This window comes from Microtus oregoni, unplaced genomic scaffold (genome assembly GCF_018167655.1).
Source record: "Microtus oregoni isolate MIOR12 unplaced genomic scaffold, Mior012 000000F_ref0000247, whole genome shotgun sequence".
Classification (NCBI taxonomy): domain Eukaryota; kingdom Metazoa; phylum Chordata; class Mammalia; order Rodentia; family Cricetidae; genus Microtus; species Microtus oregoni.
Window position 1 is genome coordinate 69432709 of NW_024543059.1, and position 135002 is coordinate 69567710.

At 41.7% G+C, this 135002-nt stretch overlaps 2 protein-coding genes across 3 annotated transcripts; both read right to left on the reverse strand.

Moving 5' to 3' along the window:
- Positions 1 to 13975: 13975 nt before the first annotated feature.
- On the reverse strand, positions 13976 to 15288 carry LOC121449479 (SWI/SNF-related matrix-associated actin-dependent regulator of chromatin subfamily E member 1-like). Its single transcript, XM_041653942.1, has one exon. It carries the CDS (start codon positions 15271 to 15273, stop codon positions 14086 to 14088), a length of 1188 nt encoding a protein of 395 aa, XP_041509876.1. The 5' UTR covers positions 15274 to 15288; the 3' UTR covers positions 13976 to 14085.
- A 45616-nt stretch (positions 15289 to 60904) lies between these two features.
- Positions 60905 to 120078, reverse strand: Slc39a8 (solute carrier family 39 member 8). 2 transcript variants are annotated; one of them, XM_041656687.1, is made up of 9 exons: positions 119935 to 120078; positions 119022 to 119485; positions 93240 to 93402; positions 87917 to 88086; positions 85565 to 85687; positions 84956 to 85126; positions 64913 to 65120; positions 64557 to 64741; positions 60905 to 62393 (listed from the first exon to the last, which is right to left on the reverse strand). In XM_041656687.1, exons 2-9 carry the CDS (start codon positions 119238 to 119240, stop codon positions 62244 to 62246), a joined length of 1389 nt encoding a protein of 462 aa, XP_041512621.1. In that variant the 5' UTR covers positions 119241 to 119485; positions 119935 to 120078; the 3' UTR covers positions 60905 to 62243. The 2 variants fall into 2 exon arrangements, with proteins under 2 accessions (XP_041512621.1, XP_041512631.1); XM_041656697.1 differs by lacking the exon at positions 119935 to 120078 and adding an exon at positions 119643 to 119744.
- Positions 120079 to 135002: the final 14924 nt, after the last annotated feature.

Here is a 135002-nt window from a genome sequence, read left to right on the forward strand (position 1 = left end):
CACAACGGCAAGTACATGAAGCAAGTGCAAATCAGAAATGAAGCTTGCCCGGACTCACAGGTCATAAGGTGGGACATGAGTATTAGCAACACTTTCTGACTCTAGGGTCATTATTTTCTCCCTCAGTTCAATGTAATCTACAGCAATACACAAGTCATTTGAACATAGGTCAATTGTATACATCTTACTCAGTCACTTCCTCAGTTTTACATAATATCAATATCTGATTTCAAACAACCAGCTTTAGGCTCCCAATGGTCAGATTCAGTTGGAGACTCTCATACAGAAGGAATAAAATGCCCTCAGACATTTAGCAGGACATAAAGGATATTACTCAAGCGATGTTACCCTGATCAGAAGGCAACCTAGTTGGGAATGGATGCCAGACCTGAGCAAGAAGGACCTGAAGTTGGCTGAGAACTGAAACCCATGCTGCTCTGTGTGCCTTGTTAGTAATGGAATTGCAAGACACTGGACTCTGTGATCAGGTTTGGTCCACACTTGAACCACCTCCCCTGGTGCTTGTCAAGATGGTCAATCATCAAGATGGTCAATCATCATTCCAATCCTTGGGAATATACATCCATATAAAAAAGGTGTACACACAAATAAATAAATAAATAAATAAATACAATGTTTAAAGGTTTTTTTAAAAAGTTTGGGAAACCACAGATTATCACAACCAGAACATTATGAGAACATATAGATGAGCCTTTCTTCTTTTCCATCGTCCCCTCCATTAGCTTATCAATGCCTCTGCGCTAATTGGAACTCAGAAGGACATTACTATTCTATGAAACCATTTTCACTAACTGAAATTCTAGTGATTTGGAACTGTGGCCATGGTTTACTCTCAGGTTCAGTCTGCCATCCTTCAAAGTGGGGGAAATATCCATGTTTAGTCTGAGAAATGACAATAGTTCCAATATCTCCACGAAAATTCTATACTGAGAGAATGGCCATTCTACCCCTACCCCTCCACGTACATGTTCCTAGACACGCATAAAGAGCAGCTTCTATGTTAACTCCATCTTGCTCTTTTAATTATACTGCTTACATTTTATTCAGAGTGAGGATCTGACTGCCTATAGAAACACAAGCATCCATATTTAAGGTAATAGTCATGGACCATTGAGAAAGAGTTTCTTCCTCTGAATTTTTAAGAAGCTTAAATACTTATTTTGATGGTGATTAATGTTCCCTCTGTAATTAAGTGAAAAGTAAGTATTCAGGCCCCTGTGCCTCCCCACAAATCAAGCCACACTTGACATAGCACCAGCTCTCCATGAACATGCTGACGTGTGTGTTGAACTAAAACTGCAGTTACCTAAGTTTATTTTCTTCTTAATATTTATTATGTCTTATAAATTATACTTTTATGGTTTTTAATTGATCTTACTGGAGTTACATTATGCCAAGACCCTAGCTGTTACAGGATGAAAAGTATCTTTTAACTGTAACGATTAATAAAAAAGAAGCAGCTAAAATAGGAAGGCAGAACATGGTTTTGCTGTTGTTGTTGTTGGTGGTGGTGGTGGTGGTGGTGGTGGTGCTGCTGCTGCTGCTGCTGCTGCTGCTGCTGCTGCTGCTGCTGCTGGAGGTGGTGATGCTGGTGGTGATGTGGAGGCAGTAGCGGTGGTGGTGGTAGAGATTTTATGGGGGCAGCTGTTTTTTAATTTTAAAGTAGTGATTAAGCCTAGGGCCTTACATGCTAACAAGCACTCTGCCACAGAACTATCAAATGTAATCCTTCTGTCAACAGAAGATCACCAATGTAGCTTCCAGTTCTGAACATCTAGTTTCATTGATACAGAAATAAACACAGTGGTCCTTACATACAGCCTTTGATAATTAGCATAAATACCAAGCAAAGAAGAAAAAAAGTGTTTTGTTTGAGAGATAATAACCTTGGCCACTGAACTAAATGTCTAGTTGTCCTGAAGATCAAAGAGGACCACTGTGCAAACTGAAGATGAAAAGCAAAGAGCTCTGGGGTTTCCTTTGGGAAGAATCTCACTACCCAATCCCCATCTCTTCCTTGGATGACTTCCCTAAGAGTAGCTCCAAATCTCAGGAAGAAAAGATAAAGATGTCTGGCATCTACTTGTTTGTTAACTCAGCCTGTTGGGCTATAGGAACACAAGTAAAAGTATCCCAAACTGTAAAATAAGTTATTTGGAAGTGAAAAGTATAATTCATAGAGGTTGCAAAAAATAACTCAAATTCTACTGATATAAGAGGACTACCTTTTGACTTACTAAATGCCATCTATAGGCAAAACTGGGTAAAAATGCATAAGATATTTTAAAATATCCAGAAAAGTAGGAATCCAGATGATGGACTGAGAGATAAGAAATAAGTCAAATGATCTACATAAGGAAGGAAGTCTAATCCCAAAGAAGAAAGAAACACATTGCACAAACCATAGGTTACAGCACTTACTGTCTACCCAGATCTGTTGGGCTCCACCTACTATAGAATGAATGTTAATCCTCCAGCCACATGTTGACCTACCCTTTAATTTATTTGGGCCTTGGGCCTGTAAGAGATGATTGAGCCAGGTAGACACAAAACACAGTTCTTGTTCCAAAGGAAATAGGAGAATTTATTCTGAGCCAAATATGGGTGACCATTGCCTAGGAACACAGACACGAGTTACCCTTTATGGTGATCTGAATGGGAAACATCCCCTCCTGGCACAGACATTTGAATATTTGAGCCTCTCTTGGTGACACTGTGTGGGGGTGGGGGGGATAGGAGGAGTGGGCTTTCTGGAGGAAGTATGCCGCTGGGAGCAGGCTTTGAGGGTACATATCCTCTCCATACTTCCAGCTTGAGGTCTCTGCTTCCTATTTGGGGTTTAAAATATGATCTCGTAGCTTCCTCGGCCCCGCCACCACCCCTGCCGCTTGCTACCATGCCTCCCTGCCATGCTGGACTATTTATTGTCCCTGGGAAATGGTGAGCCAAAATCAACCCCTCCCTAAGTTGCTTTTGATCACAGTATTTCGTCATGACAGCAGAAAGGTAACTGATATACTTGACATATTAATGACATTAAAATGATATATTTTATCACAGAAAAATCTACAATAACTTCCACAGATACCAGAGAAGGAAGTTGTGAGTTCATGTTGCAGGGGGCAGCCTGTTTGTTCGTCCTGGCCGCCCAGCTAGCTTAGCCCCAAAATAACCACACAGAAACTGTATTAATTAAATTACTGTCTGGCCCATTAGCTCTAGAATCTTATTGGCTAACTCTCACATCTTGATTTAACCCATTTCTATCAATCTGTATATCGCCACAAGGTTGTGGCCTACCAGAAAAGTTTCAGCATGTTTACCTCCAGCCGTGGATCCATGGCGTCCCTCTGACTCTGCTTTCTTCCTTTCAGCATTCAGTTCTGTCTTCTCTGCCTACCTAAGTTCTGCCCTATCAAAGGCCCAAAGCAGTTTCTTTATAACCAATGAAAGCAACACACAAACAGAAGGCACCCCTACACCAAATTCATGTGCCAGATACTTTAACAAAGAAGGCAAGGAGCTGGGGTACAGCAGAACGTGGGATATCCTTCCCATAAGTGACAGATGTTACATAATGCTCTCAGCTTTATGACTGGCGGAAGGTCTGCCAGGCTTAATAACACATTCCAAAGCTTTATGTAATAGTCACAAAGAGTGGTCAGATACAGACAGAAGTTGGTGGTAAATGACTTATAAAATGATTAAAGATGGTCCTAGATCATTTCCTGTTAGTCTGGACCATTCTGTTCTCACTCCTGGAGGTCTAGTAAGTCGCCTGGTACGTAGAGTCTTCAGCACAGAGAACTTCAGATCAGTCACCTGAATGGAGCCCTATGCATGAGATTAGTGTCTCTACAAAGAAAACATCACACAGCTGCCCTGTGCTTTCTACCATGTGAGGACCAAGTAAGACAGCCTGGAAATCAGCAGGCAGACCCCCATCTGATGCCAAACCTAATGGAAACATACACCATCTTGGATATCTCAGCCTCCATGACTTTGAGAAATTTCTGCTGTTTTCAAGTCATTCAGTCTGTGGTTCCTTTGTTACAGAAACACAAAGACTCTTTCTTCTCTTACCCAGAGAGATTGCTGTGATGGTGAGAATCTGTCCTAGAGAAAATAAATTGAGCAAATGAAGGAAGGAAGGCATAGAAATAAAGTAGGCCAGAGGCAGGGATTAAGGGTCAAGCCACTAGCATGGAAAAGTTAGAGTTAAGGATCAAGGGATCCCTAAGAAAATTTTTATATAGGTTTGTGTATTTAGTTCTGCTTCCAGAAAGATGGAATAGGAGCCATGTAGTTAGAAATCAGGCCCACAGAAAGGTACTCAGTCAAGCAGCTTATAGGATGTCTTACAAGCGAGCCACTGGGTTATTCTAAAGCATGTGATATAGCTGACCTAATACCCTTTCTGTAACCGTCTTCACCCCTGTGCCATTCAATGGACCCAGAAGAATGTGAAAAGGTTAGAAGAGGAAATTAAAATACAGGAAAGGAAGAAACTCCTGCCCTGTAATAAATAAATAAATACAAAAAAGAAGAACAGCCAACTCTCCTACCCTGATGAAGAAACAGTCGAACAAAACCTGTACAAAGTTCCTTTTTTTAGGGTCAAAAATGAGGCTTCATTTTGGATCCTTTCCTCCATCTTTTAGAATATACAAAGAACCTCCCATTTACAGCTGTGACTAGAGAGCTGGGAGATTAAATGGCCGTTATACCGAGAAGAATCGCTGTCTCATTTTATTTTATGACCAAGTTTCCCAAGTCTTCAAATTACAAACTCATTAGTCTAGACACCCTCAGCTGCTCATAAAATCCAATCCTCTCTCTTGCAGGCAGATCGTAAACATGTCCCGTACTTGAAGAACAGAAATATAATAAAAAATATTTATACTTCACTATATTTCACTGACAACAAAAGAAAAAGAGTCTCTTCTGGTGATACTTAGCCGGGGAAGACTTTGTGCTGAGCAGTCTGGGACGTCAAAGCTTCAGTGTCGCCTCAGAGAAAGGACTGATGCATCCACTGTGGATGTTTGACCAACAAAAGCCAAAACAGCACTGACTTCAAAGATAAATAGAAGCTTATTTCTCTATCAGTTAAATTTCAAGACTTCTACCTGTTGGCTGCTCAAAATGGATCCCATCCTCAAACTCCGCTTACAGCCCCAAATGGTCCCTATAGCTCTGACCATGTCCCCACACCAATCAGAAAAAGGAAGAAAACAAAGAGAAGGGCACATTTCCAGCCATCAGGACATTTCTCAAAGCTCACCTCTTCAGTATTACATCTTGTCGTAGTTAATGTTTCAACTTTTGTGTTAAAATGCCATGGCAAGTTGAGAAAAAGGGGTTTATTTTGCTTGTAACTCTCAGGTAATTCTCTAGCACTGAGAAGTCAGGGCACAAGCTGAAGCAGAAGCCATGGAGAAACACTCTTACTGGCTTGCTCCTCATAGCTTTCTCAGCCTGCTTCCTTATGGAATTCAGGACTACCTGCCCAGGCAGGTGTTGTCCTGTCCTACCATGGGATGGGCCCTCCCACATCAATAATTAATCAAGATGATACCCTCACCACAGACTTATCTACAGGACAATCCTATGGAGGCATTTTCTCAATTAAGATTCCATCTTCCTTACTATATCTAGGTTGGCGTCAGGTTGATGAAAACCAACCAACACACATCTCATTAGCCATTAGTTAAATGACCACCTGCTGAAAGGAAGCTATGATGTGTTCTTATGCTGCACAATCAAAATTTGGATATTCTATTGTCAAGGAGAAACAGGGAACTGGGGTTTCAATGTAATTTACCTTTCAAACTGTGGCAGAATAGGGTTATAAGAAGGTAGCATTGATAATTAGACCAGAAACTACATATAAATTGATATATATGATTTTCCTGGCAAGAACTATTGAAATATAACAAGCAGATGCAATGACTATAATATTACCATTTTAAAGTAATTAGTAAAACATCCATAACGTTTTAATTTTTTGTCTCTATTTTAGTGACTTAAAAGGCAACCCTCCAAAAAAGTTGTTTAACTTGACCACAGCTTCACCAAAAGTAAGCATCAAATATGGAAAATAATTCATCACTTTGAGTCTAATGAATCTAAAGAAAGTCTCTATTTTTTTTTTATATAACCACTGATGCAGCTGCTGTCAAGTAACAAAACTATGTTCTTTGGTGTCAGTCATAACACGGTAAGTGAAAGAAACTCAGCATACAAGACTGTATAGTGCATGAATCTAGCTCCATAAATGCTAGGAAAGGCAGAATTAGAGTAATGGGTACAGATTGGTGCTTGAGATCAGATGAATTAGCTTCTGGAGGGCAGGAATGCAGGTCATGGCAAGGAAGCATTCTGTATGATGATATGGTGGATATGTGGGTGGCTTATTTGTTAAGCTTATTGAGCTGTGCACCTAATGCTGACAGACATTTTATATAAAACCTAAATTACCTTTTAAGAACACTACAAAGGGACAAGTGCATGTTTTCAGCTGTCTACATTCAACCCAATAGTATTTTTTTTAATCAGCACACATGAAGACTAGAAAAGCCATCTTCCTTTTCACTAGCCCATGTATAGCTTTTCAATGAGCTGCAGGCTTTTTAAACTTGTATTTATTGTGTATGTGTGCATTTGTGTGTGTGCGTGGGAGGGAGGGAGAGGGTAAGGGAGAGAGAGGGAGGGAGGGAGGGAAGGAGGGAGGGAGGGAAAGAGAGAGAGAGAGAAAGAAAGAGAGAGAGAGAGAGAGAGAGAGAGAGAGAGAGAGAGAGCATAATTGAGGAAGTCTTGGGAGCAAGTGTCTTTACCCACCGAGCCACCTGATCAATCCAAGCAGATCTTGATTAAGCCTCTTCTCTAGGGACCTCAGATACAGCTTTTCCAGCATGCAATTTCTAAGAACCCACTTGATTGCATCCAGCTTAGCGTGTGGTTATGTTCATATTTTCTCCTCTCCTTATTTGGTTATCTATGCCAACTAGAGAGTGATCAGAACTGTAGATGTTACAGGAGCAAAGTAACCAACCCTACAGTTTCCTCAAAGCTTCCAAAACCAACCTTGGGATGTGAGATGGAAAAGCAGTTACAGCCTTCCAGAGTGCCTTGTCTGTGAGAGAAGAGCATTCAGCCAGTTCAGCCTCAAGGTAACAAAGGCTACTTGAAGATGTACTGGAAGGTGAAACCATGAAAGGCCAGGCATCGGAATGGCGTCTCTGGCATAAACACATGACGTGGGTCAGAAATCAGAATCAATGAGGACGCCTTCACAGCAGCCCAAGCCATGGCACAGGAGGCCTTTGCACAGAGAGGCTGTGGGTGTAACCAGGCAAGGGAGCAATGAACCGAGGCCCTTCGAGAGCTGTGGAGGGCAGTGGCGTAGCCCTGCTCTGTTCTCCCTCCACCCACTACCCTCCAGACCAGACCAGGGAGTACGATGGGGAGGAATAACAATTCAGTCTGACAAATGAAGGTGTGGGTGGCCCTGAAACAGCCCACTGAGACACAGAAATTGCTATTCTCCCTCTGCGGCTGCCATTTCTTTCCCCAGCCCACTCAGAGTATTTGGGGTTTTGTTTTTCCTTTCAACAACCACATATATTTATGTAACAGCTAGGGGAGCACTGACATCAAGTGCCCTGCAAACTCTTTTGCCTTAAACGAGTTTCCCGTGTAGATACCAGGAGATAGCATCAATACGTCAATCACTGCTCTGCGACCCTCTTTCCGTCGCCTCCCTTAACTTTCCTGGTTATTTTATGTGTGCTTTCTCCATTTTCTATACAGCTGATGATATTTGTTTCCTCTCGTTATATTTTCTAATCTGCTCAGAGATTCTTTGTGGCAGGCTTATAAACTTTAACTCCCACTGGAGCTCAGATCGAAAAGAAAATGACAGTTCTGTACTTTTCTCTGGCCCTCTGATAGTCGCAGCTATGCTAGCTAACAGGAAAACAAATGAACTAAATTCAATTAAAACTTAATCTCCTTAATCTCCTCCAGTAGTTGTGACTTCACCTGAGGAAATGCTGTCTCTGAGAGGATAGACCGCTGCCTGAGGCAACCCTGCTCCCCCACCACACACATACCTCTCTGAAATGACACCTTACATGTTATGGTGGGGCGGAGGCTGAGGTTTGAGTTGCTGATAGAAGATATAACGTGCTCTGCCACTCAGGTCTCCATGGCAACCTGAGGATCCTGGATACCTCTGCCCTGCTGACAGGATGCTTAACTTCACAGGACTCCGGTTTTGGTCTGGTCTATCTCGGCCACAACAAGTCCAGGTCAGTGCACCCTTGACTCACTTCTGCCGCCCTTGACCAGGTGCTCTGCAGTCTTCAGAGCCTGGATCAGGTGGAGAGGCTTGGCTTAGCGTCTCACCTTGAGCTCTGGAGGCTGCTCAGGAAATTGATTCTATAAGATCGACCTCTTCCTGAGGCAGGATAAAAAGACAAGGAAAGGACTTGTAAAGGGCCAGGAGCCTCCACTCTAGAGTCTGGTTGAAAAGTCTGACAGAAATCTTGCTAAGAGACAAGAAATCCTGTATGATTCCCAAAATTTGCCATGAAGGTTTCCTGTGTATGGATATATTTTCAGATAAGAACATTAAAATAACAATGAACCATGCTTAAGGCCTGACCGTCTATGAAATTATGTATTGCCTTACTCCTGTACCAAACTCATAGGAATCTCAAAACCATGACTGTTAACTTTACAGGAAAACATCCTGACTTCCTGTGTAACCCTTATGATGAGCTGTGATCCTATCCATTGCACCCCAGAAACCACCCTATGGTCTCAAAACCTTGGCAGCCCTTTGAAGACATAACTTCAGAACCTACCCAAAGTGCATACTTCCCTTTCCTAAAGACACTTTGGATGTGTCTCCCTGCTTTCCTTGGCCTCCCTCTTATTACCACTATGCTTAAGACTACATTGAAATAACTTGCTAATAAACTCCAACTCTGCCTCTCACTGGCCCAAACTGAAATTCTTTCTTGTGACAAAGTCATGGATTCCAGCTCTCTGAAAAGAATTCTGCAGACAGCTGTGGACCAAGTGCCTGGAGCAGCATATCTGGCCCATATCCCACTTCCAGGAACATTCTGACCATACTGGTTAACTACAGCTAAGTCTGCAGTTAGGAAAGGGTGATATCCAGTTGTTGTTGCTTCACTCTGAATGGGTCTCAAGCAGAGAGGCTGGAAGCCCTTGCCTTCCTTGTTACTGGCACTAATCGATCTCCTTTGGAGCTAAAGCCAAGCAACCATTTTCAGGCCTGGTGCCTATGGTGTATGCTCTCTGATGAGTTATTGCCTCTAGTGTCCCAGTTTCCTCAAATGCAAAATGGAAAAGAGGCATTACTTTGTATCATGGAGCTTTAAAATATGGAAAGAGTTGGCACACACAAGTACTTATATGTTCTTATATACATAAAAGAGCCCACAAAATTGGTATTCAGTAGGTTGACATTAACTCTTCTCCACTTTTTTCTCAGACATCTCTCAGATTGCCTTTCAAGCAATCTGCCATGGCAGGCTGCTCCGTTCCCCTTACATTGTAGTTGTTCAGAACCCTCTGCCCCAGGTGAGGATGGGCAGAGACAGCTCTATAGTAAACCAGAACCCTCTCTCAAGACAGATTCCCGGCACTGTGACCATGACCAGCAATCAACAGTGCCGTAAAGGAAGCTGAAGGTCTTGATCCATTCTTGCTATTTCCTCCCCTAAGATATTATACGCTCTGCGCACTGACCCACCCTCTTCCCAGAAAGCTGGATACTTAGGGGAAAAATAGGACAGAAGTCTTGGAAAGGCAAAAGAAAAGAGAGCATTAAAAAGTTTATTTTTGGAGTTATTTTTTTATTTATTTAGTACTGGAAATTAAACTCAGAACCTGCCCATGTTAAGCACAAGCGCCATTGCTAAGCGTTACCACCAGGCCTAGAAATGTTCAACATTATGGCTCTCCATTTGTATTCTGGTTGGCTGTGCTCTATACTTGGAGAGCTCTCCAAATAACCAAAATCATGTTCAAATTCCTCTGTTCTACGCAGCCTGGCATTTGCATAACATGTCCTCTGGTTTTAAATTTAATAAACTGCAACTTCATCTGTTGCCAATAATCCAAGCCAACATGTGCATATATTAGAAACTATCCCTCGCTTTCTGCCCCCAAGAGACTGTCTCTGCATAATTAAATAAGCTTCATTTAAAAGAACACTATTATGGACAAATTATCAAAGAATAGCAGAGATTTCAGTGGATGCTATAGAATATGGCTATTGAACATTTTGCTGACAGCAGAAAACTCATTACTAGTGGAACTAAATAGAAGAGAAATTCTGCTAAGTCCCCCAAATTCTGATGGGGCTCAAAAGTCAAGAGTAAATCAGCGAGCTGGGCTCCGTGCCACACATCAGCCACCACTAGTAACTTACAGCCATTTTCTCTGACCCATAACAAGATCGTTGGTTTGAGAACAGAAGGTTGAACACAGATGTTCAATGCTAATTACTACAGGATGAATATTAGAACAATTTCTGCATCTTTGGGAAGGGGACAAGAGTGTAGTTGACCTACTTAGGTGCAGTGTATCCATTCATGAACACTCGGAGCACATTCAGCTCCATCACAACATCCTGTACTCACCCTATCCAACCACTTTGGGTACCATTTACTGAGTCATACATCATCAGAGTTGCTTGGCATGGTGCCGCCAGGAACTGTCACAATGGAGTAAATTTCAACTTATTTATTCAGTACTAACTAGCAAAACAAGAAGTGACACAAGGCATCCAACAATCCAGGAAATTCATGAATTGATCAAAATCAATAAGGGTTCATGGTTTTTTTTTTTGTTTTTTGTTTTTTTGTTTTTGTTTTTGTTTTTTTGTTTTTTTTTTTTTTTTGGTGGCTTGTTTTTGGTGACCATTGTTTTTGACATGGGGTCTCTCTCAGAAGCCCAGCCTAGTTTGTAAGTTACTATATAGCCCAGACTGGCCGCAGATTTGGTAATCCTCCCTTAGCCTCGCATGGGCTAGGATAACAGGGGAGTGTGCCACATACCAGCCTTGAGAAATAAGAGTCTGAAGAGATGTTGCTCAGTGTTTGAAACGGGAGATCTAAAAACATTTTATCAGTTCAACTTCAGACTAAAGTTGAGCACGTATTTACAGCCATGAACCCTGGCCTTGAGCTCTAGACCTTATTAATTATTAATTAATTGAGCTTATTAATTCTCGGAGTATGGGCAACTTGTACAAGTTCATTCTGCCTTAGCTTTCTCATCTGCCATAAAAGTAGTCATTAGAGAATTAAAGAATACAGGAGTAATAGTATTTGGGGGACCGCAATTATCCCCAGTTAGGAAGCTCCTTTCAACACCCTCTGGAGTACAGAGGCTCCTCCAGGATCATCCTGGGGCTCCATGGCGATCAGCTGACCGGTAGACATTGAAGATAGACGTGTTGACTGGACCCTATGCTAAGGGTTTAGCTACGAAGGGCCCTTAAAAATTTAGCTAGAACGAGAAACCACCCCATTGTTACCAGAGTGGTAAAAAGTTTAAATTCACTAATGAATATAATAAATAAATAACCATGACAGTAACTAAAATGCAAAGCAGCTATTTTATATGCTGCTGGAGAGGCACACAGTGGTATTGCTTTCGGAAGGCAGCTTCATATGGAATTAATCTTGTCACCATTTTCAAAGATTCTGCTTGTGTTAGCTAAGATTAATTAAAGCACATGTCACTAAGGAAGCTGAGTTTACATCAAGGCAGCATTACTCATAATTGTTCAAAAGGGAGATTGCTTACATGTTCACCTATTTAAAAAAAAACCAGAAAACATTGTAGCTGGCTCACACAGTAATGACCTCACCATAAGAAGCCAGCTCCTTACACACATGATGATGATGTGCATGAACCTGAAGAGTATTCTGGAAAGCAAAGGAAACCAAAGACATGCTATCAAGTCTAATTCCATGCCACATGGGTCAGCAAAGTACAATAAACATCAGCCACAATTTCAGGACCAGAGAAGAAACTAGATAAGTTACACACAGGTACCTTTTAAGAGTGACAGAAAAGTTTTCTGTTTTATTTGTGGTTGGTATATGTATTTATTCCCCCAAAATCAATCAACTATACTTTTACTATAATACAGTTTTACTTTCTGATTTGTTAGGATATATATGAATACAAATTTTTAAAATATCTCCAGATATGCTGGCACATGCTTATTATCATAAACCCAAGAAATGGGTATTAAGGTCATTTTCTGGTGTTTCAACTCTAGTGGTATGTTTAGATCTTACTGTTATAGAATAACTGGGATCTGCTGGTACCATATTACCCTTTCTGTTGTTGATTTTATTCTTATGCTGGCATTTAGGCATCTGGGTTTGGGATAATTATAGGCCCAGATGTTGATTCCTGAATTTGTCTTGGGTGGGTGGTTTTGCTTTCTCTTTCCTCTCTGGTCTCTGGCCTAAATGGCCAGTGATTCTGGTGACTAGTGAGTCTTCACGTAGCGTAAAATGTCTACTCAGGGCTTTGGGGGCCTGCAAGACCTTTGGGTTTTGAATTCCAACTTTGATTTTGTGGTTCCAAGTATCTGTATGACCTCTGGGGTTCTAGGTACTGCTTGATCTCTGGGATCCTAGTAGGGAATGGCCTCCTGTAAAGAAGAAATTTTCTGCCAAAGTCGTGGGCTGGGATATGGAGCTTAGGGGAGGAGGTACAGTTGGGGGCTGTTAGACCGGCTTTAGGGAAGGTTAGCTGGCAGTGGGCACTGTCTTGCCTCTGGTCAGTAGAACTGGCCTGGTCTCCAGTAAAGCAGAAGTCTTCTGCCAGAGTTGTGGACCAGAATATAGAGCAAGCCCAGGAGAGGGGTGCAGTCCGGAGTTGGTAGGCAGGCTTTAAGGAATGTTAGTGGGTGGTTGGGTGGTGTCTTACATTGGGTCCCTTGAAGCACACCTCCCTTGAAGCAGCCTGAGTTGTAGGCCAGAATATGGAGCCCAGGGGAGGGGAATAAATGGGTATCTTAAACAGTTAAAAATTAATCAGACATTTCACCACATTAAAATAATAGAAGAAGAGGTTTATAACCAGTTCTGGATCTCTTCCCTGGAGAAGACTATTTCTGCTGCTCTCAGGAATCCTTGGTTACCTGTAGTTCCTTGTCTAAGTTGAAGGCCCATGGAGTATGCCCCTTCTGTGCTAGCGTGTCTATTGTTTAGGTCATGTTTAGGTAGCCATATTGATCATCCCTGAAACCATTTGCAATCAAGTAACGTTACATATTCTGAGCAGGTTGTAGATATACATTAAAGAATACATATAGATATGTGTACATGTACATGTTTCTGCAACAAAAATTAAAGAAATAGCGACCATGAATTGGAAAGAGAACTGGGGCTGGGGGATAGATGTGAAGGAGAGGAGGGAGGAAATGAAGAGGAAAGTGATGTAATTATCTTTTAATTTCCAAACAAAAAATTTAAGAGAGGAAATTATAATCATTTTAGAAAGTACAAGAAAATATTTCATGTGTAACACTATGAAAAACATTTTCTTACACATGAGAGTCAAAAGGGAGTAAAACTGGGTGCTGGAGAGACGGCTTAACAGATAAGAGCACTATTTGCAATTACAGAGAACTGTGTCCATTACAGTGACTTACCCCTATCTGTAACTCCACTTCCGCACCTGCTAAAGCCCTCCTCTGGCCTCCTTGGCCACTGCCAACAATAGGAAGGTGTCAAGCCCCACAAATATAGGTATAAATATAGATAATAAATAAAAAGTAAGATGTCATAGGTTTGAGAGGGACCTGTGAGCACGCGGAAGGGAGACATCTGAGGGAATGGAGGGAACAGGGAAAATGATATAACTATATTTTAATTTTTTATTTTTTTTTAAACCAAAAAACATTTTTTTTTCCATTTAAAAAAGTTTTAGGACACATAAAACAAGGCAACATTTATTCCTTCTTCTCGTCTTCTGGCATGGGGTCTGTGGGCGGCTCCTCTACTGTCGCACTGTTGCTCTCTGAGCCAGTATTGCTATCACTGGTCCCTTCCACCTCCATGCTGTCAACCCCTCCTGCCCACTCTCCTTGTCCTCAGGAGTAGATGTGCCTTCTTCACCATTCTGCTGGCTCTCTGTTGTTTCTTCCAGGTGTGTCTCCTCTGTCTCCATAGGGATGCTCTCTTCATCCTTCTTCTCCTCAGCTTTGTTCGTTGCTTGCTCTTCCTCAGGGGCAATGCTGCCCTGACTGCGCTCGGCTTGCTCCACTGCTTCCTTCTCCCGCTCCTCCTGCCTTTTGCGGGCCTGCTCCTCTGCCTGTGCAATTTCGGCTGCGATTTTCTCCATGTCTACTTCCACCTTCAGACCGCATAACCTTTTAAGTTCATTGTTAAAGGAATCCGTGCTTTCCAGGAATTTCCTCTTCTTTTCCTGGTGTCGCTCCTCTATCTGAAGAAGTTCGGCTTCCAGTTTTCGCTGATGAACCATTAAAGACTGGACCTGTCGCTTGAGGACCTGCATTCTGGCTGTTGTGACAACCGACCGCACATCAGGGACCACGCTCTCACTGAGGATCTCACTGATGAGGCGGTGGTTTCTCTGGAAACGGGCGATAGCTGTATGCTTCATTGAAAAGCCGTCATCATAATCATCTGGATCCTCAGCAGGCTGAATGCTCATATAAGGTTCTCCTTTCTCCATGCGAGACTGTCTCTGTCGACTTTCTTCCTCTAACGCAGCTTCGGCACGACTTTTTGCATTAATATATGCAAGGTATGCAGGGGAATTGTGATAGGCCTTCATAGACTCATTGTACTCTATCTTTTCGGCTTCGTATTCGTTTAAATATTCTTGTTTCTCTTCATCAGTGAGATCTCGCCACATGCCACCAATAATCTTGCCAATTTCCCACAACTTTAGGTCAGGGTTGGAAGCCTTTACTTGGTCCCAGACCTTTCTGCTGTACCTCATGTAGGGCATCAGCGGCTTATCTGGTGGCTTTGGAGGCTTTGGAATCGTGATACCAGATGACGCCGTGACCCGGCTGTTGGTGCCCGGGTTCCCTCCCAGCCTGTAGTTGTTGTAGGCGAGATGACTGTATGGATTGTATCCCACAAACCCTGGTGTGCTGGGCATTTGTGTTGCAGGAGCTGGGGTGGGAGGTGGGGCATAAGATGATCTTTTTGACATTTTGGAAGATTAAGTTCTCAGTTCCTTAAGAATGAATCTCAGACACCGCGGGCCGAAAAGGCGCCCGCAGCTCCGGCTTCGCTTCCCTTTTCTATTTTAATTTTTTAAAAGGAGAAAGAAATCACTAAAGATAATGACTAGAAAAAGAACCAAATGATTATGACTCACACAGATGCCTGCATATATATATATATATGATCAAAATTATATGAAGATAAAACATGAATACGGAAATGTTAAAAGGTTGATGCATGTAAATCTCACTGCATTTTGATAACTAATGAAAAACAACTATAATCAGAATATTTTATTGAAATACTGCAGCTATGTGGGTTCTTCGGAAAGCAGATTCTGAAATGTTCCCACAACCTCTTGGAAAATTTTCTAAATATAAGCAACTGTGGAGAATGAAGATAATGGGATTACGCAAAGGAAAATTTTGAATTTAAATGCAATGACAACTGCTCCCCTCAGTCTTAGAGGGAGGGCTGACAATAGAAGGACCTCTCAGACTTGCTCCAGCTTGACCTGAAGGACTATATGCATGCTTTTTGTTCTATAACTAAAACCCTGAAACTGTGTAACTTGTTTTGTGGTGGGAGAACACATGCTTGTGAGTGTGCAGGAAGGAGCCAGGAAACACCCTTGGGTGCCCCTCCTTAAGTGCCTTCCAGCAGGTTCTCTCAGGGACCTCAGGCTCTAAGCAGACTAGCTGGTCAGCCATCGAGACCCCAGCTTCAGTCCAGCTCAATCTTACCAGAAGTGGAATGAGAAGTACGTGCCAGCATGTCCAACTTGAAAACCTAATAAAACAAAATAAACCTTTGGTTCCTTGGGGGTCAAATCCAGGCTCTCCTACTTGCACTGTGGGCATGGTAAGCTCTCTACATGTTGAGTCTAGCCTTTGACGCTGATTGCTTCCATTGAAAAGGAGCTCCGTTATGTTCAAGATTCTGATTCAAGGTCTGCATCAGGTGGTGGCCTTCTTACTGGCAGTTTCAAGGTAGCCCAAGATGCCATGGGATGAAAGAGAACAAAACTGTGGGTGCAAATATTCTTGTATTCTTTCTCCTTGGAATGTCACTAGGGGATCCTATTCTATCACTATTCTAACACTACCCTCTAAACACTAGAGTGGAATTAAGTTTCCAGTCATTTGAATGCTTCACAATGATAATTAAATGTCTTCATATGACTCTCTGGGGACACTCTCTTATCCTATTCAAACCATAGCAGGCACTGTAGGCACCTCTTTGTACTCATAAAGCAAACAACATCAAATCCTTTCTGGAGGGGTATAGGTTCTTTAGCTGGGTAGGTGTTTAAGTTTCTCTTTTTGTAGCCTGCAGAGTACCTGCCCACATCAAAGGCACTAGCTCATAGGGGTAAAGACTCCTTGTAGGCTCCAGCTCAACGTTCCCATGTTCAGTGAGTGGTGTGGGTGTTGTCCTCAGCAATGGGGCCCACAGTCAGTTTGTGGGGAGCAACCCACTGACTAAGCAATAGCCTGGGCTGTCCGTCTCCTGTCACCAAATGAGTCCTCCAGAACTGGGAATCGGTTGCATTCAGTTGAGTTGTTGGCCAAGAGAGATCCAATGGAAATCCCCATACTACTTTTCTGTATTACTTTCTGTCGCTGGAGTTCTGCCATGGGTGTGAAGGGTCACCAACACATAGTCCCACCACTCTGAACTCTGCAAGGCCTTCCCCACCATGATGCACCATACTCTTTGAAACAGTGAACCAATAATTCCTTTTTCCTGTAAGTAGTTTCTGTTGAGTACTTTATTCATGACAATGCAAAAAAGTAACTACGTATACATACTCTACAAGCACATACTCTCATTTTCTTACAGCTTCCTATCATAAACTCTGTATGTACACATGTGTGCATCTGTATACATGCATGCGTCTGGATCCTATATTTATATTTGTAGCGAAGAATTCTTTTTCTCTCTGTCTCTGTCTCTCTCTCTCTCTCTCTCTCTTTTTTGAGACAGGGTTTCTCTGTGGTTTTGGAGCCTGTCCTGGAACTAGCTCTGTAGACCAGGCTGGTCTCGAACTCACAGAGATCCTCCTGCCTCTGCCTCCCGAGTCTCTCTCTCTCTCTCAATGCTAAATTAACACAGCATCTGAGTGTCTTGTGGACTTAACACATCTCAGGTGGAACTTCCTTTTAACTTGTACTTTCCAAACCCTGTCCCATTCCATCCTTTTTCCATCCTTCCAAAACACTGGAGTCACCTTTAATCCTCATTTTCTCATGCTCCTGTTCAATTCATCAACAAATTTTACAATATCTAATTTCAAACCCTGATTTTTGTTCCACTGCCCAGTACCTCCCTCCTCAGAGCTGTGGTCACCTTTTTCCTGGATTACTCTCTGGCACACTCTCACAGTGAATCTGCCACCCGTTCTGTTCTCAATCAGAAACCAAAGCAATACTTCCCAAATGATAGCCAAGCCGATATCACCAGTGACTTCAGAACCTTCCAGTTACGTTCATCTGATTCAGCAAAAAAAGCCCCACTCCCTAAAATGCCCTATGATGCCTGAAGTAACCTGTACCCTTGAACGTCTCTGTCCTCAGCTGTCACTGCTTTCCTTTCTGTCCTCCAACCATGCTTGTCTCTTTCCCATCTACCAAGCACAACATGCCCTTGCTTCTACCACACCCCAAAACTCCTTTCACCAGGACTGTAATGTCTACCTTCTTTATGTCAGACATTTACTTATCACCAAAGGATGAAGGATCCCAAGACCACCTACTTAATGTTTTATAATGTCCTTTTATTCTTGCTGTCCTCAGTCAAGTGGGCTTCACAAACATCACCAGTGTAGGAAAATGCAGAGATAAAGACCTATACATGAATATATACATATATATATGTATATATATATTATATTACAGATATCACTATAGTTACTACTATATTATTTGCATTCTGAAACATAAAGCCATATATTAATAAGCTTATCTGTACATGCTGTTCACTTTTAAATTCTTAGTCTACAACAATTACAGACAAATAGTTGAGGCTAAAAATATTTAATGAATTAATGTTATGTTTTTATAATTTAGAAGATAGAATATTTTATTATTTGAAAACCTATCTTGTAATTAACACAAGCCCTCCTCTTGAACTTCCGTCCTTTTATACTCAGATTCAAGAAGAAAACACTTGATCTTAATTCCTTGATTTGGCAACTTCATGAATGACCATCATACAGTTGCTTCATTTCAAAGTAATGAGGTAGAATTGATAGCTGATATCTTAGAATGATTCTCCATGAGGACTATGTCATAAGACAATACATAGTTTTCCTTACTAGGACACATGTTCGTGTCTTGGTGTATATTTAGATAGTGGAATCCCTTTGAAACTGGTGGGAGGTCTGTGGGCCAAATATATTCATAAGAAATGAAAGGATACGGCACAGTATAGGCAAGCTGTGGAAAAATATCTTTTAGCTTGCTGTCACCTCATCAGTCAGTGTAGACTTATTTTAACTTTTGTATTGGGCAAACCGAACAGAGAAATACCATATATAGTAATATTCCCATTTTCTTACCCTGTGTCTGTAAATGATTCTTCTTCATTTGAGTTACTCAATGAAGTAGGAAAAAAATGTGGAATATTTTACTTAAATTCTACTATACTTAATATTGCAGAAAAAAATTTCAAAAGCAATAAAATCTTGGGAAAATCTAGAGGTTTTCTTGCAGCTTCAATTGAAGATATCACTTGGTCAGGTTACTTTGGGGTTAAGGTGGATTTTTATTTGTTTAGTTGGTTGGGTTTGCTTTCACTATTTTGCTTTTGCTTTTGCTTTTTTAAAGATAGCGAGAGGTTTGTTCTGATACCAACTATTATTTTAGCCTCAAAACTTAGCATTTTTAGGCAATTTAGTAAAAAATACTTAACATTTCCCATACCACATCTATGTTCTCATTCACACTTCTTGGTATGTTTTTATAGACACAGCCATTTGTGAAATGGAGATGACTTTGCTTTGTTTCCCGAGTCTTTGCTGACTGACACTGCCAGACAGTGTCTCAGGCATATTCCTTGTTTTCTGGACTCATGTATGCATAAGAAAAATTTCACTAAAGTAGCTGTGATTCTCTCTCAGAACTTACCACTTGCCATCTTAGGCTTCTGATCTCCACTGGGTTTCTGCCTCAACAGAGTTAGAATCTGCGCCCTCCATCACTTACCTCTCCACAGCAGATCTCTGTTCAAGACCGAATTGCATTTTGAAATGTCTGGTAAATGCTGGGTAAGTTGCTAAACCCTTGGCACAGATGAGTGCAATTGCTGAACAAGATGCCCAATTACTAGTGGGAAGGTGGATTCATGGTCAAAAGGCATGTGTGGGAAATTGAGGAGAGTATCTTCCCTTCCTAAAGATTCCATGATCAATCAGCAAAAAGCCAAACATATCCCCAAGTCAGACTGTTCTGGGAACTCTTTTATATTCTTTTTTCTTTATAATAAGCACAAGACCACATTATCCTGCTCAAACCCTAAGAGCCCCATAATCCAAATGAGTCACAAGAACTTTGATGGCACTCGTTAGCATTGTCGTTCTGGGCCTGAGCAAAGGCACCAATAGTTCTCTGATGACACAAAGCTGTCTTCACAGGTTCATTTCTCATATGAAGGCACAGCCAGTATCCTCTGGACTGTCTTGATAATAACGGAAGGCAGGAAAACAGCTTCATAATGCTATCCACACTAGCATTTTGTTTCTCTTATGCCTTTGTACACATTTCAGTGTCCATAGAAATTCTAATATTTTATTTTATATTACAACAGGCACCCTTAGCTAAATAAAAATTCAGAAAAATTATTAGAGCCATTCTCAACTATTCCAATCAACAAAAGACTCCCACATCTCTGCTGAGTGCACCAATGTTAATGAATGCATGTGACATCATTCCTAAAGTCTAGTTTGATCTGTAGGTTTATGTCATTATAATTCAGTAATAGTTCCCAATTTTTTATTGCACCCGCTTACTGCCCCTGGCTCACACACTCCCACTCTGGGGTCTTTTGGAACTGAAGTCTAATTTAGCTCTAGATGCAGTAACTGCTGCCAGCAGTCTGTCACGAGGTGGGTTAGCAATGTCCTATGAGGCAGGACTACCTGAGAGGCCATAACAGGCCCTTTAGAAAAGAAACTGTCATCCTTGGATGAGGAGAGGAGACAAGGGCTACTAAAACTGACATATGAAGCTTGGAGCATGTGTGAGTTCAAGGTTTCGGTAGCAACAGAATTGGCCAACAGATTTCTATCCAAGTTTTGAGAATCCTAGTCTTTTCCAAGATTTTGACTTTTACATAAGAAAATTCAATCTTATAATACTTTTATAATTAGGCTTTATTCTTTACTTCCAGAGAACTCAAAAAGGCAGCTACTAGCTTTAAAGTATCCCATACAAACAAAACCCCACACCCTGTATGTACATAAACACATTCACCACGATTTCTCTTAAGATTCTTCCCACAGGAGTTGTTTTAGTTTGCATTTCTGTAGCTGTGATAAAAACACTGGATCCAACTTATCAAGCAAGGGGGATTTTGGCTCACCCTACTAAAAGCCAGGGGAGCACCCAAGGATAAAGTAGGTCCAGTATCAGCCACTGCATCTAGCAATGGACGGCTTTGGTGTTCTATGGGAGGTGGTGTCCTTCACCCCGAGATGCACAGGACGTGAGAACCGCACAGAGAGAGCGCCAGTAGAGCCAAGGGCTGTGCTGGTACTTGGAGCCGAGCTGGCAGGTGAGCCACAGAATACACACACCTTTTGTCTTGCCCATGCTTTTATGATGTGAGTGACACTGAGGTGGGAGCAACTTCCAAGCTCTCAAACTTCTCCATAAACCAGCCTGAGTATAAGTCTGAAGAGTATAACAAGGGAACTCTGGGAGACGCAGACCAAGCTTAGCACAATTGATGAATTCTGAAGTCACCATATTATCCCTCCGAGATTATCGTCTCCTTGTTCCCTTTACTGTCTCACTTAAACTTACAGCAGTCCACCCTCTCCTTCTGTCAAGTGGAAGTCCTCATTCATTCCACTTACTCAAAGATCTTTGAGGGGAAATGTTTACAAACTCACATGTCTAATCTCCTCAAGCTTAAACTTAGCAAAGTCACCCTATCTTATATGCATGTGTATGTGTGTATATAGATATATGTATATGTTATGTACATATAAATATATAGTATATACCTACCACATATATGTTGTGAAATCAAGTCTTTGGGGTTTTGAAATAACATTAATATTTCATAATTCAAAATTTCCTTTGAAAACCAAAATTATCTAAGACTGTTAACTCATTAACAAAAATAATATATAGTGATTCTATGACACTGGATAACAATGTATTTCTGCAAATCTGCATCAATTAGGTTTAAGCTGAGTTGAAAAGACCCTGTGTTAGGGCTGGTGATGTCGTTCAGGGGACAGAGTGCTCACCTTGCATACCTGCAGCAGTGGTTCAGTCCCCAGCACTGTATACAATGGGCAGAGTGGAGCGTACCTATAATCCTAGCCCTTGGGAGGCCTATGAAGGAGGATCAAAAACTAAATGTCATCCTCAGAGCTACACAGTGAGTTCAAGGCCATCTTGATTTACTTAAGATCTTGCGCCAAAGGGGGGGAAAAAAAACCTGTATAGTATTTCTTTTCTATCTTTTTCTTCACTTGAATATAATTATATACAGAAGAATGACAAGGACATAATATATCATATCAGCTGTCCTTTGTGGTGACTCTTTGTTAAAGAGTTTCTGATGTGAAGTTATTATTATCTAGAATTCTACTTTATTAAAGTGACTTTGAAAATGGTTTCAGAATCTTATAACATTGCATCTTTGATAATTTCACTTATATTTGACATTTTCTAATTTAAAAAAATAACTTCACTCTTTGATGATTCACTTAGCTCTTCATACAAAATAACCTTTGTCTAAATTAATTGTGTGAACTCATGGCCTCATGCCACCACCCACTCATGAATGCACAAAAATTAACCAATAAAGTGGAATCCACATTCCTCCTCACTCCATATCCTGCCACTGTGCCTGTGGGCAACAGTTCCAAAAGACAAAACTCTAACACAGTCCATGTTTAGTCTGATCTACTCCTGAGTCTCCTTTTTGTATACCTGCATGCTCAGCTAAATCAAGTCCTTAGCCCTCTCCAATTACATGACACGGATTCTCAGTGTTACTGGCATCTGAAGTAGAAGCTCTTTCGCAATAAAAGTTTTCAGTAAACTGGCTAAAAAGATAGCTCAGTCAGAGCAGAGTTCACCTCACAGTCATAAGGACCTATATCAAGATCCCATCACTCGCATAAAAACCTGAGAGCAGCCGGGCGGTGGGGGTGCACGCCTTTAATCCCAGCACTCAGGAGGCAGAGGCAGGCGGATCTCTGGGAGTTTGAGGCCAGCCTGGTCTACAAGAGCTAGTTCCGGACCGGGCACCAAAGCTACAGAGAAACCCTGTCTCGAAAAACCAAAAAAAACCTGAGAGCATAAGTAGGTGCATCTGGAACCCCATCTCTGGGGAGATATGCCAGGCTGGTCCCTGATGTTCTCTGATCAGGTGGCATATACAAATTGGTAAGTTTCAGGTTTAGGGAGAGACTCTGTCTCAAAAGATGAAGTAAACTGAAAATATTGGCTTACTCCTTTAATTCTAGAACTCTGAAGGGAGAGACAGGTATATCTCTGTGAATGTGAGGCCACACTGGCCTACCTAGCAAGTTCCAGGCCAGTCAGAAGCACATAGTAAGACCTTGGCAGAAAGAAAGAAAGAAAGAAAGAAAGAAAGAGAGAGAGAGAGAGAGGAAGGAAGGGAGGAAGGGGAAGAAAGAAATAGATAAAAAGAAAGATATAAATTTAAGAAGACAGGAGGGTAAAGGTATTGACCACCAAGCCTGATTTTAGAAAACACTAGTACATGCATCCCAGTCCTAGAAATCTAGGTTTAATCTATCTGAGATGGAGCCTGGACTTGGGCATTTCTCTAACCTCAGGGGGTCATTTCAATGCATAGTTAAAACTGGTAGAGTAAGGTAAGCAATCCTCTCCACACAAATTCCATGGCCCTCATCTCCGTCCCTCCTGCCCCTGCCGGCCCCGCCAGCTAGTAATTCACCTCTACAATAAAACAAGACTTGACCAGCGGCCCCAGCTCCCCAGGAGGCTCAGTTCACACTAGACCCTGTAGAACTCCTTCGAAAATTCTCGTGGCCCACATTGGGTGGTACTCACTGGACAGTGCTGAGCCCAAACTCCTCCCCCTCGTGGTTTCATTACCCACCATCACACCCACCTGGAGCCCCAGGGTCCATCGCCAGTCTCTGCGCAAGCCTCCACTTCAACTCGGGTTTTCCCTTCACCAAGGCTTCTCTCCTGGCCTCTCACGGTACAAAGCTTCATCTACTCTCCATGAAGCTGTCGGTCTTATAGTGGTCAGACTGCTCATACCATTTTCACATGGAAGACTCTTCCACATTATCAAGTTTGGCTGCCAGCGGGAGTTGGAGCCTTGAGCCCCTCAGGGCCATGGAATCTGCGTGATGACGCTAAGGGAGTTCTTACTGGAAGGTTTCACCCGGTTGATGTTGATATCTTATTCATCGCAGGTGATTCTTTGACCCTCGAGAGCCAGCGTCAATTGTCCCGGGAAAGCAAAGTTTTCACTCCCACAGATTCTCAATACAAAATATCAAATAAATGTCCTGATAGAGTCTTTGTAGCCCTCTGGAACTTCATAAGCCAGACAGACCTCCATCAGGTGCACCTCTCTCAACAAGCTCTGACTTTTCAAACTCCCATAAAAGTTTCTTAAGCTCTGAGAACTCAATATGCTTTATCAGCTCAAATCTCCACAATCCGTTCACACTCTTTCCAAAAACAACATGCTGAGGCCCATCACAACAATATCCGACCCTCTGTTACCACGTGCTACCCTAGTTTGGTTCTCAGTTGGGCGATAAAACACTGACCAAAACCAACGTGGGACAGGAAAGGGTTTGCTTTAGCTTACCAGTTACAGTCCATCACTGTGGCAAGCTGATGGAGAAATTGAAGATCGTGCAGGAAATGTTTCTTGACTTGCCCTCCACGGCTTGCTCAGTTTCCTTTCTTACACAGCCCAGGACCATCTGCTCACGGGTAGGACTGCCTACAGTGGGCGGGGCCCTCTCATATCGACCGTTAATCAAGAAAATGTCTCACAGACGTGCTCACAGGCCAGCCTGATGGAAGGAAAAACTGACTCAGTTGAGATTCCGTCTGCACAGTTGATCCTGGTTTATAACAAGATGACCCAAACCACTCAGTACACCTTCACAATCCAATAGTTTTAGGTTTTCTCTGTTTACAGTGTCTGTATGGTCATCAATATTATTACACTTTATCAATATTATTACACTTTATAACAAATACGTAAGATTTTTCTGGTACACATTATTAATCTGCACAAATAAAATATAATTTATCTACTTTTTTGATGTAATTAAAATTCCAAACACTGGGTATGTGCTTTACCTGATTCTAAGTGTGGGGGGAAAACATTCTGTACAAAAGGCAGAGGTCTCCTGTTTGAATTCCCAGAGAATTTCATGACTGAATCTTAAATCAGATCAAGCACACGAGCAGGAACCATGAGCATTGCATAACATGATACAAAACTAACTTTGCTGTCTGCTTTTAACTATAAAGTTTACCTTGCCAGTATGAAATGCCTCACTAACCTCTTGAACATCTCATTCTTACAATAAGGGTTTCTTCACATCATTGCTCAAACTTCTTGAACGCTGTATTCTTCAGAACTCTGGGGTTAAAGTTCACTGTTTCAAAGGTCATATTCTGATTTAAAGCTTTTGTTGCTAATTTTAAAACCCTCAGGCCCATAATAATGCCCAGCATTGCTGGAGGATAACGGTCCCAACAATCTTAAGAGACAGCTATTATTATTATTTACATCCTTATCACCATCGTCATCACCGTTACTCTTATATCCATATTGCAGAATAGCAAGTGGAACAACAAGGAAGTTAGCCAGTGTGTCCAAAATCGCGCAGTTCCTAACAGGGGGAGCTAAAGCCAGGCAGTGAAGCTCCAGGGATGCCACACCTGTCCCCTTTGTGACACTGCCTCCACTCACATCCATCCAGCGCCATCTCTGAGTAACATGTGCCAGGGTCTAATGATGACCTACAGCTTTGGTATGTTAAAAGGTGGACTGAGAAGGGCCGTAGAAAGCCTCTTTTAGAAATGCTACCCGTTATTCTGAGCACTTAGGACGTTATCACCTGTTGTTGACTGATGCTAAAAGTGACTGAGCAATTGTCCCTGACTCCAAGTAGACACTCTCTTGATGAAGAATCAAGTCCCACACAAAGGGACTTTGCAGCCTTTGTGAAATAAACAGGATAGCCCCTGGGGATGCATGGACACAGGAGCAGAGATCCTGCCTGCCTTTGTTGGGGTCTCCTGGGTCTGTATTGCTTAATGCATGACATGCCTAAAAATTTGAAAAAATCACTGTGGGTGTAAGAAAAGTCATTTCTCTTTCCCTTTAATTTCTCTCTCCAACTCTTCTTCCTAAGTATTGGCATCTTCTTTGCTTCCTTTTTACTAATTTATTGGGGTTATTCTTATTCCTAAAAATCTAAGTGGCATTTATTTCTGAAAGTCCAAAACATCTTTTTTTCTTTCTTTAATGGATTTCTTTGGAGAGGAGACAAAAAAGAGTTTAGTGTTATCGCTGGGGACAAACTGTATCCTCATCAATATTCTAAGAGACAATTTGGGTTGGTATGGGAGGTTCCTGTGTGCAAGCTGCTGTAGCAATTATTTTTAAATATGTCTACAAAAAAATACCATGGGAAAAAATCTTTCTGAACAGTATTTGAAGAATAGCAAAGAAAATTTTTCTAGAATATTTATTTCAAACAAACATCCCCAATAGGATAAACAATAAGGAAGTGTTTAATCAAAACCAGTAACTAGAAACACAAATATTTTTAGAAAAAAACAAAACCTCCAGACCCAGTTTTATTTGAACTTGTTTTCTTGGATTGCCAAATTCAATTTTTATTTTCAGAGAATATCAAATTGATAGCAAAAATCAAAGGCAGTCTTGTCTGTAATTAAAGTTTGTTTTGACACATCTCGTTTTACTTAGGACTCTTATAGTTGGAAATTACCCAATTATTTTGGTCAAATGCACATTCAAATATTATGGCTTGATACTTCTCTGCTTGTTCTTATCACAGCCAATAAAAGGCCATTATTATGATCACTAAAGATAGAGCAGATATAATGGAAATCCATACATCTCAACACTTTGTTTAGAAACATATTTAGGACATTATGAAATTTAGTCAGTAATTAAAAAAAAACAATGAAAAAATGATATGTTATGTCTGATGATTTTCTTCTTTATTTCTTTTTGACTGTCTTAAATTACTCATTGGGTGTGAATTTAACAAGCATTATCTGTATCAGCAATAACAGTGGAGGTGGTGAGGACTGAGTCTTCTCCTGACTTCACAGTGACAGCCACAAATACCATGATGGAACTTGTGACTATTTTGAGACTATGGCACTCGAGACCTGCAAATGTCAGCCCACAAATCTTTCTGTGCTTGTTAACGCTGTGATGGACCAGGCTTGGCATAAGTTGTACCCATAGGAAATGGCTGTTTACGGCCACCACAACTGACGTGAATCCTGTATATGACATAACCTTGATAGGCCTTGTATCCAAGATCATGCATTTTATCCAGCCAAGTGCAGTGGGGGTCCCATGCAGTACAAAGAACTAGCAGAACTGCCTACAGTGTATCCTCAGAGGATAAGTGACAGATGTATAGCTTGGTCTATTTGTGGGATTCCTGGTAGTGGGAGCAGGGTGGTCCCTGGTGCTATGACTGGCTGGTTCTTGCACTGGACCGCATAAATATAGGGGGAAGTATTTTGTCATACAACATCTTGATATGCAGTGCTGTGTTGATGCCCATAGGAGGTCTACTCCTTCCTAAGTGAATATAGAGGAGGGGTAAATGGAGTGAAGGCACAGAGGAGAGGGGAAGGAATAGGAAGAAATAAGGGAGTTGTAGTTGGGATGTGAAATAAATAGTTAATAAGAGAAAAGAAAAAAACCCAGTGGACACGGATTTATTTAAATAACTGGTATTTCTGTCAGCCTGGGAACCTAAGTGATGATGTGGGTGGTCTCTGCTCCCCACCCCATAAGAACTATATATAGTGACTGAGAATAAACCTTGTTTTACTGGAGAGAGAGAGAGAGAGAGAGAGAGAGAGAGAGAGAGAGAAGACATTGGCTCTTTTCACATTCCATATTTCTGAATGCAGTACCCCTTGCAACAATAATCTTGTCAGTATTATGAAGCCCTGGAAGTAGTTTGAGGCCAGTGGCAGTATTGAGCTGTGATGAATTACACACACACACATACACACACACACACACACACACACACACACATATATATATATATATATATATATATATATATATATATATATAAAGCAGGCATGGCACTTCCTCACAGAATGAATATGAGATGGAAAGAAGAGAAAGAACTGAAAGGGGTTGGTCCTAAGAATAGAGGATGATGGAGTTGACATCAACTGAGACAGAGAAAGCCATGAATGGAACTGATACATATGGGAAGAGAAGAGGTCCAGTTATAGGGATGTTGACTTTGAAATTTCTATTAGAGATCTAGATGCAGATGTGGAAGAGGTAGTTGAATGAATATAAAAGTTTTCAGTAAGAGTGATCTAGACAAGTTTAAAAACTAGTACCTTAAAATGTAGAGCTCGATAAAAATCAATTTAAAAAAAAAAAACTAGTAGCTTAGCCAGGTGTGATGACTTATGCCTCAATACCAGTACTTTCCAGGCTTACAGAAGAATTTGTTGTGAGTTCAGGGCCACCCTTACCTTTAATGAAGTTCTAGACCAGCTTGGGATAGAGAGTGAAGACTTGTTCAAAAACCAAACTAAAACAATCACATTAAAAAGTCATCCCATGTGAACGGCCTCCAAATTCACAAAAGTACATAGAGTTAGGAAGGATGACAAGGACAGAGCACAGGGTGAACCATTTGGGACCTTGATGATTCAGGGAGCAATTGATGAACTGTTAAAGGAAAACAAGGACATCCACTACTACATGCTGAAAATGAACAATGAAGGAAAATCTGCAGGAGTGTGAGGGTTGGAAGCCAGGTAAATGAGCGTTATGGGGAAGTACCTCAGAAAAGAGAGGACCTAACCTTTGTGCTTTGCAATGAAAATGTTACCAATGATGTTAATGAGGCTAAAGTAGAAAAGCCAAAGAAAAACTTTAACAATTGAAGCAGTCATCACATGGCTTATTTTAGTTTACAGTAGGCAGAAAAGTAGCCACCCCAAGACATCCCTTCCTTAGTCCTCATACTATGCAACACTGAAAAGAGGAATTAAAGTTATAGGTAGAATCTAATTAGCTGGACTCTAAAGAAAAAGATTATGATAAATTGCCCACATGATCCAATGCATTCAAACAGTACTTGAAAGTGGAAGAGGAAAGAACAGGTGATGAAAAATGGGAAGGAGTCTATCTGCTATGGATAATTTTGAGTGAGGAACAGGTCATGATAGGAGAATTGGGTGGCATCTAGCAAGTGGAAAAGCAAGGGAACATTTTTTCTCTAGAACCTTTGAAAAAATAACACAACTCTGCCAACTCTATAATTTTAGCCCAGTTAAACCCTAAACTCCAGACTTATGTAACTATAAAATAATAAATAGTTATTTCTCAAGCTACTAATATTGTGCTAATTTGTTATAATAGCAATAGAAAACTAGAAAGAAAGAACTCTTAATTGTAGCATGATTTTGCCTTAATTTTAAGCCTTTATGTATTAATGGCCACTGTAATAAAACTGAAAATATATTTGATGGATTAGTGTGCCCAAAATTAATCATCCATAATCCACCTACCAACAGTGCAAACTTACATGAAACTTATGCAGAACAATGAAAAGACTAGCATGAAGACAATCTAAAACAAATGTTCAATGAAAATTCAAAGCACAGATTTGAGAGAGAGACAGAGAGCAATTGACAATAGTTTGCTCAGGTTCACAGGACCATCTAAAGGGCCACAGGGAGTGAGAAGAGCCCAAAAAGGAGTTTTTCTTGGCATTTTTACATTTGCTTCTTTGTTTCTGTGTATGATGCGTGGGAGGAAGGACATGCCACAGAGTGTGGTCCTGATCTTGAGAGGTCTTGGGGAGGTAATCACAGCTGTTGTGTTTTTGAGATGACTGTGGTTCTGTCATCCTTCAATGATTGAGTTCCAAAACACAGGAGTGAAAACAAAATACATCAGAAGAGAAAATCCAGTTGGATAAGGGTAAGACATCTTAATCTGTGAAACAAACTAAATTGTGGGGGAAAAAGCATGGAAGCCCGCGAGACTGAAGCTGATGCAAGAACAAAGCAAGTGGAAAACTTGACTTTTAAAGTCTTCGACAGCATAATCTCCATGGGATTCCCCTGTCTTGAAACCATCATCATCTGCCACTAATTTAGAGTGTGAAGGACTCATGGGCTTGAGATCTCTATGTCTAATCAGTCACTAACACCAATTTCTGCCAGTAGCCAACCATCCCAATACTGTCAGCGGCTTCTGCAGGTGGAGCCAACACCACTTCTTCCTTGGTTTATTGCAAAGCTTCCCAACTTCTTTCCTGGCTCTCATTGTTTCCTTTCCAGTTTCCACCATTCAAGCTCTCCCTCGAGGCCTGAGAGCATAAATCAGATCATGCACCTCCAGTTAAACACTCCACTGCCTTCCAAGGCTTTGCTTGAAATGCAAACCTCTTTCCTGTCTTCAACCTAGAAGTCAATTTGTAAACATAATAAACTTATAATACGCCCTTGCAACACAACAGTTTTCGTAGACCGAGCCGTTAGTGTACCTTTTACCTGCCCGGAGCACATTTTTCCATCCCCCGCTCCTTATCCACTGGCCTTCACTAACTTTACACAGGCTTCAGATCTCAAATACAAACAAGACTGTCTAGAGGTATTCTTCCTGGATTTCTGGAACTGAGTCAAAGGACACTTTATGGGCCCCCAAACAAATAAATTGTATTGTAGTTGCAGGTGTGTGTAAGTGTGTGTGTTTTCCAGTCTCCACAAACAAACTCTTAGCACTGTGGATAGAATAACTTCATCATGAAGAGCAACTTAACTGTTACATCAAGCAAAATACCTGGCATGTAATAAGTTCTCCATAATTTTTCCATTCAAATGGGAGAAAATATGTATCTGTAAAAGACAGAAACAAGAGGTATAAATCTCACACTGTTTTTCAACTCAAATCAAATGCCAGTTTTGTTTATTAGAATAAGCTGTTAAGGCAGAAAGTTTGGGTAGAACGCCATTTTCACAACCCTAGAACCTGAGAGATCCAAATATCCCAATCCAGGTGGACACACTGTTAGGGATGAGTTACATTCTGTTCATGGACAGTTGCCCTTCTTAATGCATTCACATGGTGGAAGGGACAGGGCATTTTCTGGCGTCTGTTTTGTAAGGATACTAATTGCATTCATGAATTAGTTCTGAACCAGTTACTCCTCAATGCTTTTTTCTCCTAATAACATCACATTGGAGTCTAGGATTAGCACACGATATGTAGAAAAATCAAACAATCAGTCCTACCATTATGTAATTAGTTAAAATTTACCTTAAGAAATTATAAATTTCAAGGTCTGCAAAGAATTGTGCTGGGATTTTGATGGGGAATGCATTCAATGTATAGATTGCTTTTGGTAGGATTGCTATTTTTATTATGTTGATCCTACCTATCCAAGAGCAAGGGAGATCTTTATATTTTCTGGTATCTTCTTCGGTTTCTTTCTTCAAAGACTTAAAGTTCTTGTTGAATAGGAATTTCACTTCTTTGGATAGTGTTACCCCAAGATATTTTATGTTCTTTGTGGCTACTGTGAAAGGTGCTGTTTCTCCTTTATCAGCTTCTTTATCATCTGTGTATAGGAGGACTACTGATTTTTCTGAGTTGATCTTGTATCCTGCCACATCACTGAAGGTATTTATCAGCTGTAGTTCTCTGGTAGAGTTTTGAGGGTAACATATGTGTGTGTGTGTGTGTGTGTGTGTGTGTGTGTGTGTGTGCGTATTATCAAATCATATGCAAATAACAAAAGTTTGACTTCTTCCTTTCCAATTTGAATCCCCTTGATCTCCTTTTGTTGTCTTATTGCTATTGCTAGAACTTCAAGAACTATGTTGAAAAGATAAGGAGAGAGTGGACAGCCTTGTCTTGTTCCAGATTTTAGTGGAATCGCTTTGAGTTTCTCTCCATTTAATTTAATGTTGGCTGTCAGCTTGATGTATATTGCTTTTATTATAATTAGATATGTTCCTTGTATCCCTGATCACTCCAACACCTTTATCATAAAGGGGTGTTGGATTTTGTCGAATGCTTTTTCAGCATCTAATGAAATGATCATATGATTTTTTTTCTTTCAGTTTATTTATATGATGGATTACACATCAAGCTCTATTACAGAGCTACTGCAAAAAAAAAACAGCTTGGTCCTGGCATAAAAACAGAGAGGGTGACTAATGGAATCGAATCAAAACCTGGATATTAATCCACACACCTATAAACATCTGATTTTTGACAAAGAAGCTATAATTATACAGTGGGGAAAAAAGAAAGCATCTTCAACAAGTGGTGCTGGCATAACTGTATGCTGACATGGAGAAGAATGAAAATAGATCCATATCTCTCCCCATGCACAAAACTCAAGTCCAAATTAAAGACCTCAATATAATACACTGAGCCTGATAGAAGAGAGAGTGGGAAGTTGTCTAATACTTCATTTTTGGGGCAAGCGATTTTTAAAACTGATGTTAAAGGAAGTAACTAAAAGCAAGTGAAGCTAGAATTTACTCTGTTTCCGTTGGGCTCATTGAACCAATACAACAGACCCAGTGATACGGTATAGAAAGGACTCCAAAGAGGGCTAGAATTAAGATTGAACCATGAAAAAAAATCTACCACAGGCACTGCTGAAAAGAGGTGAACCAGTAGCTGGGGTGCAAGCATTTGAAATGGATGCTGGGTCCAAGATGTTTTGCAACTTTTTGGAATAACTGTTGGTTTGGCCTTAGACTTACATAATTAGATTTGATATGAATGGGATCTTATTTATGGCTATAGAGAAGTGTTTCTATTAAGTATGCAATTGACTAAGCAGTCTCTCCTATTGAGCAGGGTCCATAGTTCAAGTGTGGAAGCTGCCCATTTCTATTCCTAGTTCCACCATAGACAATCACCGAAAGGCAAAGTCTTGCAATTCCCCCACCATGGTGGTTTGAATGATAAATGCCCCATAGTCTCACAATCTCTGGCATTTGAATATTTGGTTTTCAGTTGGTGGCCCTGTTTGGGAAAGCTTAGGAAGTAGGGACTTGCTGGAGTATTGCCCCTAGGGGTGGGTTTTGAGAATGTAAAGATACATGCCATTTCAAGTATATTTTCTAACCTTCTTGTTTGTGATTTGCGATGTAAGCTCTCAGATGCTGCTTTTCGCCACCTCCTCCTCCACTCTGCCATCCATGGGCTCTAACCCTCCAGGATCATAACTCCAAGATAAACCCTTCTATCAAGCTGCCTTGGTCCTGGTTTTAACCCAGTAATAGAACAATAACAAATACATCCACCAGAAATAATAGAGTTCACTTCATAATTTGAGGGAGAGGCAAATGAGATAGTGTGGGTAAAACATGGACAGCCTGGGCATTGTCACATGTTCAAAGGGGTCAGTAGAATTCTATCAAACACGTTATAATTGCTTCTTTCACAGCAGGAAGTAAGTGTGTTGAAAGCATGCCATGCCCCCTTCCTCGTGGGTGTAAGATGCTTAAAAGGCTTAGAAGAAAACAACCTCAAGTCTAGAGTGTTGCGGTGACAGGAAGGTTAAGCAGCCAAATCCAGGTCTTTTTTGACACCGTGTCTCAGAAACATGAAAGCAGCGGCTCTCCTCCTTCACACACTGAATGAAACAATCTTTGAGGTTCATATTTCCACTTAGCAAAAATCCTCTGCTCTGCTAGAATTACGGATGCTGGTTAAAGAGTGCAAGCAACCAGCATAGGAGCTGCATAGCTTCCCGTCTCCATGGTAACAGAGTGCCATATTCTGACCCCTTTAATCACCTGATTCTCTTAGAATAAAAAAAAAAAAGGTTTGAGGAGTCAAAGACCTTAAGATAAAAACCGTAGCCATCTGTGGAGTGGATGATGGCAGGTCAGCAAATGTGGCCGGTGTTGACTCTTTTTTTTTTTTTTTTTTTTTTTTAATAATTTTTTTATTAAGAAAAGAAGAAAAAAAACATAAACAAAAAACAAGTTTCCACCTCCTCCCAGCCTCCCATCTCCCTCCCCCTCCTCCCACCCTTCTCCCCCTCCTCCCACCCTTCTACCCCTCCCCCCACTCCTCTCCCCCTCCCTCTCCAGTCCACAGAGCAGTCCAGGTTCCCTGCCCTGTGGCAAGTCCTAGGTCCTCCCCCCTCCGTCCATATCTAGGAAGGTGAACATCCAAACTGGCTAGGCTTCCACAAAGCCAGCACATTAAGTAGGATCAAAACCCCGTGCCATTGTCCTTGGCGTCTCATCAGCCCTCATTGTTCGCCATGTTCAGAGAGTCTGGCTTTATCCCATGCTTTTTCAGTCACAGTCCAGCTGGCCTTGGTGAGCTCCCAGTAGATCAGCTCCACTGTCTCAGTGGGTGGGTGCACGCCTCGTGGTCCCGACTTCTTTGCTCATGTTCTCCCTCCTTCTGCTCCTCATTGGGACCTTGGGAGCTCAGTCCAGTGCTCCAGTGTGGGTCTCTGTCTCTGTCTCCATCCATCACCAGATGAAGGTTCTATGATGATATGCAAGATATTCGTCAGTATTGCTCTCAGATAGGGTCATTTCAGGTTCCCAGTCCTCAGCTACCCAAGGAACTAACTGGGAACCTCATGTTGGGCACTTGGGAGCCCCTCTAGGGTCAAATCTCTTGCTCACCCTAAAGTGGTTCCCTTAACTAAGAATTGTGGTTCCGTGCTCCCCTATCCACCTTTCCTTTATCCCAATTCTCCTGATTCCCCAAGTCCCCCCTCCTTCCCTTCTACCTTTTCTCTCCCCATCTCCCCTTACCCCCATCCCACCCCACCCCCAAAATCCTAATTTTCTCCCCGGCAATTGGTGTTGACTCTTAACTACCCACAGTTATATGATATGTCCTTTAGACCTGTGTTTCAGTAAGAGGGATGGGTTAATATTGATCAAGTGAGGTTTAGTTGAAATTATTCTCCTCTCCCTTCCCCTGGTAAGTCACTGCACAAGGCAAGATGGCACCCTGGGGAGGGTGGACAGTTTTCCAGCCCAGCCACAATTAGGAGCGAGATAATTGGTGTCTGCAGGAATGAGATCTGCTCTTTGTCTCCTTACTGTGAACTCCTGCTGGATTTCTAGGAAAGACACTGAGCGCCTTTCGGGAGATCAGAGCAGCCAGTCTCAAAGCAAGGCCCTCTGTGCTCCCGCTGCAGAACCCGGGAGGCATTGTTAAAGCAAGCATCCGGGGTTGCTCTGCAGAAACTCTACAGGGCGAGCCTGGAACAGAGCCAAGGATGCTGTGTGGGAGCTCCCAGGGCTCTGGGGCACCCTGAGATTAAAAGCCACTTGTGAGAGCTTGAGAGTTACTACAAATGCTAACTTTCACTAACTTTTTTCTTCAATTTGTTTCTGTTAACATACAAAAGATTATTTGTAAATGTGACACGCTTCATTTTCATATAGATGACCAATGAAGATAATCCATTTCAAAACCAAAGTGGAGTGAGGGAAAAGATTAAAACCCACTGAGTGAGAGGAAACAAAATCTACTCTGGAAAATAATTCTAAAGTAACAAAGACAAGCGTGAACGCTGGCTTGAATAATTTTGTTTACTTCCCTATATTACCTTACCAGTTACAAAAAATAGCCTTTTAATTTACCATAAAAGAATTCCTGCCGGGCAGTGGTGGCGCACGCCTTTAATCCCAGCACTTGGGAGGCAGAGGCAGGCGGATCTCTGTGAGTTCGAGGCCAGCTTGGTCTACAAGAGCTAGTTCCAGGACAGGAACGAAAAGCTACCGAGAAACCCTGTCTCGAAAAATAAAAAAATAAATTAATTAATTAAAAAAAAAGAATTCCTTTTGCTTTTCATTCAAGTTATTTCTTATGTTTAAAGACCGAAACCTAATGTTATTTTATTTCCTACCTCCTCAAACATTGCACAAGTTGCATTTAGACACCATTCATTTATTCATGCATTTCACATTTAAATATTTAATAGTATTTAATAGTATCTATTGCATTGTTAATTAAGACACAGGCGATGCTCTGTGAGAGGTAAGGACGTCAATCCTCAGGCCATTGCAGAGAGAAAAAAACAACTAATTAAAATATCTATTGATGTCAAATGGTGGAAAGTGCAAAGGAAAAACACAAAGCCATAGTGGCTGGCACTTCTAAATAACTGATACAGAAAGATCTCATAAAGAAGGTGGCACCTCTGGAGGTGGGGTCTGTGTTGATATCCATGGCCCATATTACCTCCAGAGGCCATGAAGATGCCATGGTCTGGACTGTCACCTGAGGTTATGTTGGCATCCAATAGGCCAGCCCCCCATGGGCCCTGGAAGAACTGGTCCTGCCCCTTGCCTGTCAAAGCAGCAGGAGAGCTGATCCCATGGAGTTGTCATGGGAAAGCTGCCCTGATGCCTAGAGAGCAACCACATAGAGAGAGCTCGGCCTGCCTCTTGCTGGGGTTTCGGGGAGTGTGTCCAGGTGGAGACCTGGGCTGACAAACCCAGCCACCACCCAAGCCCAAATCTAAAGCCTTGAGTTGGTTCACCAGAACATCTACCCAATCCTTGACCTGCTAGAGAATGCGAAGGAACTGGTCCTGTGGAATCATAGCTGCAGAATCTCCATGACTCTGGGCAATAGCAGGATATCCAAGAGGAGTATCTGAGTGTCCAGTGTTGATGTTATACCAGAAGCCAGAGGCCTTGAACCAGACCAACAACTCATTACAATGAACATTTGTAAGTAAAGCTGTTTGGACAAAAGGATATACTGCGTGACACATTGGAGCTCCCAAGGCCTCTACAACAAATGAATATGTGATGAGAGACTGGAAAGATGGAGAGATGAAGTGGATTTTTATTTTTATTTCTATTTTTTTAATTTCTTTTCAGAGAGAGGCTACAAGGGTGAAGCGTAAACATGGAATGACTAAGAAATAAGTGAGACTGGGGGTGTGTGACGTGAAATTCCCAAAGAATCAGTAAAAAATTATTAAGAAGAAGAAAAAAAAGAAGGCATCTGGTTGAAAACCTGAACATGACGCAGAACCACACCTTGCCAATCAAGACCTGATGCCTGAGATAGAGTTTAAGGCAGAGGAAATATCAAGGCAAAAACCTGAGGCAGAAAACCAAAGGCCAGACATGACTTGAGAGAGGTCACCAAAGGGGAGAGAAGTACATTAGATATAATTCCAGTAGAGGAATGTAGCCTGACCTGTTTTAATTTTATATTTTTTTCTATCAGATAGAATAATCTACCTACCTATCTATCAATCTACCTCCCTCTGTATGTGAAGAGAAAGAGAGAGAGAGAGAGAGAGAGAGAGAGAGAGAGAGAGGCATGTGGTGGTAATGGGACCAGGTCTCTCGCTGAACATGGAATGGACCCAAGCTGGAAACCAACAAGCCCCAGCCATCTTTTTGTCTTCCCATCTACCCGCACTAGCACAGGAGTTACAGGTGTACACCATCCATGCACAACATTTCCCATAGGTCCCAGGCATGTAATCATGGGTCCTCATGCTTATTCTGCAAGCATTCTTACCTGATGAACTGTTTCCCCAACTTCTGTATCATGATCTTTGAATTTTATTTCAGCAAAATCTAGAGAAATTAGGGGATGCTTTTTGAACAGAAAAATCCTATCAACTGATTTATGCTTAATGGGGTCACTATTGAAAATACCCTGAAGGCACTGAAAAGATTTCTCAGCTGATAAAAGCACTGATTTCTCTTCAAGAGGACCTGGGTTTGGTTCCCAGAACCCACAGGACACCTCACAACCATCTGTAACCTCAGCTCAGCTTCAGGAGATCTGACTCCCTTTTCTGGCCTCCATGGGCACCGCACGTAGATGGCACACGGACACATGGGCAAAACACCCACACTCATAAAATAACAATAAACAAAATATCAAAAACAGAGAAGACTTTCAGAGAGACAAAGACAGAAAGGGGAAGCAGACTGAAGGCATTCTAGTACAACAGAAAAGCACGCTACAAACTGAGCTACATCCTCGCCATCTCAGGCGCCATTTCTCCCTCTCCTAAAGAGCACTGAGTTGTGATTGCTACCCCTGCTATCACAGATAGCACAGGACAGATTTTGGAGGGCTAGTAAAGATAGATCAATCCTTAGTCTTTTATACCTTGTAAGAAAACTGAGCTATAATTTTTTATTTTTTTTTCTTGGGCATTTTTTTAAATTAATTTATTCATTTATTAAAGATTTCTGTCTCTTTCCTGCCACCACCTCCCATTTCCCTAAATCCATCACTCTTCTCAACTCCCAGGCTCCATGGCATAAAAATCTGTAGGATCCAAAATGGGTTGAAATATTTTCTCACTTTACTATTTGTGCTGAGCACAACTTAAAGAAAATCATCCTTGATGTCGAACTTTAGAGCTTCTGCTTCATAACAAAGAAAGATATAAAATTTCTCCAAGCAAAAGTAATTTCAGTGTAAAACCCTACGGCATACATCATATGATGTAATGTAATGGTATAATAGTATAATATTGTATATGGTATATTAGCAGTAAGAGAAATAATACTCAAATTAACCAAGAAATGGTTTGGTAGCGCTAATGTTCAGGTCACTATGTAAATACCAGAGACTCCTAAAGTCAATACTGTTTGTCACATATGAGTTTCACTAACTGTCTTACTACTCATTCTACACATCCATCAGTTTCTGGCCAATGTTTGAAATGAGAAGAATATATATATACATACACATAATAAAAAGGGGGGCTTAGTGGTTTCCTAGACAGCCATCCACCCGCCATCACTAGAAATGGCTTCTTCATCTTTTCCATAGCTCGCACATCATGTGATTACCTCCACATGTTTGGAGTTCTGGTATACCTTGAGATTGATAGAAGGGATGAAGAATATTATTGCTCCCGTTGGTGACACCATCCCTATGTTTCGCTGATCCTTTGCCTCACTGATAAGTCACCTACCTAAAAAGGGACTCCTAATGAAATGGAGATTTAAATGCCATAGCCCTCATAGCTCGATGACAGGGAGATGTTAATTCATGATTCTTTTCTCTTTCGAACACCTGTAAACTCTTCCTTCTGTGCTTCCCTTGTAAGTCCTGAACATTTAGGTAGTCCTCATAAAAATACAACTACCTCAATACAGTGTCATTAAAACACACCAAATTCTGTGTTGGACCATTGTAAATATATCCTCCTGTATCTAAATAATGAATTTTATGAATGTGTTAATAAAGTGAAGAAATATCAGAGCACTGGAAGAAAGAAAGAAATTTAACAAGCCTAAGAGGGAAAAATAACTTTTGTCAAAATTTATAACATTAACTTGACGAAAATGTCTTTGGGAAGAGCATAGCATCCCACGCCAACAGCCACTCATCCTTCTCATGTGTCAGTTAACTGAACTGAACCCTTGTTAGCAGCTCTCAAAAAGCCCATAGCTGCGAGGTAGACGGAGGCTCAAAGCCCCACGGACAACTCTAATACCCTTTTCTGCACTAGCATAGGTTAAGACCTATGAGTCATAAGAACTCAGGTGGCAGGGAGGGGACACAAGGGACACTTCCTTTCAGACACTATGATGTGAGCACACAATTCTTGGTGATTCTAAAACATTGTGAAGCTGTTTTTATTACTTCTGAAACTAAAAGTAAGCCTAGTATAATAAATAAAGATGTCACCCCAAAATACGTCAAAGGGGCATTAGGATTATTCTGCATTAAAGTTCAAAAACAACAGATGGAAAGGGGGCACTCTAACCTTAATATTTTATCACTTGGGATGGGGAATTGAGGTAGAAAAGCATGTGTATGAACATATATTGTTAAAATACCTTTTTTCTTCCTTGGTCTCCCGATACATTGAATTTTGCACAACCACCATATTTCATCAGTATGTAAGCATCTGGGTTAGAGAACTCTGAGAGTCTTCCATTTCTGTTGGAATCTATCTATGCATGGAAAATCTGTGGGGTGTGTGTGTGTGTGTGTGTGTGTGTGTATTTCTCAAGACAGTTTCATTCTCAGACCCAACCAGACATCCTAGGAGGATAAAAATTGAAAAGTTCTCCCTCCCCTGTAAGAATAAAGTCTCCAAAAATCAGAGACTAATTGTGTCTAATGTCAAAATTAACTTAAAAGAACCAAAGACAAGTAGCTGGGATCAGTTTGACACTCAGCTAGATGAGGATCAAGAACAAATTGCTGAGGGAAATTACTACTTCCAGCTCCGGATTTTGAAGAGCTGATAAAGAAAATGTTCTTATCAGTGGGGCTGGCGGCATCTTGTTCTTCATTCTCATTGAAAGTATTGCCTTTGAAAATTATTCTTTTGTTTAATGCTATTTATATAACGCACATATGCTGAATTGGAAATTTTCATTGCTGAAACAAAGAAAATTAAGCAGTACTTGTCCTTCTATGATCTCAGACAAAATCTCCAGAAGAGACACGACTGCATTGTCACCATTTAGAGCCAACTCAATAATTAAATGTCCTTCATTGCTACCTGGAGCCATGATGACATCCTAAACTGTTGCCGAGGGCCACTCCTGGCTCCATGGTCCTATGGCTGAGGAGGTCTGTGTTGATATCTGTTGCCCATTCTAATGCAGGGGTTCCTGCAAACCATGCCTGTTGAAGTCTGAGAACCTTGCTGAGTAAGCCCCACCCTTTTCAAGCCCTGGAAGAGCTGGATGACCCTGGTATGGGAAAGCTAACCCCACCCCTCACAAGTGAGCTGATCCCCCACACACGCACACCAGCCCCCTGCACTTGAGAAAGCTGGTCCTACTCCTCACCATGAGCACAGGAGAGCCAGCTCTGCCCCTCACCTGAGGAAAGCTATCCCAGTGGCCCACACTGACCAACTCAGCTACCACCCAGACCCACATCAGAGGCTTTGAGTTGGCCCACAACAACATCTACCCCAGAGGCCCTAACCTAACCAACAACTCCTTACACAACGAACATTTGCGAGTTTGAACAAAAGGGCTTACCAGGTGATACATCACAGCTCCCAGTGCCACTAAGATGAATCTTGAAGGCGTGATGGAGAGACGGGAGAGACGGAGGAGCAAAGTGCTTTTTGTTTGGTCAGTTTTGTTTTGTTTTTTTGTTGCTGTGTTTTGTATTGTGTGTTGTTTTTGTCTCTTATAGGCTAGTATTTTATTTTTAAATTTTCTTTTTGGGGTGGATGATACAAGGGTAAAGGGTGAATAGTGAGGAGCTGGGAAATGAGTTGGGGTGCATCATGTGAAATTCCCAAAGAATCAATTTTTTAAAATTACATTCAAAAATGATAACAATCTGAAGGAATTTGGGTTTCGTTGCATATGCCTATAATCCCAGCCCTGAGGAGGCCAAGGCAACTTCCTGGCCAGCCCAAAATATAACAAGATTAATAATAATATAGAAAGACCTAGAGTTCATTGATAGAGTGTTTGCTGGCAAGTATAAGGCCCTGGGTTCAATTCCAGAATGGAAAAAAAAGAAAAAAATTAAAATTTAAATACATAAAAAATAGCAATTATCAAAATAATAATTCCCTATTGGTCTGAATGGATGATATGAGAGTACTTTTAAATCTGAATCTTGTATTGCCTCATCTACAGATGAGGGGTAGGAGAATACATCCTTCTGACTTCTGAAGGACAATATAGTTCACGCGACACTACAAGATCCCTAGTGACTGTCTGGGAAACTATGTCCCCTCAGGGTCTTCCCAGATTTGACTTCAGGACCTAAGGACAGGAGGAGCATTAGTTAAATGAGTGGGTGGGTGGGAAGCAACTGAATGAAGACAGAGCTCCTGCTGGTTATAGACTAGCGAAGACAGAGCTACTGCTGGTTATAGACTAGCGAAGACAGAGCTACTGCTGGTTATAGACTAGCGAAGACAGAGCTACTGCTGGTTATAGACTAGCGAAGACAGAGCTACTGCTGGTTATAGACTAGCGAAGACAGAGCTACTGCTGGTTATAGACTAGCGAAGACAGAGCTACTGCTGGTTATAGACTAGCGAAGACAGAGCTACTGCTGGTTATAGACTAGCGAAGACAGAGCTACTGCTGGTTATAGACTAGCGAAGACAGAGCTACTGCTGGTTATAGACTAGCGAAGACAGAGCTACTGCTGGTTATAGACTAGCGAAGACAGAGCTCCTGTCAGTTGTATAGCAGCCCTGCTCGTCCCAAATGCCACATTTAACTTTATCATTCTTTGCTGAACAGTGGGATTTTCCCTACTCCAAAATTACTTGGGATCAATTAACTTAATAACCCTTAAATTTTTCACTCAATACTTGAATTCCTCTTTATAATGACATTTTTGGCATGCTGGGATTGAACCTCAGCCTTACACATTCTAAGCATACATACAACCAATGAGCTATACCCTCCCCCCTTTTATTCTGAGACAGGATCTCATCGAAGTGCCTTGGAATGGCATAAATTTGTTATGTAGTCTAGGTAGACCTAAAACTTTTGGTCCTCATGCCTCAGCATCCTGAATAGCTGGGATAATCACATCCATTTTATAACAAACCACTTTGAATTTAGCATTACTCAGAATTTTCCTGTATTTCTTATGTGTTCTATCTATCTATTTAGGTAGAAATAGATTGTTACACAAGAGACAATTTTAACTGCATTTAATACAACTATGGAGGAGGGCATATTGACACATGACTAAAATCTTAATATTTAGGAAGCTGAGGCAGGAAGATCATCATCAATTTAACACAGCAAATTCTGGGCCACCCTGGTCTCCAGACTGAGAACCTGTGCCAGAAGAAAGAAAGAAAAAAAAGAAAGAGGAGGGAGGGAAGTACGTTAGGAGAAAGGGAGGGAAGGAAGGAAGGAAAGGGGGAGGAAGGAAGAAATAAAAGAAGGAAGGGAGGGAGGGAGGAAAAAGGGACAGGAAGGAAGTGGGGGGGAGGTGAGGAGGAAGGAAGTAGGGAGGGAGTAAGGAGGGAGGGAAGAAAGAAAGGGAGAGGGGGAGGGAAGGAGAGAGAAGGGGAGGGAAAGAGGGGGGAGGGAAGGAGGGAGGGAGGGAGGGAGGCAGGGAGGGAGGGAGGGAGGGAAGGAGGGAGGGAGGGAAGTATGATTCTTCTCATCTCCCACAGCCAATGCAGTTTTCAAGGCGCAGGAACAAAAATGTGATGAAACCCTTCAGAAGGGTGGGGGGAGGAGGGAGGATGGACTGGGGCTGATAGCGCTGTCTCTGCACTATAACCCAGTAACCACATAAAGCAGAGTGTAAGGTGACCATTGACCTTTGTGACAGGCCTCATTATCCTAAAGAGCAGGGCAGCAGCAGGGGACAAGTCACCTCATCCAGTGAAGAGAAAATGTCCAGATTTAATAGCCATCGTTTTCACAGCATCCTCAGCCTTAGCACTCAGGAAGAAATAAATGGAGCATGAGGTGGAGGTCCAGGTGATTATTTGTAGTCGGCATGTTATTATCCAAGGGAGCGTGCAGGACTTTCATTTGAATAAGTTAAAATCCTCTGGAAATAAGGCTGTACCTTGATCAACCGTCAGTGAACCATTCCCTCTTCCTGCGCCAGTTCTAAAGAGCTGTTAGGGTCAAACCACCTTTCCAGGCCAAGCGATTTCTCTTAAGGGTACACAGGACTGTACTTCATGCTGGAGAATGCGAGTTTAGGGGACCTAGGTTGTGGCGCTAAGGTGAACGGAGTGCCCGCTCCCAACACAGGAATGTTAACCCTCCCAATCTTCACGGAAACATTGGGCAGTGACAGGAGAGCGGTAATGATTACACCTGCGGGGTGATTCATTGTTAATGAACTTCTACCTAACGCTCTCGTTTCCAACTTAGAAATGGAGGCAGAGGAAGAACAAAAAATTGCAGGAAGGATGCAAACTTATCAGTATAGAAGACAACACCATAAATTCTGGGATCAGACAGATGTTCACACTTTCTGTGAAACAGGGGATTCTATTTGACTCCTGGAAACCACAAGCCCATCACCCTTACTGGAGGAATAAGGATTTCTGCTTCATAGTATTAGTGTAAGGATTATGTGAGATTATGTATGTAAAGTATTTCCCGATTACCTTGCCAAATAGTCAAAAAATATTGCTCCTTATTGCAATGCTAAAAATGTTGATCTCCATTCCTAGCCTGCAAATAAGCACTGTTAATGTTTGAATATATAGTTTTTTTATCTTGTTTCCATATTAATCATTTCATGTATTTTATGCCACAAGGGAATGGCAACATGGTTCATGTCTGTGGCTTAATTTCCTAAAGAGTTTCAAAGTATATTATGAACAGATTTCCCTGTCCACAAATCAAAATCCACAGTAACTCAGGATGGACCTACAACCAATTTTATGTCTGCAATAATATATTAATTTCTAATATGCTAATTAGTAATTTCTATTACTGATAATACTACAATCAAGCAGTTAAGATGTGCACAGATTTTCACACGAACAATGACTAACCTTGCTCTTAAGTACTCTGGTACAATCCTCACCAGGTTAAATTCTTAGAAATTAAATTACTGGGTCAAACAAAGTGTGAATGTGCTTTTTTTTTTTTTTTTTTTAGCTTTCTTGACATATTTTGACAAATTCCTTTCTGGAAAAGACTCCTGAGGAGAATTTTTGAGTTTCTTTTTCACTAAAACTTTATATACACTGGGAGTTGTAATTCCACCTGCGAACAGAAAAATATCACTGAACACCTAACAGCGAGAAGCTGGCCCGTTGCTCTCACTGTGAAACAAAACACCTGAAAGCCGTGTCTCCATATCTGTGTGTTTCCTGAACTTTTTCTTTGACTCTTTATCTTTTGTTTGTTTGCTTTGTCCTGTTCTGTTTTGCTTGTTTTTATTTTATCTCATTTTGGTTTAGATTTTTTTTTTTTTTGCGTGTATCCTAATGAGAGAAAGAAAGAAACCGTGTGCATTTGGGTAGAGGAGAAACTGGGGAGGATCTGGGAGGAATTGGGAAACGGAAAGCCATGATCAGAATATATTGTAGTTTAAAATATATTTTTTCCAATAAAAAAAATACAAATAAATAAATAAATAACCTAATTGCTGCTTTCCTGATGAAGTTTATTCCAGAACAGAGTTCCACAACTATGACCAGCTAAATAACATTTGTTAGAGACCTTCAATTTGGGCTAAGCAATTTTACTGGGCCCAATATGACAATCAAGTGTGGAGAGATTCATGAGAAATGAAGCCAATTAACTTAGGAGTGTATTTGTGCAACTGATAGATAGGACTCTGTTGGGTGCCACCGTTGAATGTTAGCCTGTCTCCACCTCACCTCCCTTTTCTCTCCAGAAATGCTGGCACTGGTACCTCCGCCACGAGGGAAGAGCGGCACTGAGGAGCACCAATACGAAGTCAAGGCCAACCTGGGCCACAGTGAATTTTAGACCAGTGGGACAAGATCTGCCTCAAAGAAATAAAGGAATTTTAAAATCAAATAAAAGGTTCTAGAACAGGCCAGCGCTACATACCAAAGATGACTGAGTGTCCATACTAGCCGCGAGAGGAAGAGAGAGTTCTACCAAACAAAGGAAGACCTGTTGGTGCCCAGAACTAAACACTCAGTCCTGAAGACATGCATACAGGGACCATTGTACAGACTGACTAGGTTGTCTGTAAGAATATATGTATATCCTTATACATATATGCATGCAATAACAATTAATGAAATAAGAGGCCATAAATTTGCATGAGAACAAGGAAGGATTCATGGGAGGCCTGAGGGATGAAAAGGGGAAGGAGAAATGTTGTAATTATGATCTCAACAGTTTTCTAAAAGTTTTTAAAAATTAGAATACAAAGGAAGAGACACACAGAAACAGCCTAACTGGCAGCAATCAGCGTGCCTGCTACAAGGCATTGGTCTCCTTTGATACAGTGGGACCGGTTGGCAGTTTGTGACTGGCTCAAGCTTTACTGCTGGCTGTAATTGGCTGAGGCCAGGCAATTGGATTTCAGTTGCTTGGTTACAGATGGATACTACACAGTCAGGGTTTTTCCTTCATCGATCCAGCATGCCGTTCAATGTTTGGAAACGGTTTCGAGCCAAACTTTATCAGCCAATAACAGAGAGAGTTTGAGGCGAAACTTCTTTCAGCTTAATAGCAATTTCGTCTTTTGACAGGCCCATGAATCAAAGCCCCGCCCGCTGTGCGTGCACAGCTCACAAGTCAAGGCTGTTTGTGCAGATGAGCATTGCTAATCAATTTCTTATGGGGAACATTAACTTGAATCCCAATTAAGCAAAATGCTATTTTTCAAAAGGAGAACTCAATTCTTCTCGTTAGCCAACCTGCATTATAAAAGCTTAGACACGGTGGTGATTATAATTATTACTATATTTTTAATTCTGGGAATTTGTCTTCTCTAAGCATGGATATCATAGACTCAGTCTTACAAGTCGGCCCAGAGAGCATAAAACATGTGTTGCCTACTTCTTTCCAGAAATGTTGTCAGATCCTCTTTATAAGTATACCTTAAAAATATAAAAAAGGAGGGGCTATTTGATGACTCAGGGGTTAAGAGGGAATGTATTGATCTTGCAGAGCACCCGTGATGGTTGGGTCACAACCACCAATTATCTCAGCTGCAAGGGAGTCCTTTGGCCTCTGCAGGTACCTGAGCTCATGTGCACACACATGTGCACATGCTCACATATACACACATAATTAAAAAAAAGAAAATATGAAAAACGCTTAACAACTTAAGAGTACTTCACTTGGTATCTTAAAATGACAAATTTAATAAAGATATTCCTAGGTTCTAGTTATCAGTATTTTTCAAACCTTGAGTTCTTTTTTTATTTTTTTAAGTGGAACTCTTGGGGAAACTGAGGGCCAGACCTGGCAGCCACCTGCTCACAGGTGTAGCATTTTGATGGCCTCCTCTTTGAAACTGGGTTCCAAAGGAATTTTCATGTTGATAATTAGTCCTACCATAAAAAACACACACACACAAAATGGCACAAGCTGCTTCCTGACAGACCCCGGTGCATCCTCCCCAGAGTCCTCTTACATATCTTCACCCAGTTGTACCAACTGGAGAGTTTACCACAGACCCCTCTCCCCCACCAAGCCCACCTGCCTTCAAATAAAACTAGCCCAGTTCTTAAAAGGTCATCACTCCAATTCGTGAAACACAACTCTCAACCAGTTCAAACAATCTAAATTGGTATTGGCTATCTTCTCTTAGAAAGAAATTAATCCTTATTTATGCAAATTATTTCACACTTGAAACTGTTATGCACATGTTCTCACAACAAGGGGGAAATCATTTTGTTTTGTTGTTTTTTTTTGGTTTTTTTTTTTTTTTTTTTTTTTTTTTGGTTTTTCGAGACAGGGTTTCTCTGTGGTTTTGGAGCCTGTCCTGGAACTAGCTCTTGTAGACCAGGCTGGTCTCGAACTCACAGAGATCCACCTGCCTCTGCCTCCTGAGTGCTGGGATTAAAGGCGTGCGCCACCACCGCCCGGCTTTGTTTTGTTTTTTAAGACCATGCAAGCATAGACAGAAAACAGAGGCCTAAATCACCTTGGGTTTAGAGCCTACACGAAGGCTATCCCTTCGTCCGAACACAAAGGCAATGAAGTGGTTCAGAGCGCAGAAATCAACACAGGAATGAGGACTGAGTTGTTCTGTCATTAACTAACTGTGGCTTCCTTGATGACCGTGGATTTGCAGAAAGTTTAACATAATTGCCTCTCCTTCTCCATGGAGCTTACTGAGACGCGTGCAGACACATCCTCATACCCACAGCTCGTCTGCCCTCAGGTCCAGTTTGGTACTGAAGTTCAAGTGAGCAAGAAAACAGTCTGTACTTTACTGAGCATGTGCAATTAAAACTCAACAACAAAATAATATATCAATTTCATAACAGGAGCTCTGGGCACAGTAACTGGAATTTCTATTAATAGCTTTATCAAAATCATCCTCTAAAATGGATAAGTTAAGACAATGAGAACACAGTCAATATTATTATTGTCATTATAAGTGTCTAAGGCTATTACTCAACGGCAAAGCATTTGCCTAATTAAATGAGGCCTTGGATTCTGGCCCCAGCACTGAAAGTAGATAGACGGAGAAACTGATGATGAGACAGATACAGATGGAGAGATAGGTGGGTAATTGTGATGCCAGCACTAGCTGCTGTCCAGGTCCTTCATTTGCAGGGCCAACAAGCCCGGATGACTTCTACCGGTACCAACGAGCACTCATTACAAACCAGGCCCAGTTTAAAGAACCATGGAGATGTTAGCTGCTTCAAGTCAGCGGTCCCCGAGGAAAACACCATTCCTCCCTGCATTTTGCAGGTGTGTTTTGGCCAATCGTATGGCTCACAGCTGATTCTCAGGGACCTGAAATTTGAGCTCGAGTCTTTCAGCCCCAAAGCAATGGATTTACATTCTGCTGCCTCCTAAACATAGATGATGACAGCAGATTCCCAGGAGGGTTCCAAAAGGATGGGTGTCCATCTCAACTGTCACTGCAAAGCAAGTAAGATCGTTTATAAAGCAACAGGGCTGTCGGGCTGGGGAGGTGGGTCAGAGAGTAAGGCCTCTTGCACGAAAATGGGGACCTGAGTTTAATCCACAGAACCCAAGCAGGAAGGGTGGACACGGCAGAGAACTCCTGAAACCCCACCGCTGGAGAGGGAGAGCTGGAAGGAGGCCGTAGCTTACAGACCAGCTGGTCTTCAGTGGACTCGGCTTTACTTAAAGTCCAGAAACATAAATTTAATGATGACAGAAGAAACTATCATCAACAACCGGCTTCCACATGCATCTACACACACAAGCCTGCACACACTCACATGTGTGTGCACGCATTCATAAACTATTGAGTACTTCTATGGGTGAGTTTGCTTCCTCTTGTCTTTAAAATCTATTGGGATAAAAACTAGGAAAACTCAGCTCCATCTCTACCTCGATACACTGAATTAGCGGACAACACAGAAATGGTCTTACTCTCTGGCTCGGGTGAACCTGATTACTCCAAATAAATAGAAAAAGGTAGTAGGGGCCCAGGGGTTCTCGATTCCTCAAACGGTGACACAGATCCACACTGTGAGTACTGGGGATAAACGGTGGACACAAAGCAAAAGCTCAGCAACTGAGCCACCGCAGCCACCATAGCCCCAGATGAGCCTTGATAAGAAAGTTCCAAATGAGAGAGGGGAAAAGTACTACATGCTCTAATAATACGTGGAGAAGCTGAGTCAAAAGACTTACACAGGAGAGATGGCGCAGAGACCGAGAGCACTTCCTGCTCTTGCAGAAGACCCAGGTTCAGTTCCCAGCACCCACATGGTGGCTCACGACCATCCATAACTGCAGCTCCAGGGGGTACAACACCTTCCTCTGACCTCTGTAAGTAGCAGGCATTCACACGGTACATATACAGCGCCCATGCAAACAGAACACTCACACATATAAAATAAAACCATAAATCTCACAAAATGTTTCTAAGACTTTCACAGGTCGTTTTACTGCAGGAGTCTGGCGTACTGCTGGGAATCTTGATGCCAAGACAGCAACGTGACTGTTTGAATACAGCATTCTTTGTTCTTAGCTAGGAGCTGTTACCATGTGCCGCTTGCCCATTTTCCTGGCCCGTCGTTGGAATGAGTTTATCTTTCCTCATTCTCTGGAGCGAGACTGATGGGGAGACGTTGTTGTTTGGCGTGTCTTCGGCACTCGCTTACACACACTTCTGAGGATCAGGCACCAGCAGACCTGGGATGCCTTATTAGGTAGGAGTGTAGCAAATGAAAACACCCTGGCCCATTTTCAAGGGGAAAAAAAAGGCCTTGAGTAGGCTTAGGTTTATATGCTACAGATAAGTGGGAGGCACTGGGCCCCTGCTAGCCAGCTCCTGCTTATTGGGACCCTCCTGGCTACTCTTACTCAAACCAGGTGTTAGCTCAGTGTGGAAAATTACAAAATAGCTTGCAGACCTTACTAAACGTGTGCCTCTGAAAAGTCCCTTGGCAATCAGGATGCGTTAAGTCAGTCTGTAAAGCAAAGTGTTTGTTAACCATGGAAACCATGGATAGAGAGAAAGAGAGACAAAGAGAGATGTAAATGGGGAAAGGAATAGAAGGACACCCTATGAAAAAATAGCAATTCCTAAACATGCAGGAATATCAGTTGCCACATAATATTCAGTCAGTGGAGAGCGCTGTAGGGAATATTAGTTAACTGTTACTGCCCTGGGTACTCCTGCCAATCAACCCGATCTTGCAAGATTATCATTCAGTCTAGCTTCCATGTCATTTTCATTCTTTGGATTTCGTTGGGGCCCTTTGTTTCCTTGCAGAGGCAATGGGCTCTGTCAGTGGGACCTGCTGTGCTGGAGTTCACGCGTGAGCTGAACTGAGAACGGAGAACACGTGGATATTTGTTTTTACGTGCCTGCTATGATATGAAGACATACACAGTCCTGTGCATCAAAGATTCAAAGGAATTTCAGGATCCAGAGCAGGCTCGTGGTCAACTGTGCTTTATTTAAATAAAATTAGTCAAGCAGGATCAGCAGGCAAAGGCACGTGCCGCACGAGAAGGGCCACCTGAGACGGGGAACTCACAATGAGAGGCAAGGAATGGCCATTAGAAAGTTGTTCTCTGATTGCTTTCGGTGGCACACTCGTCCCCCACCACACACAAATGATGACGGTGATGAAAATCAAATTAAAAAATAATAATAATAATAATAGTAAACAAACTAGAACAAGCAAAACCATTCAAATGAGAGATTTTAACATCTAATTCCTACCTATCACCGCTTCCCTGGAGCTGACTTTCCTCATCTAAATTATAATGGTGGTATTATTTGTTCCACATAGTTTGTAAAGTTAAAATGGTTATGGAATTATGTAAATTCTTAAGGGAAGTTTCAGTGAACATAAAGTTCTAAAGAAATATTAGAATCATGTTTTGGGATACATTAAATGGTATCTCTCCCAGTAAAGGCAATCTAAGAAAGAGAAAAAAAAAACTCTGCAGCATTTTTGAGATAACTCATGTATACCTGAAAAACACCATAACTACAAAGAAATTGGAAATACCAAACAAAAACTAAAATCAAAGCATCCTCGGTTGGGCAAACTGGAAATGACTCATTATTTAATAAGTGCCTCTGAATCCAAGCAGAAATCTCAATAATCTCGCATATTACTTGCTAATAAGCATCAGAGCTTTAAATGAAAATGTCATAGGGTGCTTCAATAATATCCCTACTAAACAGGAGTACAGATCTAGGGCAACTGGGAGGCCGTAAAAATAGCATCAAATGCTAAGCATAGGGATGTATTCCTGCTGTTCCAGTACTTGAGAGGTCGAGGCAGGAGAATCCAAACATGGTCATATCTGCCACTTATCAGGTCTGTTTCATGCAGTCACATTTAGTTCTGTGAGATGGAAATTATTATCCTTATTTTATAGAAAGGGAAACTGGCAGACTAAGCCTGTGACCTGCTTCTCACAGCTCCTAGTCGTCAGATGTAGGATTAAAGACCTGGTCTCTTGAGTTCCAAAAACGCTTTACCCACACAATATACCTGCTGCTTTTCTAAAGAAATAAATGGTTATTTCTAAATAAATATTCCAAAAATTATAAAACTAACAACAAATGTAAAGAATTGGCCTAGAAAAGAGGGACTCAGGAGACCAGAGCAAAGGTTGTGCTAAGCCTCCCACAGGAGAATCTGGACAAGCACCCACTTCCGGGAGGCGGGTGTAACATGCTGTCATTTTCCCAGGGTGGGCCAAGACAAAAGATCATAAACCAAGAACTAGGGGGGAAAAAAACCTAGTGTTTTTATATCACCCAGAAGAAATAAACAGCTTCCAGAATCAGAGATGAATCTGCTTGAACACAGACCAGCATACACTAATTGCTCTTAATGCTACTCTCAGGGGCCTAACAGCAAACTCTTTCCCGGTGCATCTTGCACGTGACGGAAGCTTAAATAGCTTTCGTCTTACCAGCCGCAGGAATCCCATTTAACAGTGAACGTGTCTTTAACGTTTCAAAACGTTTGAGTACAGGTGATCTGAACTGTGAAACCACACGGTGAGGCCAGGTGGACTATTCGTTTCCGTGCTGGGTGGTCTGATCCCGATCCTTTTGGCTACAGCAGCTCACGGTGGCCTAGCTGCAGCTGTGAATCAAGCCCTCAGCCATAGAAAGGAAACACATCAAATAACTGGATTAGAGTTTCCAATTCTTGTGTTCACAGCGTACATTGGGGCTAGGCAATATCAACGACTCTCACGGACCTCAATTACCTCACCCTGGCCTAGAAATCCATTGACTGGAAGCAAAAATAAAAGGTGAAAATAAAAAAGGGGGGGAAGGAAAATTTCCAATGACATAAAATTAATGTTTAAAACTAACATAACTGAAAATAAGCAAATTTTTAGTTAAGAAAACATGCTATAGTTTCCCCAGAGACATTTTGATGATTATACATATATAGGAATTGTTTTTAAAGGAAACCATGTTTAGAGGAAGTAGCACCTAGTACATAGCAGTTATAAGAGATAGTGAATGAACAAAGTAATATAACGTAATGTAAATTAGTAAAAGCACTTCTTGGCTAATAACTACAGACTGATTGACAATAGGTCAATACTATAGCATTTAAATGTTATATTTAATGAAATTTTCCTCACTCTACATTATCTATTTTTACACCTGATCTTGAAATAGGAGCTGCAATTCTATGTTTTAAAACTAGGTTGAAGGATGATCTAGTTCCTTGGCGCCCGCTGAGCCCTTTTCAGAAATCATTTTTACCTCTACGCATTCTGTACAGATGTGTCACAAGGCATTAATTTCAGCTTTGAGAAACATTTGGGAAAGACACTTTCCAGTCTTAATTCCCCAACAGACAATCACCATCTTTAAAATGCTTGGCTCTGAGCATCTGTCCACCACCATTTCTTCAATGAATGAATAAATAAGAACCCAGTCCTGGTTAAAAACACCAAAGGCTTTTCAGTCGCTTCCTTAAATCTGTGCCAATCAACACAGGTAGAAGCAGGGTAGCCACTTAAGAATTCATCTAAAAATCAGGATTACGTGACTTATATATGGATACAAAATTATTCTCCTCCTCAAAGTCTGCAACTATTCCCAAACTCAAATCAAATGTATCTCGGGAAAGAACAGGGACCTGCTGTGGAACAATCTTTGTACACTGTAAATGTCTATTACCCCCATTGGTTAATAAAGAGCTGACTGACTGATACCAGGCAGGAAGAGATTGGGTGGGAGAGCCAGACTAGGAGGATGCTGGGAAGAAGAAGGGTGGAGTCTCGGGAGTCTTGAGTAGACAAAGAGAGAAGCAAGATGAATGTGCTGTGCTGAAAGAAGATACCACAACATGGCAGAAGGTAGATAGGAAAGATGAGTTAATTTAAGTTGTAAGAGCTATTTAGCAGCAAGTATAAGCTATTGACTAAATGTTTATAATTAATATTACATCTCTGTGTGGTTATTTGGGAGCTGGCAACCAACAAAAACAAATTCCACCTACAGGGAGCATCTTCTTTATTCTCTTAAATAGACAAATCCCCAGCATACTCTGACATGCTCCAGGGGTCACAATCACCCCACGTACTTACTTCTCATTCACCACTTGCAGTGTATCACAAAGATGTAGAAGTAAAATGTCATAAAGATTGAAGTTACTAACAGAAGTGATAAACAAAAGGGAGGATAGTTGGGAAGGTGTGAAGTATGTCACATTTTCCTAAAACTTTCACATTTATAAATTAAAAGCTTTTCTTTTTCCCCTAATCATATCTATTAACATTTATAACATAGGCCAATTGAAAAACTGAAAGTCTTAAAAAAAATGGAAAACTGAAACCAAAATCCTGACTGGTATTTTATCATTTGTGATCATCTGAAAGAGAATGGACCCTATTGGCTCTTAGGTTTGAATATTTAGTCCCCAGTTGGAGAAACTGTTTGGGAAGGATTAGCAGGTATGGACTTGTTGGAAGAAGAATGACCCTGGGAGTGGGATTTAAGGTGTCAAAAGGTTTGGGAGATTTTCTCACTGTTCACTCTACCTCCTGCTTGTAGCTTTAGATGTGAGCTCTTAACTATTCCAGCCACCACACCTCCACTCATGGACTCCAACCCCCTGGCACTGTAAGCCCATTCAAATACTTTGTTTTATAAGTTGTCTTGGTCATGTGTTTTATCACAGCAATAGAAAAGTAATACATCATTTAAAGCACTTGTACACATACTCATTGAAAAAACAGCAACATTTAAAAGTCATCAACTTAAAATAATCATAATCCTACATAAATATCTCCTCCTAACAGGAAAAAAATGATCTTTCATGCATAGGTAGCATAGTCAGACCTATGACAGTAATAACCCAGTTTGTTGCAAAGAGACACCATGACCATGGCAACTCTTATAAAGGAAAACATTTTGTGGGGTGGCTTACAGTTTCAGAGATTCAGTCCACTATCATCATGGTGGGACATAACAGCATGCAAGCAGACCGTGCTGGAGAAGGAGCTGCGGGTTTTACATCTTGATCTGCACGCAACAGGAAGTGCTCTGAGACACTGGGTATGGCTTGAGCATATATGAGACCTCAAAGTCAACCTCCACTGCGACACACTTTCTCCAAGGCCTTACATAGTCCAACAGAGCCATACCTCCTAATAGTGTCACTCCTTATGAGCTTATGGGGAACAATTACATTCAAAATATCTACAGTAATTTTTTAGTGGTTTACTCATGCAAATTAATCAAAGTCAGCAAAACTGACTACTCCAGACCAAGGGGACAGAGTCAGTGATTAGAGAAGCTGAGGAGAAGCCTGAGCTGCTGGTTCAGGAACTGTTCCTTAGATGAGTCAAGTACAGAAACTGAGTACGTATAGAAACCAAGAGCACGCATCAGTAAACCCCACAGCAATCTGGTATCATTGCACATATGTCTATTACTCCCTAATATGAAACAGAGTTCAGATTCTCTCTCTTTATTCTGAATTTTATTTCATTTCTCTGTTAATTTTTGTGTATTCTGTTACAAAGTACCAACCTGTGACAAACTGGAAATAACACCCACAGACAAGGCTCTCACCATAGATAGAATAAACAGCTCTGCTCTGGAGAAAACTTTCTTGTTTTTTTTTTTTTTGATTAAGGCATAATCATACCTATCTGTGGGTACAGTCTGATGCCTCAATATATGTACACAGTGTACAATGATCAGATCAGATAGGTGCCAAGCTATCACCTCAGACATTTGACATTTCTTGGGGTTGAGACAATGAAAACCCTCTGTATTAATAGTCAGTTCATTTTTGTCAATTATAGTCACTATCTTACTGTGATGTCCAAAATAATAATTTACTCCTCCTAGCTCTGTGAACTTCACACACCTTAACCACCTTCTCCTCCCACTTACAATGCCAACTCCCAGCCTTCACTTCCTCCTCTTGTGAGATTAAATTTTTAGCTTCTGTATGTGAGTGAGAACATGTATTTGTCTTCTAAGTCTAACTTGTTCCACCAATATAATGTTCACATTGCTACAAATGACAGGACCATACCTTTTGCAGTAGAACACTGTGCCATTGTATAAATATGTCATATTCTCTTTATCCGTTCGTATGTCAGGGGACACATCAGTTCTCTGACTATTGTGAAGAGTGGTGTACAGATTTTTCTTTGAAACACTGATTTCATAGCCTTTTCAAAACTAATAGTAGACTTCTTGGTCCTTTGGACGAGAAGGCTTCTTGAGCCATAAGGAGTCAAAAGAGTCAGTGGGAAGACAGACAAGCAAAATCAATAACTAACCTCATTGTCCATTATTATACCAATCTTGTTGATGCTCCTTTGTTAAAATGAATTTTGGACAACTTAAACTTCTGTAGAAACAAAAAGAAAGAATTGTGAAGAATAGATGTCCATTCATCATAATTGACTAAGATCATTTGGGTCATGCTCCCTGTATCATTTATTGACATCCTGCCACCCAGCTTTCGATTGATATCTCAACACAAGCTCTGCCACAATGGACAGAAGATATTTAATCAACAGTTCTTTCCAGGAAGCAGGCACCACAGTGAGCTCGCCAGGACTGACATTGCCAGGTGTTTCATGAGGAAGGAGCTCCCCTGCTGTGTGTTGCTATGTGGGTGGGAGGACTCCTGTTCTGCTCTACACAGATGTTTCCTGAAATGCCTGCAGTCTCCCTCTGGCTTCTCAGCAGCAGCCTGGCCTAGCATTCAAAACAAGACCCATTTCATTGGGTTGCTGTTGGCACTGATTTTTGAGGAGCATATTTGGAGCAAATAAAATTCAATTTTGGTTTGACTTCTTATTGGCCTTTGAGACCTGTTTTGGAAATAGGATTGTCTAGGCCTTCTGGTTGAAACTTGGCATGACATGAGCATTGTTCTAACCCTGGGGAATGTAAAATCATACAACTTTAAGTTGTAAACAGAGTCTCAAACCAAATAGATGAAATTGAGATTTTTGTGTGCAGACCACTTTATTACCCATAATTTATTTTATTTACTTATTCTAACAAAATATTTTCAAATTGTTTTCTGCAAAAATTATATAACAGACAACATTTTACACCTAACTTTCCTTATGCAACATGTCTAGAAATAACCAGCACACAGATAAAACACGTGATTTTTAAAATTCATTGCTAATTTCTTCTGATAGCATTTAATTTCATAATTGTGGATATGAATTTACTCATCGTGGTTTTTCTAATGCATAACTAATTTTTTGAAGTTTCGTTAAACTTTACACTATCTATTAAAGACAAAATTTTTAAAGTAAGTTGAATACCACTCATAACAGACTAAGGGAGAAAAATAATGAGGAAAATGTGTGTGAATGACACTGGCTCTAACTGTCAATCTCCTGCCATGCAGGGGGCAGGGGCATTTAGGGAAGGCACTCTTCCCCTTCCCTGAGGGTCTCATGGCATTGATGGCTACTGGGGAAGGCAAGAGACTTTCATCAGTGGTGTAGCTGTCAGTAAGATGCCTCTGCTCCTATAACCAGGCCCTCACTCTTACTCCTGAAGGTAGCACTAATTAAAGTCATTGGGTCACCAAAAGATAAGGTGTGGAAGGAGAGGAAGAGAAAGTTGAAAATGAAGGAACTGGGGTTAGCAGCAGTGAGAAAGAGCAATGGGAGTGTGATCAGAGTACATTCAGTGTGTGTGTGTGCACACGAATCTCAAAATACATTATGTGTGTTTCAAAATACTTTTGTGTGTGTGGAAATAAAAAAATACATTGTGTATGCAAAAATGTCAGAATATATTATACCTGTGAAAATGGCAAAAATATGTTAGTGTGTGGAAAAAGGAAAAAACAATCTGTATGTGAAAATGGCAAGATACATTATGTGTATTGTGAAAAGGTCAAAATACACTGAGCATGTGTGTGAAAAAAGCAAAATAAAACCCATTCTCCTACATAATTAATGCATGCTAATATGATGGAGGAAGGTCATTGGTTAAAAAATAAAGAAACTGCCTTGGCCCATTTTATTGGTTAGAACATAGGTGGGTGGAGTAAACAGAACAGAATGCTGGGAGGAAGAGGAAGTGAGCTCAGAGAGGCCATGCTCCCCTCTCTGTGGCAGACGCAATGAACTCCAGCCCAGGATGGATGTAGGCTAGAATCTTCCCGGTAAGCGCACCTTGGGGTGCTACACACATTATTAGAAATGGGCTAGTCCAGGTGCGAGAGTTAGCTGAGAAGAGGCTAGATATAATGGGCCAAGCAATGTTTAAAAGAATACAGTTTGTGTGTTGTTATTTCGGGTAAAGCTAGCCGGTGGCGGGAGCTGGGTGGCGGAATGCAGCCCCGCAGCTCCTACTACACTAATAAAAACAAATAAAACTATCATAGTGGTCATTGGCTAGAGACAGGAAAGGTGTGTACTGCATAAATATGAATGCCTGAGGTGAGATCCGCAGGAAATGCCTCTAATCTCAGAGGTGTGGAGACAAGAGGCTCTCTGAGGCCTGCTAGCCTGATAATCTAGCTGACTTAGTAAACTCTAGGTTTAGTGAGAGACTCTTTCTCCAAAATAGTGGGATTGGAGAGGATTGAGAAAAACTTTGAACATTAATTTCTGGCTCATATACACACACACTCAGAACCAACCAAATAGGTACAAACCTGTTCAGACAAGAAGGATGGCCAAAATGCACAGTCATTCTGTGCTTCTCTTAGTGACAAAATCTTGATCCCCCCCCCCCCATAGGAGTGCATCCAGCTGAATGCAGCATTGCCTAGCTAAAGGCTGGTCTATCCACGTGTCTCATTCTTGTCAGTGGATAGAAACAGATGCTGTTGGATATTACATCTAACAAATATTGCTTAAAAAACTAAAGTAAGAGCCGAGCATGAACTGTTTGCCTTTCTATCCAGTCTTTGTTCCTGCTATGTGGAGTTTAGAGTTCAAAGTCAGATCTCTAGAAACCATCTTGATATTTAAAGCCCCTTGGAAGGTGGGAACCACAGATCCAACACAGCACAGAAGGCGAAGGGAAGGAGTCTGGATTTCTAAGGCTATTGCGCCAGCCCCATGTTGCAGCTCACAGCTCTTCTATGAAAATGGGAGAGAACTTCTTACCCTTAAACCCTAGTTCTGATACAAGACGAAATCCTCCACACCATGATACTATCATTTTCTTACCTCGAAGAACCACCTTCAGGGTGCCATGTCATTGCCGACTCCTGCAGGATGCCATCTATCTGGAAAGTTCTGAAGCGGTGGGAGGGGAGTCACCTTCTAATTAACAGAACATTATTTGGAGTTTCTGGTTTAGCCAGTTTTTTCACTGACTTTAAATTTATGAGTAGAATCTCTGGTTCTGGAACCGTGGAGGAATTTTTAATTAGGAAGTCACGTGGTCATGAGAAATGTTTTGTGCATCCCTAATGCAGAAAGGAAAGTGACAGAATAGCAACCAAGTACAGGGACTGCAACCCGTGCTGTGCAAAGCAAAGTATCTATTAAGAATGATCTGTAATCCCAGCAACTGGGAGGCAGAGGCAGGCAGATCTCTGTGAGTTCGAGGCCAGCCTGGTCTACAGAGCTAGTTCCAGGTCAGGTAGAAATCCTGTCTCGAAAACCAAAAAAGCAGAAGGAGGAGGAGGAGGAAGAGGAGGAGGAGGAGAATCTCTGGTGATGAAAGCCAAGAGGATCCACTTGAGAGCCTCTTGTACTGCAACAGATCTTAAATAAACAGATCTTAAGAAATAGCCTGAAAATCATGGGAGCCTCCTGATAAAATCAAAGAGATCTAAGGAAGATAATGTCAAGTAGTGCAAGGCAAGACAGGTATTAGAATGTGGTAAATCGGAAATACTCAACAGGGTCTAGGGTCTCCCTGAGCATCTAGAAATCAGTATGACCCTATGTAGCCTACAGAGGCTTCCAACTCTGAGCTCAAAAGCTGGCTACATCCTACTGCTGCTGCAGCAAGAAGCCAGGGCAGAAGAGTAACTGGGAGCTAAGAAGACATCAGTTATCCGCAGTAGGACTGAGCTAAAGCACAGTTGCATGTAACCTATATTGGCAGGGAAAAAAAACTACTTGCATTAAAACGGTTCAGATAAATATTAGAAGGGGAAGGTGACTCTGGAAACTTCTGATGGCCTGTCGTTAATGTTAGGTATTGTTAATCAGGTAAAAAGCAAAGAACAGATATTTCACAGGGGCTGCTTAAGACTACTCAAACTTGTTTGCACCTTATTCACAACTAGACATGGGCAACTATGTCCTTTGCCACATGAACTTGCTGTTCCAGCCACTGTAATGGGAAACCACACCCTGAAACCATGACAATACCAGCACCTCTGTGGCAGAAAATGACCTACTCTCTGAGCCTCAGTTTCCCAAAGTGCTTTGTGACACAGTATTACCATGGTAACTGGGTCTGCTACAGTGCCTTTTAAATGTCAGCTATTAGTACACATTCTTTAAAGTTTAATGATGAGTGTGTGTGTGTGTGTGTGTGTGTGTGTGTGTGTGTGTGTAAATCTAATGGTTATGCTGGTTTAGTAAGTAGTAGCTGTAGGTTTTCCTCCAATATCCACTGAACAGAGAGCTAGGCTTACAGTACCAGGCATCATTTCCCTCTTGTTGAGTAGGTTTTCAGTCCAACTAGAGAGCTACTATTAACGTCAGCCAAACAAGCCAGAGAAAAAGGCAGGAGCCAGTGTTCTGCCATGGTTTTTCTTCCATTCCTGCTTGAGTTCCAGCCCTGACTTCCCTCAATGATGATTTGCAGCCTATAATATGAAATAAATCCTTTCTTCCTCAAAAAAAATAAAATTAAGATTAGAGAATCTTTGTCTAGTATACTAAATGCCCCCATGGGAGTGAAGTTAATTGATAGGATTGTGCTTACTTGAAAAAAGTTAGCTATTATAATGTGAATGCCATCATGGCTTTCCTTCTGCCTCCAACATGCAATTATCTTTTGAGTCGTCATTGTCCCATGTCCTTGGTTCTCCATAGTAAAGGAAAACAGTGAAAAGCCACATATACATAGAAAGTACATCAAAAAGTCTCCAGACAATCCACATGGACAATGAGGATCACTAAACTATCTTTTTAAGATACTGTGCAATAAGTTGTTTCTACAAAAATACATATAACTGGGCTGCAGAGATGGCTCAGGAGTTAAGAGCACTGACGGCTCTTCCATGGGACCCAGGTTCAAGTCCCAGCACCGACAGTGGTAGCTCACAACTGCCTGGAACTCCAATTTCAGAGGATCTAACACCTTCACACAGACATATATGCCAGCAAAATACAAATGCACATGAAGTAAAATGAAATAATTTTTAAATACATATAACCTACACCTTTAAAAAGCAAATATTATTAAGCACAGATAGGAAATATGTAATAGTATGGATTATGTTTATTGAAATGAAAAATAAATCTTTGTAGGATTTATTTGCTAGATATCTTTGAAATAAACAACATAACATCAATTTCCTATCTGTCTCTCTCCCCCATAACACCAGGAACATGGCAGTCAATCAAAACAAAGACATAATGAAAGAACACGGGTGACACAATTCATGGCTTCAAAGTTGTTTACTGTTTGGTCAAACGACACTTTTCAATTGCCAGACACAGGGTGAATATACACAGACATATATGTTAGATGGCTATCCAACTTGCATTGTTTTGGCCTGTAGGAAAACATAGTTCCTGAGATAACTGTTGGTTTTTCTTCATAATTTTCATCACTGTTAAATCATCTGTTTTTCAAGTTACTTGGGAGTGTGGATTGAGATTAGGATGCTCAATTCAGACGAATGGTCAAAAACTCAACACACTCTGTCCCTTTCCAAAGGTAGAAAAATAATGACAGTGTGCTGAGCTTTTTCCAAAGGTATACCATATGGAAAAATACACGCTGAACACAAAAGAAGACGTTTCCAACTGCTGTCTATCACTCCTAATGAGCACACACTTCTGTCGTCAGTCAGTCTCTGACACAGCACAGCCCAGCTGTTATTTTACATTTACTGAAATTCTCCCTGCTAAATAATCATGCTTATCTCTAAAAAGTAAATTGCTTAAAATTACATTCAATTTCTTTCTGCCACCCAACATATTCTTCACCATCACAAAGCAATCCCGGAAGATGATGAGTTCTGACCGGTCCTGCTTAGTCCTCTGCCATTTCTGAGGGTTGGAACCGCAATGGAAGTCACTGCGAAGTCATTCTGATCTTTGTGCAGAGTCTGGTCGAGCTTACACTCAAAGACAAACCCCTAAGCCCAACGCCTTTCATATTTCCTAATTCATGTTACTTTGGAACAGCTTTCAAAACAATCGTACAAGTCGCTGATTGAGACATGAAAGGGAACAAACACCGTGAGCAATCTTTCTTTCCGGGGATCATTAGAGCTCTGGAATCATTCGTGGGTGGACAGGAGCTGTTTTGATCTTCTCCCACATCCGATGCACCTGCCCTTGAAAGCGTCCCAACACATTAATTGAAATCAACTACCCTGAAAACACTTGAAGTTTTTATTCAACCAAGTTTTAAAACCATACGTGACCTAGATGGTTATTCTCTGGGTCTGTGTGTCTGCTTATAGATTCTTTTGCCTCATGATATTTTCTAATATGCATAAAGCATTGAAAACCAGGTATTTACCAAAGGCCTCCATCCACCAGCCATGTCAGACTGAAACCAAAAACTTTTTAAGGAATGTTTTTAACAACAAATGTCAGCTCTTTTACATGTCTGAACCAGTCACTAGATTCCTTAGACTCAAGTTGAGAATAAAATCCTCTTTTAACTAAATAGGATACACTTTTTTAAAAAAAAAAAATCCCTTTGGAGATGTTTTGTGTTATTGCTTGTTAAATGCCTTCCTTCCTTAGCACTGTGCTCCTCTTCCAGCTACTGCAACTCGATTTCCCCTGCATACAAGGTGATGAGCAGGATGGCGGTGAATCCGGTTAACATCCCGGCGTTCTGGATCATGAAGAAGGTGAAATCTTTTTTCCTTCCAGTTACTTTTTCTCTCAGCATGTCGTTCATCTCTGGAAACTACAAGATACATTATTAAACAGCTGTCGCCATCTAGTGGCGAAACCCGAAATGCTTGTCTGGGGTTTCTGCAGAGCAAATGAGCATTTATTTCGGACAGGTCAAAGGTTTGGTTCGGGTCTCATAAGGAGAAATTCTTGTTTGTATGGGCATCCAGAGTAAAACACACAGTCACAGGGGATGTGCCTGGTTTAGATCATTCTGCCCTCCACTCTTCCATTATACCACTGTCTACACATCAGATTTTAAGGAATTCAATCCTTCAGGTTTCATCCTAGGCATATATATAGTCCTTCATTGGTTATACTAGGGTCCTCTTCATCTCCCATTATATATACTACTTTTCCTCTTATGTTACAGTATTTTTAAATTATTTGTTGATATTCAGTCTTCTATATGGCTTGGCTGTTGTTGCTTCTTGCTCAGCGCAGGCTGACCTACAATTCACTATGTCCCCGATGATGACCTGGAACTTCTAATCGCCCTGCCTCGTGCCACCACACCGTGGTTCTGTGGTCTTTGGGATCCTTTTTATTAGATGTCTGACATTTTGGTTTGCTCAAATTTGATCCTGGACAGGAAACCCCAAGAAAGCAGTTACCCCACCTGTCTTATCATTCCCAAACTGGCTGGAGGAAAGAAAAGTTTGTGTAGCTGCCTGAACCAATGTGCTGAAAAAACTTGATTTACTTCCTGTCTTTTCTAGTTTGTCCCACTGTGCTTGCTGTCTTCACAAAATAACAAGGTTTTATAATAAATTGTGTGGGTCCAGTGTTGAAGATTATCATCGTTTCATTATAGTGAAAACAAATGAAATCCTAAGTGTTTCAGCAAAAAAGGAAATAAATAAGTTTGCTCTTACTCGGCAATAGCACCTACGGCAAAGGCTTCACAAGGGGCCGTTTAAGTCAAGTTTCAGAAACGCGTTTTGGTCTGGTCTGCTACCTGCGCAGTGATGCCCTGTATATAGCCGCTCTAGGAAGCCCCAGAGTCCACAGGCAAGCCAGAACTTGTGTGAAGTTCCTACCAGGATAAATGGGGGACAGCTCTAAAATGACAAAACTACTGTGCCAGGCATGGCTTGTGTCAGCCCTATAGAAGGAGTAACTTTAACGGAGCCATTGACACTGTAGGAAGAAGTGGCCATCTGGAGTAAAGACAGGGCCTGACATAATTCTCTGAAGAGCTGAATCCTCACTTTCTCAAGGGTCTTCGCTGAACAGCAAACTGAACCAGACACTTAGAATTGGGAGGTTATAATAGAGAGGAGAGATGTTGTTATTAAATTATATGTGTAATACGTTAACTTCCAAATGCAAACGAATATTCCTTGATTTTCATACTCTGACACATCATTTTCTAGAAAACTGTTCATGATGCCTATAAAAACACACAGGGCACAGGGTATTTATCTACACACACACACACACACACACACACACACACACGGTCATACACATGGTACACATGGGCATACACCTACAGACATAAATACAGTATAAATGTTGTCAGATTTCAGCTGGGCATGGTGGCGCATGCCTTTAACCCCAGCACTCAGGATGCAGAAACCGGCAGATCTCTGTGAGTTCAAGGCCAGCCTAGTCTACAAAATGAATCTCAGGACAACTAAGAATGTTACACAGAGAAACCTCGTCTCCAAACAAAACAAGCAAACAACAATGCTAAATTTTAATTTTTCTTAAATTAGTATAATAGTGTTTTCTTAACTTCAAAATCTTTTATTATAAATCATTTGAATTAAAAAAAGTTATTTACTCTACCAAGTTATTTATTCTTCTAAATGGGACATCCTTATGCAAGAGCGGATCAGGCCTTACAAGAACCTACTATAATAGAAGTAAAGTTTTATTCATCATATAGTAAAAAAGGGCCCTGGAAAATAGCCCTGTTCTAGTAAAAATTGTTCACCTCCTCACAAGAAGATCAGATACCAAGGAATCAAGGACAGCCATGTCGGGTCAGTGTGAGTGAAAACTCCTCACACAGTGTGGTGTTCTGCAATGGGAAAGCTCCGATTACCTGGATTACCTCCCAGGCCTTGAACACAACGGGAAACCAAAAGGCTGCTTTTTCAGCTCCTAACCCAGACACTCATTTGCAAAAAGTCAAATTATCACAAAATAAAATACTTAACTTTCTTACCATATCTGCCAGAGAAATGTAGAGGAACATGCCTCCGGCAAGTGCAAATATAATATTTGGAGCAAAATTGTTGCCCACCAGAATGCCAAAAGCTAGCCCAACATAGCAGGAGCATGCCGAAAGGAAGTTGAATAGCAAGGCTTGCCGAGTGCTCATCCCAGCATTGAGCAAGATCACAAAGTCCCCTAGAAGAAGAAAACATCAAATGAGCTGTGCTTCCTTCTATTTGGGGACAAGACTCAAAATAAGAAGAAGAAGAACAATTTCCAGCAGAGGGTTATTCACTTCAGTGCAGGAACAGGATTTGCTCAGTGCGAGATTCCATCACCTCTTGCCCTGTGAGCAGGGTCTCTCACCTAACTCGTGCGGAAATTCTTCACACAGGATCGCTATGGAAGTACTGAGTCCCTGAAGAAGAGACAAGGTACAGGATGCCCCGATTGCCAAGCCGTCGATGAAATTGTGGAGGGCATCGCAAAGCGTGATCATCCAGGCAATTGTTCCTATCTCTGACAGTTTGGGTCCCTTCAAACAGGTGCATGAACTTGACTCAGTTTTTCCATCCTGTAAAACAGCAGAAAAAAATCAATCAATATGAAACCTGGTGTGATTTGAACATTCGAGAAATCTGGAGAAGAGATGGGTTATGTCCCAGGGGAGACAGATTGTTTCAACTACAAATCACTGGTAGTATATGAGAAACCATAATAATATATCACAGAGGGGAACAAAAAGCTTATGGCAGGGACAGAGGAAATGAATCACTTGACACACCTTGAACAAGTCACTTACAGACATTTTAAATTGGTCCCCCCCCCCTTAAATCAATCTTTGACTTATATGAACAAATTCTTACAACTGCTTTCCGATGGTGTAACAGATATTATACTAGGAATTTGATATATTTGCACATCCTAAAGTTATTCAAAGACTAAATCGAAAGTCATCTTCCTATTACAGTTTAAATATGACATCAATAATTAAAGCATGATGACATCAGGAAATGTTCATTTCACTTTCCATGTCACTGTGTGACCATTAGCAAATTATCCTGGGAGGTTCTTCTGCCATGAATTGAAGTCAATGTACAATGATCCAACTATTCATCAATAACTCGCCAAGTTCACACTGTTCTGTACACTGTTCTGGGTGTTCTAGGTCTCTGTTAGTTCACATTGTTCTGTACACTGTTCTGGGTGTTCTAGGTCTCTGTTAGTTCACACTGTTCCATACACTGTTCTGGGTGTTCTAGGTCTTTGTTAGTTCACACTCTTCTGGGTGTTCTAGGTCTCTGTTAGTTCACACTGTTCTGGGTGTTCTAGGTCTCTGTTAGTTCACATTGTTCCATACACTGTTCTGGGTGTTCTAGGTCTCTGTTAGTTCGCACTGTTCTGGGTGTTCTAGGTCTCTGTTAGTTCACACTGTTCTGGGTGTTCTAGGTCTCTGTTAGTTCACACTAATCTGGGTGTTCTAGATCTCTGTTAGTTCACATTGTTCTGTACACTGTTCTGGGTGTTCTAGCTCTCTGTTAGTTCACACTGTTCTGGGTGTTCTAGGTCTCTGTTATTCTTAGAAATTCTATAAAGTGTGATGAGCACAGGCTTGCCTTTGCGTGAATACTTATTTCATTTTAAAGTAACAGTAAAAGTAGAAAATCCTGCGGTGGACTCTTTATGAGAATTTCAAGTTCCATAAATTTGACAATTTTTTAAAACCTCAATGATAAATGCCTACCAAAGCACTTTCTAGCCGGTACAGGAAAAGATAGTAAAATGTAAACTTGCCTGTAAGTAGGAATGCAGTCACAATTAACTGGAGAACATTTTGGTCCTAATTCTTCTCCCCCCACCACTATCTAAGCATCCAAACAGAATATCTTTAGCAATAGCAATTTCTCAAATGCAATACAGTGTTACGGAAAAGCACAGCGTCTATCTTTGAGGGATGTAATAGGCACTGGAGAAACAAAATGAAATTTTTATGGCTGAGTTTTTTAAAGAGTCTTCTATCAAAGCAACTATCTGAGCATGCCAACATTTACTCCAGCATCACGTCACTGGTCAAGGCACTGTGGCGTCCTACCTTGATAACTGCCTATAGGTCTTAGAATACACCTTTTGACTGTCTACATGGTGAAAATTCAAATCTTTAGGGGAATATTTTTTGTTTAGGCACACAGTTAAAAGTCATCCAGAGCAATAAAGTCTTCAATTACTCTACAAGGAGAGGGTCACTCTTAGTCACCATCCTTACCCTCATTGTGGATGTGGTGAAGCGGTGTTGGCAAAGCCAAATGGCATTGAGTGGGTCCCTGGTGCAGTTTTAAGAACTTCAGATATTTAATTTACCTCATATAATTCTGAGGTAAGAACAAACTGTCATCATTACTTTATAAATGAGGAGAATAAAGCACAAAGATGTTAGTGAGCTTACCCACTGGTAAAAATGAAGCATGTGAGCTCTTTTGGCAATGGTGGTTAAGGACTGCTAACTAATGGGAAAGAGGGGGTCTCTTTTGCATTGGGCCCTGAAAGCAATTCACATGGGGAATTCTTCGTGAATCCTCCTTGCCTCCCATACTCTTCTGAATATCAGAAGCAATGGCAGAATAAACGTCTAGTCTCCTTTACTTTAAAAACCCTCTCATCTGCACAGAGAGTTTCATCTTCTCTGGAGATGAGGTCCCTTGTTTTACACCTGTATCTTATGTGCATGACATAATAAACAATAATGATCTTTGGTGAAGGTTAAACAAGGGTATCCATGGGGAAAGCCACAGAGAAAGTGACTGGGTGTGATAAAGCTCACTGTCCACGTACACCTAATAAGACAGCCAGGGTGACATAGTGAGATCCTGTCTCAAAAAAACATTTTTAAAAAAGAAGGGAGGAAAAAAATGCAGAATATGCATTTATTGACCTTGCGGAACCTGCACTTGAGTCTACTATCTGCTTTTGGGAAAGGATTTTCATCTCTAAGCTTCAGACTCCTTACCCATAGAATGAATAAAAATCTTACTTCCAATGTCAGAGGATCAAATGAGATGCTATTTATAAACCTGTGAGTGCACCACAAAAGAGTATCATTACATCCCATAAAATGCACAGAAGGAATGACATTACAAGGAAGAAACACCAAAACTGTCTAAGAGTTCCAAAGACAAAAGGTTTATTCTAGATGATCCTCGAAGCTGTAAAGGATCTACTGGCCAAGTTGGCCAGAGAAAACAAGGAAGAAAAGTTAAAGCCGCAAGCAAAGAACTTCAGACAAATGTGTGAGTGCCAAAGTGTGTGAAAAAGAAGAGAAGACATTTACTAAGACTGCATGAGCTTGGACAAAATGATGCTCCATCAGGAGATTGGTTAGGGAGAAATAAAAGCCCACTATGAAGAGGCTGAGATCTTCCAACTGTCTTAGCAGAGGACAAAAATATTCTAAGGAATGACACTTGTCCCCTTTCCTCTGGCCATCAGACTACCACAGTGATCTCTAAGAAATCGAATTTTCCCAAGAGTCTCATGCTGGGAGGAGGAAGAAAAGAAGAGCAAAGCTCTGACACACACAGAAGAAGGAACCTGTTTCACAGAAAGAGGCTTCACCTGGTTGATGGAGAGGGAGAGCCAAGGCAACCATGGCTTAAAGGAACAGGGACTGCACCTTCACCAGAACTGCTCAGTGATCCATACGCTTGCCTTCTATTCAAACCTCAACCTTAGTGAGTCCTTGGATCTCTTCCTTGGTTTTTCTTCCAAGTGTGACCATTGAATCCATCTCCTTTCTCTGAACCTCACTACCACGTATCTACTTAATTAGCCTCTTAAAGACAGGTGATCAAGTCTGCTTGTTAGGGCTGCCAAGAACCAGACTCTGGCCCTCACATCTTCATCTTTGGTAACAGTCTGAGCTCATGAGTTAACATGAACCCGAGAATTGCAGACTCTGGGAGGGAAGGTGAGAAGCAGCAGTAGCTTACACATCCACACTACTTCACAATTTATAAAGCAGATTTGATGCTGGCTTCTAGATCTTTCCTGGTCATGGCAATGCTTCCTCCCTCCTCTCTCTCTCTCTCTCTCTCTCTCTCTCTCTCTCTCTCTCGCGCGCGCGCGCGCGCGCGCGTGCAAGCGTGAAATATTCACACAGAAACTGTATTAATTAAATCACTGCTTGGCCCATTAGCTCTAACTTCTTATTGGCTAATCTCTTGCATACTGACTTAACCCATTTCTATTTATGTATCGCCACGTGACAGTAGCCTACCAGCTAAACTTTTCAGTGTGCAGTGCCCTTCTTACACCATACAACTTTCAAGACATAAAAATTGGAAGACTGATAGCAAAGATGTCTGTAAGGTGGGGTGGAGCTCTTAGTAAATCTAGGGTATGAAGCTAATTCTCTTTGCCTAACTCTCAGAAAAGACATCACAGAAAACAGAAAATAGCCTCCATAATAAAGTGAACAAAGTCTGATTACAAATGTCACTCTGTGCCTTCCAATAGCTGTCCTGATATTTGCTTAAGGAGCCCACATACAAAATAGTGGGGAGAGAGACAATGTGTAGTTTTCACACCCCCTTTCCTCTACAGAGGTGACCTGGCTTTCCTGAGCTCTAGAGACACCCAACTTGAGGAAAACCGAGATGACACTGAGCTCCTGCTTAAGAACAACATGGCCCAGCTGGCTATGCATGGCCAGGACAATGACTCTAGACGCCCCTCTCACTGTTAGGGGTTACTCATTAGACTCACAAAGATAGGCCTATTTGATACATGCTTTCTTTACCTCTGATACATGTGCACATAGCATCTTTTAGAGATTTATATAGTACACCAAGGTCTTCTCCAAAATTGGCCTCCACACTATTTTTCAGCAAAAGAAGGAACCCAATCAATTCATTCATAGAATGTGTAGACAGGTCACATAGTCCCCAAAGAAGCATCTGGATGGAACTTTGGGTGCCCTAGTGAAAGCTCAGCTAGAATACAAGTCAAAGGACCAGCAAGTTTAGCATGCTGTCTATAGACTGTAGACTTATGCCTCATGCCATCAGGTGTGTGTGTGTGTGTCTCTCTCTCTCTCTCTCGGTGTGTGCATGAGTGCATGCGCGTGTGCATGTGCATGTGTGCATGCATGTGTGTGTGTGTGTAGTTAACTCTGACACAGAGAATTCACCGCTTGCGGAGCAGTTGCAGGTACTCTACAGAGTTGAGTTTCCCTAAGTTAAGACCCCCATAGGGTCCACATAACTGAATGTGGGGGGAATCACAAAAAGCTAGCAACAGTGAATGATTTCTGTCCATCCAATGACCCAAAATTAACTCAAAAAATCAAATGATGACTGAATCAGACATGTTTTGCGGTGTTTTATTTTGATCACATTACGGCCTTTGTTTGAACACACACATCCTTGGCTTCGTGCACACTGTCACACAATGCAATGACAATGAACATTTGTCAGAATCATGCCAGCTGAGATCCAAAATTACTAGCTAATGTTATACTGTACACACAATATTTTCTACTTTTATAGAAACATTGATAATTTAATTATGGTAAACAGACTTTTAATATTTTTCTACCATCATTCCCCAGTATATTTTGATTTGTGTTATATTCAAGTGTTTGATTTGCAAATTGCTAATTGAATTGCTGATTACATTTTTCAGAATAAATTATTTAGTGGATTTTGGTTTGGGATGAGGAAAAAAAAAAAAACAGAATCGGAAATAGCCTTAAACCTGTTCCTGCCATTCTTTACTATGTATTCATGTTAAGCAACATTTTGGCATTTGCAATCATAAAATCAAAATATTAATTCACTCTGAAAAATGTGAAGATGATCTATGTCTTGCAGTATCAAACATTCAGCAAAGATTGAATACTTGATGTAAAAATGAACAAGCTCATCCATCTCACTCACAGGCAAACTTCCTTTTGTCTTTTTAATGAGTGGTGAAATTATACCTGTTCTGAAGATAAATTTTTATGAGTTATTATTAGTACATGCCTTGATTATATACTTATTTTATACGTCTGTATTCCCAAAGTCTCATAAAATATTCCCAGTGAAAAATAGCCACAGGAAGCAGCCCTAGCTGTAAGATGTACACCTCCAACTCTAGCAACTTCTAGAGAAGAGCAGCCAGTCTTAAATTAAAATTTAAAGAATTCTTATTACCTGTCCCCAAGACCTTGAACTTGATGATTGTGAAAAGCCTACTGCTCAAGAGAATCATACTTGCACCAGAGAACGGCATCATATTCTGATCTTTGAAAGAAGAATAAACTCCTAGCAATATGAGGTTCTTTATGGACCTAAGCCAGCAGATAGATGAAGTCACTACACTAGTTCCATGGAGATTCATGTCCTCATAGAGAATGAGACAGCAATCGACCTGACTCCCTCCCAGAGTTCTGTGAATTGCCCCTCTTCTCTTTCTTATTTGTCTTCATGTAAATGGCTTACCTCTTTCTGGAACGGGATGCTGAAACTAGAAATGGCCCCAGCCAGGGGAGGTGATGGTAGACAGTGTGGCAAACATAGAATGAAGAGGGAAATATAATTGTCATCCTACAGTCACACACAGCTAGGAGATGGAAGAGCAGTTAAAATTAACGCCCCTCATCTGCCTCTTCTGTGCGCTCCCCTTCCCGCATCTTACATGAAGAATAGTGGCGAGCATCAACAGATCCTGGTCATTGTCAAGAGATCAACGGAAGGCTACCAGCATCCTTATATGACATCATGCAGGGACACTATGAGAGCTGAAGGCATTTGGCTCACTCTGTGTGTTTTATCAACCACATGAAGAATAAGAATATAAGGAAAGAAGGTAGAAACTTACAGATTTCATTCATTTACCCATCCATAGACTCTGTCCTTTTTACCCCAGCCCTGTGCCTCATGAGACCTGTATGGTCACCATGCCTTATTAACCTCTGCTTGGCTCCAGACAAAAAGTTCATACACATAACCAGAGGGAAAGGTGAGAAAAGATGAGAATGTTTCTTTCTACCTTGGCTTCCTCCTTGAGAAGCGAAATAGCCTAGGTTTGTCCCTAATTACCAATCACTGCTTTACTTACAATGAAGTCTTAAGACTGGAGCCTTCCACTTCTAGCACCTTCTTCCTTCTCTGGTCCTTAGGATGTAGACCATTAACTCTGCTAATTCTAGCCTCTTGCTACTGAGTCTCCCTAACACAGCTCACTGACTCTCTCCCAGAGCTCTGCAAATTATCCCTTCTCTCTTTCTTATTTATCTTCGTTTAAGTGTCTCACCTTTTTCGACAGGGCAGCCTAATTTCATTCCTAACATAGTATTTACAAATAGCATATGCACCATTACACATAATTTAATGAAAAATAAACCTGGGCTACGTAGACACAAAAGAATCATACAGTAGTAAGGGCATTCTAAAAATATGAAATATTCATAAATTTTGTTTTTATGGCTAGGCTTTCAAATGGTTTCAATGTTTGTATTTCATGGCTAAGGCATCCTTCCTTGGCTCTTTGTCACCAAATTGAAACTTCATGTGAAAAAGGAGAAATTAATTCTGGTATTAACACATATAGCTAAGTAGAATTCAAATGCATTAAGTTAACAGGTCTTTGATTTTGAGAAAATCTCAAAACTATGTCTACAACTTTTTTGGCTAAAGAAAAGAACCCTTAACAAGAAAATAACAATTTTCAGAAACTTTCAAAAGTGTTTTCTTTCTCTGGAGAGAAAGCCCTTCTGTGGAATGTGAGTCGAGTTGTTTGGGGCGTGATTTAAATAATCAAGCAGAAATAACTGCCATTCACGTTCCACTTGGGACCACATCACTTTATTGCTTTGGGGGGAAAAACTAATTTAAGAGAAACTTTAAAGGTTTTCAAGAAATCTGCTACTATTTTCCAATAGAATTTAAACTACATACTAATTAAATATTTACAGTCATCCTAATAGACTATTCCCAGCTCTCTGAAAAGCTACTGCCTGTTGCTACTAATGCCAACACCGAGGTTCTGGTTCATTCAGGAAATGGGATACCATTTCCTAAGACTCTGAATAAGCTGTTCTCCAGCCTATGCACCTCTCATTGTCACTGAGGAATCTTAAAGGGGCTTTCAAGAGATACCAAAGGTTGGTTAAGTTTTAGTTTAAGCTGGAAAAACCAGCTGCTAGTATCTTGAAAAGTAACATTTCCAAAATACAGAAATATGGCTTCGTGGGGCTCCACAGAGGAAGGGGCCTGGTCTTGCACTGACTATTATATACACATCAATTAACAGGTGTGATGTCAAGAAAAACTAAAATATAAAGGATCCCACCCAGTGCAATACAAATGACTGACTGACGGATGGGGGGATGACAGAGAAGTTCTTACTGTTGCCAGGGGTGACTAAGTCAAGGAACTTGGGCAAAGTGATAAGAGGCAAAGAATGGCAGATGCGACCGGGCTGAAAGTCGGCGGTAACCGCAGCCGTTGTGCCAGAACAAGCAATTAGGACAGCAGTGGGGTGGAGGCAAGCAGGCGGGCTGCCAGCAGAAAAGTGAGCAACACAGAAGCAGAATCAAAATCCCTTCTCTATGAGAGGTGATCAGAAAGACGTCCGTATTTCCCTATTTAGGAAAACAGGAAACATCTGTTCCGTACGTGGAATGTGTAAGGGGTAGCAGCCACACTAAAAGGGGCGGAGCGAGCACCATACCATTCTAAAGGTACACTGGGTACTATGAGAAAAGAGATGTCTTTATAGTGAGCAGGTGAAGATGAAATTTTTTTAGATTTGGGGGATCATTAAAGTTGTAGCAGAAAGAATACATAACCTGCCAAATGCTTCTTATTTGAAAAGTCCCTTCTGAATCACCTGAGAAAAATGGTGCTAAATTTCTAACTGCAAAAATAGAAAAATACTAGAAGCAAGGACTTGACCAGGATCACGCAGTTTAAAAAAAAAAAAAAAAATCCGGGACTTGAAGTCAGAATGCCTGACTCAGAGCCTGCACAACAAAGGCCAACAGCCAAGAGGCAGCACGCTGCTGCTGCTGCTGCTGCTGCTGCTGATGATGATGATGATGATGATGATGATGATGATGATGCATTTTGCAGGGCCAGCCAGTTCACTGTTTGTATTATGTCGGATATATTTCTGAGCTTCTTGACATAACTCATGGAGGTTGTTCTGGGCCCAGAGGTTTATTCCAACAGTAGTGGGTTGTTTTATTGTTATTATTTCCCATCCTCCGTCTGGGCAATCAATGACTCAAACAAGCAAGTCTGTCCTTGAACAGAATACGTTGGTCTGATTTGAGGTGTTCTGAGGTATGCTGACACTTTATAGAGATACTTAAAGTATACACTGTTGTTTACCAACTGCAAGCATAAGTGGAAAACTCTACTTTTCTTCTTGCCTGACTCTTCTCATCGCATTTAATAAAAAGTAATTTGAGAACTAATGCCTTGCTTAGATCATGCTATACTGTTAGAATGCAGTGATGCTTAATTTGAAGAGTTTCCGTCGAAAGTTTTCTCTGCTGTTCTTATGTAGCGGCATGCACACTGTTCTTTGCTGCTCAGACCACCTTTGCATTCCTGAAACCCATTCAGCTCTGTCCTGCCTAGAGACATGTGACTGGATGTAAGCTCAGTCAAGATTCTTCTCTACAGCCTTTGCAGGGACAGCTTCTTCTCACAAGTGAGTGTCGAACTTAAATGTATCCTACTCAAAGAGACCCTCTCTGGCCACCCAAACCAATATGGTCATGTGGATACCACCTCACAACATTTTAATTCTGTGCCTGGCATTTGTAGCCCTGCAATGCTGGACTGTGGGTCCCATACGACTGTCTGACTAGTTATCTCTTTGCAGTGGTATCTCTAGGACGTAAAATATAGTCTGACTCGTGGAGGTGATCACGTGGTATTGCATGAATGAAAGAATTATGGGATGAAGACCACTTCCTATACTTTCATGGAGCATCAGTGATGTGCTTCATGAGGCAAGCTGTCATATAGAGGATAAAATGCTTCTACGGTGTATCATGTATAGTCTGCAAACTCAATTTAGGGTTGATATTATTGTTTTCATATAAGAGTCCAAGATTGTAAAATCTGGGCTAAAGATAAAAGATAAAATACACAGAAAGTCTGAACCATTTCTGCATACATGGCATCTACCCAATGAGTAATTAGTGATTTTACTTTCCAACTACAACACAACTTCCAGATTTAAGTTTTGCTTTGAAGTCTAGAAAACTATGAACAATGTTTGATCTCTCACCTCAGGTTTTTTTCCAAAGGCATTTTATAATCCAGCAGTAAAGGAGGACAAACTATAAAGTATCAAATCAGAGACCTGAAAGGCTTAACAAACCTTCAAAGGTAATCTTTATAGGTGCCCTTTTTCCGCCAGTAAACGTTTCCAACTTCTATCCACCTTCACTGAGTTGCTATGAAGGTTTAATGAAGTCATGTTCATTAAGCTCTTTGATATTCTAAGTAAGATATATGACAAAAAAAAACACAATCTGGCTTTTTTTAGTCTTCTGATGCCTGCTGACAGAATTAAAAGGCAATAATATCTCAACCACTCCCAAAAGACTTGGGCTCCCTACTGATTAGAACTCAGAACTTACCATACTTTTTGATAAATTGGACCACATTAAAGGCCAGAGAAATCACCACTTGAATAACATAAATGAGGATCCGTTAATTTAATGGGGTTGAGATTCTCAGAAGGACTAAAATTCTCTAAAGAAAAAAGCAGATATATAGAAAGATCAAAGTTACCAGCCAATCAACGATCTGGTTCTACCCTGAAGGTTCATTTGTTATGAATGGGCACTTAAGTTGTTCTCCAAATGCCTTCCATTATGTTCTATTCATTAGCATTATCTGTAAAGCAGTAATCATTATAAAAATGAGATTTCTTTAATCTGGATGTTTGCCTCAGACATAAACTAAATAAACATCATTATAGACAGATGCAGGTATTATTCAGTTGTGTGTGTGTGTGTGTGTGTGTATACAATGTGGGGGGAGAAAGGTAGGTGTGTGTAGGTGTGTGTGTGTGTGTGTGTGTGTGTGTGTGTGTAAGACTCTACTATGTAACAAAATGACATCAGACCCAAGACCATCTTGGCAAGGCCTTACTTCATCTGCAGAGTCCTTTACCTTTGTGGTTGCTCTAGCTTGGGATCTTTACTTTAAATATACATAAAAATAGAACATAGATTAACTAAAGCATTAAACAAATTCTGCCTCCCAAGAGCTTTTACCAAGAGTCATGAATGCCATTCACTGAACCACCAATATCCTTTTGCTTGGCAAACTTTCCATCATGCAACCCACGAGGCAAACGTTAACTCACCAGGTCCTGCTTCAGCATTTCCCAAGCTGCAAGGTGTGGCATGGAAAGAATAGAACACAAGGTGAACAGCTTTGAAATCAGCGATAAAAAAGAGAAAGAAGCCTGCTTTAGCAAGACCCATAATTGCGCGATAGAGTCTTTCATGATGCAATCTTTAAAAATAAAATCAAACTTGAGAAAGCTGGTGCCGAAGACCCACTGGCTCTGGGGTGTGTGTGTATGTGTTCTGTGGCTTGTGCTGGCTTGCAGCTGGGCTCTCTCCACGGAACAAATTAAGCCGCTCTTCTGATAGCCAGAATCATTTACTCAGACCTCTCCCTTCTCTCTTTATTTCCCAAATTAAAAAAAAAATGTCTGGCATTAATTTTCAACTTTTTATCAATCCACATGCATAATAGAGCAACATAGCAATTCTTCAGTATACTAATGGGGGAAAATTAGCTTGACATCAAGCCTAATTGAGTAAAACCTCACTAATTTTTCTAAATAGGGCTAAGTCTTGCTTGATTAGTGAAAACAATTTAGTGTAGGACATGTTTAGATAAGTGCATTCTCACTGATTCCAGAACTTCCACTAACGAGAGAGAGGCTGCAGCAGCAGGCACAGGCATGGGCGGTCCTCAAGGAAAACCCACCACCATCTATGGGGAAATGTTATGGCCTGGCAGTTACGTAAGGGCATTTTTTTTTAAGACAGTCATCTTTTTCAGCTCTTTAAAATTAAATTAAATTAAAACTTTAGAATCATGTAAAAAAAAAAACTCAAAGACAGTTTTTTACAAATATTGCCAGGATATTCTACAGCCCAGCCCATAACCCAAAAGAACAAATCATAATTAACTGATCAGTCACCTGATTGGTAGAATCAAAATTAACAAGGACACCACCCCGTAAGCCACCCTCTGTTCATGGCCAGCTTTGTTCTTGTGGAATCAGAACTGATTGGAGCAAGTCTTCCCTCGGGAAGTTCCCCCTACAGAGCATGCGGAGCAGGGAACTGGGGTGCAAGACCAGCAGGAGATCCCACTGCTTATCCAGTAAGAAGGGGTCAGCCCTGAAATTGTGTACATACAAGCAACGCTGAACTGACTCAGCAGCTGATATCTATGTATTTATGAATATTTATGTATATATGAAATATATATGTATGTATATATATGAAATATAATAATCAAAGAAAAAGAGCCCATTAATTTGAGAGTGGGTGAAGGAGGGATATGGGAAGGGACATGGGATGGGTTAAAGGGAAAAGTGATGTAATTATATTTTAATTTAAAAATTTTTAAGGCACCCTGACTGCTCTTTGGACTGAAGAGGGAGGGGGAGGTAGAGCGGGGGGAGAGAAATGGGAGGAGGGGAGGAGATGGAAATTTTTAATAAATATATAAAAAAATTAAGGCAAAAGAAATCTTCAATTCTTACTGAAGTCTGACACTGGGCTTCATTTTAACCAGTTCTTAGCATAGACACGTATACGAAATTAACTGACATTGGTTTTTTTAAAGGATATGGCATTTGAATTATATGATTTAAAATAGTACACAGAGTGCTGGAGAGATGGCTCAGAGGTTAAGAACACTGGCTATTCTTCCAGAGGTCCCGAGTTCAATTCCCAGCAACCACATGATGGCTCATAACCATTTGTAATGAGGTTCTGGTGCCCTCTTCTGGCATAGAGGAGTACATGCAGGAGGAACATTGTATACATAATAAATAAATCTTTTTTTTAAAAAAAAAAAAAGAAGAAAATAAATAAATAAGTAAGTAAAATAGTACACAGAGCCAGAGTGTGGCTCATTCCTGCAAGCCCAGTATTTGGGATCACTTGGAGAGATCCAGTCTCAGGAAAAAAAAAAAAATTACAGTTTTAATTTTGAAAATAGTAAATACTTGCTATGCGGCTGACCACTTGAATGCAGAGTGGAACTCAAAAAAAAAAAAACCTAGTTTATAATTTGTCCATTTGAGGCACATTAACACGAGGAACCCCAGTTCCTTCCTTCTAAGCCAGTGTAGCCAGGTGGCCCTCACCTCTGGAAAGTGGAGATTTTCCTTTGGGAAAGCTCCACCCAAGAGCCTCTTTCACAGGCAAAGCAAACAAGGCTGAAATTGAGCCCCAGGCTGGAGACAGATATATGGTCAATGCTTTTAGTGGCCCAGTTCTCTGTAACATTTGTAGCATTACATACCAAAGGGCAGAGAGTGTGTTCCTCCATCCCTCTGACAGCTTACCAGGACTTAGAAGATCACCAGAAACACATTGGATACTTGAAAAATGCTTACTGGGTGACTTCATGTGTTTAAATCTGTAAGGCTCTCACAGAGATCCAAGCATCTCAAAAACACTTTTTTATTTATGGAGTATGACTTTATATCAGCTACTGGTGTCCTCTGTCTCCCAGACATCACCGACTTTGTGAACAAATCCCACGTCATTGTACCTCAATTGTAAACATAACACACAGAGTATTCAACTTGTGTAAATGGCAGAGGAATTTCTTTTCTCTTTCTTTTTTTTTTTTCGTTTTTTTTTCCATTTTTTTATTGAGAAAAGGAGAAAAAAAAAAAACAAGTTTCCACCTCCTCCCAGCCTCCCATTTCCCTCCCCCTCCTCCCACCCTTCTCCCCCTCCTCCCACCCTTCTCCCCCTCCTCCCACCCTTCTTCCCCTCCCCCCACTCCTCTGCCCCTCCCTCTCCAGTCCAAAGAGCAGTCAGGGTTCCCTGCCCTGTAGGAGACTGTTGCAGACCGCCCGAGGAGTGAGCCAAATGGTCCCTCTAGTGGCCTGGCAGTGCCAACACACGCCACCAAGGACCTGGTATTCCTAGGGAATCAAGATCTAGTAACAGCAGTCATTCCCAAGCTGTGTGTCCTAGAGGAAGCAATGTTCCACAGAGAGAGGTTAACAGAACCCCTCCATCTCAGAGGATAGAACTAACCAACCTCAAGGCGGGATGCGTCCCACGATCTAGAGACAACTAAGTGACTAGCGTCCCCATGTCACACAGGCTGCTGTGTTTCCCATTCTCTAGGTGCAACGAAATCTCAGAGTTTGTCTAAAGGCTGTCAATGGAACTCCCATCTACCTTCTAACATCTGTGATAAATACATGTTTTGATGATAACGTGTTTTTAAATTGTCAAAAGCTATTGGTTTTATATGACGGAACACAGACAAAATACTAGAGACTAACTAAATTTAAACAGTCTGCATGCTGATAAGCCAGACTGTTTGAAAAAAATAAAACAAAATACCTCATTCCTTGGTTATGCATTTTAATTATTTTATAATATTTTTTCAGTCTTCTTGTATTTCATAGCGAATCAAGAATCATGCTATTAAAAATTAGATTACTATTAATTTGTGTTCTATCAATGTCATATCAAGTTAAACTTTTCTTAACTCATAATTTCAATAGTTTCTTACTATTTTCAATTTTGAAAAAAATGTCTAACTCTGTTAAAAATATTAGCATCTGATGTTGCCAATTCAGTTCCTGAACTTGAATTCAAACAAACCACAAGTTTTTTATACTGTGTTCCAGCATTTCAATGGAGTCATCTAGAACATTCAATATTATAAATATTCAATATTATAAAGCCCTTTTTTATTCTGACCACTATAGCTGACCCAACAACACCTGCTGCTTCATGGAGTCACACCAGGCCTTTCAACTTTGTTTCTTAAACTCCACCTACATTTCTATATAATCTAAAGAACATAGAAAACGGCAGTATGGTGTGGAATGCCTTCTATACTCTGCGAATATGTATGCGTCCCATTGGTTAATAAAGAACCTGTTTGAGCCTATGGTAGGATAGAATATAGCTAGGCAGGAAATCCAAGCAGAGCTAGAGAGAGAAAGAAGGCGAGGTGGAGAGAGCTGCCAGGGAGCCACCCATAGAGCAGGATGCCAGAACATCTAAGGTAATGTTGGCCACTTGGCAATATACAGACTATTAAAAATGGGTTAATTTAAAAGCGAGAGCTAGCCAGTAATAGCCTAAGCCATCAGCCAAGCAATTACATCACTATTAGCCTCTGAGTGATTGATTATTCTATAACCGGTTGTCGGGACCAGCGAGCAGGAAAGAAACCACTCCAATGGGCTTAGGCAATACAGAGAAAAGCCTCCGGCTACAGCAGTACACTGGCTAGTGTATTTAAACTTTTGTTCTTCCATGACTATCCCACCAACAAAAGGTTCACAAAACAAACCCGACAAAATATCAGTGTCTGTGCCAGGCATGGGTGGTGCACACCTTTAATGCCAGTGCTTGGGAGGCAGAAGCAGGAAGATCTACAGGTTCAAGGCCAGCCTGGTCTACAGAGCAAGTGCCAGGACAGCCAGGACTACACAGAAAAACCCTGTCTCAAAAAACAAAACAACAACAGAAAAAAAGAAATGAAAGAAGAAAGAAAGGAAGAAAACAAAGAAGGAAGGAGAGGGGGGAGGAAGGGAAGCAGGGAGGGAAGGAGGGAGAGAGGGAGGGAGGGAGGAAGAAAGGAAGGAAGGAAGGAAGGAAGGAAGGAAGGAAGGAAGGAAGGAAGAGCAATACTATTTGTGCAGTTCACAGCAGGACCTGACACATAGGTATCATCCAAGGCCATATCTTCTCTTTCCTCTTCATCAAATGTGCAGTTCCTGGAAGTATGCTCTAGAATTCTAATCTCATTCTCACCTGTCCATGGATTCATTTTTCATGATGGTTAGAAAGCCCAGTCATTTCTATCCCAAAATTGGAGGAATCACGCCATGGGTGTACCATGCTAACACACAATTTCATATCACTGAAGTCCCAGTTCCCTTTCGTAGGACATGGTTGACTACTTTATACATTATCAGGACATTCTTTTCATAGATACCTTCATGGGTGGCTTCTGTCATTACCTAATCCTCTGCTGATTTCTTGAGGGAATCTTTCCTGACTGCTCTGCCCACAGAATCCCCCACATGTCAACCTCCAGGTTTTATTTCCATCAAAGGATGTTTGCGTTCTCATAGCTTCTTGCTTCCCTCTTTGTTCACTATTTCCACTACATGAACTAAAAGGCAGGAGAATGTGTTTGCCGCAAGCCCTGGGCCTGGGCGCTAAACAAGGACTCAGTAAATATGCATTGGAAAAAATAGTGAAAACCTATCTACAAAAGTCCAGCACCAATTGTCTTTTTGGGGACGCCTTTGTCATGGTGCTTAGATTACTGGAAACTTCCTAAGGCAGAGCTAATTCTAAAGCAAGAGTCTTAATATCTTAGCTAACCCAAGCTTTTGAGCAATTTGATTTGCTAAAAAGAAATGTATGGGGGGGGGCAGAAAGATAGATCAGCAGGTAAGGGTGCTTGCCATCAGCCTGATGACCAGAGTTCTACTCTCAGAACCTGCTGTGGAACAATCTTTGTACACTGTAAATATGTGTTACTCTCATTGGTTAATAAAGAGCTGACTGGCCTGTGGCCGGGCAGGATGAGATTGGATGGAAGAGCCAGACTATAAGGATGGTAGGAAGAAGGAGGCCAAAGTCTTAGGAGTCACCAGCCAGACTCAGAGGAAGCAGGACATGTACAAAATGAGGTAACAAGCCATGAGCCACGCGGCAGCAAGTAAAGAAATAGAAATGGGTTCATCTAAAATGTAAGAGCTAGTTAGTAACAAACCTAAGCTATTGCCTGAGCATTGACAATTAATAATAAATGTCTATGTGGTTATTTGGGAATGGCTGGTGGGACAGAACTGACCAGCAGTCCCTATGAAAAACTCCACCTACAAGAACCTACATGGTGGAAGAAGAGAATCAACTCCCACAACTTGTTCTCTGTTAATGCGGTCACTATCCCTTTAAAGAATTGAAAAACTTTTTTGTCCATGCTTCATTTGACAGAACCTAAAGATCCCAATGGAAACCCTGTTCAAATCCGGATCAGGGGCACACTCTTCCTTGAAAGGGCAGTCCTGCCAGACCTGGTCTTGTTCATTTTAGGGGACACAGAAAAGCCCTCCTCAGGATAAGAATTCAAATCAGGTTTTAAATTTCATAGCAGAGTGTCAGCTTGGCCAACTGATACCTGAAGGGACTTTTGTTCAGTTTATTGGTTTTTGTGGTGCTGAGGATTAAATTTAGCCTTGCCCAGAATAATCAGGTACTACATTATTGAGATATATCCCCAGTCTTTTTCTTTTTCTTTCTTTGTTGTTGTTGTTGTTGTTTTGAGATTGGATTTCACAAAGTTAGACAAAATGGCCTTGAACTTGCTGGAGTTCAGACTAGCTTTGCCTTGCAGTTTTCCTGTCTAAGCCTCTTAAGAGTTGAGATTAGCCGGGCGGTGGTGGCGCACGCCTTTAATCCCAGCACTCGGGAGGCAGAGGCAGGCGGATCTCTGTGAGTTCGAGACCAGCCTGGTCTACAAGAGCTAGTTCCAGGACAGGCTCCAAAGCCACAGAGAAACCCTGTCTCGAAAAACCAAAAAAAAAAAAAAAAAAGAGTTGAGATTATAGTTCTGTGTCTCCATGTCTGGCTTAAAAGAATCGTTAATCAGTGTTTAAGTTGGCAGCATAGTTGACTGATTCTTCTGGAATTTTCATCAAAGTTCAGCCATGATTTCACAAGGATCCATTGTTCGCCAAAGCCTGCATAAGGCAGCTAGAATTTAGACACATGGTGGAAGGCATGGGTATTGTTCTCTATGTCCCCTCTGTTGTGCCCTGCATGACCATGTCCTCAGAAAACAATATTCTTGAGCTAATCTATCTCTCTCCTCTTAGTAAAATAAATACATATTGAAAGAAGAGTTGATGTTATCATCTTGCTTCCAACATTGTGGAGAAGAAGAGCCCCCAAAACATATAAGAACACAGCATCAAATAGCCCAGTGCAACCCAAGATTCACGTCTCAGAAGTTTAATGTCCTTGGCTTGATTGACATCTCTAAGTGAGTAGCCTTACCTTAACTGTGCTTAGCCCGAGAGGATCAGATAAGGTCAGCCCTCAACTGTTTCAACACTGACCAGGAACACTTAAAAAAATATTCACTGTAACTCCTTAACTATTACAAGAAATCGTCTGTTTGAACATTAGCATGCTAAGAACATTGGTTAAAATCACCATTCATTACACTACCTGAGATAATTTCCAACTAGTTTAATAATAACACAAAGTTGCTTCAAACACACTTGAGAATTTACCTTCATCAGGTGGGAGAACAATATGGCAAAGAAATGTGTTCTTTACAGAAGAAAACTCTTGAGTGTCTTCTATAACAACCTCTTTCAAATATTTCTTTTTTGTCTTTTATGTTTCTCGGTTATTTTGCCTTCTTGTCTCAATTGCTCACTTCTCTATTGTGCTTGACTTTGTAGCTTGGAAATCTATGTTGACTGGCTGAGTCACACTGAAGATTCCCCCCCCTCCCATCTGCCCGATGATAATTACAGCGCACACCAGCGACCCTGTCCTCCCAGCACCCTTCTTAATCAACAGTCTGCTCCATCTGTATTCTATATTGGGCTGGTTAACATCTCAAAGTCCTAGAATCCTGATTAAAACAGTATTTGTCCTCTAGTTTATAGAGGTAGTAAGATAAGTCTACTGTTAAAGTCACAGACCTGGAGCACTCAATAAAATGTTAACTGTAAAGATGATATAAATTTTCTATTTAGAGATTTCTGTATTCTTAGTGACAAGCATCATTGGTTGCACTACAATAAGTAACTTCCTGTTGGCTTAGTACTAGTTTTCCTTCAAAGTCCATCGAGGAGCCTGGCCATTTAGACACCTAGTTTAGTCTAAAGTGGCTTTCTAACAGAAAGTGACCCAAGGGAGGGCTTACAAGGAACTGGGGGTTTAAGAATAAAAAGTTGGTTTCATCCTAAATGTTGAAATTATATGATGTAAGTCCTAGGAGCTGTTGTGGTTACAAGTCCCACTTGTTCCAGGGTGAGAGGAACAAAATGATGCTGAGACATTTGCAGAAAGGTAGAAGGGTGGTACTGATGGTTCCAGGGTTCTTGCTGGCCCAGAACCTTGGCTTTCCCATACAAGACATTGGTTTTTTCCAATAATTAATCCTTTGGTCACAGACAATTTGAGTTTGAGTTTTATCACTTGAAATGAAAATAATCATAATACATAGAGAGTAATGATGTGGGATTCCCCTCTGTATGCTATGAATACCATTGGTTAATAAAGAAACTGACTTGGCCTGATAGGGTAGAACATAGCTAGGTGGGGGAAAACTAAACTGAATGCTGGGAGGAATAAGGCTGGAGTTGCAGAGAAGTCACATAGTTCCCCCAGAGACTGACACTGGACAGAACTTTACCATGTAAGCCACAGCCACGTGGTGATACACAGACTAATGGAGATGGGTTAAATTAATATGTAAGAGCCAGCCAATAAGAAGCTAGAGCTAATAGGCCAAGCAGTGATTTAATTAAGACAGTTTCTGTGTGGTTATTTCGGGTCTGAGTTGCAGAGCAACCAGAATGACCAAGCAGCCTCCTTCAACAGAGTAACCTCTACTTTCAGTAGCTGTTATAAAAAATAGGTGAGATAAAAAAATCAATAATTGCCTTGCATATCACCTTGTGTATAATACTTGTTTTAAAAATGGTATCCATTAATATTCTTCAGACAGTGCAAATATAAATTCTAAGTCAATTAATTAATAAACACAACTTTTCAAATCTTCCAATCTTCTTGCAGTTTCACACAGAGGATCCTTTAGTTTGGGATCTTGAAAGAATTAAAGTGTCAGAAATGTCCTGAATTAATTTTACTAAATATGTTTTGTGAGTCTAACTGAAAGGTTCATGTATGTTAAACAACCTTTGAGAACAATTGACCCCAAGACCAAGAGTCCATGTTCCTTCAATGCATGTATTTAAGCATCCAGAAGAAGAGCAGAAAGAGTACAGGCTTATCCCATGGAGGTAGGTGTGTCTAACACATACGAATGTGTGAAACACCGACATGACGATAACCCCCGCCTTTACCGTGGAAAGCACACAGAAGAGTAAGAGAAACATGCAATCGGCAGAGTGTACCTGGAGAGATACCACACTGACGGTGTCAAAGTGGATATGTCCATTAGGCTCTGTGACAGCAGGGTTGGCATAGCATGTCACACCGTTGATTGCAGGTAACGGTAACGTTTTGGGCTGGTGGGCTTTTTCTTTAGAACCGAAGTCATCATTCCCAAAGTGGGTGTGATCATTCTACATGTGAATAAAACAAGAAGGTTATAAGAAGAAAGAAAATGATCATGCAGATATGAAGATAGTCCACTGTTTTTCATTTTATAAAAGAAAAACTTTATATATCTATAATGCAATCTCTTTAAAGTGCTAACATTTCTCCTTTAAACAGATTCTTATGTACTAGATTGCGTGGTTATTTTCAACTTTCTCTGTGTTAGGAGATATATATGTTCTTATTTGAGGAATATAAAGGGAATACAAATTATCCATATCTATTATTTTTGCATTGAATCAGGGTAGTTCCAAATACACATGTCAATATATTGATTTTTTTTTTTATTCTCTTCATATTTTGCTAGCATAAGAGTCAGATTGTTCGTATAGCTCACAATTCTTGCCTTTGTTGGGGATCCTGAGAAAGCAAGACATCAAATGTCTTTGGTCAAGTCCATTTACCTGTCCATATGTTTTCAGTAGCATCTTAAGTGTTCTTTCAACAAAGAAAAGCATGTAAAATCCACCAAACACAGCAACCGCCTTCTCCACATAATTGTCAATTTTGGGATTAAATCCAAATGCCTAGGGAAGAGGAACAAATTCAGACAAAACCAAGTAGTTTAATTGATTTCTGGAAAACAAGGCCATAACTTCTTACTATGCAATTTTCCCCAAAGTTGTAAGTCCACCCTCACATAAATACTCTGAAACATGAGTAACCAGACCACATGTGATGTATTAAAACCTTTTGACTAGAAGTCACCCTGTGAACTAAAACCACCAGATCTTACAGGCTCCTCTCTGGAACATCCACAGGAACATTTGCCTTGAGAGATTTCTGAAGCAGACAAAATGCTAAATACACATGCATAGAACACTGCATTGTGCTAAATGTATCATACAATGCATTTATAAAGAAAAGTGTGCTCTGATGAATATCTTGCATATCACCATAGAACCTTCATCCGGCAATGGATGGAGATAGAGACAGAGACCCACATTGGAGCACTGGACTGAACTCCCAAGGTCCAAATGAGGAACAGAAGGAGGGAGAACATGAGCAAGGAAGTCAGGACCGCAAGGGGTGCATCCACCCACTGAGATGGTGGGACTGATCTAATGGGAGCTCACCAAGGCCAGTTGCACTGGGACTGATGGAGCGTGTGATCAAACCGGACTCTCTGAACGTGACGGACAAGGAGGGCTGACTGAGAAGCCAAGGACAACGGCACTGGGTTTTGATCCTACTGCATGTACTGGCTGTGTGGGAGCCTAGTCTGTTTGGATGCTCACCTTCCTAGACCTGGATAGAGGGGGGAGGACCTTGGACTTCCCACAGGGCAGGGAACCCTGACTGCTCTTAGGAATGGAGAGGGAGGGGGAGGGAGGGAAATGGGAGGAGGTAGAAATTTTTAATAAATAAAAAAAGAAAGAAAGAAAGAAAAGTGTGCTTTGTAATTCTCATAACTAGCTAACTGAATGGCTGTCCGCAAGTCACCAATCTCTTCAGATCTTCAGCCTTCTTCACATTTGACAGGCTTTGTAAGTATTTCTCTGAGGCTCTTTCTAGGTTGTTATCAATAAAATCTATAGCTCTAAGAATATATGTCTCATTTCTTTATTATGTATACAATATTCTGTCTGTGTGCATGTCTGCAGGCCAGAAGAGGGCACCAGACCTCTTTACAGATGGTTGTGAGCCACCATGTGGTTGCTGGCAATTGAACTCAGGACCTGTGGAAGAGCAGGCAATGCTCTTAACCACTGATCCATCTCTCCAGCCCCTATGCCTCATTTTTATATACAGGTGAAAAGCTAGAAGACTTTTGTTATTTTGGAACCTTTCAGGAGGGGCGTGGCCTGAACACTACCTTCACTTTGTTTGGCACTAATCTCTCCTTCTTCATGTGCGCAGAATATGTAGGGAGATATGGTTCCCATATAAATGGATTTATCTCATTGGCGTCTGTGACTTTTTCTCTTCAATGGTCTCTTTCTTTCCCTCTCTTATTTTCCTTCCATTATTTCTTTTTCTTATATGGCCATAACAGAAATATTAAATAAAACATGCACATCTTATATTGATTAAGTGAATAATGTACTGTAGTCATATCAAATAATACACTTTAATCAAAGAAAAACATTAAGTTGCTCTTTTTTCTGTTTTTTTTTTGTTTTGTTTTGTTTGTTGTAGTAGCAGTTTTTGTTTTGAGGCCAGGTTTCTCTTTGTAGCCCTGGCTGTCCTGGAACTCACTCTATGGACCAGGCTGACCTCAAACTCGGAGATCCACCTGCCTCTGCCTCCCGAGTGAAGTTGCTCTTTATTTACTGGCCCATGGCTGATTTTATCCTCTCGATCAATTGAAAAAAAAAGGGGCGAGTGGCCTCTGTCAATCACACACAGTTAATATCTCATCTTGCAGGCCTGTGGTAAGTAAGTATATGGGGGAATATGTAGTCTACCTTCAATAATTTGGACATTTGATAATCTATAGAAAACAATAAGCAATCAAATTGCAGAAAAATTAAATTTGCCAAATAAAAGGCAGGATGAAGTGTGGAGTCCTCCAAGGTGTCCTAGCACTGTCTGAGCCTGTCCTGATGCCTTCCTAGGACAGTCACTTTGTCTCTGACTCCATTCATTGGCACTCAAAGCAACCTTTACCACTCACTGTGGCTCTGCCTTCTCTATCCACAGCCTTATAGATCCATCATAAAATGCTGCGAGGATTATGAAGGCTAAAATGCACAACATACTAAAAGGTTCAAAATAAGCAATTATTCACAGAAACACATAGCCCAACCCCTTACCTCTGGAATAAGCTGGAAAATGGCATTTGAGAAAAGGGTCCCAATAGCCAACCCCACGAAATAAGTTAGAATCTTGGGGAAGTATGACTTCTTTATCAACGGGGTTAAAATCAATCCCAGGAGAGATGCCAAATTAATAATTGTCACCGACAGGATTCCGTAGATCCAGACTACAGGTACAAGGGAAAAGAGTAAACATGAGTTATGGCCAAGGAGCCAACTGCATTGCTACACAATAACCTGCAACATTTCTTCTTTAAAGCCTTCAAAAATACCTTCTTCAAAACTAAAATTCTCATTGAAAGTCATACAGAAAATTGAGAGCAAACATACAGCAGACTGAAAATTAATAGAAATGTTGGTAGGAGCTAGGGCTATAGGTCAGTTGGTACAACCCTTGCTTATCCTCCTCAAGGTCCTAAGTCAAGCATTTCATAAACTAAGCATAGTGGTACATGCCTGTGATCTCAGCACTTGGCAGGTGGAATTAGGAAGAGCACTACTTTAAGGGCATCTTCTTCAACATTGCAAGCTCAAGGCTAGCCGGGGCTATGGATGGGAAAGGAGATAGCAAACTGTGCTTGTGGCTTAATTGCCCTACGCTGTGGTGTGCAAATTCACTTTGCCAGGCCCAGATGAAGACGTGAGAGATGCTGACAACAGAGAGAGGTGGTTCGTCTTTCACTCAGCTACCAAATAGGTACCCTATAATGCTACTTGGGAAGCCATGAGGCAAGGCTATCCTGAATCTAACAGTTAACTGTGTGTGCTGCCCATCACCTTAATTGGAGAAGTTAGTTTAAGAACTGGGCATGGAAGTGAAGCATGCACAGGCTAGCCCACGGTAGCAGGGTGGTCTGAGATGTACCACAGCCACTGGAGCCAAGTCACACATGGCACAGAGAACTGTGTGGAAGAAGAAACTGCCTCTGTGTTGTCAATTTTTAAGCAGTCATAAGAAAATGCTTTAAAATTTTGTCTTTTCTTGCTGGCTCTATCAGCAGTATACAAGTAATAGCCAGGGCACAGCAAGCGTCTGCCACATGTCAGGAACGGGGTTAAGTCATCAAAGTCTTGTAGGCCATTGAACCCACAAACCTGGCAAGGTAGAGACCACTACTTCCACCACACAGCTGAGGAGGAACACGCAGAGTTCCTCTAAGCCCAAGGGACACACTAGAACTCTGAATTTAGGGACTAGAGAGGAGGCTCATAGGTTAAAAGCAGTTGCTGTTCTTGTAGAGGAACAGGGTTCAATTGCCAGCACCCATGCTGGGGAATCCAGTGCCCTCTTCTGGCCTCCGTGGGTTTTTCATGCATGTGGCTCACATTCAGACAGGCACACACACAAAAACACACAGACATCAATTTTTTTAAAAAAATACTTTTTACATATAAATATGAGAAAAAGATAAAGTGGAGCTGGAGAGCTCAATCAGCAATTAAGAGCACTTGCTGCTCTTGTGAAGGAGCCTCGGTTGGTTCCCAGTAGCCACATATGGATAGGCTCACAGCTATCTGTAACTCAATTTCAGGGCATCCAACGTCCTATTCTGACTTCCAAGAATACCAGATATTACATGGTTCACATACATATATACATACATACATATGCACATACAGGCATAGTTTTTACAAGAATAAAATAAACAGCATTGTTCCTGGGAGATACATATATTATATAAATATATATATCAAGCCTTCAATGTATGTTGTTTATTATTATTTCAAAAATATTGAATAAGCAAACTTCTCCTTTGTTTAGTTGACTGTTGCGCAGTGAAAAGAATAGGGTTAGAGTTAAAAGACTTGGACTCTCCTGCACCTGTGGGAGCTGTCCTGGGGCAAGAAACAATTGGCTTCCCCCCGCCCCCACGTTTTTTATCTGAACTGTCCAGTCCCCTGAGATAGCCCAATCCCATCAGTTCTGAGGGTCAAAGCAAACCTACTCTACCCATAAACATAAAAATTTTGGTTCTGCCAGACAAATTCAGATTCCAGATACTCTCCCACTGGGTGCATCTGTCTCTTTGTGTGGGTCTATGGGGTGGGGACGGGTATCGTGTGCATGTGTGTGGTGTGTGTGGTATGTGTGTCTGTGATGTTTGTGTCTGTGGTGTGTGTGGCATGTGTGTGCTGTTTGTGTGTAGTGTGTACGTGGTGTGTATGGGGTATGTGTGTGGTGTGTACATGTTGGTGTGAGTGGTGTATATGTTGGTGTGTATGTGGTGTTTATGTGTGTGTGTGTTAGTGTGTGTATGTGATATGTTGGGGGGTTGGGGTGTGATGTGTATGTAGTATGTATGGTATGTATGTGGTGTGTGTGTGGTATGCGTGGTATGTGTGTGTGTGTGTGTGACATGTTTCCAACAAAAATGGCCAAGTGTTGAGATCTTTCCTTTTCTGTTTTTTTTATTTTTTAAATCAGCAGAGAAAAAGAATCTGTTCCTGCAGTCCTAGAGAAACTCATGTGTACCGAACACCTCACCTTTCTGAGTTCACAGCTCCATCGTTGGCGTGTGATGATGGACAGTATACTCCTCAAGGATGCTTGAAGTAAGAATCTATGATTCTTATATCTTATTTAGATTAAATAGCACTCTATGACCTCATCCAAAAATAAGGCAGTTTTGGACCTTTAAATTACTACTAAGATATGATTAATTTCTCTCCTAAAGAAGCTAATTTATCATCCATTAACTGTATATATCAGTGTGGTTTATAAGGCAAATGAAAGGCAACTTCAAAAAACTGGCAAAATGTAAGATCTCTGAAAAATGAGACTATTTTATCTTCACACCAAAATGTCAATATAAATCTGTTCAGACCATTTTGTATGGTGGCCCCCTTTGAATTAGATTCATTTTGATTTTTTTTTAAGTCCCTTGAAAGACCTTGAATTCGACTTGCAAGCAGTGAAAAGTTACATTCAAAATTGTATACATTTGGTTGTTTTCAATTTCCTGTGAGAAAGATAAGGGCTGGGGAGTACAGTAAACCTGGACATTTGTGCTGTGGGCACTTGTGTGAGCAGCTGGGGACAGATCTGGAGAGAAGGACACTTGCTGCACAGCCATGGAGATTTTAGTTCAACTCTCTGTCACCCACATCAAAAGCCCATGGCTCCACACATGCGTACAATACCAGTGTTTCCAGAAACAGAGACAGGGAGAACTGCCAAGACTTGATGGCCATCCAGGTTCAGTGAGAGCTCCTGCCTCTAGAGACCAAGGTGGAGAGCCACAGAGTGGACAACTGCCATCCTCCTCTGACCCCAAAGGCACACATGAGGGCACTCCAACCCATACATGTATATGGTCTCCACACATACACCCAGACACACACGTACATGTGCACACACAGAGAGATCAGACATAATCCTCTCAAGCTGTACCAAGTACTGTCCCAGTCACTGTCACCCATTGGATCATTCTGGTGCTACCCACAATTCTATGACAAAGGAGCGATGATTACGCCCAGCTTACACATAAAGGGACACAGGCAGAAAGACAGTGAATAATTGCTCAAGACCACTCAACCACACTCAAATAAAGCGCATTGCCAAACAAAACAGGTTAGCTGAGGCAAGCACTCCACTCCCTTTACTGGGTTCTCTGTCCAAATATTTGGAGCCTTTCTGATCTTGTAACTGTAAACTGTTTACTTTCTGCTTTATGACTTGGTGGTGTTGACCCAAAACTCTCTCTCTCACTTCCTGCTTCCCTGTTCTCACCTCCTGGCCCCACCTGACATAGAGTAACCTGAACAGCTGAATATCTCTCTCTCTCTCTCTCTCTCTCTCTCTCTCTCTCTCTCTCTGTCTCCCCTTCCATCACTTGCTCTCACTCTTTGCTTTTCTGGCACACTCTTCCTCTGTACCCCAGACTGGCCTTGAGCTCATGGTGATCCTCCTGCCTCAGGCCCTGAGGTTCTAGGATTGTGAGCCTGAGAAACCACACCCAGACTTAGAAATGCTTTGGAATCTCAGTAACTTTCCTTTACTGGTGACGCTTCCTGAAACTGTTGGCAATACTGAAGCCAATATTATCCAAGGTTTTTTATGAGGGTTGTTATTTAATCCTTACAGCAACACTGTGAGAAAGGAGCTAGACTCATTGAGGAAACTGAGGTAAAAAGAGGTCAAAACAGGCTCCCAACAAGGCCAGAAAATGGACTTTGAAGTCTGCGCCTTTATTCACATGCGTTCCCAGTAAGTGCTAGTATATTAAAAGTTCTGTTGCATTTGTTTTCAAGTGTAAAGTATAAAGCATCAAAACGTGAAAGGCTTCTAGAAATGTAAACAGGCTCTAGCAAACCTTTGTCATTCTGGCATCTCCTTCCATCTACAAATGCTGAAAGGTTAGCAGCTCCACGCTTTAAGAGTTCATCTAGAAACACATCAGTTTCCCTCTACCGTCCATCACAACTGCAGACAAACTGACAAGTTTTAAAATAACACAATAGGCAAAAGGTGACAGAAAACTGACTCATCAATTAAGCCAAATAATATGCAACCCGGTATCACAGTATATGACTTAAAATCAAGAAGTGGTTGCATACAGACACATATAATTATCTTTATGATGTGGCTGTAGACATAAAACTCTCTAGAGCAGTGGTTCTCAACCTGTGGGTCTCAGTCCTATATCTGCATATGATATTTATATTATTATATCATTCATAACAGAGGCAAAACTGCAGTTAGGAAGTGGCAATGAAATAATTTCATGGTTGGAGGCCACCACAACATGAAGAACTCTGTTTAAGGGTCTCAGCATTAGGAAGGTTGAAAACCCCTGCCCTAGGGGAACAGAGAAGACCGTAGGTATGGAGAAAGTGGGAAGGGGAAAGGAGAGCGGTTTGGGGGGGTAAATGTGATCAACATACAACATCTATTTGTATGAAAAAGTCCGGATGTAACAGAGCACAAAGTTTGTTGAGTATATACAATAAAAATGCAATAAGTAAAAGAAGAAGGAGGGGGAGGAGGAATAAGGAAGGAGGAGGAAGAGAAAGAGGAAAAGGAAGAGGAGAAGGAGGAGGAGGAGAAGAGAAGAAGAAGAAAAGGAAGAGGAAGAGGAAGAAGATTGGGAGTTTAAAATGTACTAAGGGTAGTCTTGATCCCACAACGGGAAGAGTGCTGCTTACAAAGCTTATGAGCTCCCACTATTCTTATCTAAACACTGGCTAAATCTTATTTTACCAGGAGGTCTCTCACAAATTAATTAAAAGCAATAAACGAGAAAAGGGTGCCTGTGAGCCTGATCTCCCGCTGCCTCTCAGACCTTCCGAGGGAGTGAAGTAGGTGGCGGCTGCTAGGTACCTTCGGAAAGACTCGGCTTGGCATTGTGCTTCTCCTGATCCTCGCAGGGATGAAAGCTCAGCTGCTGTAAGATCGCTGGGCAGATGGCAGAGAAGTTCGAGCTGGTTATCTGCGTAGCATTTGAGAAGCCGTGAAGAGAAAAGATGTCTTCTGCGGACAAACACTGAAACAGAGGAAACACAGGAGCACCAGCAGTGATGCGGTCAGCACGCATGGGCAAGCACACTAAGCCTTAGCATCTAAGGAGACAGACTGCATTCCATCCCGGTACACGGCACTGGTTCTACACCAGAGCCCACTACAGAAATGAACAAACCTCCACAACGGCGAACCAGCCCATTCCTCTAATACTAGGAAGAAACAAACAAAATGGCAAAAGGATTACTTAATCAACAGCATATCTAATGTGAACAAAAGAAAGATTAAAGGTTTAGAAGTTGAGAAATACTTGAAAAATAATAGTGAGAGATGGCTGTGGCTATAACTCAGGGGTAGGGATAGCGGACTTGCCTGGCATACACAAAGTCTGAGTACCCATTAAACATGACATGAACCAAAGCACACTGGTGGCATTTGAACTCAGGGCTCTGACATTGTCTCAATTCACCTTTTTGGTTGTTTAAATGGATACTTGGAGGGGCTGTCAGCATGGCTTTCTAGCATTACAGTCCCACAGTTTAAAAGTGTATCTATCTATGTAGCAATAATAGTTCAATTATACAAAAAGTGTTTTAAAATCTATCTTAGCACAAACTATTGTTTATCAAAATATGCATTAATCTAAATGATGATAAGTAGCTTTTCTATATTATGGAGAGTTTTGGAGCTAGTGCTGGGCCATTTAGAAATTCATTAACTTTTTAATGAGGCAAAGAATCTGCATTAGAAAAAGAAATCTCTTCAAAAATAATTTTTAAAGGCTCATTTACTCTCAAGTGCATTTTCATTGTAAACTATATTCTAAATACTTGCATTACTAAGAAGATAACAAAACAGATTAAACAATAATAAATTAATACTATAAAAATTAGAAAGGGTGGGCAAACTCACTCGCTCAAACAAAAGCCTGAGAAATATTTTTTGTCTGTTTCAGCCAATACTCCAGTCCCACTAAAAGCTTAGCTTTTAGTTCTATAAACTTAAATGTTTTTTTTCAAAGTTCATGTCAGACCCCTAATCCACAGGATGGTAATATATGGAGATAGTCTCCTGTAAATAATTAGGGTTCGAAGAGGCTATGCAGAAAGGGTCCTAGTCCAAGAGGATGAGCGTCCCATGAGAAGGGACATTAGAGAGGGCCCAGTTGGAAGGAGCCCGTCCATGAGCCCCAAAACAGCCCTCACCTCACGTTCTAGCGCTCTGACCTTAGACTTTCAGTCCCTAGAACTAGAAAATTAATTTCTATTGGCTAAGGCACTTCATGGCAACCTGACCTGAATAATTCCCCGTGGATGGTGTTGAGGATGTGAAGGTTGGTGTAGAGGCCAGAGAGATGGCTCAGCAGTTGAGAGCTCTCTATGCTCTTGCGGAGAACTGGAGTTTAGTTCCCAGAACCTACACAGGGCTACTCACAGCCCCCACCACCACCACCCCCGTAACTCCAGCTCCAGGACATCTGATACCCTCTTCCGTCAGCAATGGGCCCTGCATGTACAGGGTACGCATACAGATAAGCAAAAGAAACACAGATACATAGAAATAAAAAATAAATATTTTAAGTTAATGTATTTGACCATGAAGCACTTGGTTTCACGATGGAAACAATAAACTTAGAAATTGTAAATATTGATAAAGGAAACCAATGCTTTTGTCAAGGAAAAAAATGTAAAGACATCAAGTACAGCAAACTGCACGCAACTATCAAAAACTCAGATGACAATTACTTTACAAGAAAGGCATGTTCAGATTTTTTGAAAGATTTTTATTTTTTCTTCTCTTTTTTTATTCTTGAGGTTTTAATATTACCCCAGTTCTTCCCTCCATTTCCTCCCTCTAAAACCTCCCATTTGCTCTTCCTTGCTGCCTTTCAATATCATCTCCCCTATGTCATTATTATATGTATATGTGTACACATATGTGTATGATGTGTAAGAATATAACATGTAAGTATGTATACACTATTCCTTATCCAACCCATTCTCTTGTGTGGTATATGATAACGACAGCTGTGCACTGGCCATCAATACCCAATGCTGCTCTTCTCATAGGCATTCCTATAGCTGCGAGCACAGGACACTAGACTCACAGAAGAAGGAAGTAGCTGGGTAGCCAGCTGGGGAAAGGTAAGAAGGTACAGCTCATGCCTGACCTGGAGGATGCCCAGAGGCAAAGTTGCCAGACTCAAAACCTACAGAGCATACTTGGGTCAGTCTTGGTTCCAGCCATGAACAGGTGTGCCAACACAAACACAAGGTGCCCAGCAAAGGAGCCTTAACCCACATGGTCTTCCGGCTCCTCGAAATAAAAACATGAGGAAAAAGCAAAGCAAGCTATGAATAACGTCCAATTTGTCAGAATTCAAGCCCTAAGACATTCAAAATGTGACAACTATTAAGGAATTCTTTTTAGATCCAAATCTAAAAGTCAGCTTGCTAAGGCACAGTTAGTATTTCTTCGTGAAGTAACAGTTTAAATGCCATAGCCTTTCAAGATGCCCTAATTGCCCATTGTGTATTACTAAAACTTCTCCTGTGGGCAATCAGGAAAAAAAATAATCAGGGCAGTAAAATGAGAATAGAATGAACACCTTGAGAGAACTCAGAATTCACGATCTGTCAGTATTTATATAGAATTTTTGCTGGGCAGGTAGTCAGAAATTACAGTAGTTGACAGTTGCAACCACCCAACAGGCAGAGAGATGGCAAAGCTCAAGGTTGTGCTTGCCTTTTGGAAAGAGGATGAGCACAGATTATGCGCCAAAACAGAATCGATGCAGGCCTAACGGGCTGAAAATTGCTCATCCACAAAGAAGTAGAAGGCAAGAGAAACCCTGTCTCGAAAAACAAAAAACAAAAAAAAAAAAAAAAAAAGAAATAGAAGGCAAATAAAGTTGAACAACGGCCTATTTTTGTCTGCTTCAGTCTTAATTTACTAAGTTAAACCCAGAACTAAAGAAGGCAGTGTCTATGAAGGGGCAGAGTCTCCACTAGAGAAGCAAACAGAATTTAGAGCCCAGTGTCTCTGTAGGGAACGCACAAAACTGGTTGGACCAGTGGCACTGCTGAAGCCTGACCCCTCTGGAGCACATCCTTTCACCTCCAAACAATGAGTGGTACCCTCTGGGAATTACAGGGTCACAAGAGGGTGTGGTAAGAACAACTCACGGGTGATAGCACCCTTTACCACATGGCCTGAAGACTCACTGCACGTCCCAGACTGTCACACTTACCTACTAACAGGTATTCTTATTCTCTAGCGTCCCACCCAGACTATGACCTTCTAGGCTCTGTGCTCTGGGGACCTAACTCTCCTCTGCAGACACCCTGACATCAGTGGGTTGCTATTCGCTCCTCTCAGCCACGGTAAACTGGTTTGTAGCACCTTATGTACACAAGACACCAAGGAAAGGCAGCCATGATGGTAAAGATGGTTTAGGTTGCATTACACACAGCCCCCGAATTATACTCAAAATCATTTCACCAAATGACTTCATGCATCTGTGTCTGTGCCCCTGCTCCTTCCTTATCCCAACTCAAATTTCTCTGCTTCATTTCTAGAAGTGGCATGCTAGGGACTAATGTAAGGAAAGGATGTAAGGAAAGGATGTGGGAAAGATTACAAGTTCCTCCCTCTGCATTTTATACAACTGAAATCTGTGTAACAAATTATTACTATAATAATTATTCTTATTATGATGACTCCCAAGGCGTGTGGCAAGACTTGAAGCAGTAGCCTTCCAAAACTTACAAGGACTCTCTTCTTGGTTAAATTTTAGCCTGACCTCAGGCCTCAACTTTAATGGTCATTGTTATGGGGCCTTCATCTCCTCTTTACTAAAGAACTTGTGAAGTTATTTAGGGAGAATGCTCCCACTCTGAATGACTGACTACTTTCAGGTCAAACTCACACGACTTTGCCATGGAGGCTGTGTTTGCTGTGTTTGCAGAGTGGATGACTGTCAAACAGACTGTGTTCATCTGTATTGGGGATTCTTGTCACACAGGCTGTGTTCTCTCCGTGTATATATAGGAAGTGAGAGTGACGTATAACACTTGCCAACGTACTGGTGATTAAACTTAGAAAGCAGTACCAAGGCCAGTTCATTTCCCTGGATTATCAAGTAACTCCTCTATGCAAACAGTAAATCCCATTACAAAGTTCTAATGAGAGCCAGAGGCTGGACAAGGGCTTTGAGTTCCAAGTGGAAAGAACTCTTAACTTCTTTCTTTTTAGTGACTTCTGCTCCCTTCCCTGCTCCATCGCTGACTGCTATGGTTTCTAAAAAAACTACAGCTTCCTTCTGGAATCCACCATGTGTAGAGAGGTGACCCAAGCCTCAACAGCCATTCTTCCCCCACGCCACATGACAGACAGCCTCCTTTTGTAGGCAGGAATGCCACAGTGGGGCAGTGGCATCAAAACCTTCCTGCCACTTTCAGGTACCTCTGCTCACTTGAGGACTTTCCACTGCTTTCTTGCTCTCACTCAATGTATTCATTAAGCAAACAGGTTATTTACACTTTCTCCAGATGGTGCAGATGTTGGGAACAAGTGCTGGCCTCCATCCTCAATAGATTTGTCACTTGGCATAGGAATCAGATATAAAATGGGTTAAGTTATTATGAGATAAAGGTTTTCAATCAAAGAAAAATCAATTGCAATTTGATGACAAATGAATTTTCTAAACAAAAATAATCACAGGCACCCTGAGAAACAAAAGCTATAGGCTTATTAACTACTAATAAGAGAAGAATGTGGATGAAGAAATCATATGTTGAAAAGGTAAGTTGTCCACGATTAGTTTATGGGAGGTGAAGATAAAATTCAAGTCCATATATTCTCATGTCTTCTCGTTACTAATCCATTGGAGACTGTTATGTCTCTGTTAAACACAAAAAAAATGACTCAAATAATAAAAAGAAATTCACTTAGATTCTGCAAAGGAGTGCATTTTATCGAACCTATTGGTTGTTTGAGTCATAAAGTTAAATTACTCTTTAAACTGCTTAGGATCCTTGTGGCGGGGAAGAAGAGGAAGGGAAGGAGAGAGGAAAGGAGGGAGACACACAGAGAGACAGAAACAGAAAGAGAGAGAGAGAGAGAGAGAGAGAGATCATTCACATGCAATTTTACCACATCTTGCCCACCCCATTATTCAAACAGGAAAACTGAGGTTCAAAGTGTCCTACTGGAGCAACAGAAACTAACAACAACGTGTCCCAGTGCCTCAAACACAGCCTCACACGCCTAGCACAGCTGGAAGGGCGGATCACAGTCACATGCCGCCAAAAAGCTGTATGTGTACCATCTGGTTGCATTGATCCCCTACAGCTGTTTAAAGCCAGGACTTTTTTCCCAGCTCCCAGCAGATCCATGCACCTGACCCACCTCTATGTAACGTGTCTGTGAGACTAGGACCGTGATGGGCCACAGATTACAGCAGAGAAGAAAACAGTGACAATCTAAAATGACTCTCTAACAGGAAAGAAGCCGTGCAGATCCCAAGTTCATGTGACCTCAATATTCACTCATACTAAGAGGACGGAAACCATGCCTGGCACACAGCAGCTCCTGGAACCAGTGACAAATGAAACAGACGAGGAAATGAATGGATAAACTCGTGCTCGGTTTTGCAACCAAATGTAAAAGTGCATTAAGATCCCAACAGTAGCCCAAGTGGAATGAGCACAGAAAGGAAAGGATTCCTAGGGGACAAGCTTAGACCCCAACAATTTACATACATAAATTTAAAGTGTCGCTTTGAATGTAACTGGTGGGAGGTCTTTTTAACGCAGAAAACAAGGAAACATTTCACTAGTTTATCACTTTAAAGGTCATAGAGCAGGTGGTTTATAGGCATGACACTCACAATAGGAACATTCAAAGCCAGAGTCGCTGAGGCAATAAATTACCGCCAGGTTTGTTTGGCGTGCTATGGAACTGCCTAACTCAGTTACCAGAAGCGCGTCAGTGTCCCTCCCCTTCACCCCAGCTCTCCGCTCTCTTCCAGCCTTTTCAAAGTGTGCCAAGTCTTAAGTGCCTCTTCGAAGTTGATGCCATCTTCTGGGGCTTGGGTTTTAGACGCGTTCTTGACACAGTAAAGGAGAAGATTGGAGCAAAGAACGCCCCAAGTGCAGAAGAATAGCCTCTAGGTGTAGGAGGACACTGGTCTAGGGACACCAACTGTTTCTCTGATCTTAATGTTTTCATTTTCATCTCGTTTTCTTATGCTTCTTACTTAAGCCTGAATGGTGCACATGTATTCTGAACAACACGCGAACACACCACTCACATTCATGCATACGGACACACTCAAGTGTGTGCTCACGTCCACACACATACATACAAATAACACACAGGCACACTGATACTTGTAAATATACATACATACATGAGCATGCACATACGTGTGTGCACATGCGCGTGAGCGAGCGCACACACACACACACACACACACACACACACATTCTTAGAACTCTTCCTGAAGAGTAGATGAAAAGTTCTCCTCCTAAACATATTATTTTTAAAAGACCAAAAAAACATGCCTTGCTTAATTATACCCTGTTAGAAAAAAAAAAGAATCCTGATGAGGCCGTGTGTAGAAATAGCATCGCTACTACAAAGCACACAAAGGCTAATGTAGAGACAAAGTTTCCCAAATGTTGATGGTATTTCTACATAGGTGCTGAGGTTATAAGTGATTTTTTTTCTTTCTGCCTGTTTAGATATCACAATTTTAAACACTGTACTTGTGTTTCTATTTGTTTAGGAAAATAAAAGTAAGCCATTAATTTTCCCTGTCATTTTAATCTCTTTGTCTAGGTTCTTACACACATGGAGGGCGAGCTGGGAGTTTGTAGAAGGAGTTCCCCAAACAGAAGTTGATTTTACAAAAAGTAACATGGGAAATAAAAAAATAATAATTTCAAAAGCTAAACCTGCTTTTTCAAAGAGTTTGGCGAAGTTTCCCGACTTTACCATGTATGTATGTATGTATGCATGTATGTACGCATGCACACATAACTGGCATGATTCCCACTCGGTATCCACTCATCTCTACCCCAGTCTGTTTCCATCATTCAAGACCTTCTCGCCATGAAGACCCTGGACCTAGTATGGAGACAGAGATGCTTGCTCTGGGTTCCTGCTCTCAAACCTGACTTGTCCCAAAGGCAGGAGTACTTCTGCTTTGTGTCCGTGAGGTAGTCCCCTGGGCTTTTGCTGTGGTCTAAGTTCAAAGGGCTGGTTGTTCTGCCTCGCTCAAAGGCCTCCTCCTCAACCTCTCTGTAAGTGAAGTATGTTCTATAAACCCTCTGCATACAAGGACTGTATTTATCCATCACAGGCATACTGGTTCTCAAAGCCTAGTCCTGGGTACCTGTAGGGCTGCTAGAGAACGCGCATGCTCAGACTGATTCTCGTCATGTTACTGACTCTTTCTCTTTCCCCGCTCTCACTCTCTTCCACGTGAACAGGGCACGGCCCACGTCACAGCAGACTAAAGGCTGCAGCTGACGTGACAGTCCCGGGAATCTGTTAAAGCAGCACTGTGGAGCATAAAGCAGTTGAGGAGTTCCTTTCTATTTAAAACACTCCCATGTGGGATGGAGGAGATACGGCACCTTGGTAAAGAGCACGAGCAACCAACAGCATGAGCTGCTACTGCAGAGAATCTGTGTTTGGGTCTCCGCATCCACTTCAGAAGGCTCCGGCTCCAGCTCCAGGGAGATGCCATGTTCCTGACCTCCTCAACACCAACACTCACCTGCACACATCCACACACAGACCCACACACAGACGTACACATGATGGACACTAAAAATAACGAATCTTTCAAAATGGAAAGCGTCAGCATGCAAAGGTTTACTATTGTTATTGTTAATAAATTGAAAATATTTTTTTTTAATTTTCTCTCTTTTGACACTGGGTCTTACATAGCTAAGAATGAACTTAAAGCAGTCCTCCAAATTCCTCTTGCAGAGTGCTGAGATTATAGGCATGAACCACCATGCCTAGTTTTATTCACTACTGGGGATCAAACCCAGGGCTTTGTGTATACTAGGCAAGTATTCTACCAACTGAGCTTCCATAGCCTTTTACATTTTTTGAATGGCAGTGTCAATAATCTTTTAAGACATAATAGTAGTGTCTATAATCTATTAAGCGACATATCACAAAAGCTGAGACTTTTTATGTCCCCTATACAAGAGTGTGGGGCAGTTTGGGAGCTAAAATATTTGAGAACCTAGTATGTAAGATTAAGGATCATTGGCGTGGGAGCTGTTTTTGTTTGGGTTACTATTGCTATGATGAAACACCATGACAGCAATTTGGGGAAGAAAGGGTTTATTTAGCATGGTCCACCACTGAAAGAAGTTAGGACAGGAATTCAAACAGGCTGGGAACCAGGAGCTGATACAGAAGCCATGGAGACTGCTACTTTTTGGCTTGCTCCAAATGACTTGCCCAGTCCACTTTCTTATAGAATCCAGGACCACCAACCCAGGGACGGCACCATGTGCAGTGGGTTGGGCCCTCCTCTATCAATCACTAAGTAAGAAAATGTTCTACAAGCTTGCCTACAGCCCAGTATTACAGAGGTGTCTTCTCAACTGGGCTCCCTCCTTTCAGATGTCTCAAGTTGACATAAAATTAGCCAACACAACTGAACCCTTGTCAACTTAACACACAACGCTTTTTAAAATATAACTTTTCCTTGGGGGGGGGTCATTCCCAAGATATCAGATTAATAAATATCACAAATATAAAACATATTTCAAATGTAAAAAATCTCACAGTCTTTACCAATTCAAACACTTAAAAATAGTCCCCCACAGACCTTCTTTATTGACAGTAGTCACTGATAAGAAAGGAGCCTCACACAGGAGGTAATGTGACAGCTCTAACAGCAGACTCAGGAAGATGTAATCTCCTGGTCTTCTGCTCTGACTTAACAGGCTACTAATATTCCGTATTGCACTTTACCTTGGTTTCAACTAATATAAGATCATAGCCCAGGAAATTAACTGTGTATACAGGAAAAAAAAAAGTCCTGAGTTTCTAAAACTAGCTTCAGAGAGAAAATTTCTCACCTTGTCACCCTGCTGGAGTCCAAAGCAGGATCCCCAGAACAGATTCCTTTTAACTCAACCAGTTAGATGCTGATGCAAATCAGCATCAGGTCAGTATAGCTAGCTACCAAGGCTATAAATTCTCAGCCACAAGGAAACTTCACAGCCATACCCCTCTGAGACATAAGGTGCCCCTTGCTAGATCCACTGGTTTCTTATGACTCTGTGAAAATGCATGCTTGATACTGTTGTTACCTCCTATGAGATTGTTAACTTGTCTGTATACCTATATAAACTGAAAGCTTTGTGGCGATCACCCCCCTTTTTTACCCTTAGCCTTAGGCCCTTATCCCTTAACCTTTTTGCTTTGCCCTTTTTCTTATGGCTTATACTTGTACCTTATGCCTTAATTCTCTCTTGAAACATGCAGGTAAACATGCCCGAGTCAGTCAGTTTGTTCTACCCTGTAGATCCCATTCCCAAGCCAGGCTTCTCTAGTCCTAGAAGTCCTGTTCTGAACCCTGAGAGAGTGCTGAGGCTGGTACTCAACAGCTATCACTATTCTGGTGGTTTGCTTATAGTTTTATAAATTTAGTTCATTATCATCATGCAGGGAGCAGGGTAACAGGCATGGCAGGTGTGGTGCTCATGAGCAGCTGTGAGTAGTATCCTGTTCCACAGGCAGAGAGAGAGAGAAACTGGCCGTGGCATGGGCTTTTAAAACCTCAAAGCCCACCCCTAGTGACACTTTTCTTCCAACAAGACCACACCTACTCCAACAAGGATACACTTCTTAATCCTTCTAATCTTTTCAAAGAGTGCCGCTTCCTGGTGACTAATCATTCAAATATATGTGCCTATGAGGGCCATTATTCAAACCACCACGGTCACATAGCAGAGGACTTCTAATAGCAGAGTTCCTAATGTAATCTTGTGTAGCCCTCATCCTATTTGTCCTACAACACCACAAGACTCCTTCTGTTAGAAACATCACTAGCACCGCCTCCTCTGACTCATTCTCCCCCAAGACATACACACATACAATAGCAAAAACAAACTCTCTGACTCATTCTCCCCCAAGACATACACACATACGATAGCAAAAACAAACTCTCGAAACTATGTATTTTCTTGAGTATTAGGACACTTAAAAACCTCAACTATCTATCTCCGATAAACCCTTCCCTTTTTGGAGGAATACCTCTTCCAACATCCACAAACTCTATACTCTAACCAAGCTCTAATAAATCCTGTATTTTACCGTCAGTGTGACTTTATACCCCCATGACCCATAATTCTGATACTCTTATCTCAAACTATCTAACTGCTTCCTGTTCTGCAAAGCCCCCTGTGAAACCCACCTTTAGGACTTCACATTGTCAGGTTAATTCCTCCCTCTCTAGAACCCCACATTCATATTATTTATTTGTTTAGCACTTACTATAACTTCCTTATAATATTATCTATTTACAAAAATGCATACATTTTAAGCAGACCATGGACATCTAGGGAGGATGGACTTCCTGCATATCATATTTCTTTGACTCCTAACAAGGTTTTTGATATAAAGGAGGCACATGAGGGGAGATTTAAAGCTAGGACATACATCTGAAACGAATTATGAGAAATGTGGGATCATTTTTAAAGGCATACGTTTTACATTTATTCTATGTAAATTTCCCAGAATTATCTTAGCATTGACATCAGGGTTTCCAAATCTTTCTAAAAGATGTACCTATAAAATAAGGAAAAATATCTCTATCTACACAAGAAAAAAGAATCTTAGAAACTTCAGAAATTAAATATAATAGTTTCTCATTATTTCTTTCTACTTGGATAACATATTGTTGAAATTTTAATATATGTTGCTTTCATGTTGCTCTCAAAATTCATTTCCAAGAAAAACAAAGAATTACTGATTTATTTCAATCGAATAAGCCATTTAGCTGGACTGGACTAATTTAGAAAGTTGTGCTGAAACCAATTTCTTAAAGTTAATGTCCAAGTTCACAATAGTGGTGTTTACTTAGAATCCTCCATCGGGATACTGAGGCAGCCAGCCTGGGTCACATGATTGCATAGCTAGACCATGCCTCAAGGGGGAAAAAAAGTTGTTTTTCTCTTCACTCAACAAATATTACCTGAAAAGCACACATAGTAGACACTATGACTGCGCTACTGGTAGGATATAGAAGGTAACTCGGTGTCTTTTTTTCTCACATCACAGATCTTGATAAGACATCAATATACTTTTTCAGACCTAGGCCAGCTGGCCTTGGTGAGATCCCAATAGAACATCCCCATTGTCTTAGTGTGTGGGTGCACCCCTCGTGGTCCTGAGTTCCTTGCTCGTGCTCCGTCTCCTTCTGCTCCTGATTTGGACCTTGAGATTTCTGTCCGGTGCTCCTGTGTGGGTCTCTGTCTCTGTCTCCTTTCATCGCCTGATGAAGGTTAATATTCCTGAGGATGCCTAGGCCTGAAAAAGCATGGGATAATTCCGGACTAGCTGAACATAGCAGACAATGAGGAATACTGAGAATTCAAGAACAATTGCAGTGGGTTTTTGACCCTACTCCACGTACTGGCTTTGTGGGAGCCTAGGCAGTTTGAATGCACACCTTACGAGACCTGGATAGAGGTGGGCAGTCCTTGGGCTTCCCACAGGTCAGGGAACCCTGATTGCTCTTCGAGCAGATCAGGGAGGGGGACTTGATTGGGGGAGGGGGAGGGAAATGGGAAGCGGTTGTGGGGACGAGGCAGAAATCCTTAATAAATAAATAAATTAAAAAAAAAAAGACATCAATGTAGCATGGTCTGCCAAGTGTTGAGCAACCTCTCCAAAGTTTTCCTAAAGGAAGCAATATCTGAGCTGACATTGGAAGGGGAAAGTAGAGATATGTTTAAAGAAATATGATTGTGAGGGTCACCTACCAAGCAAGGAGTTTTCAAATGATTTGAACTGTACTGGGAAGTCTTTTGGAGCTAATGTATTCAGGTTTGCTCATTATTAGAGCAAAACACTGGGCCAAGTTGAGGAAGACAGAAAGGGGAATGAGGACATGATGGGTGCAAGGGCATCAATCACAGGAGACATCCTGCCCCTCACAAGAGAGCGTGCCTGGCTACGTTGTCTGACTTTATCACCACTGCAATCCTATTACGTGGCTACATTTTTTTTCTCCATTACACAACCACATTACGAACCACACTGCTTGTAATGTGAACACTGGTGTTCAGATCAAATAACAGACATTTAGGTTACTGTGATAGGACTCATGTATGTTATACATGAGAAAGAGAGAAAAAATAGTGGAAGGAGGAGAGGAGAGGCAAAAAAAGGGGGTGCTGAAAGAACAGAGTAAGATCCAGATCTTACCTAACATTGGTGGGGAGAAAACAGGATTCTCGAGTGTCTGACGGTGAGATGGAGTTGGTGAGTTCAATTTGGGGCAAGTGCAGACATGTTGAGTCTGGGAATGGGGCAGGGTTGCCTTTTATGACCACGACTGAATCCCAAGGGAAAAATCTACACCAAGGCAACTCAGGTAGAAAATAGGTACAAACACAGAAAGAGGTAAGTGTACAGATTAAAGGGATTGGGAGAGTGTGTAGACTCAAAAGAAGATGGGCCTGAGGAATTCTAAAGAACAGCAATATTGAAAGACGAAGGAAAAATTCATAAAACATTAAAATGAACCTAACAGCAATTTAAGTAAGGCATGGCTGCAAACAAAGAAAGGGTGGGTTTCAAGGAGGTTATAATGGCATCATAAATAATCCACAGAAAGGTGAGCCAGGAGCCACATCCATTGTGTTTAACACATCAAGGTCCAGGTGACCTTGTGGAGAATAATCTCAAGGAAGCTGTGGGAGTCATCCGACCATAGTGCTTTGAGAAGTGGCTGGGGAGTGAGGAAAAGGAGGAGGCACTCAGGCAATTCTTGATCCGGTCATGCACACAAGGAGGCACCAAAACCAGCGAATACTCAGGGGACTCATAACAGAGCTGCCTGACCAACACAGCATCTGCTTCAGATCAACAAGGGCAAAGAACTGAGGATCAGAACTGGCAGTCCCGTGTCCCCAGAGGACTGTGAGAACTAACGGGATGGTACAGAAGGAAACGCCAAGTACAATGCCTGGCACACCCGCAGATATTAGCCATTGTTCCCACTAGAATAATAGGAATTCAATGCTTCCTGCCACATGTACTTCAATGCCATTCATCCCAAGATCAAGAACTGCTTCTCATATTAATAGATATAGGTAAAGTGGCACATACTGACCGAACCCTGAGAGCACAGCTCTTGAAGAAAACCACACTCCATCATGATTCCTCACACAAACCCATGATCTGGTATCAGTAATACCATGTGACCTTTAACAGAAGGGCCTGTGTGCCATAGAATGCATGATTAATTCATGGCACATGATCTATTTCTCATCTCAAATCATACTACTGATACTGCTGTCCTCATCAGTCTGATGCCTACCCTACTGCTCTTCTTCCCCATCCTAGAAGAAGCCATGAGTTTCTTCTCTTCCCAGGGAGACTAAAATGACTATTTCTCTGATTTTTCTCCCAGCAAATTAAGGTTCAACTAAACTAAGAGGGCCCTGGGTTCTCTGGCTTGCAAAATCCATATCGAGGTTTGCATAGATTTAGAAGTAGATCTAAGCTTAGAAACCACAATCTAACAGTTTCTAGAAGCACAGTATGGACCCCCAAGCCACTTACATTTTAGGGATGATACAAAGGGTCTAAAGAAAGAAAAAAGGTCAGAGAATTCCTAAGAACAGCCTGAGAGGTCCTCTGAGGGGGGTGGGGGGAGGCATAATTCCAGTATCTATTCAAGTACTCTTCCTGTCCTTAGACTCTACACCTAAGGTTGACATCTTCAGGAACGTACCAGTGCTCGATGAAGGGAAGAAGAGGCAGAGTGGTAGGGCTTCTCTCATAGTGAAAGTCACCAGAACTAAAGTCCCCAAGCTGGCATGCTTCTCCAAGACCTCTTTATCCCACTAATCCTGGCTGCCTTTTCATGCCATCCCTTCCTCTATAAACTGACTGACCGTAAGGTGTTCAGGTCCCCAACGTCACATGCGATACAATTATATCAGTTAATGGTATTACGAGGACAATGGCTGTGCATTCAGCACATGGTCTGAGGCAGGTCCACGCTGATGGTTTTCTAAGCATTGTCTCTTTCACTGCTCTTTGTGTGAAGCAGCTCAAGGAAAGGATCCTGGTTTTGTTGTTAGGTCAGGCCGCACACTGGATACTTGAGTGTCTGAACTACAGCAGACGCACTACGCTTGTTTCTCACATAGTCACCCTCCGTTCAAACCACCCTATCTATGGGTAGGGCTCATCCATTTCCACTCACAAAGGTGAACACTATGAGCAAAGGAGTAAGTCATTTGACTGGGACAAATATGTTACTAAGTGACAGAATCTAAATTTCAGCCTGAGGCTAGATGCCACACTGTTAACCATTGTTACATTGTCTAAAATAGTCAGAGATCTGAAGGACTCACCCAAGTAGTGACAAGCATGGATTAGACTGAACTAGGCTCATAGAACTAAAACCGCCTCAGGGGCTTTGTCTAAACTCATTTATTTTAGAGGCTATGTTTTTCTTTTTCCTCTAACTATTCAGCTAGGCATGTATATATTTCTTTAAAAAGTAGGCAAACTTCTGAAGCAAAGATGTTAAATATTTGGATTAAAAGGATGTAATGGTACTTTTCAGCTTAGCACCATTGATTCACTGACTTATGCTTTCGTCTCCCTTAAACTTCAGCCCAAAAGAAACAACAGAGAATCTTTGGAAGGAGACAGAAACCAAAATTGAACAGAACTCCATTCTGAAGACTTCTAAGCTCTCCGATTCCATCATCACAAACGTAATCTGACGATCGTTTCATTTCTTTAGGAATCTCAGGATTCAGAAAACACACTTGGCTACAGAAACAAGGGAAGTAGTCCGAGAAGAAGGTGACTGGTGTCCATTACAAACAAGAGTCTACCATTAGGTGAGCTGAAGACTCTACCATTAAGTCTCTGAAAATGGTGTAGTTTCTAAGATTATCTAGGGCTTCCAAACTTTTTTTTCAATAAGTAAATTACGTAAAGGTTAACTTTTCACTCTTGTACATCCCTTCAAGAACACTGCCCTGCGTGCAGTTAACTCACAAATTCCAGCAACCAGTCACAGAGTTGCCTTCCCTGGGGTCAGTTTTCTTTCCTGTATGGAGCAGTCAGCCATCCTTCTCAGCTGCAGGCCTCATTTTACATTCCTATTTATGTTCCCATTATCCTGTTCTCAGCAGGTCCCTCCGGTTACCACCGGAAGTGATAAATGATGCAGGATTCCAAAGTGCGTTAAATTTAAAGAAAGCACACTAAAACTAGGGTCATGGTTGCAAAGCAGTGGGTTTCACAGTGGGAGAATTCAACCCCTGCCTGTCACTGTCCCTTATGGTGGGAAGAACCAGGAAGCAGGAATAAGTCATGAAGCATGGAGAGTCTAGAGGCTACAAACCTTTCGCCCACCTGCTCTACGTGTACCAGCCCAAGAGAGAGCACAGCTGTCAAGGAGAACTTCCTTCTCCCCGTCCTGATAGCTACCTCGTGCCAATGCCTTGTTATATGACAGCAAGTGATTCTGGAGACATGCTCTGACCACCTGCATTCCCTCCTGGCTGCAACTCGGTCCCCAAAGCCCATACACAAATGCTTCCCCAAGCAGAATGCAGTCAAAGGAAGAATTCCACTTGGATTTGCCAGAAGGGTTTCCATTCCAAAGTGAGCTGTAAGCACTGGACTGGAAGCCATCCCAATAACACAGGTATTTCTCTCACATTCGAGTGTAGTTATGGAAGAAGGATCAGCTGCTGCTCAAAGTGTTGTCTCTGAGGATGGGGAAAAATCAATCTAAGCATTAGAATTCATGAAAATTTCTTTCCATGAAAGGGAATGCGTTACTCTCTGGGAAATCCAACATGTAACTAAAACGTTGTGTAGATAAAACTGGCAAAAGCAGATGTTCCGTGAGTATGTATTTTTTAAACCAAAGCAGAATCGCAGAGGTGACAGGGTTGTGACTTTTCCAAAGCTATTCCCAACTCTCCTACATCGTGTGTCCATGCTGTCTGGTAGAGTGGGAACCAAGTGTGTACGACCTTGTGATATGACTTGCAGGCTTGCTCTGGTGATATTTAAACACCGTGGCTTTTCTAGCTTTATTTGTTTAGTGTGTGTGCACACAAGTTTTGGCTGTCTATTATCAACCCAAAATTCCCATCTGTAATGAGCAAACGTGAAGGATAGCGGAGACATCTTCCTTTTCGATAGCCCCTGTGCACGTCTGGGTTAAGCGGCGGTTTTCCTTTTCTTTACACGCAGTGCCTGCACACGCAAGCCAAGGCACTCCTGTGGAAGTCAGAGGCCAGTTTACAGATGGCAGTTTTCCACGCGGTGGGTCCAGAGGAACAGACTCCGGTCATTAGCCTTGGCAGCAAGTGCCATTACCTGCTGAGCCACCTCCCGCCCAGAACTGCACTTTGTCTCACACCCCGACTTTTCACACCTTCCCATCTTATTTACTTATTGCATAAAAAGGCCTCTGAGGTGTTGAGGAGGCAGCTATGGAGGACATCAGGACCTAAGTTCAATTCCAGAATTAATGTTTAAAAAAAGAAAAAAATAGCAGGCATGATGGCATACTTAAAATCACAGAGCTGAGGGGCAAAGACAGACAAATTCATCACGCTTTCTGGCTAGCCAGCCTAGCCTCCCTGCCAGGTTCCAGACCAGTGAGAAGAAAACCTTTCTCAAAAACACAACAGGAATCCAGATGGTACTGGTACACACCTTTAATACCAGCAGAAGCAGGCGGATCTCTGGGAATTTGAGATCAGCCTAGTCTACAGAGCTAGTTACAGGACAGTTAAATCAGAGAAATCTTGTCCAAGAAAAAAAAAAAAAGATGAGGGAGGAAAACCTTAAGGAATGACAGCTGAGGTTGTCCACTGGCCTCTGTGTGTGTGGGCACGCATTTACACATATGCAAGAGCACACACACAGGTATGCACATGTTCTCTCTCTCTCTCCCTCTCTTTCTCTCTCTTCCTCCCTCCCTCCTTCCTCCCTCCCCCCCTCCTCTGAAGACAAGGACCTGCTTACTCAATCCCTTGTAGCCCTATGACTGTTCCCTTCATCTGACTAAGCAGTGGGCCACATAAGCAACTGATGGTTAGTAACTTCTGGCCATAGTTCAAAATATGAGGTAATGGCTTATCTACCTAGATAAAATGTTTTCTCAGACTATAACAAAAACGTAAGCACTACCGCAAGAGCTTTTAAGGTTATCAGGGATTCCACCACTTAGGACATTAATTCAGGTACCTAATCTCTGTGCCATAGTCTCCTGATAGAGAAGACACACAATGGTGCCTTTATCATAAGAGTGTTTTGACAACAAAATGTGGTATTACAAGTAAATAATTAAAAGGGTTGTATAGAATAATGAGATATTAGAAATCCCTACACTTAATACAAAAGGGACCACATGACTCGTGGGGGAGTAGGTAAAGACAAGCACTTGGGAGTGAGATAGGGAAAAAATGAGAAGCATTCTCCTTAAGTGGATCTCACCCACACCTGGTGCCAAGGCAAAGGCAGCTCTTGACATCACAGCCAAATGAATGAATCATGCAGATCCCTCGTTTTACCAAAGCCTGCAAACACAACACGCTATGCACTGCCAACGATGGGAGGGCTGGGGTGAAGAGGCATCAGGAAGCCATCATCTAGGAGGATTAACAAGGACCCAAGCATCACCTCTCTCCATCACACCCCCAGGGTCTCAGGAGAAGCAGCAGGCTGGAAGGCATTGCTGCCAGACTTATTCCTATCATACCTCAACACAAAAAGGCCAAAGGAAAAAAAGAACGTGTCCACCCATCATCAATGCTTCCTAGAGTGCCTTCCATCACTGTGTCTATCATTGCCTTTACCCCAGGAAAAAAATATGTAACAGATGACAATAAGAATACATACAATAATGTATATTGTGTATGCAGTGACCAGCATTCACACATACACACATCTTTCTTGCTATGTACTGCTACCCTGGTCATCCATTACATGAGGAAGGAATTATCTTTCTACTGACAGAGACCTACAGTAGTATGGGATAACCTCTTGCACACTGCAAAGATTTGTCACTCATGTTAGTTTAATAAAACACTGATTGGCCAGTAGCCAGGCAGTAAATACAGTCAGCGTGACCAGACTAGGAGAATTCTGGGAAGAGGAAAGGCAGAAGCAGTCACCATCCAGACACAGAGGAAGCAAGATGAGAATGCCTTTCCAATAAAAGGTACGAAGCCACGTGGCTAACAGATAAAATTTATGGGTTAAATTAAGTTGTAAAAGCTAGTTAGTAATAAACCCGAGCAATAGGCCTGCCAGTTTATAATTAATATAAGCCTCTGTGTGTTTATTTGAGACTGAATGGCTGTAAGACCCAAGTGGGACAGAAACCTCCATCTACATTCTAGCTTCATAAGACCAGAAAGAATAGAGGGAAAAAGACATCGTAACCAAATGACCATTCCAGGCCAAAGATTGCAGCAGCAGAACAGGGACATAGTTTGGTGATAGCATGCTTATCAAATAAATAAATACAGTTGAAGAATATGTGTTCTTGGCGGGGGGGGGGGGGGGGGCCTGGGAGGAAAGCCTTTAAAAGCGCCTTCTGCTACCTCCAGGTTGAAATGGTCAGGATATTTTGTAAAACCCACTGCAGCTGCCTCCTCAGTTCCCGTCTTCACCCATGCCATGCATTCCATGCTCTCACGCTCACTGTTAGAAACGCAAGTCCGGGAGGCGGGAACCTCAAGAGCTTGAGGCCCTAGAAAAATGACTCCAAAATTCCAAACAAAATGTCTCCTGCATACAGGGTATGAACCAGGTTACTATGTCAGCCCCTGAAGGGAGGAAGGGGTCACTCCCACCCGCCTGTTTCAAGTCTCGCGGGAGAGACGTGTCGGTGCGAGGCAGTCACGCAAACAGAAAAGGGCGACGACACAAATGAAGTTACACACGTATTGCATTGCACTGCGATTGTGAGGGCTTAGCCGCTAGACAGATCCCTGCTAGGCAGGCAGGCAGAAAGAGGGGGAGTCACAAATAGATAATTTAAAATGACAAAAGTATAGCTCCTTCCCGATACTCTTAGACCTGGGACAAAGGCCTGGTTGTTTAGTGCTCCCTGCCTGTGGATCAGTATGACAAGTTCAAGACCTGGACCAGGACAAACTTACCCCAGGTTGTTGGCTTATTCCATTCCCTGTCTTTGTTCAGAGTGACCAAACCCTAAATTAGGGGAAATCCCTCAAAGACTTTACACTACCCCCCCCCCACTCAAATACTTTAAACAGCTCCCTCAAAGAGAGGCCAGATTTGGGGCTCCCAAGCCTCCTCCCCAACTTCCCATCTCACCCCCAGCCCCACCCCACTTGGCAGAGTGTCTTTCTCTTTCTATGCCTTACTGTAGTGTGTGTGTTTCCTCACCCCTAATAAAAGTCTTTCTTTACTGGTTGATTCTGTCTGCTATGTCTGAGGTTTCCCATGCCACCACCTGTCGCACGCAAGATTTTTTTCTGACTTTTAATTCTTTAACTGTCAAAGAAAACGATCCCAATCATGCCCCCCAAGATGGTAGCAATTGCATCAACTGATGTAGAGCCACCAATTCCTCCTAAACTCTTGGCCAGACCGAGAAAGCTCCTGGGAATGCAATATCTAAACAGATAGAGCAACGCACATGAGCGTCTATGGTACCAAAAGGTAGCTTGGAAGATACAGAACACAGCACAAAAAGGCTTTTCAGCCATCTTAAAGCACTTGAAGTTTGATGTGGATGATGACTACCTAAGCAGTAGAACATGAACCTAGCTCCTCAGAATTCCTGGGTTCCATTACCAGCACTTTAAAATAATAATAGTAATAATGATTTAAAAACAACAATATAATAATACTAATGATGTATTCATAGTTTATTTCACAGGGATGAGATGGCTTCGAAGAGTGACATAATAAGCTCTGGATTTAAAATAAGCACTGATATTTATAGACATTAATAGAGGTACCTGTTGAACATATATAGGTAACTGATAGTACCATAATAAAAATCTTGTAAGAATTCAGAAAACAGAGAAATTGAGGATTACATGATTTTAGGGCAAGATTAACTAGGCTTTCTGTAAGATGTTTATTTTGATTGGCGAACTCATGGGAAAGCAGGTCTTTCTAGGGAAGACATTGAAAGAAAGCACACAGAAATCCAGAGAAGCATGAATAGTCCTGCAGGTGCCATGGCAAGGAAGCTTGGCACAAGGGAGCAGGGCCTCAAATGCCAGGCTCAGGATCTGGACTTCATTAGTGAAAAAGAGTTTATAGGCTGTTACTCAAAGAAAGAATGCCACCTTGCTTTAGGAAGATGGTTTATAAATTCAAATAGTCTAAAAATAGGCACCCTATCTAAGAAAAGGCAACTTGATGATAATAGGAACAGGACGGAGAAACCTCTGATGCAGGGGACGGCTGCAGGACACTCAGGAAGAGCTGCAGAAGTGAAGCCCGGGTGCAGAAGGACGGAGTACAGCAAAGGCCACAACGCCACCTACCATCCATCCCAGACGCCACCTACCATCCATCCCAGATGCCACCTACCATCCATCCCAGACGCCACCTACCATCCATCCCAGACGCCACCTACCATCCATCCCAGACGCCACCTACCATCCATCCCAGATGCCACCTACCATCCATCCCAGACGCCACCTACCATCCATCCCAGACGCCACCTACCATCCATCCCAGACGCCACCTACCATCCATCCCAGACGCCACCTACCATCCATCCCAGACGCCACCTACCATCCATCCCAGATGCCACCTACCATCCATCCCAGACGCCACCTACCATCCATCCCAGACGCCACCTACCATCCATCCCAGACGCCACCTACCATCCATCCCAGACGCCACCTACCATCCATTCCAGACACCACCTACCATCCATCCCAGATGCCACCTACCATCCATTCCAGATGCCACCTACCATCCATTCCAGATGCCACCTACCATCCATTCCAGATGCCACCTACCATCCATTCCAGATGCCACCTACCATCCATTCCAGATGCCACCTACCATCCATCCCAGACGCCACCTACCATCCATCCCAGATGCCACCTACCATCCATCCCAGATGCCACCTACCATCCATCCCAGATGCCACCTACCATCCATTCCAGATGCCACCTACCATCCATCCCAGATGCCACCTACCATCCATCCCAGACGCCACCTACCATCCATCCCAGATGCCACCTACCATCCATCCCAGATGCCACCTACCATCCATCCCAGATGCCACCTACCATCCATCCCAGATGCCACCTACCATCCATTCCAGATGCCACCTACCATCCATCCCAGACGCCACCTACCATCCATCCCAGATGCCACCTACCATCCATCCCAGATGCCACCTACCATCCATTCCAGATGCCACCTACCATCCATCCCAGATGCCACCTACCATCCATCCCAGATGCCACCTACCATCCATCCCAGATGCCACCTACCATCCATTCCAGATGCCACCTACCATCCATCCCAGATGCCACCTACCATCCATCCCAGACGCCACCTACCATCCATCCCAGATGCCACCTACCATCCATCCCAGATGCCACCTACCATCCATCCCAGATGCCACCTACCATCCATCCCAGATGCCACCTACCATCCATCCCAGACACCACCTACCATCCATCCCAGATGCCACCTACCATCCATCCCAGATGCCACCTACCATCCATTCCAGATGCCACCTACCATCCATCCCAGATGCCACCTACCATCCATCCCAGATGCCACCTACCATCCATCCCAGATGCCACCTACCATCCATTCCAGATGCCACCTACCATCCATCCCAGACGCCACCTACCATCCATCCCAGATGCCACCTACCATCCATCCCAGATGCCACCTACCATCCATTCCAGATGCCACCTACCATCCATCCCAGATGCCACCTACCATCCATCCCAGATGCCACCTACCATCCATCCCAGATGCCACCTACCATCCATCCCAGATGCCACCTACCATCCATCCCAGATGCCACCTACCATCCATTCCAGATGCCACCTACCATCCATCCCAGATGCCACCTACCATCCATCCCAGATGCCACCTACCATCCATCCCAGATGCCACCTACCATCCATTCCAGATGCCACCTACCATCCATCCCAGACGCCACCTACCATCCATCCCAGATGCCACCTACCATCCATCCCAGATGCCACCTACCATCCATTCCAGATGCCACCTACCATCCATCCCAGATGCCACCTACCATCCATCCCAGATGCCACCTACCATCCATCCCAGATGCCACCTACCATCCATCCCAGATGCCACCTACCATCCATTCCAGATGCCACCTACCATCCATCCCAGATGCCACCTACCATCCATCCCAGATGCCACCTACCATCCATCCCAGATGCCACCTACCATCCATCCCAGATGCCACCTACCATCCATCCCAGAACCCGGGGATGTTTGGAAGTGTTCCTAGAGATCAGCACACTAATCTAGAAAACAAGGGTTTCCCTTTTGGAGCTGTTGAACCAGTGTCCCCGTGACAGAGCGTGGAGATAAACTTCCTGAAGACAGGAAACAAAGGGAAAGTAAAGGAGGGGAATGGGGAAGCAACACGGGGACACACGGAAGGCAGATCCATCATTCCTAGATACTCTGAACTCTGGGCCTTTCTCGTGGATGGCAAGCGCTTCCTGGGACAAATCAGTCTCTGTGTCAGTCGAGGGGCAGTCCAGAGCCATCTGGCTACGAAGGCCCTCTTTCTCACATAGTTTGGGTTATTCCACCTAACTTCTTATCCACAGTAGCCATTATAAATCAAAATTATGAACGGAGTTGTTTTAGTCTCTCCACTATGAATCCAAGTCACCTCTGTTTCTCAAAGCAGCAAGGTAATGGTGCCTATGATTGCCCCCCATCCAAATTTATCAAACAAACCTGCTGTTGATTCAACTGCTATCAAAGCTCTCATCCAAAAGTACAATTTTGTTGACAGGCCTTGTAGAAGATTAAGAAATTTCTGGCCCGAGGAAACCTTCTACATTCTCGGACTCTTTCAAAGTCAAATAGCTAAATGTCCCACAGTAGAATTTATATCGCTCTGCTCTGTGCTGGACAGAGAACTGAAGAGGCATTCTTTCGAGTGTGACGACATTAAAGATTCTAAATTTCATTTGATGGTTTTATGCTGGGGCACATCTGAGTGCCTTGGCAAGTCTATCTATCAATTACCAGTGAATTAATGGATTCTTCTAGATTACCATTGTCATCATTCCACCAGTGATTGCTGTTTTCATTGAGACTTCACAGAAGTGCAAATAGATGTTTGTTAAGCCTGATTAGTGTAGGAGTTTTTCTTGGCTTCTCTGTTTCCAGGCTAATTACTGGCTTCTTCCTGCCTCTTTCTGATGCTCATAATGAAAATACACATGCAACCTCGAGAAAGAGCCTAAAGTTATCAACATATAATTTACCTATTGAGACACCCTACCATCTTATAAACTAAGAATTGTATTACTAGCATATAAAACCAATTTTCCTACAGTGTTTAGGCATGCCATCTACTATCTTTGCAAGGGTAGCTTGGGGTCTTTGGCCCCTTTAAAAGTCACCTCCAGACACTGCCAGATAAGGCTATCCTTTAAGTCAGCACAGTATGTGACCTACAGATACAGTTCAAGTCCTGTCCCTAAACTTCATTCCAAGCAAATGACCACACCTACCTAGAAACTAGTCAGCTAAACTATCTTTTTTTTTCTTAAAAGAAGAAAATGCATGGGTGATATATGCCTTTAATCCCAGCACTTGGGAAACAGAAGCAGTCAGATCTCTGTAAATTCAAGGCTACCCTGGTCTTACAGAGTGAGTTCCAGGACAGCCATGATATTATACAGAGAAACCCTGCCACAAAAAAAAAAAAAAAAAAAAAAATTAAAAAAGGGGAGGGGGCAACAATTAAAATATGTGGGCATTTCTTTTTACATGTAATTTTTCAAACATTGAATCAAATTTAAAAATATGCAAGAAATAGAACTAGAGACTGCTTACATTTAAAAATTCTTCATAAGGGCATCACAAAACTCTTCTAAGTCAAAGAAAGACCATGTCACAGCATCAGAGAATCTGACGCCTTAAATTATATACATTTTAAATGTTGAAAGACATTACTAACAGAAGCAAAATCACAGGGCTGGAGCTATAGCTAGTAGTGGAGCACTTGGCATGCATACAAGACACACTATGTCTAACTCTAATCCCAAGAGGGGAGGAGGAGAGGAGGGGAGGGGGAGAAGATGGAGTAGGGGTGATGGAGGGAAGGAAGGAAAGAAGGGAGAAGGCAACTGAACTATAGTGCTGATGAACATGAGGGAATTTATCTAAGTAAAGTTTCCTTAATTATAATCAAACATCAGATTCATTGGAGAATGCCATGTTTCCAAAGCAGAGTTTATAGAATGTAGAATTTCCCAGAATATCTTAGCCATAGACGAAATGATAAAAGATCTATGAACTGCTTCATCGGCAGTTTAACATGAGTGGGCAAGCAGAAACCGGGGGATGAAGCATTGATTTAACTGCCCCCCTGTCTTGGCTTACAGTACTAGGGATTAGAACTCGGAATTCTGGGCCACCATCACCAAGCCCCGTAGCCTCAGCTCTGTGACAAGTATGATTTCTAATTACTCTCTAAAGTTCAAGTCTGCCCTCAAATTCAAGCCTGAGAAACATGTGTTTAATTATTTTGAATTAATTCTAGAATCAAATACTTTACATGACGGGACAGCGACTAGAAATTAACTCCAATCCCAGCCTGCCACCAACTGAATCACCAACCCTTCTGTGAGCTGGGTTTAAGGTGTCCTCAGGTTCCCCACCAGTACAGTGTGCCCTTCCAGCTGTTAGGCAGGGCCTTATGCAATACACACATGAGCGCTTTTTAAGTGGGAGTGGTCACTCATCCTGAGACTGATAAGGGCCGCATGTGACAGGTTCCTTCTGCTGACTGGGTAAGTTAAGTCAATAGCTCTCTTTCGGCAAGATTGAAAAATATCATTCTTTTCTAGGACACATGTCTCGGGTGGCTTCCCTCGCTCAACTACTTCATACACCTTTCTATCGACTTTTCTCTACCCCAACAAGCCTCTGGTGGCTCAGTTTATCGTTCTGGCTGCCAGATCCCTAAAAGTAGTCCCTGAGCCCCAGTGAACGAACCTGTGAGAATCAAATGACACTCATCAGTCACCACCTCAAACTTTAAAAACTCGGCGAAATCCTTTCTCTGGCGCTTCTCCCTTCTAGAAAAGGCTGCCCTGCGCATGGAAATCTGTGGAAACCATGGACCACCGGGCTGCTCCTTACCTGGTTAAAGTGCAGCTGTCCTAGATCCAGAGCTCCCTGGTGGGGTGCAACCCCCAGACGCTCCAGTAGGAGCCCCAAGTGCTTGGCCGACAGGCTCCGGTTGGCGCCGAACACGCTCAACACGTCCTCACTGAAGGCGAGCTCCGGTCCCTCCTCCTGGTGTCCCAGGCCGGTGGCCGCCAGCAGCAGCAGCCCGGCCACTGCCCGGCAGGGAGTCATCGTGGAGCTTGGAGCGTGTGGAGCCTACAGCACCGGAGCTGTCGGATGCAGGGACCCGCGCGGGTGCCCTGGTGTCAGTGCCCTTGGAGTGGGAGGGCCACCGTCCCGCGTCACTGCCTGGCCCAGTTAGCAAGACACTCGGTGCCCGCGGTCCTCTGCAGCCCCAGACCTTCAGGACATTGAAGAGCTAGCACAGTGAGGAGGCGATGATAGGCGGCGTGGCCCCTCCAGGCCTCGTGCGGAACCTGAGATAAAAGGAACAAAGGGGGGACAAAGATAAAGGCCACTGGGTCAGCCTCCTGCGTGCCCCAGAGCACAGCGTGGCCAGAGTCTCGAACTCCAAGCCGGGCGCGGGGCCAGCTGCCCGGAGCTGAGTTTGCTGAAGCCTCAGGATTTGCTTACAGTGTGGTGACACTCGCTTGTCCCGGATATAAAGCCCCAAGCGCGCCACACTTCGGGGAACTAAATCCTCTCCGACTGTGCAACCCCAACTCCTCTTCCTGTCTTGAGGTTTTATTTTCCCGCTGCAGACGTGGAAGGGTAGGGACTGTTACCCTCCCCGCCCCCGCAGGGAACTGCAGAGAAACACGCCTTCAGGACCCCCAGGTTCCGAGGTTCCCCAGTCTAAGCAGGACCCTCTCTCTACTCTCTGTGGACTTGGCAGGCTAATAGGAAGGAGACGGCAGCCTCTCACCTCTAGTGTCTATGTCGGTCTCTGAGGTTCAAAATATATTTCTCTCTCTCTCTCTCTCTCTCTCTCTCTCTCTCTCTCTCTCTCTCCTCTCTTCTCTCTTCTCCTCTCTCCTCTCTCCGTACCCCCCTCCCTCTATCTCTGGGAAGCTCTGGGATCCGGCCAGCACCCTTTAGAGATAAGAGGGGGAGGGAGGGTGCTGTCCCCGCCTCTGTAACACGTGGTGTCACACTCCCCTAAGCTGAGCTCCCTAGCGTGTCCACGCAGGGGCGCAGGCAGAGCCTAGGTGTCTACCTCTGGGTCTGCCATCCCAGTCGCAGGGGTGCCTGCTCCCTCCCAGTCCCAGGATGGGGTCCCTAGTCCCCTTCCTGGTGTCAGGTGCCACTTTTTTGTTACCTCCGAGGAATCAGCTTCCTGGAGCGGAGTCTAGAGCCCCTTGCATTGTCTAAGAAATTAACAGGAATTGGCTTTTTGCCTTACTTCTTAAAATCAGAGGAGAAAGAGGAAGCCAGATCAGTCTCCTGTTGGTGGGCTAGCTGAGCCAGCACGGTCCTTGCGGGCCCTTCCTGACGCCGCTCGGGATATCCGCAGATCACACGGAATGTTTATTTGTTCAGATGAAGGTTCAAGAAAAGCTGACTTGGGTGTGAGGTCAACAAGTTTGTGTAAGTGAATGTGGTGTTTGGGGGACAAAGGTTGTATCCGGTGGATGAAACGATCCAGAAATAGAGAAATAAAGTGAAACCGGCTTGGCTGTCAGATGGCTAAAAAAGAATTCAAAGTGCGGCTCATGCCTTTCAGGGTGGGTGTGCTTTAAACTCCGAAGAATAGCAAGTTCAAAAACAGATACACAGCTAACAGACGAGTAAAGAGGTGGAAGGAAAAAGAAAGTATTACTCATAAGAAATTTGGGAGTTTCCCTCCTTTCCCTCTGTGTGTCTGTGTGCGTGCGTGCGTGCGTGCGTGCGTGCGTGCGTGCGTGTGTGTGAGAGAGAGAGAGAGAGAGAGAGAGAGAGAGAGAGAGAGAGAGGGAGGGAGAGAGAGTGAGAGAGAGAGAGAGAGAGAGAGAGAGAGAGAGAGAGAGAGAGAATGGGGGAGGAGGGAAAATTCCAGGAAGGTGGGGGCCTAGGTGAGAGCAGCTGCTGGACTGTCCAGAGAAGGAAGGCAGGGCGGGGCTATGCGCTGTCTCACAGCAGGGGCATCAAGCAGCTGTGCCAGGGCAGTTGCCAGGAGGAAGTTTTCTGCATAAGTGCACCAAGCACTGATGTGGAGAATAATTTCTTCATGACTGGCAGCAATTCAGATCAACAGATCCCGGGTGAGTGCTTGCATATACGGGACACAAAAAGCCCTGCCTCGAAAGACCCTGACCTGAATGATCTTTGAGAGCAGATTCTTTCCAATTTATAAATAAATAAAACTCTATCCATTTGTTGGTGTTAATTTACAGAATGATGCTCAAAAAGCAAAGTTCTCACCTACGGGTCTAAAGTAAGTTGATAGCACAAAGGGCTCCTTCAGGACCCAGCTGAAGCTCTTTATTGGAGTTTTCATTTACTGGAGTGTGGTCTGTTTCTCCCTTTTGCTTTGGTGACTAACAAGTGGCCCCTGCACATGAATGGATGCTTTCAAAGGCTGGCCTCCACCCAATAAGATGTTTTTTTCTTCCCAGCATACTCACAACTGCCTTTGAGGACTCAGAGGTGTGCTGACTAACCTTGGGCTGGGGGGCAAGTACAATGAACAGAGCAGAGTGTCCAAGAGGCACTTGGACAGAGTGTCCAAGCAAAGCAGGGGCCTGGTATGGCCTGCAGATGTAGGGATAAGTCCCGCCCCTTGGGGGGCGTGTTCGCCTCGGGCTAATGTCTGCCTATAAATTTGGCAAGCTTGCTCCCAGCCATTGCTTCTGCTTTCCTGGTCTCCATAGGAACGGTGGTTCTGTAAGTCTGTTTCTACATTAAAGCTATAGATATATATATTTTTACAATCTGTCTGTATTCGTTTACGCCTTACATTTTGGCGTCCAACGTGGGCTATTTTGCCCCCAACTCAAGCAGTAGCCCGCTAGCTAACACAGCACCCTCCCGGGTGCTGTTTTTTAGTTCCTGACTCCGTGACTCCGGCCCCAGTGCCGAGTCCGAGACATACTCAGCCACACAGGCCCATTCTGCCTGCCTTGGCTAAGTTTGCCGCGGAACCCCACTGCCTGAATTAGCAGAAGCTCAAGTACCTGCGGTTTTGCAACAAAAGCTGCCACAGTGGCAGATTTGGTCTGATACAAAGTGACTTGGCCAGGCAGTGGTAGCGCACGCCTTTAATCCCAGCACTTGGGAAGCAGAGGCAGGCGGATCTCTGTGAGTTTGAGGCCGGCCAGGCGGTGGTAGCGCAAGCCTTTAATCCCAGCACTCGGGAGGCAGAGACAGGTGGATCTCTGTGAGTTCAAGGCCAGCCTGGTCTACAAGAGCTAGTTCTAGGACAGGCTCCAAAAACACAGAGACCACCACTGGCAGGAACCGATAATTGCAGGTAAAAAATTTTTCTTTTATAAATAAAATGTCTGAACACATTAGTATTCAAGAATTTAACAGTTTTTTTAATTGTACCATGTGGGAGATTTTACAAGAGGTGTCTCTCACCCCACATCTATGGATCCTTCTGGGATTCGTAGTTTTCATTGGCACTAAATGGTTTGATAATAGAAATATGATAAAGTCTTTACAAGACGAATCCAGGATTCTTAAGGCAGAGATTGAACGCTTAAAAACAATTGAGAATGACAACAATCTTCTCAAGAATCAGTTTGAAGTTCTCCAGGCTGATGTTAAGGAGAAATTCATTACTATGGAAGAGGGAACAGCTGATCTAGATGGTAAGCTTCAGTCCCTTTCTGTAGGAAATGAAACATTAACTGAGAGAATCAAAACTGCTGAATGTGACAATCGGTTTTGTCTAAAGCTTATGACAGATTGACGGAAAGATTGTCAATTCAAGAAGGCACGGTTTATGCCATAAAAATTATGTCCAAAGATGAGATGTTATCTCTAACGGACAAACTTCATACTTTAGAATCCTCAGTGAAGGCTTTGGAACATAATTCTGGACAGGAGATTCAGACATTGCAGAAGGCAATGGTGAATAGAATTGAAAAGATTGAGGAATTTTTAAATTCTGATGAAGAAGAGCAAAGGGTAGAAAGGCAAATTTTAACTACATCTGTGGGTAAATCTCTCTGGGACAATTTCCACAAAGCTCTACCTACAGCTCTACCTGCCTTTCCAGTAATAACAACAGAGAAGGTGATTGGTTCCAGAAACCCTAGGGTCATCAAGGAGGATACATGGGAGCCTGTCCGTATGAATGATCTCAAGGAAATAAAACAGGCTGTCATGACTTTTGGGATGCAAGCCTCTTTTGTTAAAGAGATGCTAAGAACTTGGGCCACGACAAGCAGAGCAACCCCCTCAGACTGGCACCAGCTGAGCTCTGCGGTACTTGAGAGTGGACCTCAGTTGAAATGGAAATGCTTATTCAGGCAAGAGGCTAGACTCTTAGAACAGCAGGAAAAAGCGAAGGGAATTGACATTTCCCTAGATCAAATTCTAGGTGAAGGGCTCTTTTCCGACCCTCAGGAACAAGCTAATTTGGATGAAAACACACTCTCCATGTGTACTACAGCAGCCTTAAGGGCTTGGGACAGGGTATAAGACCCAGGACAGAGAATGGAATCATTTCTCAGAGTTAAACAGGGTCAGAGAGAAACCTTTAGTGACTTTTTACAAAGATTAACTAAGGCTGTACAAATAGGGATATCTGACCCAGAAGCAAGACGTATAATGATTGAGTCTTTGGCTTATGAAAATGCAAATGTGGAATGCAAAAGGATTTTGGGGCCTTTAAAGCTCAGATCAGCGCCCTTGGAAGAATGGGTCTTGCATACACTCAATGTTGATACATTTGATTATGGCACTAAAGCATGGGTAGAAGAAGCAATTTCCAATGGTAAAAGGAGACACCAGAATACCAAATGTTTGAATTGTGGCAAAATGGGTCATATGAAAAGGAATTGTAGACAACGGATTTTCAGAAATAATAATAATAATAATGCATCTTTCAGAAATAATAATAATAATGCATCTTCTAGAAATAACAGAAATAGGAGGACTCAGCCTTCAGGTTTATGTAGAAGATGTGGAAAAGGCAGACATTGGACGAATGAATGCAGGTCTACAAGAGATAGACAAGGCAACCTGATACTGTCGGGAAACGTGAGAGGGGGGCCTCACAGGCCCCCATGGCAAACATGCTTCAGTCATTTCCAGTTTCTGCAGAGAACATGCCTCATCAGGACAATTAGGAAGCCCCATGCCTACTGATACAAGCAAGAGTGATCAGAAAGATGAGTTACGTGTGTTTTGGCAAACTTCTATAAATGATCAAAGACCTAAACTGAGAGTGTGTGTAAATGGCATTTTTATTACTGGCCTGCTGGACACAGGGGCTGATGTAAGTATCATTACCCCAGAATCTTGGCATCCGTATTGGCCTCTTCAGAATGTAAATGTTCAGCTCCTGGGAATTGGAACCCTATCTCGAGTAAGGCAGAGCACAAGATGGGTTGAATGTATAGGGCCAGAGGGACAAATAGGAAAATTAAGGCCATATGTAGCCAATATCGCAATTAATTTATGGGGTCGTGACCTATTACAACAATGGAATACCAAAATTAACATTCCTGCTACTTCTAGAGCCTATATTTCTGAGAATAATATTAAAAGATATTACAAACGGAGAAAATCGGCCATTCGGGCTGTACAAGAACAAGCAATTGATGTCCCTTCAGAGATACCAACAGCCTTGCCTCTAAAATGGTTGACTGAGAAACCAATATGAACAAAGCAATGGCCTTTAGCAGAGGAAAAGTTACAGGCTTTAGAACAGCTGGTACAAGAACAATTAGATGCTGGACATATAGAAGAATCTACCAGCCCTTGGAATTCTCCTGTATTTGTGGTTAAGAAAAAATCTAGTAAATGGAGAATGGTGACAGATCTCAGGGCCATCAACAAGGTTATTCAACCTATGGGCCCTCTGCAATCTGGAATTCCTTTGCCCTCTTTATTACCAAAAGGATGGCCTCTCATAGTTATTGATTTAAAGGATTGTTTTTTCACTATTACCTTTGCAAAAAGAAGATAGAGAAAAATTTGCTTTCACACTGCCTACTTATAACAATTCTCAACCTTCGAGGAGGTACCACTGGACCGTTCTCCCCCAGGGTATGTTAAATAGCCCTTCCCAGTGCCAATATTTTGTGAACCAACCATTGCAAATAATACGCAAGAAATTTCCCAAATCTATAGTATACCATTACATGGATGACATTTTGTTATCCGATTCAAACATGGATACCTTGAACAGACTGTTTGAAGAAATAAAGATACTTTTACCTAAATGGGGATTGCAAATCGCTCCTGAAAAGATTCAGAAGGGAGATTCTGTTAATTATTTAGGTTATAAAATAGGTTTGCAAAAAATTAAGACACAAAAAGCACAAATTAGGAGAGATCGCCTACGGACTCTTAATGACTTCCAAAGACTGTTAGGAGACATTTCCAGTCTACTACCAGCTATTGGAATAACACCTGATCTAATAATTCATTTGAACAAAACCTTGGATGGTGATAAAGGTTTAAACAGTCCCAGAGAATTAACAGCTGAAGCAGAAAAGGAACTGACAATGATTGAGGAAAAATTACAACAGGCACATGTGGACCTCTAAAATGGTTGACTGAGAAACCAATATGAACAAAGCAATGGCCTTTAGCCGAGGAAAAGTTACAGGCTTTAGAACAGCTGGTACAAGAACAATTAGATGCTGGACATATAGAAGAATCTACCAGCCCTTGGAATTCTCCTGTATTGAGGGTGAATCCAGAGCTCGATTGTATTTTCGTCATACTACCATCAAAAATTTCTCCTACAGGAATTTTAATGCAGAGAGATGATATTATTTTGGAATGGATCTTTTTACCACATAAACCAAGTAAGAAACTGAAAACTTATGTGGAAAAAGTCTCTGAGTTAATTATAAAAGGCAAGCTGAGACTTCGTCAACTAGCAGGCATAGACCCAGCAGAAATTATAGTGCCTTACACTGCTGATGAACTAAAGAAATTATGGGAAGATAATGAACCATGGCAAAGAGCTTGTGCTAATTTTTTGGGAGACATTAATAACAACTATCCAAAAAGCAAGAGGCTTAACTTCATAAAGAGAACTTCTTGGATTCTTCCTCGAATCGTTCGTGATGCTCCAATAACTGGAGCCCGTACATTCTATACTGATGCCAATAAATCAGGGAAGGCAGGTTACAAATCAGAAGACTTGGGTAAGGTGGAACAAAGTCCGTATAATTCTGTCCAGAAGGCAGAATTATATGCCATTCTTATGGTGCTAAGGGATTTTAAAGAACCTATTAATATAGTCACTGATTCACAATACGCAGAAAGAGTTATTTTTCATATTGAAACCGCTGAATTTATACCTGATGATACAGAACTAACCTCATTGTTTCTCCAGGTTCAAGATTTGATCAGGAACAGGCTTTGCCCTATGTACATAACACACATTCGATCCCATACGGGTCTGCCAGGTCCTCTAGCACAAGGTAATGCAGAAATTGATCAATTATTGATTGGTAGTGTGCTACAAGCCTCTGAATTTCATAAAAAACATCATGTTAATAGCAAAGGTTTGAAGAAAGAATTTTCAATTACATGGCAACAAGCTAAGGAGATTGTAAAGAAATGCCCTACTTGTTCTTTCTATAACCAAACGCCACTGCCTGCAGGGGCTAATCCAAAGGGCACCCAAAGGAATGAAATCTGGCAGATGGATGTGTTCCACTTTGCAGAATTTGGCAAATTAAAATATGTTCATCACACCAATGACACTTATTCAGGCTTTCAGTGGGCAACTGCTTTAAGTTCAGAAAAAGCTGATTCAGTAATCACTCATTTATTAGAAGTCATGGCTATCATGGGTATACCTACACAAATAAAGACGGATAATGGTCCTGCTTATGTCTCTAGGAAAATGAAACGGTTTTTTGATTATTACAATATCAAGCATGTTACAGCTATACCATACAATCCTACAGGTCAAGCAATCATAGAAAGATCAAATCGACCTATAAAGGATATGTTGAACAAACAGAAAGGGGTGGAAAACACCCCCAGAAATAGGTTACATAATGCTTTGTTAACCTTGAATTTTCTCAACGCTAATGAGAAGGGAACAACGGCTGCAGAAAGACATTGGATAATGGAAAAGTCTACTGAACTAAATCAACCAGTTTATTTCAAGGATGTGCTGACCTCACAATGGAAGCCAGGAGATGTGCTACGTTGGGGAAGGGGTTTTGTTCTTATCTCCACAGGTGAGGAAAAATTGTGGATACCATCAAAATTAATAAAGGTTCGGTTTGAAGAAGAGAAGCCACTTGGAAAAGATAAATAACAATTCTTGCATAAGGATGGCGAACATACTGATGGTAAGAAATACAGATAGGTTGGGGGCAGGGTTCTTTTCTTATCTCCACAGGAAAATACTCATCTTCAAAGAAATTGAGGGACCCTGAATATTTAATTACTGATGGATGGACACATTTTGTAAGTATTAATTTGTATATATATGTCTTATTAAACATTTCTTTATAAATAGAGCTGGTTTTGAAGTTGGACTCTGGCTCAGTCCCTCTCCAATTCCAAGCCTGTTAGTAAGAGAAAAACCCAGAGTTTCTGGAGTTTCTCTCTCATGTCAAGAGCCATGATATGGGACAGAAAGAAATATGAGTTTAGAAAACATCTTTGCTTTTCTTCATATCTATCATACTTTTCATTGAAAATATCTATCATGCCTTTCATAGAATATATATATATATATGTATGTCTATATATGTCTACATGATTAATGTTTAAGTTTTTCTCAATGAACAATGAGTTTTTCCTGAAGTGACATTTGAAGTTTCCAGGAAGAAGATGGGACCCCACAACAACAACTCTACCTGGTTGATATGACGTCATGATACTGATAGCCCTACTACAAGACCTGTTTTGGATACCAGCTGCACAAGATGATCCCAACTTGGTTAGCTGAAATGGTGCACATCTTGTACAACATTCTGGCCAGACCTCCACAAAATACTCAGAGACTATTTGCAATTTTAAAAGACATTGATCTTGAAATTTAACCATCATTTTACTTTCACAGGATTCCCCCAGAAAGAACGTCGCCCCCATGACAGCTGGAAGTAATTCTAGAGGACGATGTCCCCTCTCCCAGTAAAGTTTACCCCTGGGTTTAGGGACATCATTTAGGGGTTGGGAGGTTGGGGGAGGAATTTTATAAGCTCAGGGATCATTTTGAAAAAAAAAAAGAAAAGAAAGAAAAAAAGAGGGAATGATGGGATAATAGATTTATAATTGTGAGTTACTGCTTTTAGACAAATATATGGGTATCGATTCTTGTATATTGATACAAAGTTAAATTATATTGACTATTGTATGCATGCATGTTTCTATGTCTGTTTAAAACATTTTTATGTATTGACATATATTGTATTGATATATATATTGTATATATTTACCATATTGCAGTGTACATTTCTACCTCTGATTAAGATACTCATATAATGTTTGTGTATTGATATATATTTACCTACTGCAATGTATATTTGTACATGTTTATATTTGGAGGTCATTGTCCTCATTTGTTTCATAGTCGTTTATTGTCTTAGTCTTTAAGTTAGATAGATATTGAGAATTATATAGACTAATAGTCATCTAAGTTTGTCATTTATAATTAGACTAATCAGGTTCTTTAGATATATAGAGATTATACTCAGTATAGATAGATAATCTTCAACTTCTTCAAAGAGCTGTAGAAAATGGCCTTTAATCTAACTCAGAGTTTCGTGATAGTGAGACACAATTGCTCCTGGCAACACCACTCTATTCCTGAGAGAATGTTGAGCACCAAAGACACTCCATCTGGAGCCTTTCTATTTGGCAGAACTAGCCTTTGGGCAAAGAAATGCCCATACCTCAACCACTGACAGAGATACAGAGCGTGCATCAATGGATAAAACAGGACTGTCATATCCTGCCAAGACAGGGTAAGATAGTTTTGAAAAGTTCCTTGCCTTTAATAATGGTATGTCAGTTATGTTAGGCCTTAGCCAAAATTGGTTGACTCAACGTTGCAAACGAGACTTTGGATGATTGCCCAGGTAGTCAGTTGTCTCTGTCAATTGTTGCACATTTTGGATATATCTCGTTTGTTGAGTAGTGTTTATTCCCTTCTCAGATCTTTGACGGAGTTGAAGATTATATAATTGTAGTTACTCTCTACATTATTTGGATTCCTTGAGATAGAATGTTTAGCAAAGCTTTTGTTCTCAATATTGTTTGTTATATTTATTATTTGTTGTTATTGTATATAGTTGTATTTGGTTTGGTTCTGTCTTATTTAGACAAAAAGGGGAGATGTAGGGATAAGTCCCGCCCCTTGGGGGGCGTGTTCGCCTCGGGCTAATGTCTGCCTATAAATTTGGCGAGCATGCTCCCAGCCATTGCTTCTGCTTTCCTGGTCTCCGCAGGAATGGTGGTTCTGTAAGTCTATTTCTACATTAAAGCTATAGATATATATTTTTTTTACAATCTGTCTGCATTCGTTTACGCCGTTACATGCAGAGCCCAAACACAATGGGGGAAAAAACCATAAGTCTGGGAGAGAAAGAGAGGCAATCAGAATGGTCAGTTAGAGCCTTATATAAGTGAATCTGTGAATCAGGTAAATATGACTATGCTATATGTCATCTACTGGTACACTCATTGTCTAACAGGGTACTTACAAACATGAATGGGGTAGGAACTAGACTGAACTAGTAGTTTGGGGCTAAAGTTGAGATATCAACATTAATTGCTCATTTCTATTATTGAAACAGGCAGATAGAGGTATCATTGCAATTAGCTCCTGTCTTGGCCATTGAGAGGGCCTGGAAACAATAATATCAGTGAACACAGTGAGAGCACCAAACTTGGTGGGTCTAAGTACTTTTTTCCCCTATGTGAAACCAGGGCTACTTGTGGAAATGTATGATTTCCAGGCCATGAAGGCAGCAAAAAGATGAACCTGGAATGCCTACTTATACTTGGAATCCTGGAAATAAGCATGTTCAAAGAATCCTGGAAATGAGCATGTTCAAAAAATGGAATACATCACTATTAAATCATCCCAGGTGCTGAAGCAGGAGATCAGCATTTCACATAGTTCTATGGAGGAAGAAAGGCTTTCGTTGTCCTTATATATTTGTTTTGTTTTGTTTTGTTTTTTACTGGAAGTTAAGGATATATTTATCTATTATATACAATCAATAATACTCATTAATATTTTTTATTCCTTCCATTACATGTAATATTTTTTTATTAAAAGAACAAAAAGAAATTCCTGCCTCCTCCCAGCCTCCCATTTCCCTCCCCCTCCTCCCACTCTTCTCCTCCTCCCCCCACTCCTCTCCCCCTCCCTCTCCAGTCCGAAGAGCAGTCAAGGTTCCCTGCCCTGTGGAAAGTCCAAGGTCCTCTCCCCTCCATTTTATGAGTGTTTTCAATTTTAAAAAGTAAAACATTGAGTACTAATAAGGAAGGGGAAATTACTGCAACAAATTACATTGGAAGCAAGACTGAAGATTTACTAAAATGTTAACTTAATCATCTTCAATAAAGCTAATTTAATTAACACATATTTTCAGCATGTATATCATGATCTATGCTCTCTCAGACTAAAAGAGTGACCAGATGCCCCCTGAAATGCAGCTCTTGACCGATAGGTTTGCCAGCATGCATTAAGACTACAGCACTGTTAGCCGGGCTGTGGTGGTGCACGCCTTTAATCCCAGCACTCGGGAGGCAGAGGCAGGCGGATCTCTGTGAGTTCGAGGCCAGCCTGGTCTACAAGAGCTAGTTCCAGGACAGGAACCAAAAGCTACGGAGAAACCCTGTCTCGAAAAATCAAAAAAAAAAAAAAAAGACTACAGCACTGGCAAGAAAAAAAATATTCCCAATTTTACCTCTAGGAAGCTTACTTACAGGTTAGAAAGAAAGAATAAGTGTACTCTGATGGAGACTGTGAAGGCTGCAACACAGCATTGCATGTACTACAAGAAAGAAAGGAAAGAAGGAAGGAAGGAAGGAAGGAAGGAAGGAAGGGAAGGAAGGAAGGGAAGGAAAGAAGGAAGGGTTGTGTTGGATGGAGGCCATTGCTTATTGGTCCTGGCTGCCCACCTAACTTAGACCCGAAATAACCACACAGAAACCATATTAGTTAAATCACTGCTTGGCCCATTAGCTCTAGCTTCTTATTGGCTAACTCTTACATCTTAATTTAACCCATCTCCATTAATCTGTATATAGCCACATGGCAATGGCTTACCGGCAAGGTTTCAGCATGTCTGACTCTGGCGGCGGCCCCATGGCATCTCCCTCTCCACCTTCTTTGTCCCAGCACTCAGTCCAGTTTTCCCCACCTACCTAAGTTCTATCCTATCAGGCCAAGGCAGTTTCCTTATTCATTAACCAATAAAAGCAACACATAGACAGAAGGACCTCCCACACCAGGGTTGCAGTAAACAAAGATAAGGGCACCTATATCTGTGGGTAATTATAAGCAAATAATTAACAGGGCAGGTAACCCTTGAGCTTAAAGAACAGATGAAACTTTGACAGAAAGACTAGAAGAGAACAGACATTGCAAGAAGTGGTAACCAAAACACCCCTACATCCCTAGGAGACAACTGCAAGGATGTTCTTGTGTATAGATACTGGAGAAAAGAGGTATGAACAGAGTCTGGGGAGCCTTCAACCTCCACTGGATAAAAGATGTTGGTTGTACACCAGAACATTCCTTGTGGTAGCCTTCAGCTAAAAACACAGTCTTCACATTAAGGTAGCGCCATGCACCTGTCATCCCGGCACTAGGGAGTAGAGGCAGAAGAAGAGGTAGGAGGATCAGAAGTCCAAGTCCTGCCTGCCTACATAAAAACATATTTCTTAACATCAAGAATCAGTTCCTTATTGTTAAAAATATGCCACACATAAAATTCTCAGATAAGACACAGTTATGACAGCAGGTCATGCAGACATGTCTACTCACTCATCAGTGCCAGAGACAACACAAGCAGACATCATATTTCTGCTAGAGCTCTGTAAACTTAATTCTTGATTTAATGAAATAGAGATAATATCAGCCCAATTTTCATCACTGGAAAACTGTGAGTAACAGAGGTGATGAGATACAAAAATGCCGATACCAGCTGCACAGAGAAGTGCAGGCAATCTTCTAAAGTGACAGGGTAATGTGACCTGTGTAACAGACCTAGTAAACTCACATGGGAAGGGGGCAGGAAGCAGCAGGATATCACAACATAAAGACCGCTTTGTACCTAACAAAATTCTCAAAGATTTTTTTCTAAGAAACCACTATATAATCAGAGGTAGAACTATAGATAATATCAAGTCTACCCTGATCATTTCATCAGCAAGTAAAGGAAAGTTCAAGAGAGTTAAGTGACTTGGTGAACTAATGCATTTAGGCTGAACACAAGCCCAGTCTTCTCTATTTTACCACCAAAAAAGAAATAATAAATCCATGCTTCAAAGATAATATCAGTTAAGCATCCCTTATCTGAAATGCTTAACATCAGAAATGTTTGATGTTCTATATATTTCAGATTTTGAAATATTTACATAGATTAATTTCAATTTCCAAGTTTAAACACAAAATTTAATGTTATTTAAACTAAAACACAAGTCAATTTTTGACAATATTCTGAATTTGTGCATAAAATGAATTGACATGACATGGAATTTTCTAGCAATAGGGTTACACTATTGGTATATTTTAGCTTTTGGTACATTTTGTTTTCAGTTTCCCTGATCACTCATATCCTTGTGATGCTATTATGAATCAATTTCATTGACTAAATGGCTGCTGGTGGAAAAAGGGGTGAGTTGAACAGTGGGTAAGATTAATTCTCCATGGAAGGCATGCTTCCTATAACCTTGATCTCTAGGATCAAGTCCCAAAGTTTGGTTGAAGTTGATCTTGGAAATATAATCATGGGACAGTAGTTTTTGTCTTTAAGATAAGAAAATACATATCATGTCTATGCTCAGGCATAGACAACTTTGTAGAATGAAATGTCAAATTAGAATAATTCTACTTAAGTAAAGAAAAGAGTTTGTTATGAGCCAATGATTGACAGTGGCCAGAAAAACTGATTCAAAATTATCCTGGATCTGTTTTTAAAAAAAAAGGGGGGGTAGGGGGTACATGAACTTCTATGTACATGTAACAAGAGATCATAAATCAAGATATTTATCAAAAACCTTGGTGAAAGCGCAGGTTGTCAGCTACAGGAAAGAAAGGAAATCTTTTCTACAGGACTCAGAGATCCTCTGGTGTTGGAGGAGATTAGAAGACCACTAAGGATTGAGACACGCTCTGAGAGTTTCACTTTACAGCCACGAGGATGGTAGGTCACACACGGAGGTTTGAAAGTAAATTACTATTGGAGGAACCAAGACAGATCAAGGTGAATTGGGCTTTCACTTCTCCACAGTCAAGATGCTCTTACTCAGTCGGGACCAGTCTGCAGCAGCTTCATTCAACACAAGGAAGGATCAGTTTACCCTGTTGCCAAGCACCACACTGGATGCACAGATAAGTCAATGTTTTGTGTCCCATGGAACTGGAAAGGCCCATCCTTAATATCTGATGGAGATGAGGATGCATAAAAGAAAGGAATCTTCAGGACAAGAAAATAGCTGTCATTAAGTTCGTTAAGGAAGAAGTCTCTGGGTCGCGGTGTTTTAGCGGTCAGGATTCTGTTCTCTATTTTCTTCTTTCTAGGTCCTGAGCATCTGATGTAACACTTTTGTGCAGCACATATCGGAGTGAGGTACCTCAAGTTACAATCATCCAAAGCATAGTGTAGCCTGAAGAAGAGGACAATAGCAGAAAAGGGAGACAGCTTCCTCCCCGTCCACACACTCTTCCAACATGTGTGCCCTGGCTCCCTAACAACACATCTTCCCCTTGTAACTACACCTAGCTACACTTTACAAAGCATTTCCTTGCTTATGTTTGTATCTGAAATCACTTGCTTCCAATCCTGTTTCTTTCTTCCTGCCAACTTGACTTCTTGGCTCTAACATTCTATGGTATGACTAATTACATGTCTAAACAAGATTGACCCTAACCTTTCATTCATTGATGTCTATTTGATTTTCTATGTTCCTTTAATGTTATACCAGATTCCAGCTGAGGAAAATAAATGGTCCGTCACACTACAAACACAGTTATCTGTGGGCAGTAACACGGTTATTGCTTCACCTTGCTTCTGAATGAAAAGACCCATCCCATGTCACAAACACTTATAGTAAGAGGAGTAAACCCAAAAGACCAGACATTTAAGAAATCCAAATTTCACTAAGTTTTGTGAGCACAGACAAATTTTCCTCCTAATTCATAGACATACACAATAATAAGACTGCGATAAATATTGTGTAAGTGTTATCATCAACTTTACGTGGGGAGAATATGTGTATGCATTAGTCATTTCCTAAATCTAGCCAGCGCATTTGACTAGATGAACACATACCCACGGTATAGCGTCTTGTTACACTACCTTTCCTTCTGTAATTGATACTTTTCAGAAAACATCAACATTCACACAAGCTTCTGTGACAAAAAGATTTGGACCATTTTCCCATGACTGTATCTAATTCTGTTTATATCAGTATTGCCAATACTCATCATCAAATTAAAGTGTAGACTCTGCTCACCATTAAATTTGGGAATGATACAGAGAAACCCCGTCTCAAAAAAAAAAAAAAAAACTGGGAATTATCCTATAGAACAAAAATGTCTGCCCACTCCTTTCCAAGCCCATTAACAATTCTCTCAAGCCTTGTCCTGACTCTTGGTTCTATCTATACTCTTCCTTCCCATTT

Coding starts and splice junctions, on each gene's coding strand:
- LOC121449479 (XM_041653942.1), bottom strand. CDS start 15,273: ATGTCAAAAAGATCATCTTATGCCCCACCTCCCACCCCAGCTCCTGCA.
- Slc39a8 (XM_041656687.1), bottom strand. CDS start 119,240: ATGACTCCCTGCCGGGCAGTGGCCGGGCTGCTGCTGCTGGCGGCCACC. Junction 85,688..87,916: donor TTTTCCAGCTTATTCCAGAG/GTAAGGGGTTGG, acceptor CCTCTTCCCTAG/GCATTTGGATTTAATCCCAA. Junction 65,121..84,955: donor TCAGTGTGGTATCTCTCCAG/GTACACTCTGCC, acceptor GCTGTTTTACAG/GATGGAAAAACTGAGTCAAG.